The sequence below is a fragment of the Sorex araneus genome, chromosome 7, assembly GCF_027595985.1.
Source record: "Sorex araneus isolate mSorAra2 chromosome 7, mSorAra2.pri, whole genome shotgun sequence".
In the NCBI taxonomy this organism is placed as follows: Eukaryota; Metazoa; Chordata; class Mammalia; order Eulipotyphla; family Soricidae; genus Sorex; species Sorex araneus.
The window spans coordinates 4,185,747-4,317,341 of record NC_073308.1 but is presented as its reverse complement, the minus strand read 5'-3'; the positions used below and the strand labels follow the sequence as shown (position 1 = coordinate 4,317,341).

General features: G+C 46.6%; 1 protein-coding gene across 1 annotated transcript; it reads right to left on the bottom strand.

Annotated features, from left to right (window-relative positions):
* Positions 1–15,867: 15,867 nt before the first annotated feature.
* Positions 15,868–81,122, bottom strand: LOC129406599 (uncharacterized). The gene is made up of 6 exons (XM_055144925.1): positions 81,017–81,122; positions 79,708–79,798; positions 78,559–78,793; positions 73,984–74,231; positions 16,953–17,024; positions 15,868–16,149 (listed from the first exon to the last, which is right to left on the bottom strand). The coding sequence occupies exons 2-6, from the start codon at positions 79,743–79,745 to the stop codon at positions 16,125–16,127; spliced, it is 618 nt and encodes a 205-aa protein (XP_055000900.1). The 5' UTR covers positions 79,746–79,798; positions 81,017–81,122; the 3' UTR covers positions 15,868–16,124.
* Positions 81,123–131,595: the final 50,473 nt, after the last annotated feature.

The following is a 131,595-nucleotide window of genomic DNA, read 5'->3' as shown; positions in this document are numbered from 1 at the left end:
CCCGCCTCCCCATAGTTACCTGAGTCTCATGTTCCAATGAACTTCTCCTAGGAAGCAATAATCCAAAAAAGGTCCTTGGAGGAAAACATGGACACACATCATTCGTCATTCACCCATTTCCCATGCTTCCTAGGATGGAGGTCTCTGGTTCTCTGGTCTTGTTAGGACAACTACATGGGCACCTTGGTCGGGAGCCATGATGAGTCAAACCACTTTGACCTGACATCTTGAGAGAGATTCCATGCAGACCTGTGGCAGTTTTTAGACATTTGTTTGGTCCATCTAAAGGGACCCCATGGTCTCTTGAGAGACCTTTATATGTAGCCAGGCTTGGAAAACAGGCAGGATATTTATTTCTGCTCACCACCGTGGCCCTCCTCATTGAAGGAGTTTTCCACCCATTTCCTGGGCCTCCCCGCCAAGGGAAGCTCTTTCGGTTCTCTTGGGGTCGGCTGCCTGAGCCTTCTCTCTCGGGCCATGTTCCCTGCCGTGGGCAGAGCCTCCCCTTTCCTTAGGCTGTGCTGATTGCCCCCTTCTTTGAAGCGCCTCTTCTGGAGGCCTCTGGGGTCCTTGAACACGCTGCTTATCTGCAGTGGTTTCCTCTCCCCCTCCTCCACCTTTCCTAAGTGCTTTCTCTTTGGCCAGATAGTTTTCAATTTCTTCAGAAAGATTTGATGTTTCAATTTGGGCCCAAAAAGCATGGAATGGAACAGCATGGCAGTTTTCTCTCTCTTTCTAGCTTTGTGGACTTCTGCTTGAGTTCCTGCATTTATCAAGCTTTCCAGAAAAAGGAGACTTTCGACTTACTGTGTATTGTATTGTTGGATTCGAGCTGTAGAGACATTGGAATTGTGCTGTTCTTCAAATGTTCCAGAGGATTTGCTCCATCTTGCATATCTGGAAAAAGAAGCTTAACGAAGGGTAACAATGTTGATTCAAAATCTCCTATGTTCCCATCCAGGAGAAAAGGCACTACGTAATTTAGCCCAGTAATGGTATCACTGTCATCATTCACGTCTAGCTGCTCATTCACTAAAAGGGACATGCTGTTTCTCTCTGACGAGGTCTTCTCTGATTCAGTGGTTAGCTCAGTGCTGGTATTCCTTTTTTGGGCCTGTAAAACCTTCATGAAGTCCCCTTCGGTGTTGCTATTGGACACTTCCTCATCTGTCAAAAAGGAAGAGCTTGCTTTTCATCATGAAAGACGACTGGGGATAATTTTGGGAGCATCGACAGACAGAAATCCCAGACAAGCAAATAAGTAATCAGTAAATGAATGCCATATGGTGGGGGGCACAGAGAAACCCTAAATTTACGCCTATGATTGACAAAAGGAGAAATGAAATGGTCGTCACTATTTATTCAGAATAAATAAGGCATGAAGTTCAGTTACATGTCACTATCACTGTCATCCTGTTGTTCATCTATTTACTTGAGCAGGCACCAGTAAGGTCTCTATTCCTCGCAGCCCTGAGATTTTGCAGCCTCTCCTTACTCGTCTTTCCCAATGACTGGAGGCTCTTTCAGGGTCAGGGGAATGAGACCTATAGTTACTGTTTTTGGCATATTGAATGCACCACGGGTAGCTTGCCAGGCTCTGCCCATGTGGGCGGGATTCTCTCGGTAGCTTGCCGGGCTCTCAGAGAGGTATATGTATATGTGTGTGTGTGTATATATATGTAGGCTGGAGTGATACCACAGCCATAGGGCGTTCGCCTTACATGCAGCTGACCCATGTTCGATTCCTCTGCCCCTCTCGGAGACCCCGGCAAGCTACCGAGAGTATCGCACCCGCACGGCAGAGCCTGGCAAGCTACCCGTGGCGTATTGGATATGCCAAAAACAGTAACAAGAAGTCTCACATTGAGAGACATTACTGTGCCCACTCGAACAAATCGATGAACAACGGGATGACAGTGACAGTGATATATATATGTATATATATATATATATTACTCTATATGTATATATACATACATCTATACATCTATATATATACTTATTTAATAGATATAGATAAATTAACTCAGTACATGTATTTAGGATTATTCCACTGGCAGGCAGAGTGACAGTAGAGTAGATAAAGTACTTTTCTTATACGCAGCCAATCTGTGTCTGATCCCCAGCACCCCAGAGGGTCCCTCAAGCCTTACCAGGCCTGACCCCTGAACACAGTCAGGAGTAAACTTTGAGCACTTCTGAGTATGCCCCCAAACAAGCAAACACACAAACAATAATTATACGATTATTCCACTGGTCCCCAAGGACCAAGTGCCTAGTATTCAAGACAAATATTTGCTGCCCAGTTAGACTCTTTACAGATCAACTATGACTTCTGTTTTATTTTTTGGCCATTCCCAGCCATGCTCAGGGGTTACTCCTGGTTCTGCTCTCAGAATTCTAGCAATTCTGATTTCTAGGAATTCAGAATTGAAGTATGTTGAATTATGATTTCAACATAATCTGTTTCCAACTGTATTCTGTAAATTTGAAAATATTTCAGATCATTAAAAACTAACTAACCTTGGGTCTGTGATTCAGCCACAGGACAGGATTGATGCACTCAATATTGATGACTTAAATAACATGCATATCAGAGATAAGTGGCCTTCCTCTATGATTAGGGAGGAGTGTTTTAGATAGAGAAAATTGAAGATTAAAATTGAGCAAGTTCCAAATTCTGATTTAAACTTTACATTTTTTGAGTAAAATATACCTTTTTTAATGTCTACCTGCTCTATTTTTTTAAATAATTTATTTATTTTTAATTAGAGAATCACCGTGAGGGTACAGTTACAGATTTATACACTTTTGTGCTTATACTTCCCTCATACAAAGTTCGGGAACCCATTCCTTCACCAGTGCCCATTCTCCACCACCCGTAAACCTAGCGTCCCTCCCACCCTCCCCAATCCCATCTCCCCCCCAACCCACCCTGCCACTGTGGCAGGGCATTCCCTTCTGTTCTCTCTCTCTAATTAGCTGTTGTGGTTTGCAATAAAGGTGTTGAGTGGCCGCTGTGCTCAGTCTCTAGCCAACATTCAGCCCGCAACTCCCTTCCCCCACATGGCCTTCGACTACAATGTAGTTGGTGATCGCTTCTCTGAATTGCCCTTTCCCCGGAACGTGAGGCCAGCCTCGAAGCCATGGGGTCAACCTCCTGGTACTTATTTCTACAGTTCTTGGGTATTAGTCTCCCACTCTGATATTCTATATACCATAGATGAGTGCAGTCTTTCTATGTCTGTCTCTCTCTTTCTGACTCATTTCACTCAGCATGAAACTTTTCATGCCCATCCACTTAACTACAAAATTCTTGACTTCCTTTTTTCTAACAGCTGCATAGTATTCCATTGTATAGATGGACCAAAGTTTCTTTAACCAGTCATCCGTTTTAGGGCATTCGGATTTTTTCCAGATTCTGGCTATTGTAAACAGTGCTGCGATGAAAATGCGTGTGCAGATGTTGTTTCGATTGTACTTTTTTGCCTCTCTGGGATATATTCCCAGCAGTGGTATTGCTGGGTCAAATGGGAATTCAATATCTAATTTTTTGAGAGTCGTCCAAATTGTTTTCCAGAAGGGCTGAACCAGTCGGCATTCCCACCAGCAGTGAAGAAGGGTCCCTTTCTCCCCACATCCTCTCCAACAGCGGTTGCTTTTGTTCTTTTGGATGTGTGCTAGTCTCTGTGGTGTGAGGTGGTATCTCATGGTTGTTTTGATCTGCATCTCTCTGATGATTAGTGATGCAGAGCACTTTTTCATGTGCCTTTTGGCCATTCGTATTTCTTCCTTGGTAAAGTTTCTGTTCATTTCTTCGCCCCATTTTTTGATGGGTTGGATGTTTTCTTCTTGTAGAGTTCAACCAGTGCTTTATATACCATTGATATCAACCCCTTATCTGATGGGTATTGTGTAAATATCCTTTCCCATTCTGTGGATAGTCTTTGTATTCTGGTCACTGTATCTCTTGCGGTGCAGAAGCTTTTTAGTTTAATGTAGTCCCATTTGTTGATCTCTGTTTTTACTAGATTGCTTAGTTCCGTGTCACCTTTGAAGATACCTTTATCTTCAATATCGTGGAGGGTTTCGCCGACCTTGTCTTCAATGTACCTTATTGTTTGTGGTCTAATGTTGAGGTCTTTAATCCATTTTGATCTGACTTTTGTGCATGGTGTCAGGTCAAGGTCTAAACCCATTTTTTTGCATGTGGTTGTCCATTTGTGCCAGCACCATTTGTTAAAGAGGCTTTCCTTGCTCCACTTCACATCTCTTGCCCCCTTATCAAAGATTAGATGGTCATACATTTGGGGTTGTGTGTAGGGATATTCCACCCTGTTCCATTGGTGTACGGCTCTGCCTTTGTTCCAGTACCATGCTGTTTTAATTGTTACTGCTTTGTAGTAAAGTTTGAGGTTGGGGATGGTGATGCCTCCCATCATCTTTTTCCCAAGAATTGTTTTAGCTATCCTTGGACGTTTGTTATTCCATATTGTTGGATATCATTGGTTTGTCCTTTCCCCCTTGCCACTAGGAGCTTAGGTTTATCAGTCACACCCATCAAAGTGCTCCCGAGTCACTCCCATTCCTTTGTTTATCTGTAACCATTTCTATCAGTTTATCTGCTCTTCCCTTAATCAAACTCTGTTAATTGGTAAGGTCAGAACTTCCTAGGACACTGAATATTATAACATTGCCTTTCTCTCCTCTTTATGCCTTTTGAATAATTTACTTTAAAGCTATGTCTTTTTTGTATAGACACAAGAAGACAATATTATGTTTTTATAACTTAAGACTTAATTGGCCTCGAATATTATTCCCTTCTGGGCATCTGCTTTCTCCACTTAAGCCTCAGTTGCCCTCAGTTCCTAGCACCCCAAAGTAGGGTCCCCGACGTGGGACGGGAAGGATCCAGGGCAAGCGGTGAGTTATGTGCTACCCTGGCATCGAGATGGGCCTGGCCAAAGTGCCTAATTCTTAACTATAAGTTAAGAGCTTGATCATAGACAAATGCTGTCATGATCCAATAGTAATTATGAGACTGGGACCCTGCCAGGGATAGGAAAGACTGACTGGCCTGAGCACTGTAGTCTGAGATTGAGATGGCCCCAGGAGAGCAATTCTATAAACTTTAATGCATCTCTTATTGTGTCCATACAAAATGATTAATATTATGAATTCTTATATGTTTGCTGGCTGAGGAGAAGAGAAACACATTCATGGGACTCTGCCCTTGGGTGGGTCCTCCTGCTGAAAGAGAGATTCTGTCCTAGTGAAGGCATTCCCCTAAGAGATAGAACTATACCTCCTATGGATTGTAACCACACCTTTAGATAAGCCCCAGGCTGCTGGGGGACGGGGAGATTTAAGGTAGCTGTTTGAGGGGGCAGGGGGAGAGTTCCAGAGGAGAGTTCCAGAGGAGAGTGTATAGAGGGAAGATTGGAATAAACTACAAGTGAGACCAACCATCTTGGCTCCGTTCCTTCCTTCGCCTGCCACATCTTCGCCATCAACCTCCCCGGGGTGGGGGAAGCGGCTGGAGGCTACCGAACTCGGGTGGCGGGAGAGACAGCTGCTACCCTAGGCCCTGTGCCTGGCTCGGTGCGGTGAGGTATCTCCGCCCGCGCCGTTTCTTTTTATTTTTATACACATATGAATTTTAGGATTGCTTGATCCATTTCTTTGAAGAGTGTCATGGGTATATTTATAGGGATCGCATTGAATCTGTATAATGCTTTAGGGAGTATTGCCATTTTGACAACATTGATTCTCCCTATCCACGAGCAGGGTATATGTTTCCATTTCCTCATGTTCTCTTTGATTTCATGGAGGTAGTTTTGTAGTTTTCTTTGTAAAGGTCTTTTACTTCCTTGGTTAAGCTGATTCCGAGGTACTTGATTTTCTGGGGCACGATTGTGAATGGGATTGCTTTTTTCATGTCCCTTTCCTCTGCCTCATTGTTTGCATATATGAAGGCCATGGATTTTTGGGTATTGATTTTGTAGCCTGCAACTTTACTGTATAAGTCTATTGTTTCTAAGAGTTTCTTAGTAGAGGTTTTAGGCTTCTCTAGATATAGTATCATGTCGTCTGCAAATAGTGAGAGTTTGATTTCTTCCCTTCCTATCTGGATGCCCTTAATCTCTTTTTCTTGTCTAATAGCTATCGCAAGTACTTCCAGTACTATATTGAAGAGGAGTGGTGAGAGTGGGCATCCTTGTCTTGTGCCTGATCTCAGAGGAAAGGCCCTTAGTTTTTCCCCGTTGAGGATAATGCTTGCCGTACGCTTGTGATAGATGGCTTCGACTATCTTGAGGAAAGTTCCTCCAAACCCCATTTTGGCGAGGGTTTTCATCATGAAAGGATGTTGGATCTTGTCAAATGCTTTCTCTGCATCTATTGATATGATCATATGGTTTTTATCTTTGCTTTTGTTGATATGCTGGATTATGTTGATTGATTTCCGAATGTTAAACCATCCTTGCATCCCTGGGATGAATCCCACTTGGTCGTGATGTATGATCTTTTTGATGAGTTGTTGGATCCTATTTGCTAGTATTTTGTTGAGGATCTTCGCATCAGTGTTCATCAGGGAAATTGGTCTGTAATTTTCTTTCTTAGTGGTGTCTTTGTTTGCTTTTGGTATTAGGGAGATATGTGCTTCATAGAAACTGTTTGGGAGAGTTCCTGTTTTTTCAATTTCCTGGAAAAGTTTGAGGAAAACAGGCAATAGGTCTTCTTTAAATGTTTGGAAGAATTCGCCAGTGAAACCATCTGGGCCTGGGCTTTTGTTTTTGGGGAGGTTTTTGATTACCGTTTCAATTTCCTTAACATTGATGGGTCTATTCAGGTATTCCAGGTCTTCTTTCTTCAGTGTTGGGAGATTATAGGAATCAAGGAATCCATCCATTTCTTTTAGGTTCTCCTTTTTTGTGGCATAAAGACCTTCAAAGTAGTCTCTAATGATGTTTTGAATCTCACTGGTTTCTGTTATGATGTCCCCCTTTTCATTTCTGATTCGATTTATTAGAGTTTTCTCTCTTTCTTTCTTTGTGAGTCTTGCTAGCGGTTTATCAATCTTATTTATTTTCTCAAAGAACCAACTCTTTGTTTCATTGATCTTTCTGATTGTTTTTTTGGTTTCGATGTCATTAATTTCTGCTCTAATTTTTATTATTTCTTTCCTTCGGTCTGGTTTGGGGTCCTTTTTCTGGTCCTTTTCTAGGGTCTTGAGTCGTGAAGTCAAGCTATCTATGTGGGTCCTTTCTTCCTGAGGAATGCTTGGAGAGCTATAAATTTTCCCCTTAACACGGCTTTAGCTGCGTCCCATAGGTTTTGTTAGCTCGTGTCTTCATTCTCATTTGTTTCTAAGTATCTTTTGATTTCTTCCTTGATTTCCTTCTTGACCCACTCATTGTTCAACATGGAATTGTTTAATCTCCAGGTGTTTGATTTGATTTTCCGTATTTGTGGGTGGTTAGCTTCTATCTTCAGCGCATCGTGGTCTGAAAAGATGGTTGATACAATTTCTATTTTTCCGATTCTATTGAGGTATGTTCTGAGACCCAGTACATGGTCTATTTTTGAAAATGTTCCATGTGCACTGGAAAAGAATGTGTATTCTTTCTTTTGGGGGTGTAAGGCCCTGTATAGGTCTATTAGGCCTCTCTCTTCAATTTCTTCATTCAGAGTCAGTGTTTCCTTGTTGAGTTTTGTTCTTGTGGATCTATCTAGAGGCGATAAGGCCGTATTGAAGTCTCCGACTACAATTGTGCTGTTAGTGATGTCCTCTTTGAAGTCTGTTAGGAGTCGTTTTAAATATTTAGCCGGTCGTTTGTTAGGAGCATATATGTTTAAGAGTGTGATTTCTTCCTGTTGTACATATCCCTTGATAAACAGAAAATGACCTTCGCTGTCCCTTTTGATCTTTTTCATCCTGAAATCTATGTTGTCGGATACCAGGATGGCCACTCCAGCTTTTTTAAGGGGGTTGTTTGCTTGGAGGATTGTTTTCCATCCTTTGACTTTGAGTCTATGTTTACTCTGTTTGTTCAGGTGTGTTTCTTGCAGGCAACAGAATGTTGGGTTTAATTTCCGGATCCATTTAGCCACTCTGTGTCTCTTGATAGGTGCATTTAGGCCATTGACATTGAGAGAGATTATTGTGATGTGGTTTTGTGTCATCTTTCTGTGGGATTTGTTGTTCTTATGGGGCTCCTCCTTGTCTTACAGTAGCCCCTTTAGACCTTCTTTCAAGATTGGTTTTGAGTCTATGAAGTTCCTGAGCTGTTGTTTATCCGAGAAATAGTGTATGGTTCCTTCGAGTTTGAGTGAGAGTTTAGCTGGATAAAGTATTCTTGGTGAGGCATTCATTTCGTTGAGTTTTTTCACTATATCCCACCATTGTCTTCGGGCTCGGAGGGTTTCTTCTGACAGATCGGCCGTAAATCTGAGGGGTGCTCCTTTGTATGTGATTTCCCTCTTTGACCTTGCTACTTGTAGAATTGTGTCTCTATCCACAGCATCCGCCATTCTGACTATGATATGCCTTGGAGTCTTTTTATTTGGGTCTCTTTTTGCTGGCACTCTTCGGACTTCTTGTATCTGGACGCCTGCCTTCTCCAGCTCTGGGAATTTCTTAGTAATGATGTCTTTGACTATGTTTTTTTCATTGGGGTTACTTCCCTGTGGTTCTGGTACTCCAATGATTCTTATGTTGTTCCTCTTGAAGTCATCCCCCAGGGCTCTGATTCGCTCTATAGCCATTTTGAGGTCTTTCGCCATTATTTGTTGCTGTCTGTAAGCTTTCTGCAGCTCATCCTCAAGCTCGCTGATTCTGTCTTCGGCTGTAGTCATTCTGCTGTTGAGGGCATCTAGTGAGATTTTTATTTCATCTACCGATTGCTTTATTTGTGAGACTTCCGTTCGAAGGTTTTAAATTTCTGCTCTCATTTCTGCTCTCATTTCTTCCTGTATTTTCTTGGTAGACCGTTCCAGCGCTTCATTCATCTCCTCCCTTAATTTATTGGATGTCTGTTCCATATTTGCTTGGAGTAGGTCGAGTCTCCTCCAGATTTCCTCGCTGAATTGTTTATCTGAGAGGTCGTAGATGTTGGGAGACTCTTTTGAGGTTTCTAGTATCTTTTCTTCTCCCTCTCTTCGTGGAGGGGATTTTCGCTGCTTCTTCATATTGTCACGGAAGTGTAGAGTTGGAACCTTGTAGTTATTTATTCCTCTTCGTTTTTGTGGGAAGAAGGGGCTCCGTTTGTGCTAAACTTCCCTTATTCACTGATAGCTTTTATACTGTCAGCCTAAGCTAATGGCTATTTTGCGTAAATGTTTGAGATCGCAAAGGTGAGTTTTCAAAGGAATACACAGTACCGATTGAGCTGAGGTAGCAAAGAATAACTGTGGCCGCGTTAGCGTTGGCCGCTCTGAGATGAGGCCACGCCCACTTTTAGACCACGCCCACTAAGACACAGGCCACGCCCCCAGTGTCTTCCTGTTGATGGGGGGGACGGGAGGGCGTGGCCGAGGGATGGTCCTCGTACCTGATGGACATGCGCAGTTACAAGCCGGTTCGGGAGACGGGGTGCGCAGGACGAGCAGGGAGTGACTTCAGAAACTCGGGAGTTGCAGACGGCAGCGGGAAGTGGGGGAAAGGGAGGGCGTGGCCGAGGGATGGTCCTCGTACCTGATGGACGTGCGCAGTTACAAGCCGGTTCAGGAGACGGGGTGCGCAGGACGAGCAGGGAGTGACTTCAGAAACTCGGGAGACGCAGACGGCAGCGGGAAGTCTACCTGCTCTTAATGCTTATTGGTTTATATAGAGTTAAACATTGAACTAATTTAATAATTTATTCTTTGTGCTGAGAGTTGTACTCTTTTAATAACACAATTTAACACTTATGTTCATATTAGTATCTATCTTATCACTGTTATAAGCGAACTGAAAAAATATTAATACCATCAATCTTTATTAACATTGGAAAGCTTTTCATAATGTATCATGGGGAGAGCAATGAGATTAGTTCCTGGTATTTCAAACAAGTCACATGTATTTGGATCTTCTTTAGGTTTATCAGTGAAACTATTTAATAAAGTTTGCAGACATAATAACAATAAAGCTATTAGATAATTCAACCCTGAGTTAGAGAAGCATAAGGATAAGCCCAAGAAATTTGAATGGTTTAATGGACTACAAAAATAATCATTTTTTAGTTAGTTTTTTTGTTAGTTATTTTTATGGCTCATAATTATCACATGTTTGACAAAAGTTTAATAAAACAAGCCTTCTCTTGAGCATAATAAGGTGTACTAATCAAATATGTAAAAAGATACATGATAAAGACTTGGTGCTCTGAATGCATCAAGAAGATAAACTACACTTGAAAAATAATTGGGTTTTTTTTGGGGGGGGATACCTGGCAATGCTTAGGGGTTACTTCTGGTTCTGCACTCAGAAATCATTCATGACAGTGTTTGGGGGACCATATGAGATGCCGGGGATTGAATCAGGGTTGTTTTCATGCAACACAATCAGCTTACCCACTTTACTATCTCCAGCCCAAGAAAATACATCTTTATAATGGCTAAATTTTTACTTTAATTAAATTTTACATGTGCCTATTACTTATACTTGTTTGCATAATTGTTGATAGTATAGTTTTTAAATAATCTAGAACTGCCTATACAAGTAGATAAATGCAGGGCTAGAGAGAGTACAGAGGTAGAGCATTTACCTTGCATGTGACCAACTCAGGTGTGATCCCTGGAATCTCACGTGTTAACACGTGTTAACTTCCACACCAGTAGAAGTAATTCCTGAGTGGAGAGCCAAGAGTAAGCCCTGAGCATTAATGGGTGTGGCCCCCAAAAGCAAATTAACAATTAATAAATAAATCTTTTCTTAAGGTAATTATGTCCACTGGGCTGGAGCGATAGATCAGCAGGTAGGGTGTTTGCCTTGCATGCGGCTGACCCAGGTTTGATTCCTCTATCCCTCTCAGAAAGCCCGACAAGCTATCAAAAGTATCCCGCCCACAGGGCAGAGCCTGGCAAGCTCCCCATAGCTTATTGGATATGCCAAAAACAGTAACAACAAATCTCACCATGGAGACATTACTGGAGCCCGCTCAAGCAAATTGATGAACAACGGAACGATAGTGCTACAGTGCTACAGTGATGCTCTCAGAAATTATTCTGGGTGGTGCCTGGGGGACCACATGGGATGCTGGGAATCGAACCTGGGTTGACTGCATGAAAGGCAAACACCCTGGGACTGGAGTGATAGCATAGCAGTTAGGTCATTTGCCTTGCATGTGGCCAATCTGGATTCGAATCCCAGCATCCCATATGGTCCCCTGTGCACTGCCAGAGCCAGGAGTAACCCCTGTGCATAGCCAGGTATAACCCAAAAAAGAAAAAAAAAGCGAGCACCCTCTCTACTATACCATCTCTCCAGTCCCTCAACTATTGCTTCTTATACTCTCATATCTTTATCCTGTCCTGCCCATTATAAAGAGAGAGGACTTTTCTCTCTACCTCTTTTGGGTGCTAATATTCTTCTTACCATCACAGGCAATGAAGAAATTCTTCCAGAAATCAGGTCTTCATCTGTATGCACCCTTCCTTCACCTACTCATAATTTTTTTTTTTTTTTTTGCTTTTTAAGTCACACCCGGCAATGCACAGGGGTTACTGCTGACTCTGCACTCAGCATTTACCCCTGGCGATACTCAGGGGACCATATGGGATGCTGGGAATCGAACCCGGGTCTGCCTCGTGCAAGGCAAACGCCGTACCAGCTGTGCTATCGTTCCAGCCACAAAAGTGATTTCTTGGTCAGAGTTGGGTTTTTTGTTTGTTTGTTTGTTTGTTTGTTTTTGGGTCACACCTGACAATGCTCAGGGGTTACTCCTGGCTCTGCACTCAGAAATTACCCCTGGCCATGCTCAGGGGACCATATGGGATACTGGGAATCGAACCCAGGTCGGCCACACGCAAGGCAAATGCCCTACCCATTGTGCTATCATTCCAGCCACAAAAGTGATTTCTTGGTGAGAGTTGGGTTTTTTGTTTATTAGTTTTTTTTTTCTTTTTGGGTCACACCAAAATGCTCAGGGGTTGCTCGTGGCTTTGCACTCAGGAATTCCTCCTGGCGGTGCACGAGGGACCATATGGGATGCTGGAAATCAAATCCAGGTTAGCCGGGTGCAAGACAAACGCTCTACTCGCTGTGCTATGGCTCTAGCCACAGTAATTCTTTTGCTTATTAGCCCTTAGTTTCATATTGTTGAATCTGGCAGATGTCTAAGGATAGGTTAATGGATTTGCCAGAGTATATGTCAATGTGCAATGTTGAGAAAATATAAAAATAATTTTGTTTTGTTTTTTTGGGGGGGCCATACAGGTGATGCTCAGGGGTTACTCCTGGTTCCATGCTCAGGAAATCACTCCTGGTGGTGCTTGGGAAACTGTATAGGATGCCGGCAATGGAACCCAGGTCTTCTGTGTGCAAGGCAAGTCCCCTACCCACTGTACTATCTCTCTGGCCCCTGAAATAATATTGAAACTCCCAAAATTGGGGAAAACAACTCTTATTACATGTGTATTTTGCCTTCACCTACTTCCTACTATTTTCAGCTCTACTTAGGGAACCATACAAAGTTTCTGACTGCTTGAAGGTCAAGTATAACATTGTGCAGTTGGGTTTCTTTTGGGGGTCAGTGGGGCCAAACCCAGAAATGTTCAGGGGTTACTTCTCTCTCTGTGCTCAGGGATCACTGCTGCTAGTAATTAGGATAGTCTGGGATGCTAGGGATTTAATCCAGGTCTGCGGTATGGAAAGCAAGTGTCATAGCTACTAGACTATCTCTCCAACCAAACTTTTCTGAAGTTATTAGTATTTTATTCTGAATTTTGATTATTTGGTTTAGTTATTCTCTAAATAAAATTATTGCAGTTGGAGTAACATGGTTACAGTAGTACCAATGCTATTGGTTTCCATGTACGAAGTGCCGAGAAACCACAGTTTATACATCACCTCTAGTCTGATTCTTCTCCCCGCCACACCCCACAAAATCCCCAGTTTTGATGTTCATCTTATGAAAGGTGATTAGTAAATGATTGTCATGCCCACCTCTGAGAGGGGATTAATACACTTTCTAAAAGTTGATTTTAACAATAACACTATCTTTGTGTAAGAAGCAAAGTGATCTGATGTGTCCAATTGCTGATAGTGAATCAGATTAATAATATCCCGGTGTGAAAACACTTTTCTGGGTGGTGTGTGTGTGTGTGTGTGTGTACGCATGCTTCATACTCAGTAATACCCAAGGGATACTCCCAGTAGTGCTTGGGAAACTGTTTTGCAGGGGGTTGAACCCACACCTCCCACATGAAAACTATGTGTTTTAATCTATTGTTCTATTTTCCTGGGCCCTTAAAAGCACATTTTGAAAGTTTTCAAGCTAAGGTCCATAAGCTTACTATGTGGAAAAATATTTAAGGGCACCTGAGTGCTTTATAGATGGAAGGGTTAAGATTCAAAAAAGGCTCAGAGGTGGGGATGGTCTAAAAATCCACGAGCCCATCCATCCTTAGAAAGACTGAGTGGCAACCTCTGCTTAGAAAACCAGAAATTCTCAGGCTCTAAGCAAAACTTTCATAAGACAGTATGACTTGTACTTGCCTATAAAATTACAAAAACACATGCAATAAAAAAACTACACCTGTCCTGTGAATAAAAGGGCACTTGAGATCTGTTGTGTATAAAATCTGTTTACAAACTGCCTTCTGTGGCTGAGCTCTCATCTGGAGGACCAGTACCTTGCCCAGAGTGTGGCCCTCATTTGTGACCATTAGTGTTAGCTCCCTTCCCCACTTCCATCCCTTTCTTCCATTCCTCTTAAGTCTTCAGGTCATGCATAGACTGCTAAGGTAATGATGTGACTGAGATTCTGACTCTTACCAAGGGAAATCGTTCTTAGAAATATAGGGAGTTGAACTCTGAATGAAAGTAATACAACTACATGATCAGTTTAAACGGACCATAAATGATTAAAATAAAAATAAAATACAAATTAAAAACCTATCAACAGGCAATTCAGATTCACTGCAGTGTGTGCTTCTGGTAAGATAGTCACTGTCACAATGTAGTTTGACTAAAGTCTTGCAGACAACCTCGATATTATGTTTAAATTGACAGAGGCAGCAAGCTAGATGGCTGGGTAAGATCCTATGAATTAAACACAGAGAATTAAGTGCAGAGTAAAGGGGCTACTTTAAATTAGTAGAAGAGGCAGCCAAAGCCACTGTGCAGCTATTCAAAATGTTCCTGAGAACCAAGGATGAGGTGCTGCTCGAACTCGGTGGTGGTGGGAACCCAACTGGGAGGTGATGCGTGCAAAGCATGTACCCGAACCCCTCTACTGTCACATTAGCCCTCAGGAAATGAGTTTTGTTTTTTGGTCATATCTGGTGGTGCTCAGGGGTTGCTCTTGGCTCTCAGGGATGATTCCTTGCAGGCCTTGGAGAACCATAGACAGTGCCAAAGACTGAAAAGGGTTAGCCACATGCAAGGCAAATACATAACTCACTATCTTATCTCTCCAGCTCCCAGATAAAGATAAAAATGCCGTGGGGAAATCTGAAAGCACTTTTCCAGACTATAAAAAAACAGCGACTAGAGTAATAGTATAGTATAGCAGGTCTGGCATTTGCTTTGAGCACGGTCGACCTGGGTTTGATATCCTGCATCCATGAGACACCAAAAGTGATTCTTGAGTATCTCAATTTAAAAATAATTTTAAAAAATAAAATTACACCTCAATTAAACATAGCTTAAGAAAAATAAACAAGCAGTTCAGAGTATGGTGCCACCAGCAGGTCAATCTATACCTTCGGGGTGAATGCAGCAGCAGCCAGATGGACCCTTCTGGCTTCCTGATAACCCAAAATTGTCGATGTACCTGTGGCCGAACCCCAACAAATTAGGGCAAGTTTACCAAGAAACTAAACAGCCAAAAGTTTGGTATGTTGGAGCCACACCCACAAACCACCTCCGGCTCAGTTATACAAGCTCATTTACCGGCCATATTTCAGAGACCCATAAATCTCAAAAGAGATCAAAAGCTGCAGATAGGGTTGGTGGTGAGGAGCCCTACGGCCAAACGGGCATACTCTGCAGGGCATATGCCTATAGTTTCTTTCTCTGGAAAAGATAGAAACAAGGGCCACAATCCAGAGACACACAAAAGAATCTCTAAACCGAGCAGCTCTCTGCGAGATGCCTCCGGACTTTAAGCCAGGCCAACTTCACTGGGGAGCCTCAGGGGCAGGCATCATCCCTCCACCTGCCCCTTAAGAAACCCAGCAGCCACCAACTTCCAGAACCCAATGAGAAGTGCAGGTGCGCGGGTTCAGTGACAGCAAACTCCAGGCCTCAAGGGATAGGGGATGGGCTGTTCCCTCTCATGCCCCTGTCTACCCGTGGGAACCTGGAGGTCATGCCCACAAACTGCCTTCAACTGCCACTTAAGGTGCTTAATGATCATGATCCAGAGATACACAAAGAATCTCTGAACTGAGCAGCTCTCTGCAGAGATTTCTCCACACCCTAATTGTCTAAACTTTTAGAATTCCAGGAGCACACAGCCACTCTTGTGGCCGTATGACATCTTATACTATTCATAACAAGCAATGCAAAAGAGAGTATGGGGGAGATTGTCTGCCAGAGGCAGGGGGAGGGGTGGGACAAGGGAGGGATACTGGGGACATTGGTGGTGGAAGATGCGCACTGGTGGAGGGTTGGGTGTCCTATTATTGTATGACTGAAACTCAAACAGGGAAACTTTGTGACTGTATGTTACGGTAATTTAAAAAAATTTTAAAAATTAAATTAAATTAACATCCTGAATAAAAAATAATAATGTGGAGTTCATGCCAAATTGAATTAGCTTAATTAGTGGCTGAATAAATAGCAGTACTCCTACATTTAAAAATAGAGAGGAAACAAAAATGAAAAGCCTTAAAAAAGCGAAGTGAAAATAAATGTCAGAAAAATCAGCTTACAGTTTTTCCAATTCAAGAGTCATCATGAGGCTGTTTTGGACTGGTCCAAGTTACACTTGTGTTGCTCCCATGTCTCTGAGGGAGAAAGCACAAGCATGATGTGAATCCAAATACAGAAACTCTAGAGTTACATTGATGAGATTAAAGAGGAATAACTTTGATTCTGACTTTGCTGTAAAGCCAGGTCAACTGTTTACTCTAGACCATAATTCCAGAGAGCTCTTACTGATAAGAGATTTCTCTATCATCAAATTAATGACACTTTGTAGACTAAATAAATTTCCTCCCTCCCTCCCTCCCTGCTTTCCTACCTTCCTTCACTTGTCTGATTCTCATTCTAAATTGCATTTACTTATTTTAATGTTTCTTTTTCATATGACCTAGAGGTGGCCTTGGATTTTGGCCACATCTGGCAGTACTTGGGAGATATGCTGGGTGCTGTACTTGTGGGTTGCTCTGAGTAGAGTTCCGGGAAACACATAAGGTGCCAGAGATCGAATCCAGGCCTCTAGCATGCAGTGCATGGGCTCCAAACACTGACCTATCTGGTCCTCTTTTCTTTACTTTCTTTTTGAAATAGTGTTTACATTATTACTCGTTACTTTCTGGAATAAATAATACTTCTACACACATCTGTATGTTTCTTATCTATATGTACTCAACATTGCTCTTGTACTCTTTTGGCTATTACCCATGTACATTCTTTCTTAATCTTTTCCTTTGACAATAAATCTCATTTCAACAATCCAGTGTTAATATTAAAAATATAACTTTTAAATTCAATGCAAGACACTTAATCTTTGACAAAAATGGAGAAAAATAAAGACAGCAAATCATAGCAGAAACCATATGACCTACAAAACTATTAAAATACTTACAGATATTTTAATGCTGGCAATTGAAAAAGATATGAATCTTCAATAGTTGTTAGAGGATTATGACCGAGAATTCTAAAAAAATACAATAAAATGAAAATTATCTGCATAATCAGTAACTAGCATTAAAGTTTATATTTATTTATTGGCATTGAACTTGAAGATGAAAAACATTATTTTCTGTGATTATCTATAATCACACTTAGAATTCATAAAGCATCCTACCCCATTTTTTTTGTTTGTTTTTTGGGTCACACCGGTGATTTACAGAGGTTACTCCTGGCTCATGCACTCAGGAATTACTCCTGGTGGTGCTTGGGGGACCATATGGGATACTGGGAATTGAATCCGGGTCGGCTATGTGCCAGGCAACCGCCCTACCTGCTGTGCTATTGCTCCAGCGCTAAGCATTCTCCCTTTGGGAAACACCCAAGTCTCAAGATGATAAAGAGAAGGGGAACGTGGTGGGGGGGGTGAGGGGAAACAAAACAAATGTACAGCAAAATAATATATATATGCTAACAAATTTTCCCAAGTTGAAAACCCTAGGAGTAGGGGCCAAATAGTACAGCAAGTGGGGAACTTGCTTTGCATGCAGCCGACTTCTACCTTTCATTCCTGGAATCTTATATAGGCCCCAGAACACACCAGGAGTGATCCCTGAGCACAGACTCAGGAGTAAGCCCTGGGAACCACAGGGTGTGTCTTTCCATCACCCCCAAGAAGAAAGAAAACCCAAGGAGTGATGATGTCTGCAGGAAGTCCTTGCTCTGCAGCAAATATTATTTCTTTTTCTTTTTTAAAAAAAAAATTATAATGAGGACTGGAGCGATTGCATAGCGGGTAGGGTGTTTGCCTTGCACGCGGCCAACCTGGGTTTGAATCCCAGCATCCCCTATGGTCCCCTGAACACCGCCAGGAGTAATTCTGAGTGCAAAGCCAGGAGTAACCCTGTACATCACCGGGTGTGACCCACAAAGGGAAAAAAAATTTATAATGTAGGAGCACCGCTATTTATTCAGCCATTGATTAAGCTGATTAAATTGGGCATAATTCCACATTACATTTTTTTCTTAATTTTTTAATTTTATAAGTTAGTTCACAATGTTTGATTACACTCAACATTCAAACACCAATCCCACCACCATTACAACTTCCCTCCACCAGATTCAGGATGTTTCCATCCCAAGCCCCAAGCCCTGTCACAAAACACAACCGAAGTAATATATTTCGTATTGTCTGTTATGAAGAACTGCTGAACATGCTTACAAAAAAGTGTTCATATAGGAAACAGTGTGAAGATTTTTCTATTTTGGCAGGAACCATTAGACATCTGTAGGATATCACTAACTTGCTATTGAAGTTTGGGTGGTGTGAACTTTGGTATATATATCTGAAAATATGTATATATGCATATATAAATATATACATTTCCCCCTATGATTTATTGCCTACTATCTGAACTCCATCAAATGTGGTGTGGTAATTATGGAGAAAGGGTAGGAAGTGTTTTATGATGTGTTGCGAGGCCACTTTTGCTGCTGCACAATCCAGGAATATGTTTGCTCATAGGTGAGGCACAGCCCGAGTGCATGGGGCCCGGCCTTGAGTATGGCAGCAGTTAGGTTGTGGAGGTTTTTGGCTGCCAGAGCTGGGTCCCTTGGGGTTGGACGGGCTCTCACCCGCACCCCTCTGGGGTGCACTGTGTGAAACAGCCTGGTGCGGAGTCCGGTGGCATGGTTATGGGGGCCTCATGTTATGCTCCCTTTTAGGAGAAGCAGCCATGTCATCTGGACAGTGGCTGATGATGAGATTATCTGGCACCAGCAGGAGGTGGCTTATGGCATGACCCCTGGGTCACCGGAGACTTGGAAAAGTGGGCAGAAGATTTCCGCTCCTGGTCCCATTGAGCCCAGAGGCTCAGGTCACAAAGTTCTGCATTACCTCGGTCCTGTAGGACTTCACTCATGTGAGGCTCGGCCAGAGTGTGTAGGGAGCAGCCTTGAGCGTGGCATGGGTTCCCGCCTACCTCTGCACTATGGGCCCTAACTGTGTCTTTTGATCTCTTTTGAGATTTATGGGCCTCTGAAATAAGGCCAATAAATGAGCTTATAAAGCTGAGCCATATGTGGTTTGTGAGTGTGACTCCCACATACCTAACTTTTGGCTATTTAAGTTCTTGGTACTTGGCCCCAAGTTGTTGGGGTCTGGCCAAAGGCACAGCAGCAATTTTGGGGTAAATGGAAATCTGAAGGCACCATCAGGCTGTTGATACATTTGCCCCAGGTACAGGTTGACCTGCTGGCGGCATCATACCCCCACAGATATTTCTAACGGATGCCACTACAATTCAAAATGTTTCTTACACCCTGAGAAATTCAAACCATTTCATGGCTTAACACAACCAGCTAAAGATAAAAGTAGGGTCAATCCTTGGTTTTGGATAAAGAAGACAGGGTCACTCTAAGAGGAGCTGGTGGAGCTGTCTTCTCACCAGTCATTCCCCAGAGATCTCTGTGCCCTGACCTTTATCACACTGTATGTGATCACTGACTCACCTGTCAGTCTCCTGGATTTTCAGCTTCTTGAATGCCAGGGCCACCCGAGTGTCACTGGTCTGACAATATCGGGTAGCTACTAGATACTTCAGAGATAACATTATGGATATATTGGTCAAATGAACCAGTTCCTTCCCTCCCTCCCTCAGTTCCTCACTACTTTCTTTCTTTCTTTGGTTTGTGGGCCACACCCAGGAATGCTCAGGTATTACTCCTGATGGTGTTTAGGAGACCATACAGAATGCCAGGCATGAACCTGGGTCAGCCACCTGCAAAGCAAGCACCTTTCCTGCTATATTATCACTCCAGTCCCAGAAGCAGTTCATTTTTGTCAAAAAATTTTGTTCCAAGGGACTGGAGCAATAGCACAGCGGGTAGGGTATTTGCCTTGCATGCGGCCAACCTGAGTTTGATTCCTAGCATCCCATATGGTTCCCTGAGCACCGCCAGGGATTATTAGTGAGTACAGAGCCAGGAGTAACCCCTGTGCATTGCTGAGTGTGACCCAAAAAGCAAAAGCAAAATAAAAAGCTCTTTATCACTAATCATCAGAGAGATGCAGATCAAAACAGCTATAAGATACCACCTCACACCACAGAGACTGACACACATCCAAAAGAACAAAAGCAACCACTGTTGGCATGGATGTGTGGCGAAAGGGACTCTCCTACACTGCTGGTGGGAATGCTGACTAGTTCAGCCCTTTTGGAAAACAGTATGGACACTTCTCAAAAAATTAGACATTGAGCTCCCATTTGACCCAGCAATACCACTCCTGGGAATATATCCCGGAGAGGCAAAAAAGTGTCATCGAAATGACATCTGCACTCGAATGTTCATTGCAGCACTGCTCACAATAGCCAGAATCTGGAAAAAACCCGAGTGCCCGAGAACAGATCACTGGTTAAAGAAACTTTGGTACATCTACACAATGAAATACTATGCAGCTGTTAGGAAAAATGAAGTCATGAACTTTGCATAGAAGTGGATCACCATGCAAAGTATCATGCTAAGGGAAATGAGTCAAAAAGAGAGAGACAGACATAGAAAGATGGCACTCATCTGTTGAATATAAAGTAAGAGAATGGGAGATTAGCACCCAAGAACAATAGAGATAAGTACCAGGAGGCTGGCTCCACGGCTTGAAAGCTGGCCTCACATGCTAGAGGAAAAGGCAGCTCAGACAGAGAAGGGAACACTAGGTAAAGTGTGGTTCGAGGATCCACTGGGGATGGGAGATACACGTTGAAAGTAGATTGTAGATCAAACACTATGGCCACTCAATACCTCTATTGCAAACCACAACACCCAAAAGGAGAGATAGAAGAAAAGGGAATGCCCTGCCACAGAGGTGGGGTGGGGTGGAGGGATGGGATAAGATGTGGAAGGGATACTGGAATTATCGGTGGTGGAGAATGGGCACTAGTGGAGGGATGGGTACTTGAGCATTGTATGACTGAAACACAGGCACGAAAAGTTGTATGTCTGTAACTGTACCTCATGGTGATTCACTAATAAAAAATTTTAGAGGGATGTAAACGAAATGCAAATATGAAAGTTCATAAGTTTGTAACTGAACCTCACGGTGATTCACCAATAAAAATTAGAAAAAAAAATTTTTTAAATGCGCTGGCAAATTCCTGGGAAACTGGACCATGAGACACAAAGTCTATGTGACTATAGAAAAAAAGACTACTATCATTAATAAATGAATTCCACAAGATTGTAAGATACAGGAGCAATATGACAAATTTAGCCATATTTCAAGACACTAGCTAGAAGTAATTAAAGATGAACATTTTTTCAAGTTTCAGATATAGGGGCTAGAGCTATAGTACAGCAGGTATGGTGTTTGCCTTGCATGCAGCTGATCTGGGTGTGGTCCCTGGTATCCCATATGGTCCCCCCCCCCCAAGACTTCAGCAGTGATCCTTGAGTGCAGAGCCAGGAAGAAGTCCTGAGTGTCACCCAGTGTGGCCCAAAAAACAAAATAATTTTAAAAAATTTTTAACGTTTTCAAATATAATGACATAAAAATGATAAACAGGAGAAGAGATGAACAGGAACTTCCTCAAAAAAGAATAGAAATGGTCAGGGACTGAGAGATAGCATAGTGGGTAAGGTGCTTGCTTGGATGCAGCAAACCTGGGTTCAATCCCCAGCATCCCATATGGTCCCCTAAGCAGCATAAAGAGTGATTACTAAGTGCAAAGCTGGGAGTAAGCCCTGAACATTGCCAAATATTGCCCAAATCCCAGCCCAAAAGAAATACAAATGACCAAAATGCATATGGAAAAAACTGTTCTATATCACTAATCATCAGGAAATGAAGATCAAAGCAACAGTGAGATATCATCTCATACCACAGAGACTGGTACTCATCAAAGAGAACAACAATAACTAGTATTGACGAGCATTTGGGGGAACAGGGCCCCTCATTCACTGCTGTGAGAATGCTAACTGACCCAGCCTTTCTGGGAAGACAATATGGACATTCCTCAAAACTCTAGGAATTAAACTTCCATATGACTGGCAGAGGAAACCAGGTGTGCGGGACCCGGGGCCTAGATTTCCAAGGTTGCTCGGATTGGAACTGGGCCTCTTCCACCCAGATTCTCCATTTCGAGTAGCTAGGCAGTCACACCCAGAAATCTCCCCCAGCCCCACCCCGCCCCACACACAAATACCATGTAATCCCTTCAACGGTCAACATCCAAAGAATATAAAACCCAGCTCCTGGAAGCATGCAGACACTATCAAACAACATCTGATAGCCTACATATCCCTTTTGGAAAACCTGGCAAGTTACCGAGAATTTACTGCCCACAGGAGAAAGCCTGGCAAGCTCCCTGTGGCGTATTCATATGCCAAATACAGTAACAATGATGGGTCTCATTCTTCTGACCCTGAATAGCCTCTAATGAGGCACCATTAGGAAGGACAAGTAAAGAGAGGCTGCTAAAATCTCAGGACTAGGATGAATGGAGACATTGCTGGGCCCGCTAGAGCAAATCGTTGATCAACAGGATGACAGTATATACATACCTCGCAGAAAGCCCGGCAAGCTACCGAGAGTATCCTGCCCGCTAGGGCAGAGCCTGGTAAGCTACCCGTGGCGTGTTCAATATGCCCCAAACAGTAACAATAGGTCTCATTCCCCTGACCCTGAAAGAGCCTCCAATCCTTGGGAAAGACAAATAAGAAGAGACTACTAAAATGTTAGGGCTGAGAGGAATAGAGACCTTACTGGTGCCTGCTCGAGTAAATCGATGAACAATGGGATGACAGTGATACAGTGATTCCACTGATACAGTGATACAGAAATTCCACTCTTGTGAATATATCCTAAGGGCCCAAAAGCACAATGCATAATAGATGTCTGCACTTCTAGGTTCATTGCAGCACTATATATAACAGCCAAAATATGGCAACAGTCCAAATACCCACAAACAGATGACTGGATAAAGAAACTATGGTATAGATACACAATAGAATATTACCCAGCTATAAGAGGAGATAAAGTCATGCAATTTGCTGCAATATGGATAGATCTGAAGAGTATCGTGTTGAGTGAAATCAGTCAGAGGAAAAGGAACAGACTCAGAACCATCTATCTCAAACTTTGTAGGGGACCCTCAAATGTCCAATGGCAATGGAAACAAAGAACTGAACTGGTCTTCAGTAGGAACTTGCCACTGGGATAGAGGTGGGAGAGAAGTTAGTGAGGGGAACAGTAGGACAATGAGATGGGCGGACAAAGTGCCTGCTACAGGGGCAGAGGGGGCAGGGAGTGGGGGGTACCAGGGGACATGAGTTGAGAGTAGTGGACACTGGTGAAGGGACTGGTGTTAGAACAATGTATGTCTGCACCTCAATCATAAATATCTTTGAAACTTGTAATTCACAGGGATTCAAAATAATTTTTTTAAAGGTTATAGGGACTGGAGAGAGCATACAGGGGTTAAGGTGCTTGTCTTGCGTCCACTGACCCAGGGTTGAATCCCCTGCACCTAGATGGTTCCCACCTAGGGACACTACTGAGTACAGAGAGACAGGAATGGTCCTGGGTGCTGCTGGGTGTAGTCCTCAAACGAACAAAACCCAAAAACCACACAAATTTAAAAATACCTGGGAGACATTAAAAATGGAAATAAATGGAAAGACGCGTCCTGACCAGAACCCTATTGCTGATAGTATCCATCAAATTGAGCTGTGTTTTTAGTATTATCTTCGTACAAATCCCAGCTTTATTATTATTATTATTATTATTATTATTATTATTATTTATTTATTTATTTTTGGAGGTCAGGGATACATCTAGCAGGATTCAGGGCTTATTCCTGGCTCTGTGTTCAAGGGTCTCTCCTGGAGGTGCTAAAGGACCATCTGGTACCAGGGATAAAAACGGATTGTCCACATGCAAGGCAAGTGCCTACCCGCTGTACTATCGCTCAGCTCCCAAAGTGGGTTTTAAAATGACTATTATAAGCAGGAGAAGATAGTTAATGTCTTGCCATTATCAGAACAAAAATCCAAGTCACAATCAGATACTACTTTATACTCAGCAAGATGGCTAAAAGCAGACAATATGTGCAACCAGGGTGATGGAGAAATTGAAATCCTTATGCACTGCTGGTGAAAATATAAAAAGAGACACTGCAGAAAAGCTTGATGGTTCCTCAAAAAAGTTAGGCATAGTTACCAAAGACTCAGCAATTTAATACCTGGGTATGTGCCCAAGAAAAATGGAAACATGTCTATACAAAAGTGAGTATTCATAATCAAAAAATGGAAGGGGCACCTGAGCACGTGCTTTGCATGTCAGTACTTCCTCTGGCTGACTTCTTCTGCATTTTAAAATAAATGTATGCGCATGCCTAGCTCATTCATTGCCTCTTTTATATTCATGACCTTATCTTTATGCTTTATGGAGTAAACTGTGGCAAAAGGACTAAGTAATAAGGCTCAGAGGTAAAACACTTGTCTTGCAGGTATAAAATCTGAGGTTCTATCCCCAGCCCGGCAAATAAAGGAGCAACAGTTTTTATCAATCTCAGAGAGCATGACTGAGTTGGGGAGTTTGCTCAAAGTGGCAGAGCAGATGCCTGGCATTTGCGAGGGGCTGAACTTGACTCATGGTATAATGGGATCCGTGAGTACCACCATAATTGGTTCCTAGGTCCTTTGGACGTTATTGGAGAATCCTATTTAAAAATAAACGAAAAGAGGGTTCAAACAAACAAACCAAAAAGGGCTGGGGTAAATGCCTTGCCCAAGGGGGTGGGGTGGGCAGGTTCATGGCACTACCTGGCCCCCTCAAACACCCCCTCAAGGCCCAGCACCCCATGAGCACGGAAGGGTATAGTCCAAAAACAGTAAAAAAGACTGATCTCTTTCAGTGACCAAAAACCTTTCTTTTGGTTACTGGGCCACACCCAGCTGTGCTCAGCGCTAACTCCTGGCTGTGCACTAAGGGATCAGCCCTGGTGGTGCTCTGGGGAGCACATTCAGTGCTGGGGATTACATATGGGTCAGTGACGTGCAAGGCAAGTGCCCTCCCAACTGTACCATCTCTCTGGCCCCAGGCAGTATTACTTCAAATGCCCTTTTGAAATAAATCTTATCTGGGGACTCCGGCTTGACCCCCTCACTGCAAGCATTCAGCCTGGAATTCAATCCCCCGTGTCACCACATTGGCTGAATGAGATTCCTGGCAGCTCTGGGGTCTGTCTTGCAGCTCTGCCATTCCTTGTCCCTGGCAACTGATTTCCAGTTGCACTGCAGTCAGTCAGGAGGACGTTAACATCACAACAAAAGAGGCCAAATCCCTGGCAGGCAACACTACTAAAAGGTGTGGAAACACAGTTGAGTATGTTACCTCAGGATAGAAAAACATTCAAAAGGACACATGAACACACATTCTTCGCAGCACTCAGTGCAATAGCTAAGATACGGAATCAACGTAGGTGTCCAACGACAGGTGACTGGTTTGTAAAGATGTGGAATAGATATGCAATGAGATACAATGTAGCTGCAAGAAACGATGAAATCGTGTAATTTGCTACAACCAACTTGGAAGCAGAAGACATCATATTGAGTGAAGTCAGATGAGGATACATACAGGATGATCTCACTTCTCAGTGGTAGATAAAGTAACTAGAAGAGGGAATGCATTGAAGTAGAAAGGATGACTAGATCAGTCTTGACCCCCAAGTATAGGGAGAATGAGAGAAAAGCAAACAAATCAACATGTGGTAGAAGATAAAGGGCGGGGACAAGGGTCAGGGCTTTATTTCTCCAATGATGCGTCAAAGTGGTATAGCTCTCTAAACAAAGCACAGGCTCAACACTGAAAACATAACATTTAAAAAAACCACCACTGGGCCAGAGCAACAGCCCAACGGGTAAGGTGCTTGCCTTGCACACGACTGACCTGGGTTCAATCTCCAGCAACCCAAATGGTCTCCTGAGCCTGTAAGGAGTGTTCCCTGAGTACAGAGCCAGGAGTAATCCCTGAGCACCATTGGATGTGCTCCCCTGCCCCCCCAAAAAACAAACCCTACAACCACTGAACCTTGAAATGTGCCTGTCAATGTAGCAGATTGGGTGTAGGAACACTGGTGAAGGGAAGTGTAAGAACGCTGGTGGTGGGATTGGTGTCAAAATATTGTATGCCTAAAACCCAATAACCATGGTGGAAATGCTGACTGGTCAGCCTTTTTGAAAAACAATATGGGCATTCCTGAAAAAACTAGAAATTGAGTTTCCATCTGACACCACAATACCACTTCTGTGAATATATTCTGAGGGTACAAAAAGCACAGTAGAAATGACATCTGCACCTGTATGTTCATTGCAGCAGTGTTCACAATAGCCAGAATCTGGAAACAACCCAAGTGCCTGAGAACAGACAACTGGTTGTTAAGGTTGAAGAGACCTCGAGCAGATCTCTACCCGGGGAGGTGCGAAGAGAGGAAGGAGACCAAGGCAACTCTTTCTGCAAATGCATGGGGTTTATTCAAGCCAACATGCCAGTACCCTACAGCTACAGAGCCGAGGGTCCCGAACCCAAAAACCAAACAGTTTTTGTACCCTTTTGGAAGAAAAAAGGGGAAATCACACATATTGGATCACAGGGAATCACACATATTGGATCAAAGGAAATCACACCTATTGGATCAAAGGAAATCACACATATTCCCTCAAAGGGAATTGCACCTATTGGATCAAAAGGGAATTACACCTATGTCACTTAATTTGCTAATCTCAACATTTGTTGACTGTTAACTGTTTCCATGCAAATGTTTGCTTACAGTTCCTAGGGCAGTTTGTTGGCCCATTTGGTGACAGTTTCCTGCCCAGCGGTAGGTCTCGAAAACATCTTTCAAAGCAGCCAAGCAGTTACAAAGGGCAAATTCAGCGGTTAGCAGAAGTTTTTAACCCTTAACCTGCCCTCCAGTTTTTAACCCTTAATCTGCCCTCCTCTTCATGGTTAAAGAAACTTTGGTACATCTACGTAATGAAATACTATGCAGCTGTTAGGAAAAATGAAGTCATAAAGTTTGCTTATGAGTGGACGATCATGGAGAATATCATGCTAAGTGAAATAAGTCAGAAAGAGAGGGATAGACAGAATGACTGCGCTCATTTGTGGAGTATAAAATAACATAATATGAGACTGATACCCAAGTAGACTAGAGACAATGGCCAGGAATATTGCTCCATAGTTGAAAGCCTACCTCATGAGCTGGGGGAGAAGCAGCTGGAATAGAAAAGGGATCACTAAGTCAATGGTGGTTCAAGGGATTGTTCGGGATGGGAGATGTGTACTCAAAGTAGATAAAAAATCAAATTTGATGGTCTCTCAGTATCTATATTGCAAATCATAATGCCCCAAAGTATAGAGAGAATATGGGGGAACATTGTCTGCCATAGAGGCGGGAGGTGGGGTTGGGATTGTGAAGAGGGGAGATACTGGGGATATTGATGGTGGAGAAAGTGCACTGGTGGAGGGATGGGTGTTTGATCATTGTATGACTGAAAGTCAAACACGAAAGCTTTGGGACTGTAGCTCACAGTGATTCAATGAAAAAACAAACAAACAAAACCCCAACTCTCAATAACTTTGTAAATCGTGGTTCTTTAAACATTTTTTTTAAAAAAAAAGAGATGTGCACACAGTGGACTTCATGTCTGTCCCCCAACCCCCAAGTTTACCTGAACGAACATGCATACTTAGTTGGGGACAGAGCCACACTGTCCTCTTCCTAGGTACACAGGTCTTGTAGTGGCTTCCTGCCTAGGCCACTGTGGCTGAGCAGATGGCTCTATGCCAATGGGCACGGGTGGAGTTCAGTCTCAGGAAAAGCAAGACCCCAAGAAGCACATGAATCCACCTCAAAATTCAGGCAACGAAGGTCTTTGCTGATCTTTGATATAAAAGAGAAATGGTGCACAAGAACCACGCCGAGAAGTGGTGCCTCTGACAAGCACAGGTATAAGCACAGGTCTTAGAAAGTTCTTATACACGAGTAGAACAGTGATACCTGTTGGTTGTGTGTGTGAGCCTCCCATCCCCCCCAAGCATTTAGCAAACATCAGCCCAAGGGGGAAAATGCCTGGCCCTGATGTAGGATTTCCAGTGTGTAAAAAACTAAGGCTCGCCGACGGGGCGTGTGTACTCGCGGACACTCCGAGTGGCTCTGTCTCACCGCCCACGTTCAGTGCTCTGGAACCGCTGTGTGTGCTGTTGGTCAAGGGCAGGCGATGGAAGGAAGGAAGAAGGCCAGACTGGTTGCTCGATCAGTTTATTTCATTCTCTCTGCTTCTCTCCCGGTTCTGCATCTCTCCCTCTGGGTCTCTGGATCTGGCCCCCCTATCCACTCTTCCAGCCTAGTTAAATCTCCCCAGCATGAGGGGTTTGGGGCATACACATAGGTGTGGTCACCATCAATAGGATTGAGGTTCCTTTCCCTCAGGAGCTGCTTCTCCTAGGACTTACTCCCTTTCAGCAGGAGTATCCACCCAAGGGTGGAGTCCCATGAGTGTGTTTCTCCTCTCCTCAGCCAGCAAACATATAAGAATTCATAATATTAATCATTTTGTATGGACACAATAAGAAATGCATTAAAGCTTATAGAATTGCTCTCCTGGGGTCATCTCAATCTCAGACTACAGTGCTCAGGCCAGATCAGTCTTTCCTATCCCTAGCAGGGTCCTAGTCTCATCATTACTTTTGGATCATGACAGCATTTGTCTATGATCAAGCTCTTAACTTATAGTTAAGAAATAGGCACTTAGGCCAGGCCCATCTCAATGCCAGATAGCACACAACTCACCGCTTGCCCTGGATCCATCCCGTCCTTTGTTGGGACCCTGCTTTTGGGGTGCTAGAAACTGAGGGCAACTGAGGCTTAAGTGGAGAAAGCAGATGCCTGGGAGGGAATAATATTTGAAGCCAGTTAAGTCCAAGTTACAAAAACATAATATTGTCTTCTTGTGTCTATACAAAAAAAACATTGCTTTAAAGTAAATTATTCAAAAGGCATAAAGAGGGGAGAAAGGCAATGTTATAATATTCAGTGTCCTAGGAAGGTCTGACCTTACAAATTAGCAGAGTCAGATTAGAGGGAGGAGCTGATTAACTCTTTTTGGGGAAGAGAGCATAGAGAAGTGATTACAGTTAAACAAAGGGATGGGAGAGATTCTTGATGGGTGAGACTGGGGTAAGCCTAAACTTCAGGGAAAACCGGGACAAGCTACTTGTGGCAAGGGGGGAGAGGACAAAGTAATGTCATCCTACACCAGTGAGCGCCGCAACTGAATATGGGAACATCACAGCCAGGTGTGTATGACCCTCAGACATCTCGCAACAAAAAGATGAGGAGGAAAGGTAAAACCTGTTTGGGAGTGTGGGGGAAGCAGGGAGACTAAAGGGAGCAGCTAGACCACATCTGGGTGGTGCTCAGGCGCTACAGTGCTCCAGCAGCAGTACTAAGTGGAAACAGAAGATATCTCCTTATATAGATGGGAAGGAAAAGACGCACTTGGGAGAACAGACGCTTTCAGTTGCTGAATGTGATCAACTCCTCAACTTTCCAGCTATAACAAAGAAACCACCCCTAAGCCATTTCAAGATCCTGAGCGGTCTTCATCTTTATGGTAGAAGCTTTTGAACGATGAGAAGCTGCTGCCAGGATTTCAGTACACACCCCAAAGTGATAACAATGCCTTAGAGTAAGCTCTCATGTGGACACTCATCTAAAGACAGGCCATTATGCTATGTGGCTGGGAGAGCGTGAGGGCTTCGCTGTGACCACAGCTCCGTCTGCCTTCACAGTGCAGCTCCCCACCTCACTGACAATCTCCACAGTGGGGTCAAGCGGTCAGTAGGAACAAGGCTTGGGTTTCCTTTGTTCTCTCTTAGTCCTTATGTCTTGGCAAAATACTTAAGTTCCACAAACAAGCCAGGGTGTCCACTGCTCTGTCTGAGTAAGGCATCGCCTTTCTACTTTGTCAAGTCTTTGGTTGCTACAATCATGGAACTTGTACCGATGAAATGACTAAAAAAGTTTTTTAAACAAATCATCAGTTTAGACCTGTGTAGGTGAATGAAGAAACACTCGAAAGTCAGAGGGAAAAAAAAGATACTTGGAGCTGGAGCAATCGTACAGCAGGTACAGCAGGTAGGGCATTTGCCTTGCACACGGCTGACCTGGGTCTAACTCCTGATATCACATATGGTTCCCCAAGCACCGACAGGAGTAACTCCTGAGAGGAGAGCCAGGAACAACCTCTGAGCATGGTGGTGTGGCTCCAAAACAAAAGATAAAAAAAGATACTGAACATTTAGGATTAGCAAACACTGTTGGATTTCCATAACATACTTCATTCCTGATTTCATCTGTAAGAGATGTGATTATCACCCTTTCAAAAACAATGGCATCTTATTAATATTTTGAAAATTTATGGAAAATCTATTAATTTGCAGTTGCAAATTATTATGGCATATTGTAGGTGACCTATTTTTTATTTAACTGATATGTTCACCACTCAATGTCTATTAATATTATAGATGCTTCATTCAAGAAACTCACTGAGTGATAATTACCCAGAACCCAGGAAGAATTAAGGTTTTGTGGGCCCTGAATTTCATCTAGTTTATTAAAATCCTGTTTAACAAAATAAATGAAATGCAAAATTATGAATATAAAAATTTCTGGGATCTTCCCCGAGATCTTGCAAGTAAGGTTTGGAGTTCAGCTTCTTTTAATTCCTTATCAATTCACCTCAGATTTTGTTTTGTTTGTGCTTAGGTTTGGGTTACACCTGGCATGCCTCTGCCCACTGAGCTCTCTCTCTGGCTCTCACCTTGACCTTTCCTCAGCTATATTTAATGCAGGGAGTAAATTATGATCAACCCAGCCTCTAATCAGCCCAGTCATTTGTCAGATAGGTAATAAAATGACCTATCTTTGTTGCATACGTTTAAGTGGTTTGGAACTTTGCACATGAACAGAAACCAAAGTTAGGATTTAACTGGGAATTTAAAGCCTCATTCACAGTTCAGCGCATACCAGTGACAATGCTAACAGGTGCCTTTCTGTTAGTGCTCTCGCCAATAATCAATAATAGGGAAAGCAAAGCCTGCCACGCCCCATGCAGATCTCCTGGCCTCTTTGTTCCTTAGTTTCTTCATTTGAAAAAAAGGGATTGGATCTCAGGACATACTTGTTAGAGTTCACACTGGACTTATACCAGTGAGGTAATAATAACTGTGTGATGTTTTTATGCACAGTTTCAATATATATATATATATATATATATATATATACATATATATTTATCTGCTTTTTCACTTACATCTTTTGTAAAAAAACACATTCCAGGACAGGACTGAAATGTTCCAAAGCTCAGTTCGGTGATTAAATTGCAACCAAGATCCTACCAAAGAAAAAAAGAACAAAAAGATAAAAGCACCAGCAGAAGAAAAAAGAAGAAAGAAGAAAAAGGAAGGAGAAAAAGAAGAAAGATGAATAAGGAAAAAAGAAGGAAGAAGAAGGAAGACTGAAGAAAGAAGATGGAAGAAGGAAGAAGAAAAACGAGGAATAAGAAGAAGGAAGAGGAAGAAGAAAGAAGGAAGAAGGAAGAAGAAAGCGAGGAGGAAGAGGATGAAGACAAAAATTAAGAAGAAGAAGAGGAAGAAGGAAGATGAAGAAGGAAAAGGGAGAAGGAAGAGGAAGAAGGAAGAAGGAAGAGAGGAGGAGGAAGAGGAAGAAGGAAGAAGAAAGAGAGGAGGAGGAGGAGGAGGAAGAAGAAGAAGAAGAAGAAGAAGGAAGAGGAGGAGGAGCAGAAGGAGGAAGAAGAAGGAAGAGGAAGAAGGAAGAAGAGGAAGAGGAGGAGGAAGAGGAAGAAGACAAAGAAGTGAAAGGAGATGAGGAAGAGGGAGAGGAAGAAGAAGAGGAAGAGGAAGAGAAAGATGAAGAGCTAGAAGAAGAAGAGGAAGAGGAGGAAGAGGGTGAGGAGGAAGAGGAAGAGGATGAAGAGGAGAAAGAGGAGGAGGAGGAAGAAGAGGAGGAAGAGGAGTAAGAGGAAGAGGAGAAAGAGGAAGAGGAGGGAGAGGAGGAAAAGGAGGAAGAGGAAGAGGAGGAAGAAGAGGAGGAAGAGGAGGAAGAAGAAGAGGAAGAGAAGGAAGAGGAAGAAGAAATATTCTATTTTTTTTTGGATCACACTGGGCGTTACTTTTAATTCACATAATCACAACATTTCATGCACTAAACATCACTGTGAAAGACCTAAGCTTAAGGTTTATTCTTTGATGTTTATGATGCTGTGGGGGTATTAGACACAAAATAGCAAATGCTTAACAAATACTTCACTAATGAAGTTCTCTAGAACAGGGATTCATGACTTCAGCACTACTGCCACATGGGGGCTGGATAGTTATGGGGGGGGGGGGCTGTCCAGTGCATTGTAGCTATTCAGCAGTGTATCTGGAGGCCTCTGCTCACTAGGTACCAACAGCATCATTATAGATCTGACCATTAAAACAATAAAAAAAAACCCTCAAGGCACTATCAAGGGTCATGTGGGCACAAAATCATCCTGGTTGAGGGCCACGGTTCTATTGTTCACATTGCTCTGACTAGTAATTCCCATAGTAATCCTTACTTACAGGCAAAACGGATTTGCTGTACAGTTTTAGTAGCTATTTATAATGTTCTAATAATATTCAAATGAATAACAAGATGACAATTAGGTGTTCTAAAAATTCCAAAAATAATGAAGCATATTTTTAACTTACACATACTGCAGATATGGTAGTGCTTCAAATGTATGCCTTTAATAAACTGTATTTCATTGCAGGATAAATCTCTAGGAAAAGGAAAAGGAAAATATTGCTCCGATTAAATACCAAATATCTAATTTTAGGAATAACCAGTAAAGTCAAAATAATATTGAATGAGTATATTTGAATGTTCCGGAACTCCTAAACTTGCTTTCATTTCTCTCAACCACAAATCTTCATGAATAAAATGTACGACTACTTGGTTCTTGGACTTTAACTTTTCTCAGAGCAGAGAATTGATTAGGTGATTTTTATGTTCTCAGTGATAGATGGAGTTCAATTTTTTATCTTCATGTAAAATTACTATATTTAATATAATTATTTCAAAAATTCATATGAATAATCTCATGTTTATAGACCTTCCTATTTAGCTGTTTTCTAGGCTAATAAAATGACCCATTTTCATATAATATGAAATGAAGTTACTCCCTTCATTTACAGAATAGTGATTCTTACAGCATAGTGAAGGTGCTATTGATGTTGGGCCCTGGCACAGGCACTCTACGGAGCCTCTTCTCTGGACTGAGACCAGCACAGGAGAGGATATTCTCTGTGCAGGTACAGAGCTCACATATGTTGAAGATCATGGGTACATTCTGTTCCAGTTGCTCAGGGAAATATACATGTGCCTTTTCTGAAGTAGATTGTACAGAAGGCAGGGCTAAAGAGTGAGTCGGGGAAGAATGAGCTGTCCCTGATGTTTCTGGTTGTGGAGTTTTCTCCAAAGATACAGATGTGTGTTGACCCAGATCTGTGTGCTGATCCTGACACTGTTCTGACGGCAATCCCTGTGCGGGGGTTGTCGGAGTGGTACTTGTTCAAACTGTTACCTCAGCTTTCATTGGGGCCTTTGCAGGCTGAGCTGGAGTCTCTTGCAAGTTGTAGATGTAACTGAACTGCCTTCTTAGTGACAGTAACATCCTTGTTTATAGGTGCATATGTGACTTTAGTCAGGTTTGAATGAGGACTCAGTGTGATAGGTGAAACATTCGAGTGTTCTGTAGCACTGATACTTGTCAGGGTTGTCGAGGGTTTAGTATTCAGCGTGCATACTGGAGTTACAGTCAAATATTGATTTGACCCCCAGAATGGGTAGAGCCGAAACTTTAGTTGAGCCAGATTGAATGAGTCTGCACATGCCCTGATGGTTTTGTCACTGTGTGCTCTGTGGGAGTGGTAGTCTTCTTCAGGGTCGTAGAACCTTCGGTCTCCCTACTTGGTTCCGCCGTGATAGTCGTGACATGGGCTGATGATGGATGCTGAGTTGATGCTGAAACTGTTCGTTCCAGATGCTCTGGAGCCTGAGCCAAAACAATATCAGTTGGTAGCTCTGAAAGCTGAGTGAGGGTCTCCTGCATAGCTGAAGAAATGTCCATTTCCTCAGCAGGTTCCTTGTCTGGTGAAAGCTGAGTTTGAGTCTGTCCCAAATGTAGAACTACCCTCTCACTCTGGAACATCTGTGTTTCTGAAATTGTTGAAGATAAAATCTGCCTGCCAGAAAATTCCATGTTCGCAGAGAGGCCTGGAAATGAAGCCAAGACCTCCAGAGATGGAGATATTCATCCTCATGGGGAGATCCAGGAAACAGAGTTGGGTTCTCCTGGGAGCCTGGAGATTGCGCTTGGCTCTCTTGGGGGAACAGACTGTGATGCTATCATCTCATGGTGCTTTGTAGACTGAGCTGCATTTTCCTGTTGGGATAAAAATATTTGAGAATCATTCGAAGGCTCATCTGTAGTCAAGTCCTCCTGAGAGACTGAATGTTGAGGTGGGGTCTCTTTCTGGGTTACAGATCTGGTTGTTGCAGTAGTCGTTAGAGGATGAGATGAGACTGGATCCTGAGCAAATGGTTCAATCTCAGAGTGCTCTAGTGAGTTTTTTGGGATCTCCTGAGAGACTGTGTAAGTGTCCACCTCAGGAAGATCTGGAGTCAGAGCAATGGTCTCTTGTTGACCTGGCGTAGCTTCAATCTTTTCAAGGCTGACTGCAGGGTGATCAGAGTCTTCCTCATGGACTGGAAAAGGGCCAATTTCTGTGGTGGCCCCATACCTAGAGAAACTGTCATTTTAGATAACATTGGTTGCTGAGCTTCACCCAGACCTAGAGGTGAAGTGTGACATTCTGATGTACAGATTTAGCTACAGGATCCATAGTTAACTCTGTAGACAGATCTACATTTTGTGCACTTTGGAACCCTACTGTGGGCTTTGGAGTCTTAAATTGGCCCTCCTGCTGACTTTGAGAGATACCGAAGTCCTTCAGACTGCGTTGGGACTTCTCTGATTGACTGAAGAAAGTATGAAATGACTCCCTCATCATTTCAGAGGGAGTTGAATACAGATCTGGACCATCTGTTGCAGTGCCAAAATTTCCAGCTTTCCTGGGAAACCAGGGAGTTGGCTGGGGTCGCATGTTGGGGTGATGAAGTTGTGCTAACCCTCAGAGCCTCAGATTTAACTTTGGGCAATGTCAGAGGCAGAGGTTGATCCCAACTCACAATAGAATCTGTTGACACATCAGGTTCTAGAGGATGATTATTTCATTAGAGAGCCCTAGATTTTGATTTGTGGTTTCCTTCTTGGGTAGGTAGACGGGGGCCTCATTCGGGGTTAAAGGTTCCTATTTTATAATAGGAAATAAAGCCCCCCCTTTATAGGGGGGCTGAGTGAGTTGTAGTCTGCTGCCCACTCAGAGAATGCCCTGGTACTATACTGGGGTGTACTGTTCCGAACAACCACGTTGGCAGGTTCAATCACGACACTGGGGATGTGTGAAGGTGAAGCGTGAGGGGGACCTGGTGAAACTGTCATCTTCTGATTCTCCAGGTCTAGATTGGGAATGCTTCGTGAGTCTGGAGCCTTAGGAGAGGTGACTGGCTGAGCCGAAGAAATGACTACCTCAAGATACTCAGGAATCTTAAGCATGGCATCCTCCTGGGTTGTGGAAAATAAACCAGTTTTAGTGGTTTCAGACTTGTTACTTTTAGATTTCTTATGATGAGTCTGATACTGCTTTGCAGTCTGAGATAGCAACTGATAACTTTTTGAAATTTTAGGTGTTGATAAAGAAAACTTGGATGACAGGAACCCAGTTCCAGAGGGTGGAGCAGATCCCCTTGAGTGGTTATGACATAATCATGAAGGTTCTCTATAGGCTGGGACAATTCTTGCTCCACAGCAGAAAAGCTTTTCTCTGGGTGGTCTGGTCCTTGTGTCTGCACTTCCTGCAGGACTAAAGATTCCCCGCCTGCCATGAGGTTGGTGGTTTCATATGATGAAAATGTAGTCTTTGTCCTGGCTCAAAACCTGGCTCAAAACCTGATGCCCATCAGTTACAGAACTCAGCTCCGCGTGTCCCATATGCGGGATAGCTTCTTTGTTCCCTGAAGGCTCACTTGTCAGTGAGCCTCTAGATGCTCCATGAGGAATGGAGTCAGGGATCAGAGACGCCTTTACCTGCACTGTCAGGGAATCCTCCAGACAACCGTGAAAACCTGATGTGCTGCTTCTAAGGTTCACTTGAACAAGCTCCCTTTCTACCCCAAGGCTCAAATCTTGTCCCTGTACACCAGAATTTAATCTGTGGGGACTCAGGGTGGGAGAAATGGTAACTACATGAGGGCAGGGAATATCCAAGGCAGCGCTCCTTGCCGTGGCCGGTTGCAGTGAATCCAATGACTGGAGCTCTGAAGCTCCACGTAGGGGAGGAGGGTTGCAGCTGGGAATGTCCCCTGAATTTGCGGGGCCTGGGGCTGGCCCCACTGCTAGTTTCCCGAATTGGGGTCACCAGCCACGCCAAGATGGAAGGGACAATCTCTGGCCCAGTGGTTTCCCTTATGCCATTTCCCTTATGTGGATGAGGTCCAGGTGGTGTTCTCACAGTGGAAGTGTTTGGAGGTGCCCTGCAGTCCTTACGGAAGTGGCCTGATCTCCCACAATTAAAACATTTGCCCTGATCTTGCCTCTGTCTGGCATAGGCCTCAACAGCATTCATAGGTGCCTATTGTTTGATAGAACCAACATTCCCACATGCCCTCAAGTACCCCATCATGTCCCCCTCCTCCTTAATGGGGCACAGCATGGCCTGGCAATCCTCATTAGCATTTTCAAAGGCCAATTGTTTGGACAAAAGCTCCTGAGTTTACTTACCCTTCACCTGCTTTCCTATGGTTTCCATCAACCTCCCTGTGAAGTCTGCATAGGGTTCTGAGACTCTCTGAATAATCTTAGTATAGCTTCCCTTCAATTCAGCATCTGCATCGATCTTCTCCCAGGCCTACAAGGCGGCGTCACGGACATGAGTAAAAACAGCACGAGGCAAGGTGTCTTGCTGTTTAGGGTCATGCCATTTCCCTTCACCTATTAACATGTCATAAGTAAATTTACTCCCTGACAATTTTCATTCAGCATGGCCTAGGCTCTGTAGTTTTATCTTGGCCTCATCACTGAACTACGACTCCATAGCATATACTGAGAAGGGCTTAAACAAGTCTTAGCAACCACATGAAAAGCTTGAGGTACCCAATGAGTCTTTGCTTTCAGCCTGTAAGATAGTCCTTACAGTATGGAGATGTAGATCCTTATGAGTCACAGGCCTTTTTGAAATTACTGAATGAGTCCATTCTTAACCCTTCCTAAGATGGAGACTGATTTTCCCCCATCTGGATGAGAAAAAAAGAGATGGAGCTCATGGGGCCTGGGTGGGATTAACTATTTACGGTCGAGAGGTCTCAGCTGTCAGCTCCTATCGGGAGCATGTCCCGAGCTACCAGGAGGTCGCTTGGTTGAAGGGCAGCGGCTCCTGTGAGAAGCCTTCTCTACCATGCCACTCTCAGACTCAGAATCTGAGCAACTGGTAGCTGGCTCATCTTACCCATCACTTCCCTCTGATTCACTGGAAATGGAGTCACACAAGGGAGGTGGTGTTCTCTCTGGCCACCAGTAGGGAATTTTAACTCATGAGGGCAGAGAGATTTTTGCTCTGAGAATGTGTTTGCACTGGAAATGCCTTGAGCTGCTTTCGTGGCTTGGGTACGGGAGTAGCCAGGCACTGAGCATCAGGCTTCTTTCTAGGCTTGGGTATGGGAGAAGCTGAGGGTAAGGCTGTCTTCGTAGTAGTAACTTTCTTTACTTCATCCTTATACTTAAGGAACTAAGGGCAAGTGAAGCTTAAGTCGAGAAAAGAGATGCCCAGGAATGAATAATATTCAAAGCCAAGTAAATCCCAAGTTGTAAAATCATATTAAAAACTGTACATACATTTTGTACACACAAAAATGACATTGCTTTAAAGTAACCTATTCAAAAGATACAAGGGAGGAGAAAGTCAATTTTAACTTACTATGCAAGTTCAGTGTCCTAGAAATATATGACCTTACAAATTAACAGAGTCTGACTGGGGGAAAAAGCCGATCAACTGGTTGCGGAAAAGAGCATAGAGAAGTGGTTACAGACAGACAAAGGAATGGGAGTGACAGGGAGCACTTTGATGGGTGTGACCCGATAAACCTATGCTCCTTGTGGCAAGGGGAACAGGACATACCAATATTGTCTTAAAATGTTTAGAGATTATTACCAGATAAACCTAAACTCGTTGTGATAAAGGAGAAAGGACAAACCAATGGTATCCTATAATTACTGCCCTCATTAATTACAGTAATAGTTACAGCCATAGGTTTAGCAGAGACATCGGGCAAATTTAAGCTTAGAGCTTCATTCTGACTTGGAGATGGAACGTTTTCTTTTGAATGCAGAAATGGTTGAGCAATAGATTCCTCAGATGGCTCAGAAGACTGTTCCAGGGCCTCTTGTGCCACTGGAGAATTTTCAATCTCATTACTAATTTTTGAAAATATGAAAAATGTCACACTCAAAGGTTTAGCAGTGACATGGGGCAAGTTTAAGTGCGGAGTTTTATTCTGACTTGAAGATGGAGGGGAATGAGCTAGAGATTCCTGCTGGACTGAAGATTCAGTCACCTCAGGGATTTCTGGAGCTTGAGCCACTGCCTCCTGCGGTATGGCACAGTAACCCTTAGGGCTCTCTAGAGGCTGAAACTGGGCCTCCTCTTGGCCTAGAGATTGTTTATTCTCTTCAAGGCTCTCTGCAGTGTGAATTAGATTTAGGGTTTCTGGCTGGCTTGATGTTTCACCCTCATTGGTGACACTTGGAGTTCCAGTATTCTGCAGATAGGCAGGTTTGATGGTGACAGAAGATATATTTGAAAAATGGGTTTCTTTCTGGATTGGAGATAGTTCATTTTGCTGATGATGCAGTAAAGACTGCACTACAAGTTTCAGGCCTGACTCTGAAGGCTGAGCTTCCACCTCCTGAGGCTCTGAAGATCCCCCCTCCTCAGCAGCCAATGTAGGCTGAACTAGGGTTTCTGGCAGGACTGAAGCAGTATCACCCTCTTCAGGGGTACTGGGCAGCAAATCTGAGTCCTGAGCTAAAGAAGATTTAGATTCTGGGAGATCCTGGAAGTGCAGCTGGGGTCTGTTGTGTGCTTGCTGAAACTTCAGCTTCCAGGGCCTTAAAGCGAAGCTGTCTATCTTCTCAGAGGGTTCTGGATGCTGGGACTGGGGTGAAAAGGATTCAATCTTGTGAGGGATCTGTGGATGTTGCTCTGAATCTCCCAGTACATCCAAAGGTTCACTCTCCTCGGGATAAAATATATCCATACCGGAATCTAAGTCATCATCCTGCATCTGCTGTGGCAGACAATGATTTCTCTTAGCTTTTCTGGGAGTTCCAACAATTTTAGCAGCATGGTGATGGCCAACTAGAACCTCCCTCTTGTTTCCACGAGAAATAATGAAGTTTAGTACTTTTGGAATCTGTCCATTAGAGGTTGAGCAGGCATTTCAGATGTCTGATCTTCAGGTTGATCTAGACCTATAGTTGGAATTGTACTTGTCCCTCTAGGAGACAAAACTAGAAGTGGACTCTGACCCTGCGTCCATCCTATTGTTGGACCAACTGGGAGCCTCTGATGTGTTGCCGACTTGTCATTCAAACCCTGGTGTGGAAGGGCAAATCGATGGGATGCAGAGGGCAACCCTTTTCCTGAATCTTCATCCAGGATGGGAATGAAACCTTTAAACTTCTGCGGCGGTAACACCATCTGGCGAACAGTCGAGGTGAAATGTTGATGAAAAAAACCCAGACTTGGCCCGGGGTTGAAGGGCACAAGGCGATTCAGGTGTAAGAACACAGGAAGGTGAAATCCAGAGCTTGGGGATGGAGGGGCCAGGGATCAGCGGGACTGGGTGCAAAATCTGCTTCAGGATCGGAGCTCCCAGCAGCCATATTGGTCGCCACATGAGTACACATAAGACATATAGGAGACAAAGCTAGAGGTGGACTCTGATCTTGAGTCCATCGTATCATTGGATCAGCTGGGAGCCTCTGATGTGTTGCTGGCTTGTCACTCAAACCCTGGTGTGGAAGGGCAAATCGAGGGGACCCAGAGGGCAACTCTGTACGTGAATCCTCATCGAGGGTGGGAACCAAAGTGTTAGGGAGTTTCTGAGGTGGGATCAACAACCGGGCATCAGTCCAGGTATGCAGGTGATGGAAGTCCCCTGGCTCGGCCCAGGGTTGAAGGGCATGAGGCGAATCAGGTGGAAGATCAGGGGAATGTGAAACGCAGGGCTTGGGAGGCCCTGGGGTAAGAGAAGGCCCCTGGATTGGGTGCAGGACCCATTCGGATGGCTGAGCTCCCTGCACCAGCAGCCACATTGGTCGCCACGTGAGGAGACATAGGGCCCAGAGTAGCAGCCAAGAAGTGACATGCAGAGGCTCCGAGGTGCTGCAATTCAGGCCAGTAGGGTGTGGGCACCCCCAGCCCTTATGGTAGCACGTTTATTGCAGCCAGAGCGCCCCTCCCCTGCAGCACGTTTATGCCACCTTTAAGTCGCCTTTATTGTGTCTGAGTCAGCTAAACATAACCAGCAGGACCAGGCTTTCCTTCTTCCCTCAAAGGCACCTAAGATATACAATCAGGTCCTCTTCCCCCCTCCTGCGCCCCCAGACTCTCCTCCCAGCCCTGCCAGCCAAACAGCACTGGGACTGCCTACTACTGTGGGCCAAGTCTTGGGGAAGGGGGGAAGACCAGTGTGTCCCCGGGTTGGCACACCAAATACAACAGTACTAGTCCAATTGTGGTGGTCTTAGTGCTTCCTCCTCACTACTGAAATCCGAGACACATTCTTCCTCCCCTGGGCCATCCTGCTTCCAAGAAAGCAAGCTGACCTGCAAAAGGAGCACTACTTAGGGTGGATGGGGGTTCCCAAATGTTCTCATTTCCTTTAAACTCTCAGTATCTCTGATTATTTATCAGTCTCTGAGAGGGGATAGCATAGAATCAGTGACCCAAAATCTTCTGAAGGAGGGCTCTGGGGCCATGAACAGTTTATTCTGGGAGACTGATCTTAAACTGAATGAACAGTCATATACACTCCTTTACACCGGCCTGGGGCAAAACCCACTTTTTTGCATGGAGTTCAATATTAATTCATACAGAAAAAGTAGCAAGCCTTTTTCTAAAGGGCTGCCTGCCTTTCTAGCACTCCTGGAGAGACCACTGAAGACCTTAACATCAGAATGTAACAAGGCTCTCTTGCAGTACTTTGACTAGCACCCAATTTACTTTCTTCACAGTCCTTCTCATCAATTTCAATTCTCATTATCTCACACTTCTAGACTATAAATTCAGTGAGAAGGGGCTTCCTCCCAGTGTCTAGTTGAGTAGAGAGCTTTAAATGGAGTTGGTTCCAAGAGTGTCCTCATTTAGGGATGGATGTTGGTTTTCTGAATTCTTTGGCATTAGTACTTAATGTCTTCTCACGTTTCATAGTAAGGTGGACGTTTTCTGTTTGTTTGGGGGCCACACCTGGAGGTGTTTGAGGTTGCACCTGGTAGTGCTCAGGAGCCCATGCAATGGCAGATATCAAACCCAGGTTTCCCTCACGCACAGTCCATGCTCCAGCCTGATGAACTTTGTCTCAGGCCCCTAAGTTAGTCTTGTTAAGACCCCATTGTAGGTGTTTGAAGTTTTCTTGGTGTGTTTAACTATTTTAAAAATTATTTTTCAAAACTAGGTCAATAGTTCAAACAATTGAGCCCTTCAGTAAGCTCCTCAAAAGGCCTATCTTCCACAGCTTCTTGACTACTTTGTGAAATAGAGTTAACAAGGATCAATTCAAAATAATTGTCTAAAATGACCTTTCTTTGAAGGTAGTACTCAATGATATTAGGTGTGTTCTTCCTTTATACATCCAATAATTTTATTTATTTTATTAATTTTTTCTTTTTGGTCACACCCAGAGATGCACAGGGGTTGTCCTGTCTCATGCACTCAGGAATTACTCTTGATGGTGCTTGGGGGACCGGACGGGATGCTGTAAATCTAACCTGGGAGGACGTGTGCAAGGCAAACACCCTGTCAGTTGTGCTATCGCTACAGCGACCCCCCCTCCAATAATTTTGTTTTGAAAGCATAAAATAAGAGCATTTTCCTTTCCAATGCAGACATTAAGTTTGGTTCTTTTTGTTTCTCTGTTTTGGGCCAGACTCAATGGTGCTCAGTAATTATACCCACTTAGTACTTTGGAGTCAATCCTGGCAATGCCGTGCTGAGCTGGAACTGAAACTATGCATCCTCCATGCCAAGACTGTACTCAGTCTTCTGAGCTATCTCTCCCACCCACTGCTTCTTTTACTTCTTTTATATTTTGGGTGTAGGGATCATATCCTCTGGTACTCAGGGGCTATTGCTGGCTCTGTGCTCCCTGGTGGTGCTAAAGGGGACCATATGCCATGCCAGGGATATGCAAGGCAGGTACCTTGGCTCTGGTACCATCTTCTTAAGCCCCCACTGGTTCTTAAAGGTTCTTATAGTTGATAGAAATTTTACTAGATGACCAATAAAGTCACTTTTACTAGAAGAATTGCCCAGACTGGAAGGCTGAAGTCTACCCAACGTCAACTCGTGTAACAATATAAGATCTCTGACAACTTAAAATTTCTGTCTCTTAGACTGCAGGGATATAGAGCAAAGAGAGCAATTCTGTTTGTGGATTCTCTACTGATTCTTCAGTTTCCTTCGAGGAAAAAATATATATAACATATATATGTATATATATATGTATGTGTATATATTTATATAAGCAAAACAGGCTGAACCATTAACAATATGTCAGTAAGCTCTTATTGAAGGGCTTAATGGTCCCTGGGGGAAGTATAACAATCTTCACATACTTTCTCTAGGAAACTTTTTTGGAGCATATTCAACAGTTGATCCAGAACAAACAATACAAAATAAATTCTTTCGTTCTGCTTTGTGGCAGGAGTTCAGGTTCGGGATTGAAATACAGTGGTAAGAAGGTGTAATGGTGGTGGGATTGGTGTTCAAATATTAAATGTAATCAAATATTGTGAATTACTCTATAAATTAAAAAAAAACAGTATCTTGAGAAAGGTTTGGTAGTGGCATAGATGAGCTGGTCTCTCCCTGAGATTCATCTACTAGAGTCTGTTCCAGTTCTTTCTCTAACAGCCCGTTTTTTTGTCTGTATACCCTAGGTCTAAGTGCCACAGATTCTGGGGGGAAAATATTTAATTAGTTTATTTCATTATCTAGATGAAGGTTTTGCTGGGAAAACAGAAGATTACACATGATCTTTATTTGAAAGATTACTTTGAAACAAAAAAGATTGTTGCCCCAAATAGGAGAAACACTGTTCCCATCCCCATACCCCTAAGATTCTTGGTAGGAAGACAGCTCTAAAATTGTGAAGTTCAAGGTTCTGTCAGAGTGATAGCACAGCAGGTAGGGCACTTGCCTTGCAAGCTAACCCAGGTTTTATCTCCAGCATCCCACAGAGTTCTCTGAGCACCGCCAGGAGTAATTTCTGAGTGCTGAGCCAGGAGCATCATTAGGTGTCCCCAGCACCTCCACTTCCCTCACCCCATCCACCAAAATTCTGTTCGTTACTACCTAAGGTTTTAACAAGTATCGTTAAAAACATCTGCATAAGGCTTTAGCAGTTTAGCAAGGAGAGGGCTGTTTCTGATGTATCTGAAAATATAATGAGGGGGAGAGAGAGAGAGAGAGAGAGAGAGAGAGAGAGAGAGAGAGAGAGAGAGAGAGAATTCTTACCCACACCCCCATTCAATCCCCACAGAGACCTTCCAGTTTATCCAAAATCTCCTTGTCTATGCCAACTCCAGGGCTCTTGCGATCAAAGGGTGACAATACCACCTCTAAAGCACAGAAGATCTTTATGCTTTGCTTCTGAAGTGGTGCCACAATATCTTCATTTTCTCTTTCTTCAAGGTCAGAAAGATCCTGAAGCTGGATTTTAGATTGAAGGTGCTTCTGAACATCTCAATGTAGATTTTAAAATGTTTAATTAAAACAAAAACTCAATTCCAGCAATTTGTGCTAACACTTGAAGTAACCTGTGACTTCAACATTAAGCCAAACTTTCCATGAACTACACCAGCCATGCACATACAGAGCACAAAAGTGCTGTAAAATATGGACACCACCATCAATTCACTGTGATCTTGTTTGATTCTGGGGTGTGACCGTTGCTCAGACACTTTCACTTAGACAATTCTCATCTGTCAGGTCTGTCGGTCCACAGGGCCCACTGGGGTCACACCCCACAGTGCTGGGGAGTCGTGCAGTTCTCAGGACAAAACCCAGGGCCTCGAACACGGTCAGAACAGGCTCTTCACTTGAACTTTCTTTCCACTTCCTACCATGACAATCCTTTTAGACCATCCATTGAAACCAAAATAGTAATTTGCCAGTTCCTGGCATTGGGAGCTGTTTAGGGCAAGGGCACGATGTTGAACTGCTTTATGTCTGCTGAGGTGAACCTAACGACATAAGAGACATACTCCAGGATAGGAACAACTTGCCACAGAGATCTAATTCAGCCGACCCAAGACTTCTCAATACAAGTTTCATAAAGTGGCTGTGAAGAGCAAATCAAACAAACTTTGTTGGTTGCTGTTGTTTCAGAGCCATACTCAGCAGTAATCAGTTACTCCTAGCTCTGTGCTCTGGGATCACTCCAGGTGGTGCTTGGGGCAATCATATGCTACTGGGTATAGAACTGGGCTGGCAGCAGCAAGGTCAGCACATTAACTCCTGGCCTATTTCTTTGGTCCTTAAACATTTTAGGCATTAAGTTCATAGTAAGGACTAATACTCATTATTTTCAAGCCATGGTACTTTTCTGCATTATTTCCATAGTCTCCCATTAATCTGAGCATTTGTTTCCCTGATTCTGGTGGTCAGTGAAAGTATAAGTCAGGAAGATCTGCAAGGCTGTAGATAAGCAAAAGAAGTAAATTGCTTCAGTGATTCTGTCTAGCAGCTCTTGTCTGAAACTATAAGCTGAAGGAGAGATAAGACAGACATGCCCCCAAGGAAGGACATCCATGTGTAACACTCCCCTCTCCAAATTATTAGCCTTGCTAGAAGAGACTATGCAGCACTGTCGTAGCACTGTCATCCCCTTGCTAATAGATTTGCTCCAGTGTGCACCATAACGTCTCCATTGTGAGACTTCTTGTTACCTGTTTTGGCATATCGAATACACCACGGGTAGCTTGCCAGGCTCTGCCCTGCGGGTGTGATACTCTCGGCAGCTTGCTGGACTCTCCGAGAGGGACAGAGGAATCAAACCCGGGTCAGCTGCGTGCAAAGCAAACGCCCTATCTTCTGGGCTATAGCTCCAGTCCAGAAGCGACTACAGTATAGTTATTTTTTATAGCATTTTATGAGCAACTCTCACCTGCATAAGAGCTTTCTTATAAAATAAAAATTAGATCTGTTATTAATTCTCTAGATACACATTATTGTGGACTTCTTACATCATTAGTTCTTAAATGTCAAATTCAACTTTCAGCCAGCATGTAGTATATGAACATATTATAAAAATTCAAATGCAAGGGTGGAGAGATAGTCCAATGGGTAAGGAATTTTTGCATTGCATATGGACAATCTGGATTCGATCCCCAGCACCCCATATGGTGTCGCCAAACCTTCCAGGAGTGATCCCTGAGAGCAGAGTCAGAAGAAAGCCCTGAGCACTGCCAAACAAAAAAGAAAAACAATTTAAATACAAATGAAAGCAAAGCAATATTAATTATTGATTTATGTGCCTATCACTATTACCAGTTTATAAACACTTTGAGTGCTCAAAAGATCCATATTGTACCCTTTCTTATTCTTTGAAGCGAGAAAAGTTTGTTACCAAAAGTGTATCAATCGTTTGTTGGTTGAGAGAATAAATCAAGGAATGATAAAAGAGAACAAAATTAGTTTCCAAACTAATATTTGGAAATTTTACCAAGTTTTTGTAAACTTGACCCTAAGTTGTCGGGGGTCAGCCACAGGTACAGTGGCAATTTTGGTGTATCAGGAAGCCAGAAGGGTCCATCTGGCTGCTGATGCACTCGCCCCGCAGATACAGATTGACCTGCTGGTGGCACCATACCCGCTTGTTTATTTTTCTTAAGCTGTGGAAGTCGATGTGGAGGTCTCGTTCTGTTCAGCAGGGAGAACCCTTCGTAGGGCGCAGCTGAAAGAACAGACGCAGAGCCCGGAGGAGGGAGAAATGGCATTTATTCTATGTCAGTTACAGTATTTATACCTCCCTGTTGGGAGGAGGTGGTGCCAGGACCCCCAACAGAAATACAGGGTGTGGCACGGGATTTAGCTAGTAATAAACAAATGCTGATAGGATAAAATCAGTAAGATTAGGAGTGGCAACCTTTGCTAGGTGTGGCATGGGGTTAGCTAGTGATTAAACAAATAGTGACAGGATAAGATCAGTAAGGTAAAATGGCTCCCTACATTAAGCTATGTTTAACTGAGGTGTAATTTTGTTTTATTTATTTATTTTGGCTTTTTTTGGTCACACCCGGCGATGCACAGGGGTTACTCCTGCATTTGCATTTGGGAATTACTCCAGGCAGTGCTCAGGGAAGCATATAGGATGCTGTGGTCAAAACTGGGCCAACTGCGTGCAAGGCAAACGCCCTACCTGCTGTCCTATCACTCCAGCCTCCTGTATTTTTATTTTTTAAAAAAATATATTTTTAAATTGAGATACTCAAAAATCACTTTTGGTGTCTCATGGATGCTGGGAATCAAACCCAGGTCGACCATGTTCAAAGCAAATGCCAGACCTGCTATACTATACTATTACTCTAGTCGCTGTTTTTTCATAGTCTGGAAAAGTGCATTCAGATTTCCCCAGGTTATAACTGGTATTTTTATTGTTTTTCTGGGAGCTGAAGAGATAGGATAGTGAGTTAGGTATTTGCCTTGCATGTGGCTAACCCTTGTTCAGTCTTTGGCACTGTCTATGGTTCCCCAAGGCCTGCAAAGAATGATCCCTGAGCCGAGAGCCCAGAGCAACCACTAAACACCACCAGATATGACCTGTCAGGGTCCTGGCCAGTCGACATCAACAAACTGGAAGCCGCCAGACTTACTCCCTATTGGAGAGGGAGTGGGAAGGGGAGAAGCCTCTGCCCTGACCCTCTGCTCACCGTGGCCACCCAACCGCCACCATCCAGAAAGAATCACATGGCGGGGGCGGTGGGGGTGGGGCTCGGGAGAGTGGGAGGTCAACCAACTCTCATTTTATTAGCTCCCACAGGAGATATTTGTACACAATTTCAGGGCGACTTGGATATTGTGAACACATGGTTATCAACGCTTGTCATATACACTTTGCCGGGCCCATTACAGACGTTAACTAATGACTTATGTTTCCTGCTCTCAAGGCCGGGTATGTTAGCACTGGGTGGAGTGCTGGCACAGGGCCTTAGGCCCCTGTGAAGAGAGACTGCTCCTGCTTCTAAGGGCAGGGATTTGTCCAGGGTCTCAGGCTGGCTGCTGAGACCCCAACAATGACCAAAAACAAAACTCAATTTTCTGAGGGCTGAAGTGATAGGAGAGGGGTTAAGGTACACACTTGGCATGCATCACCTCCCAGTTGGATTCCCACCACCACAGATTTCGAGCAACACCTCACCCATGTTTCTCAGGAACATTTTGAATAGCTGCACAGTGGCTTTGGCTGCCTCTTCTACCTGTTTAAAGCCACCCCTTTACTCTACACTTAATTCTTTGTTTCCATTCATAGGATCTTACCCAGCCATTTAGCCTGCTTCCTCAGCAATTTAAAAACAATATTGAGGGGCTGGAGCGATAGCACAGTGAGTAGGGCATTTGCTTTGCATGTGACCGACCTGGGTTTGACTCCCAGCATCCCATATGGTCCTCTGAGCACCGCCAGGGGTAATCCCTGAGTGCAAAGCCAGGAGTGACCCCTATGCATAGCTGGGTGTGACCCAAAAACCAAAAAATTAAAAAACACACCCCAATATTGAGGTTGTCTGCAAGACTTTAATCAAACTAAATTGTGACAGTGAATATCCTAACAATAGCAAACACTGCAGTAAGTCTGGATTGCCTGCTGATAGCTTTTTAATTATGTTTCATTTTAATTTTAATCACTGATGGTCCATTTTAAACTGATTATGTAGTTGTATTATTTTTATTCAGAGTTCAACTCCCTATATTTCTAAGGACTATTTCCCTTGGTAAAAATCAGAATCTCAGTCACATCATTACCGTAGCAGTATATGCATGACCTGAATGAAGACTTAAGAGGAATGGCAGAAAGGGATAAAAGTGGGGAATGTAGGTGACATTAATGGTCACAAATGAGTGCCACAATCTAGGCAAGGTTCTGGCCCTCCAGATGAGAGCTCAGACACAGAATGTGGTTTGTAACCAATTTTATACACAATAATTCTCAAGTGCCCTTTTCTTCATAGGACAGGCATAGCTACTTTATTGCAGGTGTTTTTGTATTTTATAGGCAAATACAAGTCATACTGTCCTATAAAAATTTTGCTTAGAGCCTGAGAATTTCTGTTTTTTTAAGCAGAGGTTGCCACTCAATCCTTCTAAGGATGGATGGGCTCCTGGATTCTTAGACCATCCCCACCTCTGAGCCTATTTTGAACTTTAAACTTTCATCTACAAAGCACTCAGGTCCTCTTAAGTATCTTTCCACATAGTAAGTTTACTGACCTTAGCTTTATAACTTCCAAAATGTGCTTTTAGGGGGTCCAGGAAAATAGATCAATAGGTTGCACTACATGCTTTTCATGTGGGCGGTGTGGGTTTAACCCCTTGCAAAACAGGTTCCCAAGCACTGCTGGGAGTATCCTTTGGGCACTACTCAGTATGGTGCAAGCACGCATGCACACGCACTTATGCACACACACACACAGACACACACACCACTCCCAAAAATGTGTTTTCACGCCAGGATAGTATGAATCTGATTTGCTAAATTCTAGGTTTGTTTTAATATTTGACTTTTATAACATTGCCCATAAGGTAAACTAAATTACTAAGTATTTTTTCAGAAAAATACAGCTTAGAAATACCATCACATCCTGTATAAAAGACCTACAGTTGCCTTTTGAAAATTTGACAGAGGGGCCAGAGTGTTATTACAGTGGGTAGGACATTTGCCCTGCATGCAACAAAACACAGGTTCAGTCCCTGGCACACCATGGGTTCCCTGAGTCCTCCTAGCAGTGGTCCCTGACCACAGAGCCAGGAGTGAGCCCTAAACATCAGCAGGTGTGGCCCAAAAACCAAGAAAAGAAAAAAGGAAAACAATGGAGAGAGCTAGTTTATAATCACTATATTATTTTGGTTTACTGATAAGCAATTGAGAAAAGAAGAATTGGATCAAATACTCTCCACAATCTAAACCATTCGACATTTATACATTTGGGGTAATATTTGCTATAATTATTTTTCACAGATTCCACAAAGAACAAATTTGAGACTACTTCTGTAAAGCATCTAGTGAATAAAAGAATAGGAAGTACTTATATTTCCACTATTTTCAATATAATTTACTTCTCAAAAACAATTTATTTGCTCTTCAAATAAGAAAACTGCAGTATTTCAAGGACAACCACAAAAAGTCTTACCTAAAACCACAATGAGCAGTTTCTGACATGCATCTCACACAGGCTTTTGAATAGTAAAATTCTGAGTTATCTTCCTATTTAACAGGATGATAGTGGTCCTACATCCGACCAAAACAAATGAATTTACAATGCCAATCTGTATAACTGATTTTATGAAGTCTAAAGAGAGAACTGGGAATTCAGTACGTAGGGCGTTTGCCTTGTACAAGCCCGACCCAGGTTAGACCTGTGGCATCTGATTTGGTCCCCCCAGCACTACCAGGACTAATTTCTGAGTGCAAAGCCATGAGTAATCCCTGAGCATTGCTGGGGATTACTCAAAACAGCAAAAAATAAAAATAAATTAAAATAAAATTAAAAGAGAACTACATCATGATCTTAGTAAGGGAAGGCACCACACAAGTCTATGTCTTGAAGGCTCTGTAGTAGGTATATTCTGTCAGGGCTATTACCATACATTTTTGCCGTCTGATCTATTCTAGACATTCCTGAATAGGTCAACTAGAAGGGAGAAATTAGTCAAAGTCATGGCACAGAGCTCACACTGATTACATATTCCAAATGGGCAAATGGAAGCTAGACACCTATAGACTACTCTACTATAAACCAGGAACTTGACATATCTCACACCGCTAATATTCCAAGAATAGCACTTCACATTTGATGGGGTTTAAAATAGAAGGCAACCAAACTTAGGGAATATATATTCCTCGAGAACATCATGCAACTACTGGAATGGGAAGGAATGGGAGTGAATATAGATGGTTGGCAACTACACCACCTCCGCTTTACTATTGACATTGTTCTCATAACACCAAACATTAGCCAAGTGGCACAAATGCTGGCCGACCTCAACTGTGAGTACGAAAGGTCGGACTGCAGCTAAATCTCAGCAAAACAATGTTCATGAAAAACGAACTAGTCCCTGATGTTCCATTTGCTCTCAATGGAACATACATCTCCGAATGCAGCAGTTATGTGTACCTGGGTCGAGAACTTAACATGAGAAACTACTTGGTGCCCGAATTGCCCAGGAGGAAGAGAGCAGCGTGGAACGCTTTCAAGAGCTTCAAGGAAGTGGTTAAGAGGACAAAGAACCTCCAGCTGGCCACAACTTTTTGACTCCATCGTTCTTCCTGCACTAACATAGGCCTCAGAGACCTGAGCCCTACGAAAACAGGATGAGAACGCTATTCAGGTATCCCAAAGAGGAACTGAAAGAGCTATGCTTGGAGTGTTTCACTGAAGTGAAAGAAGGAATCTGGAATTCAGACCTCCATCGACGGTCAAGAATCAGGAACTCTATCTCATTTGCCAACGGGTCAAAAATCAGATGGGCCAGGGGCTGGAGTGATAGCATAGTGCGTAGGGCGTTTGCCTTGCACGCAGCCGACCCGGGTTCAAATCCCAGCATCCCATATGGTCCCCTGAGCACCGCCAGGAGTAATTCCTGAGTGCAGAGCCAGGAGTAACCCCTGTGCATCGCCAGGTGTGACCCAAAAACAAACAAACAAAAAAAAAAATCAGATGGGCTGGACATGTAATGCGATTCAGAGACAACCACCGGACTAGAGCTGTTACTGACTGGATTCCACGGGACGTCAAAAGACCGAGTGGCCGCCCAACAACGAGTTGGTCACACTTCTTTGTCAAAACCCTGAATGAACGGTTTGAGGCTCTTCGTGTTCCTGGAGCAAGCAGATATCATTGGGCTACACTAGCATGTGGTGACAGGGACCAAAGCAGACATTACTGGTGCTTACTCGAGCAAATCAAAGATCAACAAGATGACAAGTGATACATGTGATATACACACATACACACACATATATGTATATATAAAAGCATAGCAGGCACAGCCTTTAACAACATGTCAGTAAGCTCTTATTGAAAGGCTTAATGGTCCCTGGGGGAAATACAACAATCTTCACATACTCTCCTCTAAGGAAACTTTTGGAGCATTTTCAGCAGTTGATTCAGAACAAACAATACAAAATAAATTCTTTCATTCTGCTTTGGGACTGGGGTTCGGGATCGGGATGAAAACATCCAAAATACAGTGGTAGGAAGGTGTAATGGTGGTGGAATTGGTGTTCAAATATTAAATATAATAAAATATTGTGAATTTCTCTATAAAATTAAATTAAAAATAAAAACAGAAGCTTGAGAAAGGTTTGGTACTGGCATAGATGAGCTGGTCTCTCCCTGAGATTCACCTACCAGAGACTGTTCCAGTTCTTTCACTAACATCCCTGCCTTTGACTTAATACCCTAAGCCTAAGTGCCATAGACTCTGGGGGAAAAAAAACATTAATATTAGTTTCTTTATTATCTAGGTGAAGATTTTGCTGGGATAATGGAAGATTACACATGATCTATACTTGAAAGATTACTTTGGAACAAAGAAGATTCTTAACCCAAATAGAAGGAACACTGTTCCCATCCCCATAACCCTGAGCTTCTTGGTAGGAAGATAGCTCTAAAATTGTGAAGTTCAAGGTTCTGTCAGGGTGATAGAACAGCAGGTAGGACACTTCCCTCGCATGTAGCCAACCCAGGATTGACTACAGTGTCTATATAAGGTAAGGGGAAATAAAATTTAAAAAACAAAGTTAAATTAAATTCAAAAAAAGTACACCAAACTAGGGCGAGCTGTCCCTTTTCACCAGGAGGCTGGCAGCAATGAAGGAGAGAGACAATCAAAATTGGTGATGAAGATGTGTAAAACATACTGTACCTTTTAGGTTTTTTTTTCCCCTTTTTTGGGTGACACCCGGCAATGCACAGGGGTTACTCCTGGTTTTGCACTCATGAATTACTCCTGGCTGTGCTTAGAGGACAATATGGGATGCTGGGAATAGAACCCAGGTTGGCTGTGTGAAAGGCAAATGCCCTACCCGCTGTGCTATTGCTCCAGCCCCTGTACCTTTTAGTTTTTAACAATGTGGTAGCACTCAAGAGACTAACCAGAGGGACCAGAGGGAGAGTTTAATAGTCTGGGGCACACAGTCCATGCTTGGGAGATGCACATTCCATCTCTGGCAGCAGAGGGTCTCCCCCAGCCCCCAGTCCTAGCAGCTCCAGGAGCCACCCCTGAGCACTGAGCTGGGAGTAGGCCCTGAGCACCTCTGTGTGTGCCCCCTAACCAAAACAAACAAATGAAAAAGGTTAAACCTGGAATGAAACTGGATTCCCATTCTGTAGATAGTCTTGGTATTCTGGTCACTATTTCTTTTGATGTACAGAAATTTCTTGAAGTATCGTTTTGTAGTTTTCTTTGTATAGGTCCTCTACCTCCTTCATTAAGCTGATTCCAAGGTTTCTGAGACATGATTACAAATGGGATGACCTTTTCCATATCACATTCTTCTCTCTCATTATTTGTGTATAGGAAAGCCATGGACATATGGGTATTGATTTTATAGCCTGCGACTTTACATGTTTACTGCTTCTAGGAATTTCTTGGTAGAGGCTTTAGGGTTCTCTAAATATAGTATCATGTCATCTGAAAATAGTGAGAGTTTTCTTTCTTCCTTTCCTATTTGGATACCCTTAATGTGTAGGGAGCCATTTTACAAGCCCAGCTCTTATCCTCTAGTCAAGTGGAGGCTTACTTGGGATTCCTGTAACAAGGTCACCACTGCTGACCTTACTGATCTTATCAGTTCATCATTCCTCTCTCACTAGCTAACGCCCATGCCTGATCTGCCCAATGCCCATGCCTGATCTGCATTTTACTATTGTTCCTATGGGTGTCCAAGCATGCATACCGCCCCCTCCCACCAAGAGGTATAAGTATTGTAACTGCTGTGAATAAATTCTCCTCCTCCTCCTCCTTCTGGCTCTGCGTCTCTCCGTTCGGTTGCGTCCCCTCCTTAGCCCCACGAAGGGTCCTCCCTGTGGGACAGGATGATGCCCGCAGGGGGGACCCCACATCTGGCGCCCTAGTGGGGCACTAGGGGACCACCGAACGTCCGGTCAAGTTCATGTCAGCCGACGAATTCACGGAAAAGTGAGTGTCTCTGAGGGTCGCCTCTCTCTTGGCGCACACCCTGGTATGGGACCGAGCTCGAATACAGTCTCGTGTTAAGGACGAGACGGTCACTGGCGGAAAGGCTTGAATTCCCTTGTCTTGTGTGTATGTGTGAGTGATTGTGCAGTCTTGGACGTCCTCGTCCTTGTACTGAGTCTGTGGCTCCACGACTTGGCATCCTTAAGATCCCTTTAAGGTTACAGAGTCCGATTGGGCTGTCTGCGATTCCACGAGGAACATATGGTCTAGGGTGGTGCTCGTTTAGACACCGGCCGAAAGTCACCTCTCAGGCTGATCCACTATGGCTAAGTTCCTCACCGGCCAGACATGCATCTGAGTAGTTTGTTATGAGTGTCCCCGTCCCCCCCTGCCCCCTTCTTGTGTCTTTTGTGCTTTCATTTCCATCGAGTTAGAGAAAAAGCCTGCCAGTGACCTTTTCCTTTCTGTACTTTCATTTCTGTCGAGTTGGCAGAAACAGCCTACCAGTGAAGCAGCCACTGGTGGAAGGCTTGAACCCCTTTGTCCTGTGTTTTCATTTCTGTCGAGTTGGCAGAAACAGCCTACCAGTGAAGCAGCCACTGGTGGAAGGCTTGAACCCCTTTGTCCTGTGTTTTCATTTCTGTCGAGTTGGCAGAAACTACCTCCCAGTGAAGACAGTCACTGGTGAAAGGTTGGATCCCTTTGTCCCGTGTTTCCATTTCTGTCGAGCTGGCAGAAATTACTTCCCAGTGAAGACAGTCACTGGTGGAAGGTTGGATCCCTTTGTCCTGTGTTTTCATTTCTGTTGAGTTGGCAGAAACAGCCTACCAGTGACCCTTTCTTTTCTCTTCTTGCTTTATGGCCTGCTTATCCTCTGTTTCCAAGGCTCCCTCAGTCTGTGGGGATGAGGCCACCCCCATGCACGGAACTGACTCCTCAAATTCTACTACTATAGACTCTGACCATCCTGCTTTCCTACCTGAGCCCTCCCAAGCGGAGGCGCCTCCAAGACTTTAAAAAGAAAAACGGCAGTTGGCGACTGCTACAGGATCTACGAGCAGTAAATAAAACCATAGTCATTTTTGGGGCGCTTCAACCTGGACTGCCGTCCCCAGCAGCCATTCCTTCAGAAATGTATAAGACAGTACTTGATTTAAAAGACTGCTTTTTCTCAATTCCCTTGCATCCTGATGATCACCCCCGCTTCGCCTTTAGTTTGCTAGCTTCTAATTAGAAAGAGCCCACTGTACATTGGAGCAACCCCATTGTCAGGGGGATAAGACCAAAGATAATGTGGACGTCCGTAGGGCAGGTTCAGGAATTTCAGTGTGAATGTGGTGAGTGGGTGCGCACCCTCGTGAAAGAAGGACCGGTCCGAGCGAGTGCAGGAGTGTGCTTTGTGCGTGTGCCTTTAGTGTGTGTGTAATTGTCTCATTATCTTTCTCTTAGTTCTGCTTATTATTATCAGCAGAGAAGGCAGGAAAATGCAAGATCATGTGGTTAAGTGTTTAATAATATCAGGAAATAAAAGTATATCACTAAGGTAGCCTATCCCCAAATCTGATAAGAAGTCACTAGTTCCCTGCCTCAGAACTAGTCTTGACCAAGAAAGAAAAATGCTAGCATCTGACCACCTTAGGTTTCAACAATTTTGAAAAGGTTTTGCCGGCTTATATCAACAAAAGCGCTTTCTTGACCCATTTTTAACAAGCAGGAAACGGGCTGGTCAGGCAGAGAAACGGGGAGCAATGTTCCCAATCGGCCGACAGGGCTTAACTTTGCCCTGGGGACTTGTTCCTTCCTTTCTCAGTCTATCAGTTTTTTCCTTGCCATTTCTGAAGGGCCAGATCGATAGATCAACTGCAGATGTGTGCACATGTACGTGTGGTGTTTTTAGTGAACTTATTGTCTGTCTGTTTGTTTGTCTGTCTGTCTATGTGGAACACTTGAGTGCTGGAGCCAGAGTGAAAATCAGTGGTAAAAATTAGGCCTGGGGAAAACAGGATCATCTCAAGAGATCAGAGTGATATGCAGTTCAGCAATTTAAAGGATCTATGTGATTTTGGAACCTGTTAGACCAGGTTTAAACAAAGATTTCTAATTAGAATGTGGCGCCTACAACAAAATTGAAATTTTTAGTCTAAATTTCTTATTGGAAGAACATTAATAGTTATTAACAGTTGAAATTCTTTTGAATTCCAGTAGCTGTACTATCTAGAAAAAGCTACAGAGCTAGAGCCAGAGAACTAAAAGTGAAATAAGAATTCAGAGAGTGCAAGGCTTTATCTTATAAGCGTCAGCCAATTTTAATGAGGAAGTTAGCTGTTTTTCAAGCAACAGAGGTACAGAAACCCTCAAAATAAACAAAGTTTACTTGTGTTTCCATAAATATTTGACAGTCCAAATGCTTTTCTTTCTATGCTATTATCAAAGTTTGGTTAAAAAAAAATATATATATATATATATATAAATATCCAAAGGGCTTTTTCTGTGTTTGAAAGCATATTTGTATTGTGGAATTGATAAAGTTAGAAAGCTTGTGATTTGAACTAACTAAGGTACAAGAACTATTGAACTGAAGCCAAAGAAGATTTACTCATGTTTCATAAAAATTGATGGTTTAAAGGTCTTATGCTGTTGTGTAAATGTACATATGCATCTATATTGGATTATTAGAATGTGAGCTGAAATAGTTGTGGTTAAAAACAGGTTCAAAGAGTAATGGTTTAGTTAAAATATGTTTTTCTAGAGTTATAAAATTGGTTGCAAAATTTATTCTACAAGTGTTTTATTTGATCTGAGACTCGGTAACTAAAATTTCTATTGATACTTAGCAAAGAATTATAATAGATTAATCTCAGGTGTCAGCCTGATAGTCTAAAGCCACAGTATTGGGCCTTGGTTAAAGTTTGAGATGTGGGAACTTTTACTGACTATTGTTAAGTCAGTCTGTCCAGTACATGAAAATGCATGTTATTGTTCTGATAACTTTATTCATTGCAAAGCTTTGTCACCAGGTATCATACCTATCTTGGATCATCAGAGACCTTCGTACAGAAGTATGAGATCCTTAATGTTTTATGGTAGTCTATGGGTGTTTTAATCTTTATATTTGTATTTTCCTAGAACTCTAAAGTTTTTTGAATATCTATAGAACTGACAATGCTTTTAAAATGGTATGGCAGAGTAGTTTTGTCATGTTAAATGAGATGATTGATAACTAGTGTCCAAATTTGGGAAATCATGTTGTACTGAGTTCAGTAAAATAAGAGTTTAAATTTGTGGGACGACTATAAGGAATATAGATGTATGTGTTAAGTCAGAAAGATAATGGATGCAGATATCATCAGTTGGAAAAAGGAAAGGATCCTGTTAAAGTGAAGTTGATTTTGAAATGGGTTGAAGGAAAGATACAGGACAGAATGAATATAAAAGAATGTGTAGAAGGTTTGAGGTTGTGTTTGAAGGAAGGAAAGTGATCACTGTTCTAAGAAACTCTTTAAATCACATGCAAAAATTGTTCTAGTATGTTTTTTGGTAGGATCTATGGAAAAGATATTGGATGGATTGTCTGGACTCCTGTTAGAGTGCTCTTAGATAATTGAAGTCTTCAAAAGTTGCGGGAAATCAAGGGTTTTTTCAAATGGGATTAAATGAATTAGACATGTTTAATTGTACACTGGACTCCTAGTACAGTGCTCTTATTAATGGGAAGTCAACGTTTTCAACATGGGATTGAATGGGTTAAATATGATGTTAAATTGTACACTTTCTCTACGGATTTTAGATTCTTTGGCTAGGAACTACAACAAATGGGCGTGTTGCATCTCACTGTGAGTAAAGTGAAATGTTTTTCTCTTCTTTGTACCTTCGGTATGTTTTTGATGCTTCGTGGCACTATGTTGGTTTGCACAAATCCAGACAAAAGTTTTTCCTCTCTGTAATAGGGTCTACCCCTCATGCAGACAGGAAAATCAATTATGGGACCCCAAAGCCCTCTTTCAGGGAAAGAGTCAAGGGATTGGTCTAAATGACAGGAGCAGGTATTTAACAGGTACTGTTTCAAGTACCCTACAAACCTCAGGGAGACCCTAGAGGCCAGTTGGCTTAAGGAAAGAATGGAAATCATCACTGCTATGGAAAATGAGAAATCCGGGAATCTGTGTGACTGACACAATCTGGGCCTACTCAGCATCAAGAAAAACCCTGGAAACCAGGATCCCTCCCAGCCCTGAAAAAGGGAGGGGATGGACTCCTTTCTGCCAGAATGCATCTACGGAAAAGGCCACCTCCAGTTCAACCTGAAAGCTCGAGACCATCCAGTTCATCGTGGGACATTTATGGCCAGGCCTGGGTAACTCTGACGTGCCACATAAGATTAATGCCATTATTGGTGTGCCTCCTGTCTTTAGCCCAACCCCCAGGACTTCTCAGTAAATAATGGGGTACCCCAAAATGGAGAGTTCTCCAATCTTGCTGTGTTTATGCAAAAGAACAAGTCAGATTTGTTAAGCCATCAGGCAAATTTTAAAATGAAGGTGGAGAGAAAACCATGTTTCTGTAACTTGCCTTTTTAAAGAATCAGATTCAAATTCTACAGAATGATCTAGTAAATGTATTCTAATCTTGATCTAAAAGGTATTCCTTCTGGGTAATTCAGGTAAAATGTGTTTTGCTGACTGTAAAGTAAGCAGCCTAGTCTTTGGGACTCAATGTTGAACATGCTGTCACTAGTCTGACCAGGATATTGGAAGCCAGAGCTTTAGTAGGGGGAACCTCAGCTCAAAGTGCAGAATTAATTGCTTTCCCCCAACCTGTCAGTAGGCTACAGTGCCAAAAGTGGACATCTCAACTGGTTCTAAGTATTCACCTTTAGTTCTGTGAACACAGTCATTTGGAGAGAACTAGAATTTTTTAACAGCTCTTAATTCTCGTTTCATCATGGGATTAATACCCCATCCAGAGAATACTCATCTAAGATACTCCGCAAAAGAGGAGCATAGGCATTGGAACAAGGTTTTCAAAAGAAAATTGATAGATAAAGGGTTACACTAAGCTTCCAACACTAGTGAAAGCCATCTTTCATGGGAAGGAACTCAGTACTGTGCTTTCTATTTCATTAATGAACCTAGTGGAAATTCTGGGCTTCCTTTCCTAACACTTGTTCAGCATCAAGGAATTTACCAAGGAGAGGACTGGCAGTTTGACATCATGTAAATGATCAAATGCTCATATTCAAGGTATAAATATCTACTGCTTCCAAATGACAGCTTCAGTGGATAGGCAGCTTTTCCAACCTGAGAAGTGGTGTGGTGCTTCTAGGCCACTAGAAAAATCTGGACATAGGAAGTCATTTTCTATCAACCATGGGTGGAGCAGTTATTCTTTTCCATTGTTTTTATGACAGAAATGGGTATGGCATTATGTTGCTTTGGGTTCTGTTGCTTTAACTCTTACAGCAAACTATTTTGTCCTTACTAGGTCAGAAAGGACCTTCCACATCTTCAGAGTCTAATCATTTCAAAGTGCCATCCCTCAGTCTAATTGATCTGATCTTTTCTTTCAGATAACTTCAGGAACCCAACCAGTTCATTGCCTGGAGCCCACTAAAACTAAGGTAGCTTGAGGTTTCACCCCTTGTGCAGGCAGGGTCTGCGCCCCTCTGTCAGCATGAAGCAGCTTCAGAAGATGGATCACCGACCATTTTCCTCTTAAAGATTTAAGGTGGTGAAATCTCTAGGGAGGAATATGATGTAGGCAGGTAGATAGGGAAAGGCCCTTGGCAATGAAACAGATTAATAAAGTCTCTGGGAAGGAGAATCCTGAGACTGACCCACCCTGTGGATACAGAAAACAGACCTGATAAGACCTTCTAAAGAAGACCATCACCACTCCCAACCTCCCTGGTAACCTCCTTAGCAACGGACTTTTACCCGAGAAGGAGCCCCCACGTGGGGACAGGTTGAAGAGACCCTATAAAAGACACCTTGAACAAAGAAGTGTGCGCATATGCTGCCTGAACCCATGTGCTGCTTGTGCCATGTGGCCGAGCACATGTGTCGCCCGCATTCCCCCCTTGAGATTTGTACTTTCATGCTTTCGTGTTTGTGTCATAAGGGATACTGGACAATGCCTCCCCTGACCACATTTAATTTAAAACAAAACAGGGGGAGATGTAGGGAGCCATTTTACAAGCCCGGCTCTTATCCTCTAGTCAAGTGGAGGCTTACTTGGGATTCCTGTAAAAAGGTCACCACTGCTGACCTTACTGATCTTATCAGTTCATCATTCCTCTCTCACTAGCTAATGCCCATGCCTGATCTGCCCAACGCCCAAGCCTGATCTGCATTTTACTATTGTTCCTATGGGGGTCCAAGCATGCATACCGCCCCCTCCCACCAAGAGGTATAAGTATTGTAACTGCTGTGAATAAACTCTCCTCCTCCTCCTCCTCCTCCTCCTCCTTCTGGCTCTGCGTCTCTCCATTCGGTTGCGTCCCCTCCTTAGCCCCACGAAGGGTCCTCCCTGTGGGACAGGATGATGCCCGCAGGGGGGACCCCACATTAATGTTTTTTTCTTGACTAACTGCTATGGCAAGTACTTCGAGAACTATATTAAATAGTAGTGGTAAGAGTGGGCATCCTTGTCCTGTCCCTGATCTTACAGGGAAGGATCTTAGATTTTCCCCATTGAGAATAAAGCTTGTCATGGGTTTATGGTACATGGCTTTGAGGATATTGAGAAAAGTTTCTTCAATTTCCATTTTGCTGAGACAAAGACAGTCTACACAATGGGAAAGGTTATTCACACAATGCCCCTCTAGAAGGGGTTCATATCAAGAATATACAAGGCACTGGTTGAACTCCACAAGAAGAGAATATCCAACCCCATCAGAAAATGGGGCAATGAAATGAACAGAAGAAGAAATCCTTTTTCTTCTTCCTCAGAGAAGAAATCTTAATGGCCAAAAGACACATGAAAAAATGCTCTTTGTCACTAATCATCAGGGAGATGCAGATGCCTACTGGTTCAGCCTTTTTGGAAAACAATAAGGACACTTCTCAAAAAACTAGAAATCAGTTCCCACTTGACAGAGCAATAACATTTCTGGGAATATAGCCCAGAGATGCAAAAATGTACAGTAGAAATGACATAGGCACTTGTATGTCTATTGCAGCACTATTTACAAGAGCTAGAATCTAGAAACAACCCTAGTGCCCGAGAACAGACCACTGGTTAAAGAAACCTTGGTATATCTACACAAAGGAATACTATGCAGCTGTAGGAAAAAAATGAAGTCATGAAATTTGCATAGAAATAGATCAACATGGAGAGTATCATGCTAAGTGAAATGAGTCAGATAGACAGGGACAGACATAAAAGGACTGCACTCATTTGTGGGCTATAAAGTAACATAATAGGAGACTAACACCAAAGGATAGTTAAGTAAGGGTCAGGAGACAAACACTAAAAGATAGCAAAGTAAAGGTCAGGAGCACTGCCCCATGGCTTGATAGCCAATCTCATGCTCTAGGGGAAAAGGTAGCTGGGATGGAGAGAGGAGCACTAAATAAATAATGGTTGGAGGGATCGCTGGGGATAGTAGATGCATGTTGAAAGTAGATTATGGACCAAACACGATGGCTGCTTGTTACATGTATTGCAAACCATAACAACACCCAAAAGGACAGAGAGAGTAAGAGGGATTGTTCCTGCCACAGAGGCAAGAGGTGGGAAGGGGTTGGGTTGGGGGTGGGGGGAGGGATACTGGGAACATTGGGGTTGGGGAATGGGCACCAGTGGAGGGATGGGTGCTTGAACATTGTTTGACTGAAATGCAATCATGAAAGTCTGTAAGTCTGTAAATGTACCTCTCGATGATTCATTAAAATTAAAAAAATTAAAATAAATAAATAAATAAAAATTTAGAAGAGCATGTGATTGCAAGGCCCAAAATAAATCTAAACAAGGGAATGAGTAGACTGTGACTACAGGGGCATATGGGAGCAGATTATTTAGGAGCTTGATAAGGGGTTTGAACATTATATAGGTAGTGAGAAGTCATTTGAAAGTATTAAGTATAAAACAACCCACATTTTCTGTTTCAATATAAAAATGAAAATAGAAATAAAAACAGAATGTTAAGTAAATAAATAAATACAAAAGAAGTAAACTGGATTCCCCCCCCACCCATATTCCACTTTACATGCACTGAGGAGAAATAAAAACATAAAGACACAAATATAATTGCAGGGGTTGGAGTGATAGCACAGCGGGTAGGGCATTTGCCTTGCACACGGCCAACTCGGGCTCGAATCCCAGCATCCCATATGGTCCCCTGAGCACCACCAGGGGTAATTCCTGAGTGCATGAGCCAGGAATGACCCCTGTGCATTGCCGGGTGTGACCCAAAAAGCAAAAAACAAAAAAACAAATATAATTGCAAAGGTGGCAGAGGAAAGTCCATCAGCCAGTGATAAATAAAATGCAACCTGGCCAGTGATGCTCAGGGGTTCACAACATGGCCGTACAATGCCACCTACACAGGAATGTCAGTCAACAACAAAAGGGAATGATGCTGCTCCAAGGCTGAGCCTGTCATGGGGTGACAGCAGGGTAAGTTGTGTGGTTCATGCCACTATTAACAGACCCTCCAAAACAGGCCTGACTATTAGCAAAGTGGCTGAGGGAAGGCCACAGGCCAAGGGCAGAGAAAAGACTGGAGAGAGACTGGTAATTGAAGGTGTTTCTTTCAGTGGGGGATGACAAGGTTTTAAAGTGAAATTGTGGGGTTCAAGAGACAGCTCAGCAGGCTACAGAGCTGGCTTTTCACACAGGAGGCCCAGGCGGTATTCCTGGCAGCTCTGAGTCCCCAAAGTGCTGCCAAATACAGATCCTGGAGCAGCCTGAGTGTTAGTAGGTGTGGCCACAGAACCAAAATAAATTAAACTCTGGTAATGGCTACACAATCTTGTGAGTCTATTTAAAAATTAAATTCTACACTTTAATTGGTGAATTAGAGCCCAATAAAGCTATTCTTAAAATGAAGGGCATGTATGTATGTACATGAAAGTGCTAGCAGTGAGGGACAGAGGGAAGGGATATGGCTCAGTGGCAGAGCACAGGCTTCTAAGTGTGAGGTCCTAGGTTCAACCCCTCGGATCACATATGCACACACACAAAATAAACATGTCAAAGAATTACAAATCTAAGAAGTGGAGTTGGAGTGATAGCACAGCGGTAGGGCGTTTGCCTTGTACCCTTCTGAGCACAGAGCTGGAGTAACCCCTGAGCATCACTGGGCAGCTGCCTTCCCTTTCCCTGGCCCAGCCACCTGGAGCTGACCTCACACCGGACCTTTTCCACCAATGCTCAAGTCAAATCAACAACCACGGAACATCTGTCCCTTCGACTAACACACTGCTACATTCTTCCTTGGGGGTTAGTGACCTGGGCACTTGTTCATGCCCATTTTGAGAGTTGGCATTATTTCCCTTGAAATATAGAGGGGCCACATAATTTTCTTTCATATATTAAGCCTTGTACCCATTTTGGTTTGTGAGCACATGTGATACACAGCCTGAGGTAACACATTTACTGAGTCACAAAGTGTTTGCAGATTACACAAAGCTTTCAAAATTTGTGTTTTCTCACATTCTAGATTTCAAAGTTGCCAACCTGGTTATGTGGTGCTAATGAGAGGCTCTAATTGGAAGTTTCAGATTTCTTGATTAGACAAAAATATAGCCGGGGGGCAGCGACAGTACAATGGGTAGGGGGCTTGCCTTGCATGCGGCTGACCCCAGTTTGATCCCCAGCATCCCATATGGTCCCCTGAGCATCACCAAGAGTGATCCCTGAGTACAGAGTCAGGAGTAACTCCTGAGCACTGTTGGGTATGGCCTGAAGAAAACAAATAATCAAACAAAAACTTCAGTAAGGGCTGGAGAGATAGTTCAAAGGCCTGTAGAATTTGCTTTGCTTGTAGTAGCTCCAGGTTTAGTCCCCGGCACCCCATGGTACCCAGAGCACCACACCAGGAGTAGAAACTGAGCACCAGAGGAATGTGCCAAAAACACCCTAAGAGAGTACACATTAATCTATTTGGTGTTAACTAAAATCACGAAGTTTATTTTCTATGCATCCTTTACTGCTAATAAAGTCACAAGTTCTCTTTCAAACAGATGGGTCACTATAAAAGAATCCATAGTTCTCTCTAGGAATCTTCACCTGTTTCCTGAGAATGGGAAACGGCAAGGGTGTGGCCTCCCAACTGAACTATTGGGCCCTGATCTAAGCTCACAAGAGCCCACACAGGGTTCTCACAGGAGCTGCCTAGGGCTGGTTCCCTTGGATGATCAACACACTGAACTGTTCCAGCGATACTCGGCCAACTGGGCTGGACGGGCCAGTGCTAGGGCTGTTAGGATGTGGTGAATGAAGCATGAGGAACCAGGACTTAAAAATGAGTCCCTGTGCATGCAAGGCATGCAACCCATGACCACAGAGCTATCTCCCCAGCTCAGGAGTAGCCGTCTATCAAGTTTCTAACCACATTATTAGGCAATGTGGTTCCTTTGTCCTTTGTACCCTACATGGCAATGCTCAGCGCTTACTTCTGACTCTGCACTCAGGAATCACTCCTGGTGGTGCTTGGGGACTATATGGGCTGTCGGGGATCAAACGTGGGTGGGCCATGTCACAAGACAAGTCCCCTCCCCACTGTACTATCACTCCAGTCCCTGAAGAGTGTGTAGTTCTAAACTTGATTCATGTCGCAGAATGAGAATTTTATGAACTGTTAATTTATTTTTTTAAATTCTTTTATTGATTCACCATGTGGAAAGTTACAAAGCTTTCAGGTTTAAGTCTCAGTTATACAATGCTCAAACACCCATCCCTTCACCAGTGCACATATTCCACCACCAAGAATCACGATATACCTCCCCCCTTCCCCCCACCTCCCCAGCCCCCCACCCCGCATGTGTAACTGATAAATTTCACTTTGCTTTCACGTTACTTTGATTACATTCAATATTTAAACAAAAAAATTCACTATTATTGATTTGGAGTTTCTCCCCCCTAAAGTCGATCTGCTGAAAAGAAAGCATTTAGTAATTTGTTTTCCATTGCTGAGAATGAAGAGATATGAGGTCAGGAGGCCGCACTAGCAGCAGCATAGTTTTGGATTTCTGAATTTTAGTATTTTAGTAACTAAATCCAGATAAATGTCTGCCAGGAATCACAACATTGTAAGCTTGTACCTCTCAGCTACTTTATATTCCACATATGAGTGCGATCTTTCTATGTCTGTCTCTTTCTTTCTGATTCATTTCACTCAGCATGATACTTTCCATGTTGATCCACTTATATGCAAATTTCATGACTTCATGTTTTCTGACAGCTACGTAGTATTCCATTGTGTAAATATACCAGAGTTTCTTTAGCCAATCATCTGTTTTCGGGCACTCTGGTTTTTTCCATATTGTGGCTATTGTAGACAGAGCGGCAATGAACATGGAAATGCAGATGTCATCTCTACTATACCTTTTTGCCTCTCTGGGATATATTCCCAGGAGTGGTATTGCTGGGTCAAATGGGAGCTCAATTTCTAACTTTTTGAGAATCGTCCATATTGTTTTCCAAAAGGGCTGAACCAGTCGGCATTCCCACCAGCAGTGAAGGAGAGTCCCTTACTCCCCACATCCACGCCAACACCGGTTGCTTTTGTTTTTTGGGATGTGGGCCAGTCTCTGTGGTGTGAGATGATATCTCATTGTTGTTTTGATCTGCATCTCCCTGATGATTAGTGATGTGGAACATTTTCTCATGTGCCTCTCAGCCATTCGGATTTCTTCTTTGGAAAAGTTTCTGTTCATTTCATCACCCCATTTTTTGATCGGGTTGGCAGTTTTCTTCTTGTGGAGTTCAACCAGTGCATTGTATATCCTTGTTATCAGCCCTTTATCGGATGGGTACTGCATAAATATCCTTTCCCATTTTGTAGATTGTCTTTGTATTTTGGTCACTGTTTCTTTTGAGTTGCAGAAGCTTCTTAGTTTGAGATAGTCCCATTTATTTATCTTTGTTTTCACTTGCTTGGCCAGTGGCGTGTCAGCTTTGAAGATACCTTTGGCTTCAATGTCGTGGAGGGTTTTGCCGACCTTATCTTCAATGTACCTTAGGGATTCTGGTCTGATGTTGAGGTCTTTAATCCATTTTGATCTGATTTTTGTACATTGTGATAGATGGAGGTCTAAGCCCATTTTTTTTCATGTAGCCATCCAGTTTTGCCAGCACAATTTGTTAAACATGCTTTCCTTGCTCCACTTCACATTTCTTGCTCCCTTATCAAAGATTAGATGATCATATATTTGGGGGTGTATGTCAGAGTATTCAACCCTATTCCATTGGTCTGCAGCTCTGCCTTTGTTCCAGTACCATGCTGTTTTAATGACTACCACTTTGTAATAGAGTTGGAAGTTGGGGAGGTTGATTCCTCCCATTTTCTTTTCCCCAAGGATTGCTTTAGCTATTCTTGGGGGCTTATTGTTCCATATGAATTTCAGGAGCGCTTGCTCCATTTCTTTGAAGAATGTCAAGGGTATCCCTATAGGGATCACATTGAATTTATACAATGCTTTGGGGAGAATTGCCATTTTGACAATATTAGTTCTTCCAATCCATGAGCAGGGGATGTCTTTGCATTTCTTCGTGTCCTCTTTTATTTCCTGAAGTAGTGTTTTATAGTTTTCATTATACAAGTCCTTTACCTCCTTAGTTAACCTGATTCCGAGGTACTTGATTTTTGAGGCGCAATTGTGAATGGGATTGCTTTTCTCAGGTCACTTTCTTCTCTCTCATTATTTGCATATAGGAAAGCCATGGACTTTTGGGTATTGATTCTATAGCCTGCAACTTTACTGTACGAGTCTATTATTTCTAGGAGTTTCTTGGTAGAGGTTTTAGGGTTCTCTAGGTATAGTATCATATCATCTGCGAATAGTGAGAGCTTGATTTCTTCCTTTCGTACTGAATGCCCTTAATATCTTTTTCTTGCCTAATCGCTATTGCAAGTACTTCCAGTACTATATTGAACAGAAGTGGAGAGAGTGGGCATCCTTGTCTCGTCCCTGTTCTTAGAGGGAAGGCTCTTAGTTTTTCCCCATTGAGGATAATGCTTGCCATAGACTTGTGATAAATGGCTTTGACTATTTTGAGGAAGGTCCCTTCTATACCCATTTTGGCGAGTGTTTTCATCATAAATGGATGCTGGATCTTGTCAAATGCTTTCTCTGCATCCTATTGATATGATTATATGATTTTTATCTTTTCTTTTGTTGATATGATGGATTATGTTGATTGATTTCCGGATGTTAAACCATCCTTGCATCCCCGGGATGAATCCCACTTGGTCGTGGTGTATGATCTTTTTGATGAGTTGTTGAATTCTATTTGCTAATATTTTGTTGAGGATCTTCGCATCTGTGTTCATCAGGGATATTGGCCTTTAGTTTTCTTTTTTTGTGGTGTCTTTGTTTGCTTTTGGTATTAGGGAGATATGAGCCTCATAGAAACTGTTTGGGAGCGTTTCTGTTTCTTCAATTTCCTGGAAAAGCTTGAGGACTGGCAAAAGGTCCTCGTTAAATGTTTGGAAGAACTCGCTAGTGAATCTGTCTGGACCTGGGTTTTTGTTTTTGGGAAGACTTTTGATTACCATTTCAATTTCCTTGATGTTAAATGGACTATTCAGGTACTCCCAGTCTTCTTGGTTCAGCCTTGGGAGATTATAGAAGTCGAGGAATTTATCCATTTCTTCTAGGTTCTCTTGTTTCGTGGCATAGAGATTTTCAAAGTAGTCTCTGATGATCTTTTGAATTTCATTGGTTTCTGTTGTGATGTCCCCCTTTTCATTTCTGATTCGGCTTATAAGGGTTCTCTCTCTCTCTTTCTTTGTGAGTCTTGCTAGTGGTTTATCAATCTTGTTTATTTTCTCGAAGAACCAGCTCTTGGTTTCAATTGATCTTTCGGATTGTCTTTTGGGTTTCCATGTCATTAATTTCTGCTCTAAGTTTTATTATCTCTTTCCTTCTGCCTGGTTTGGGCTCCTTTTGTTGGTCCTTTTCTAAGGTCTTGAGCTGTGAAGTCAAGTTATTTATGTGGGCCCTTTCTTCCTTCCTGAGATATGCTTGCAGAGCTATAAATTTTCCCCTTAAAATGGCTTTAGCTGCGTCCCACAGGTTCTGGTAGCTCGTGTCTTCATTCTCATTTGTTTCTAGGTACCTTTTGATTTCTTCCTTGATTTCCTTCCTGACCCACTCATTGTTCAATATCGAGCTATTTAATTTCCAGGTGTTTGATTTGGTTTTCTGCATCTGTCCACGATTAAGTTTTATCTTCAGTGCATCATGGTCTGAAAAGATAGCTGGTACAATGTCAATCTTGTTGATTCTGTTGAGGTATGCTGTGTGGCCCAGCGCATGGTGTATTCTGGAAAATGTTCCATGTGCACTGGAAAAGAATGTGTATTCCTTTTTGGGGGAATATAAAGCCCTGTATAGATCTATTAGCCCTCTCTCTCTATTTCTTCCTTCAAAGCCAGTATTTCCTTGGTGAGTTTTAATCTTCTTGATCTGTCCAGAGGAGACAGTGCGGTGCTGAAGTCTCCAACTACTATTGTGTTGCTCGAGATGTCCTTCTTAAGGTCACTTAGCAGCTATTGTAGGTATTTAGCTGGTCCCTCATTGGGTGCGTAGACATTTAGGAGTGTGATTTCTTCCTGATGTACACATCCCGTGATTAATAAAAAGTGCCCTTCACTATCCCTTCTAATCTTTTTCAACCTGAAGTCTATGTTGTCCGATACTAGTAAAGCCACCCCAGCTTTCTTGAGGGAGTTGTTTGCTTGCAGGATTGTTTTCCATCCTTTGACTTTGAGTCTGTGTTTGTTCTGGCTATTCAGATGTGTTTCTTGCAGGCAGAAGAATGTTGGGTTCAATCTTTGAATCCATTTTGCCAGTCTGTGTCTCTTAATTGGTGAATTCAGACCATTGACATTAAGGGAGATTATTGTTATGGGATTTTGTGCCATCTTTGTGCAAGGGTTTGTTGTGCTTGTAGGGGTTGTTCTTGTCTTACAATAGTCCCTTTAGTGCTTCTTTTAGGTTTGGTTTTGAGTCTATGAAGTTCCTGAGCTGTTGTTTATCCCCAAAGTAGTGTATGATTCCTTCTAGTTTGAATGAGAGTTTAGCCGGATAAAGTATTCTTGGTGAAGCGTTGATTTCATTGAGTTTTTTCACTATATCCCACCATTGCCTTCGAGCTTGGAGGGTTTCCTCTGATAGATCTGCTGTGAGTCTAAGAGGTGCTCCTTTGTATGCGATTTCCTTCTTGGACCTTGCTGCTTGCAGTATTGTGTCTCTCTGGATGATGTCCATCATTGTAACTATGATATGTCTTGGGGGTTTTTCTGTTAGGATCTCTTTTAGCTGGCACTCTTCGGGCGCCTTGAATCTGGATGCCCGCATTGTCCAGCTGTGGGAAGTTTTCCACAATGATTTGTTTGACTGTGTCTTTTTCGTTGGGGTTGGTTCCCTGTAGTTCTGGTAGTCCAATGATTCTAATGTTGTTCCTCTTGAAATCATCCCCTAGGATTCTGATTCTGGCTAGAGCTATTTTGAAGTCTCTTGCCATGGTTTGTTATTGCCTATAGGCCTCTTGCAGCTCATCTTCAAGCATACTGATTCTGTCTTCGGCTGCAGTCATCCTATTGTTGAGGGCAGCCAGAGAGTTTTTGATTTCATGTACCGAATCCTTCATTTCTTTTTGAAGGTCTTTTATTTCTGCTCTCATTTCTTCCCGTATTTTGTCGGCTGTCTGTTGTATTGCTTCTGCCAGATCTTCCTTGAAGTTGTCCATCTTTGCATTGAGTTCATTGAACATGTTGAGGATTTCAACTCTGAATTCTTTATCAGAGAGGTCAAGTTTGTAGGAAACGCCCATTGAGGTTTCCGGACTCCTTTGATCGTCCTCTGCTTGCAATTGGGATTTTTGCTGTTTGTTCATGTTGTTGTGGTGGTATGAAAGAGGTCCCTTGAAGATGAGTATCCCTGTTTCCTTTTGTTGCGAAAAAGGATTGTGGATAGGCTCAATTAATAGTGGTTGCCTTTTTACTTGCCGGTTGTAGAACCTGGTCTCCTACTGAGATGTTTCCTTCAATCCTTATGTGAAGTCTTGTGTTTTATTGTCCTACTGCTTGCGAATAGCTAGGATGTTAGTCTTGGATAGGATGTTGGGGAAAGTATCTGCCACCGTGTCAGTGGTGGCTGGCCGGTATTGAGGCCACGCCCACTTTTCTTAGGCCACGCCCCTGACGATTAGGCCACGCCCCTTACCCACAACCCTACAGTGGTCAACGGGCTGGGGGTGGCTGTCTGGAGGGGAGGGAAGCCTGGGGTGCTCAGGGCCGCAGAGCAGGCTGGGTCCAGAAGGGCGGGTCAAGGGAGCGTCACAGACCTTTGCCGGAAGACAGAACGGCGGCGGCTCTTGGGGTCGGCGTGCCGGCCACTTGGCCAGCAGTCCGGAGGGGAGGGAAGCCCGGGGTGCTCAGGGCCGCGGAGCAGGCTCATGAACTGTTAATTTAATATGGACTCAGGGGGAAAAAAGGCACAGTGAGCAAAGTGTCTTGCCTTAGGAAAGTGTCTTGGCACAGATGAGCCTCAGCACGGAGTCTGTGGTCAGATGAGCATTAGCTTCCCCCCAGGGCTGATATGAATTGACAGGACACACCCACAGGAAGTGTCCAGCACTGTGTCTGCCTCATCTCCTCGACTCACACACAGAAACACGGGCTCCATCATTGCCAGGCAATGAATCCCAGCACTGGGCGGGGACCCAGGGCAAATGGGGGAAAGACAGGGACCACTCAGAGTCACTAGCTGAGACATTTCATGGGGCCCTTCCGCCTCGCCCAGAGCTTGCACGACTCACTGGGCTTGTGGGTGAGGGAACCTCTGGTTCCATCCTCCTGAGGCTCTGGCTGGCGGCTCCCCTGGCGGGCTGCGCTGGTCAGCTCGCCCACCGGACTCAAAGGCTGCTGGCATGGAGTGCTCCCTGCAGAGACAACAGGAGCAGTTCCCAGTGGTGGAAAGTCCGGGAGCCACCGTCTGGAGAAGCACGGAATTATCAAATGCTTCCTTTCCAGCAGGTCTGACATCAGGGGGCGGGGGGTCTCCAAAAAATAATAGTGAGTTTTTTGTTGAAATATTGAATGTAATCAAAGTAAAGAGAAAGTAAAGTGAAATTTATCAGCTACACAGGTGGGGTGTGGGGCTGGGGAGGTGGGAGGTGGGGTGGAGGGAAGGTTTACTGTGGTTCTTGGTGGTGGAATATGTGCACGGGTGAAGGGATGGGTGTTTGAGCATTGTTTAACTGAGATTAAGGCCTCAGTTAACTTTCTACATGGTGATTCAATAAAAAAATAAATAAATGAATTTTTTAAAAAAGAAAAGGCTGGGGCAGGCAGGACTGAACTGATGTAATGGGGTGTGGACGGGGCGGCACAGGGCTTGCTGCTTCCTGGTTTACTTGGCAGGTTGGCACAGAGTCCATCTGGGCTTTGTTGAATTCTGACAACACCTTTGGAAGTTTTAAACAAAAAAATACCCTGCGTGACAAGTTGGACTGCCCACTAGGATGCCCACCGCGGAAATCTAAGTAGGGAGATATGCTGCTTTGTGATCTGAGCACAGAGCAAACACCTCTCTTACCCTCCCCATGGGGACAGGCCTCCTCCCCTGCAGTCCCTCTGCTCCCCCAGCACAGAGGGCAGCAGGTATGAGAGCTGAGAACCTCAGGCAAAGGAAGCTGACAGAGCAGAGACAAAGGATGAGATGGGAAGGGGAAGTAAGTACCTTTGAACTCCTAAGCAGCCTAACTGTGGGCCTGCAGTTAGATCAGCCATTGATCAGAAGCCCAGGCCCCAAGACTCCTTCCTGGGACTTGGAATTTGGTCACGTGGGGACCCATTTTATTCTCAGAGCAGTGAGGTGCTGCTGGTTTACCTCTATGCTGTGGGGACAGAGTGCGTTCAATCCCTGAAGTCTCTGAGCCCATGGGCTCAAGGCTTGTCATGTGGCCACAAGTACACACATGGGGGGGGGGCACCACTCAGTCCCCCTCAGGGGGTTTGAGCAAGGCCTGCTCTCCTCTCCGCATGCTTCTGGGGCCACAGGGAGCCAGTGTCCCTGTCTCTGTGGACACACACACTTACACATTCAGGCACACGAGTCTCCTTCTTGGCCTTCTGGAATGGGCACTAGGCTTGTGTTTTCTCCTCCCTTGTGGAGGTTTCTCTTGTTGCAGGGCCAAGAGACAGTAGCCTAACAGTGGCCCACATCTGCCCCCGTGGCTGAGAGTGCAAACGCCCAAAGGTGGGCTCATGGGAAAGAAGACTTTTATCTGATAGTCTCCTAGCTGAGCTTTACTCTGACCTACCTTCATGAATCAGATCTTTCAAAACATCCTAGTCAAGATGAGGTGACTAGAGGCTAGAGTGACAGCACAGTGAGTGGGGCATCTGCCTTGCACATGGCTGACTTGGGTTCAATTCCTGGCACCCTAAATGGTCCCTCATGTGGAGTGATTCCTGAGCACAGAGCCAGGAGTAAGCCTTGTGCATTTCTGAGTGCAGCCAAACAAAAGCAAAACAAGACAAAACAAAGGTAAGAGGGGATCACCTATACATTTATGGTCAGCTTTTTAATCAGGGGCACCAAAATATCTGGATGCCAATATTTTTATTGTTGTTAAAAATATTTTGGTTCTGTGCTGCTGAAGTTAAACCAACAGAAGGGTTTGGAATGATAGTACAGTGGGGAGGGTGTTTGCCTTTAGTGTGGCCAACCTGAGTTTGATCCCTGGCATCCCATATGGTCCTCTGAACACTGCCTGAGTGCAGAGTCAGGATTAACCCCTGAGCACCGCTAAGTCTACCCCCACCTCCAAAATAAATAAATAAACAAATAAAACCTAAAAAAAGGGAAAGACAAAAAGGAAAATTTCAAAACAAAGTTTAAGAAAGTTCAGTTAGGGAGGGTAAGGGTGAAATGTTCCTGGGTCTATTTTTATGTTGTAGAGGAGGATTTTCAAAACATTTTCTACTTGGCCATTTTTGGCGGTTTTTTGTTAGTTTGTGGGCCACACCTGGCAGCGCTCAGGGATCACTCCTGGTATGTTGAAGTTCAAGCCTGGATTGGCTGCAAGGTAAGAGCCCTACCAGCTATACTATCTTGTCAGCCCAACTTATATGTTATTAACAGAAATTATATAGTAAATGTTGATGAAAATCTTAAAACATTAAAACATATACTCCACGGGCTGGAGAGACAGTACAGGAAGGGGTTAATACACTTACCATGTATGTGGCCAATCCAGGTTTGATCCCTGGTACAACAAGGCCCCCCAATATCACTGAGGACAGAGCCAGAAATAGCCCCTGAGCAGGGGAGGGTGTGGCACAACACCCTCCCCTTCCCCTGCTGTGCATTTGTGTGAGTGCTCCCAACTTCTTAGACTGCAGCTCATGAGCCCTTAGGGTAACTCACGGAAACTGAATGTGAGAGGGTTGTGAGCATGTGGGCCACAGGAGAGTTATTATTTTGGGGGGCTCACCTGGCGATGCTCAGGGCTGACTCCGGGATCTGAGCTCAAGGATCACACCTGGCAGGGTTCGGAGGAACTGTAGAAGGTGCCAGGGATCAAACCTGGGTTGGCCATGTGCAAGGCAAGTGCTCTCCCTTGCCTTGAGAGATATTCTATCTCTCCGGCCCAGGAAAAGGTTCCTGAACTGAACACTAATTCAAAAATCAAGCTCCTCACGAACCCGAGGTGCTTCTGGCAGCACTTGCCCAGGGTGGCATCTCAGGAGCCAAGAGGGGCGGCGAGTGGAAAGAGTGTAAGAGGCCCCCTGTGTGCTCTGGAACATGGCACTGCTGGGATTTCCCCCCACAGCGATGGCCCCACCCCCACCCCATTTCTGCAGCACCTCCCCAAAGCCAAAGCTCACTTGTCGGTGACAGCTTTCAGGAGGGTCCAAAAGGCAGGCTGCGGCGAGTGCTTCCGTTGGGCACGCTTCTTCCTTTTGTCTCCCTCCTTGGCGAGGATGTGCTTGGTGTGCAGACAATGGATGAATATGGCCTCCAGGGCACTGTACACGGTGTTGGCATCAGTTTCCTCACTTGTCACCACCGCGTCCCAGGACACGTACTGCTTCTGCAAGGCCTTCATGGAGCCCACAAGCCCCTTCTTGATGACCTGGAGGGCGGCGCGGACAAACACCAAGTTGGTGGCACCCCTCGGAATGCCACTCTGTCCTCCACCAAACATGGGATGGGGCACACCAACACCAATGCTTTGTCCTGCTGAACTACCAAACTAGCACCACCTGTTCGAACTAGCTAGAGGCACAGAAGGAAAAATCACACATACACACCACTCAGAGGAAGCCGCTGTTTGTAAGGTTGTTTTTATGCAATAACATTTGCATACCTACGTATTTGGATATGGGGTGGGGGAGGCGGATTTCAGGAGGCCCAGGCGCCCCTTCAGTGATTCTCAGTAGCTGGCATGGCAGTTCAGTGTGAGGGCCAAAGGGTCTCTGCTACCTGTACTGTGCAGTGCTGGGCATTAGCTGGGTCACCCCCGGATTCTGGGGGCCATCAGAGCCATGCCCACTGATGCTGGGAGACCAAGTGGTGCTAGGGATGAAACCTAGGTCAGGTGAACACTTAGAGTGTGCCCTAACTGCTATACTCTCTCCTGGTCCCAAGTAGCAATTAAAAAGTTTTTCAGGGACTGGAGCGATAGCACTGTGGGTAGGGCGTTTGCCTTGCATGCAGCCGACCCAGGTTAAATTCCCAGCATCCCATATGGCCCCCCTAGCACCACCATGAGTGATTCCTGAGTGCATGAGCCAGGAGTAACCCCTGTGCATCGCCGGGTGTGACCCAGAAACAAACAAAAAAAAGTTTTACAAGGGACAGGGAGCTATGCAACAGGAGGGGCATAAGCTTCACAGTAAAAGGCTTGGGTCCAGCCGAGCACCACCAGGAGTAGACCCCAACTCTCACCCCCTACACCCAGACAGGAATAGCCCTTGAGCACCACCTGTGTAGCCCCACCAAATATTACCCAACAAAATGTTTTTTATGCTTCCTCTTACCTAAGCTTCCAGAAAATGGGCTGCCAGGATTACGTCAGCACATGTAGTGGCATCAGGGTTTGGACTTGTGGCCTCAGGGGCTTGTGGCCTCATTCAGGCTTTAAGCCACTGCACCACCTATAGCCCCTGGTGTTTTTTTTTTTCTTAAACAAAGGCTATTCCTGCTATGCATCATTGGGTGGGCCTGAGAATGTTTTGGGGAAGCAGTGACTGGGCTCAAAATCAGGGCCTTAAAGACAAGAGCTTGGCCACTGGCCACCTTCTCTATTTCTGAAACATGGGCTTAGAGCCACATGGAACTGGGATTCAGAGGTGGACTCCCTCAGAGGGACTGCTCCGGAGCCTGGGGAATGCCTCTAGACAGGGCTGAGCTTCCCACCTGATGCAAGACCAAGAATGCAGAGCATCAGTAAGAGGGAAAAGTGCTGTGTTAGAGCCAGAAAACAAAGGAAAGACAGGCATTTCTTTCTATGGTAAGAAAGAGTCTAGGGACCTGATCAGTAGTAGAGCAGGGCTGGCCCTTGCCCTGCATATGGTTCCCTGAGCCCTGCAGAGTGATCCCTGAGTACCAGCCAGGGATCCTGCACACACCCCTGAGCACACACCAGATGTGGCCCCCAAACAAAATACAGGAAAGGATTCTAGGGCGTTGGAGATGCTCAAAGGGCTGAGCACATGATACCTGGCATATACAGGGCCTGGCAATCAATCCTCTACACCGCATGTAGGAACTCCGGCGCACCGCTGGTGGAGAGCAGCACAGCTGGAAGCCTCACTCCCACCCAAGAGAGAGAAAGACATGAGACTGCAGAGGCCTGAATTTAGTCCGGCTCTGTGCCTGTCACCAGTTGGAACATCTAGACACTTCAGGTTCCTGAGTCCCAATTTCTATCAGATGGAAATAAATTTCCTCATCTATAGCACTGAGATTACTACACTGAGGACAAGGCTGGATTTTTTGTTTGTTTGTTTGTTTGCATTTTGGGGTCACACCTGGTGATACACCGGGGTTACTCCTAGTCCTGCACTCAGGAATTACTCCTGGCGGTGCTCAGGGGACCAGGTGGAATGCTGGGAATTGAACCCAGGTTGGCCATGTGCAAAGCAATTGCCCTACCCGCTGAGCTATTGATCCAGCCCCATGGCTGGATTTTTAAATGTACTTTTCTGTCCCCCTCATCTGGTACAGTTCCTGGTACATGGAAGTGCTCAGTAAGTATTTGCTGAAAGAAGAAATTAAGTGGGGCAGAGGTGATGGCTCAAGGCCTTTGCATGTGGGGGACTTAGGTTTGATCCCCAGTACTGCATGAACTCTGAGCACCGCAAGTCTTATGAGTAGCTTCTGAAATTTGAGCACTGCTGAATGTGGCCTGAAAATCAAGAATAAGCAAACTTGAAGTAGGGCAGGGGAGACAGTTTAAGTAGTGACGGCACCATATGGCCCCCTCGGCATGCTGTTCTGATGGTCTGAAATCACCAAAATGTTGCCATGATGCCCTGCTAGCACCTCTGGGCTAAGCATGAAGAGCATCACAAATGGTTCCATGATGTATCAATTAATTTACAAGAGATGTCCAGAACTGGAATATCTATAGAAATAGAAAACATCTGCATGGCTGCCAGAGACTCAGAGAAAGGGGAACAGGAAGAACTGCTACTGGGTGCTACAGTACTTCTTTCACGGGGGTGTGAATATTCTAAAGTTTTTAATGTTGGGCCAGAGACACAGTATGTGGGTTATGCCACTTGTCTCCCACGTGGCTGACTCCAATTCTATTTGCTAGTACCACATATGGGCTCCCAAACACTGCAAGGAATATTTATTGGGCACAGAGCCAGGAGTGAACCCTGAGCAGTGCTGGTGCCCAATGCCCCACCTCCTTCCCCCCCATAAATAAAGGATTTTAAATCTTTATGGAAATTCAACTTAAAATTTTCTTTCTACATTAGATAGTATTACTATATTATATAGAAGGTCCAATCAGGGGTCAGAGTGATAATGTAGAGTGTAGTGCTTGTCTTATAAGCAACTGGCCTGGGTTTGACAACTGGTACCTTCGATGAGCTTCAGGCTGCCAGGTGATCCCTGAATGAAAAGCCAGGAGTAAGCTCAGTAAGCCCTGAGCACCACTAAGTATGGCCCCAAAACAAAAACAAAACAAAGATGCAATGCTTTCTTCAGCTGAACTTCTACGAGGTAGGGTAGGAAGAGACAACGAAGGCACATATGCACCAGAAGCCTACTGCCTAAAGACTCAGTCCTTGTCAGGATACAAAGCCAGCCAGTGGCTCTGCCCAACCTCTGAGGAGCACTGGGAAGGTGGCATAGGGAACAGCCTTCCGAGGAGAACCAGCCTATGGGACAGACGTCCCAGTGGCCAGGAGGAGAGAAGACACAACTAAAGCTCGAAGTTCTTTGCTGGCAGAAAGTTCTCAGAATAATGGAACATCAGCAAGGAGAGAAAGCAAGCTCAGCTTCTCCCAGAAAGACACCTCAGAATTTGGTTTCCAGACAATCCAAACATTGTTCTCACACCCTGCCTCTCCCAGGGAATGCAGGGCCCATGGAGAGGCCAGGAGAGCCCAGGCCCACAGCCACCAACAGGTCCCCTTGCAAGGGCCAGAAGGAGGTAGTCTTTCGACTACATGGGAAGGAATGGACATCATGTGAGAGGGGAGGCCAGGCCGAGGGATAGTTGAGCAGCAGCGGTTCCTGAGGTCTCCTTACTCCTTTAGAGCATATGACTGGGGATCAAAGGGAAATATCAGTGCTGTGGGGGCTCAGGGAGGTCCCCTGAAAGATTTCCAGTGAGCCTGCTGCCCTAGGGCTTCTTGATGGCTCTGGGCACCACAGGGTCAAAACCTATATCCTAGTCACCCATGTGGGTGGCCACTGAGGCAGTTACTGTCTTTGGACATTTACTGTTTCCTGATTTTCCCAAGTATGAGTGTTTTGGGCTCTGAGGCAGAACAATTGTTGTCCACTTTCACAGAGAAAACTGAGGTTCAGTAGGAATGGGCCCAGAGAAGGCACAGAATTCTCTGGTCTCCTCACCCCAACCCTACGCTTCTCACCAAACCACTGTCACGGGTATTAAAATAAAAGCATTAAAGGCAACTTATTAATGAGACTTTTAGGAGATAGGCAGATGCTCCAGTTGGTTGGAGAAGACCTAAACTCATGGAGAAACCACAGTGCTGAAGTGGCAGCGGCTCCAGTCAGCTCCCATGTCCCAGCACACAGCTAGGAAGGAACTGCCCTGGTTGTTTGGGTTTTCAGTTTTCATTTTCCTCTTTATATTCTTTTACCTTCTCTATACACTTCCAATTTTACTTCTCCAATTTCCATTTTCACTCTCCCCCACCCACCCTGCTGAGATCAAAGAACAAAAAGAGAAGAATGCTTTAGAAGAGGCTTACATTGAAAGAAGAAATGCAGGGGCTGACTTTCCTGCCTTCAAAACACTTCATCCAGGAGTAAAAAGCAATCTGTGCTCCTGAGAGACTTCTCAGCCATCCCTGCTGGCCAGCTTTCTGGGGCCTGACCCCAGTCCTGTACTGGGCCGCGTGGAGCAATAGACTGACTCTCAGCCATGCAGTGGCGGTGCCACCTGATGAATCGTGTTCTGCAGCTGGGGAAGCATGGCAAATTTTGCTGTTGGAAGAAGCGTGACAAGGTTATCTTCTGACTCAGAAGGGCAGCTGACTTTTCAGCCACAAGTGCTCAATGAGTAAATGGCACTGTCTTGCACTGAGCCAAGCTGGATTTCTGGACTAGTGTCTTGTGAGGGGCAGAATGGGGGTGGGTGGGAGAGGTGGGGAGAGAGAGAGGGGAAGGTCTGTGTGTGTGTGTGCAAGGGAGAGGGAGAGAAAGAGAGAGAGAGAGAGAGAGAGAGAGAGAGAGAATGGGAACTGAGCCTTTGAAGGAACCAAGTGTAGAGAGAGAAACTTCCACTGTATGATTCCCAGACTAAGCTTGGGATACAGGAGGCAAGGATAGGTTGCTGGGGGACACCGGGTGAAAACGTTCTTTCCTTCCATCCAGCCAAGAACACCCTTTTCCCCTCACACTCTTCTCTCATGTTCCCTAGGACTCTGAATAAAAACAGGAACTTCCCCGCCCCACAAGTTTATCCACCAGTGCACCTCCAGGGCCCCAAATAGTGCTTTTGGGAAAACACTTGCTGAATGAACTGATGAATAACATAAAAACAAGGGCAAGTCAAAGATAGCTCATGGTGGAGAACAGGCCTTGCCCACAGAACACGGGTTTGATCCCCAGCACCACACAAACCAACAGAGGCCTGGGGCAGGTGTCTCCAGTCACTGAGAAAGGGAAGTGAAGAGGAGAGCTCCTCCCATTAAACCCAGCTGCAGAAGGTGAAAACCAGTCCGATTTCTGGCACCTTAAGCAGGGGGATCCTGGAGGCACTTGAAGGCGTCTCAAAGGAATGAGACTCGGAGAAGCTGCACAGAGACTATGGGTTCTCCTTAGGGTCCTTATCAACAACCGTGAAATAACCAAGTCTGCTGCCCGGTCAAGAGAATGTGGAGGGAATGTGCACCCACCATGCATGGGGCAAGTGTGTGTGCTGCTCTGAGGTCATAGTTCCTTGGGTTCAGGAGTGTCCCAAATGGTCAAAGCTCAATGACCTGGCACCTGCAGAAAGAAGAAACAAACTTGACAGGCCCGGGTGGTTGTTGGGGCTGACCAGCAAACAGCTCTGGCTGGGGGAGCACAAGGTGAGGAGCCTTAACATGTGCAGGACAACTCACACACCATTCTGCCACCACACAGTGGCATCTCCACTTCCCCAGGCCAGCACTGTGAATGGAAGGGCTGGGTCCTGCAGCTGCAGTGGAGTGAGCGACTGAGGCACCAGCACTCACCTTCAGGGATTTGGCTGCTGCCTACCAGGCGGGTGGCCAGCACAGGGAGTCCAGCATCAGTGCCAGACACACAAACCCCAGGAAGCCCAGGGGAACAGAAGGTGAGGAGAAACTGGCTACGCAACAGGGGCGGCCCCCCATGCTAGCTGACCAGTGGAGCCTCTCGGGGGTCAGTCCAGCCAGTCCCCTTAACTGCCAGGCTGTCCCCCAAGTTAGCTGACCCCAGGAGACCCCTCGGGGGCAAGTCTAGCCTCCCCCTAACTGCCAGGTTGTGCGCAAGCGTCTGTATTTAGCTGCTGTGCGGCAGTGAGGGGGGTTAGCAGAGGGCTTGAACTTTCTCAGACCGCATGGGGACTGGGCCAAGGGGCCATGGGTGCAAGCTGAGGCCGCGGGCAGAGGTGCAAGGACCTTGCTGGGTTTGTCATGAGACGGATGAGGAAGCGGAGACGGGGGCCAGGGAGGACCGGGAGGACAAGGGAGTGAGGCGCTGAGCTCGGGCACATTTAAGGGCTGGTCCAGGTTGTCACGAAAGCGCTGGGCTCCACCGGCCACTCGCCTTGGCTGTGCTGGTGAACGTGGGGCCAGCGGAGGTGGAGGGGGGGCTTGGAGGAGGGGCCCCTGGTTTTTGGCTTTTTTGGGGTAGACACCCGACAGTGCTCAGGGCTCAGTCCTGCGCTCCACACTCAGGAATCCCATACGCGATGCCGCGGGGGATCGAACCCGGGTCCCCGGGCGGGCCTCGGGGTGCACTGCAGGGAGCTGAGGGAAACTGGGCTAAGGGAGCCGAGCCCGCGAGGGGCAGAGCGGCGAGGGCGGCCCCCGGGGTCGCGGGGCGGCGGCGGGCCGGGGTCGGGCTCGCGGGCTCGCGGGCTCGGGTGGGGAAGGGGCTGGCAGACGCCGGGCTCGGGGCGGGCGCCCGGGGGGCTCCGCGGGGGTTCCCCGCCGCCGCGACGCTTCCCCTCTGCTAGCCCCCTCAGCCGTCACTCACCACAGGGAGCCGGGAGGCGGTGACGGGCGCTCAGGGCCGGGGCAGCCCCTCAGCTTCGCTCCAGACGCGGTGGCCGCCTCGCAGCCTCAGACAACTGGAAGCAGCGCCCGCGGCGATGACGCAAGCACGTCGTCTGGACGTCGGGCCACGCCCCCACGCGACGGCCCAATCGCGGGGCCCCGAGGAGGTTGAGGGCGGGGCCAGTCATTAGGGGCTTCGCCCCAGATCCCGGAGGAGCCTGAAGACCTTCCCCCTAGTGGGGCTTGCCACTGTCGCAGGTGTCTTAGGCACTAGATCCTACTGGCTACCTTCCCTTGCCGGCCACCTTCTGTGTAAGGATCGTCCGTCTGGGCTTCTGTGAGTGAAGCTTGCCCACTTGTGAAGCCGCCCGTCTTTGCTTTTCCAGGCCGTTGGCGCTGGGGACCAACAGAGCTCAAGCACCTTCCTGCCCAGGGGGCTCTCAGGAAAACGTGTTTTCCCTACTCCTTATAACAGGAGCCGCCCTGAAAGCCCACCGCGATGTTTTATAGTCAACTGTTTGGCATCTGTCCCAAAGACCCAAGACATTTGCACCCTTCTGGTCTTTGCAGCACTATTCACAATGGCCAAAATCTAGAGCCGACCCAAATGTCCAAGAATAGAGGACTGGTTAAAGAAGCTGTCTCTATCTTTAAAGGTACATCTAGAATGGAATACTACTCAGCTCTAAGAAAAGATGATAGCATGTAATCTGCTGCTATGTGGATAGATCTGGAGATTATCAGAACAGATGAAATTAGTCAGGAGAAGAGACCCACAATAACCTCCCTGACATATAAACGAATTACGAATAAAACATCAGTACTTTGGCTCCTTCTTTTTCCGGGTGGGATGTAGAGATCACTCTCAGGTCTGTGGTTGGGAAATGGTCACTCCTGGCAGTGCTTCTGGGACCATGAAGTGTTGTGGCTCGAACCCTGGCCTCCAGCATGCAAACTCTGTGCTCAGCCAGTGAAGGCAATCTCTGCAGCCTGTGTGACCTTTGATGGCAGCCCCAACTTATCCTTCCCTGCAGGGCATGGTGAGAGTTGGGAGGCTTTGAAGTTCAACCCCAGCTCATGGACTTGGATGTGTGAGCTTGAGCACTTGAGCACTGGCTGTCTAGAGAACAGCTATCTCTTATTCCGCATCCACAAACTGAGAGCCCTGACAAGGAAGTGACGGGCAGTTCACTCAGCACACTGACCCGCAGAATGTGCTGGCCCCAGGCTCCTTGCAACACACTCATTTCATATGTCCAAAGTGTCAGCATTGATGTTGTGCTCCTTTAGGTACGTGATCAAATCTGGCTCACTGCTCATTTTCCTCACTCATGTATTTAACTTTTCCTGGCTTACAAGTGCACGGGTGATATATCAAGATGATTACTTTTCTTTTTGGGTCACACCCGGTGATGCACAGGGGATACTTCTGGCTCACACCCAGGAATTACTTCTGGTAGTGCTTGGGGGACCATATGGGATGTAGGAATCGAACCTGGGTCAGTTGTTTTCAAGGCAAATTCCCTACCCACTGTACTATTGTTTCAGACCCCAAAGATGATTATTTTGGAGTATCTAAAGGTTATGAGTATCTTCATTGTAGAGGGAGATCTGTGCTTCTTCCACTGCTACTGGGGTTCTTGCTGCCACAGATCTATCTCAGGTGGGATGGAAGGTGGGGTGCATGAGACTGGGATAAGCCCACTGGACCCAGGAGAGCCTCGGGCAGTACCTGGCTGCACCAATGTTTGGTTTGGGGGCCACACCTGGAAATGCTCAGGGGGTTCTCCTGACTGCACTCAGGAGTCACACCTGACCATGCTCGGGGACCATATGAGATGCCGGAGATCAAGCCCTGTCAGCAGCATGGAAGACAACCACCTTTTCCACTGTCTCTCTGGCCCCTCTTAATTTTTTAAAAAATAGTTTGGGGCCATATCTATCCAGGTCTTACTCTTGGCTCTGTGCTCGTGGATCACTACTGGCAAGGTTCAGGGGATTATATTGTAGGGTCACGGATCAAACTCAGGTCACTTGTGTGCAAAACAAGTGCCCTACCCACTGGTCTATTACTCCCGTCCCTCCACCAATGTTTTCTGAAATCGAGGTGGAGAAATATCATCTTAGTCAACTACTGCTCACACATTCTTCTTTACTCTGTGCCTCCCAGCATCCTGCTCACTGCAGACTGAGGGGGTTGGTTTGTTTAGCTTTTTGAGAAATGGGGCTTCGTCCCAACCTAGTGGTGGTCAGGGGATACTTAATGCTCTGTATTCAGGGGTGACTCCTAATTGGGCTTGGGGAACCAGAGGTGGTGCTGGGAGTGAATTACACATTGGTCAGTAACCTGTAAGGAAAGGGCTCTCTTTCCAGCCTGGAAAACTGTGTTTTTCATTGTGTTTGTGTTTTAAAAGAATACCAAGCCCCCCCAAAAAATAAAATTTTCTGCAAGGTTTTAAGGGAGGAGAACCTTCAATACTAAGATAGGGCATGCACTTGTGAATAAGTCTGAGAGCTTGGGAAAATAGACAGGCCTTTAGCATCAACAGCAGTATAGACACTGCTGCAAAAGTTCTAACCATTTCAAGAGCCCGAGAGTGTGACCATAAGTAGGGGTAGGAATTGAATCTGCTGTCATTAACTACTTTGGCACTTGGGGAGCCCTTGGACAGAACGACAGGACTGCTTGTGATTTGCTTTAATACTCATCCCTGCTGGAGGATGATGGCTTTAATAGCTTTTCAGGAACGATTATTCTGGGGCCACAGGAGAGCCTCCCATCCTTCCATCCTCCCATTCCTCGTGGACCTCATCCCCGCCTCGGGGAGGGATTCCAGCTCACGTCCAGCATTTCCTGCCAACAGCCTTTATTGGTTACATGAACGTTGACCTTTTCGGCTTTACTTCCCAAGCCCATCGCTGGACTTATTCATGTATGCATTTTAAAGTGAGAAAATAGGTATTTTATAGGAAATGCTGAGAGGCTCTTCAGAAAATAAAATTTCCAGGTGGCGTGTTGCAGGGAGCTGCCTGCTCACATATCCCTAGGAGCTGCCTCACACAGAGGGCCAAGAACACTTGGCGTAGCTCCCTGTACTGCCACCCCCAGTACGCAGAGAAGCTATTATATTGCCAACCCAAGCCTATAGAGATTAATACATTCCCACCCTTAGCCTGCTGAGAAGTTAACAGGATATAGATGTGTTAATAGATTAGTAATCCCATCAAGGGCCAAGATCCAGAGACAATATAAAACAAATCTCCCAGAAGCACGAGGCCGCTTTGTGGCTGCACAACCACTTATAGTCTAGCCCACTGATGTGCTTAAAGCAACACACGTGTTAGGTTTTAACAAACTTGCTTGTATTCACTGATATACAGTCTCCGTTCCTCTCGGAGAGCCTGGCAAACACCAAGAGTATGCCGCCCACATGGAAGAGCCTGGCAAGCTCCCCGTGGCATAATCGATATGCCAAATACAGTAATAGTTAAAGGTCTCATTCCCTTGACCCCGAAAAAGCCTCCAATCATTGGGAAAGACAAGCAAGGAGAGGCTACTAAAATCTCAGGGCTTGGATGAATGGAGACTTTACTGGTGCCCGCTCAAGCAAATCGATGAACAACGGGATGACAGTGATATAGTGACAGTGAATAGATTAGTAGGATACACACGTAGCTGTACGGTCTGCTAATCATTAAAAGGTTTAGGAGTGATCAGGTTGTTCCCCATTGCATTTTGTTAAGATCAAAGAAATGTATGATCTTAGGAATATGCTTTTTGCCATTACAATCGATGACAATGCTTGCCAAGTTCCTGACAGAGATGTAGAAAAGGCTTCCTGAAATAAAGATCGAGGCTGCTGGTCCACGAGCACTCAGACCTCTCAACCACTAATTTGTCTCTTTAAGATCCTCACCTTCCCTTTTAGCCCATTCCTTTGACAGCCTGCACGCACTCTAAGTGGTGCCAGAACTAAGGGCAAGAGGAACAGAGGCGTGTGGCCTGGAAAAGACAAGGCAGCTGCGGAATAGGTAAGGAAGTCTGGGGCGGGACAGTTATTGCTGAGTAAGGGGGGACAATGGAGCAACAATTAAGTAATCAAAAACTGTTTGCACAGATGCTTGCTTTAATGATTCAAAGTGGAGGTTTAAAGTAAAATAAAGTCAGATTGTAAAATTTTTGCAGCATGTACATACTGTTTCTCCTTGGTTTCCTAGCCAAGGAATTGTAAATGAGCCAACTCGGAAACAAGAGCTTGGATCAACAGCTTGGATCAAGATCTCCAGAAGCATTTTAATAATTGTGGTCCTGATAAAACTCCAGTAGATAATTTTGCTCTCTGGAAATTTATTATGGAAGGGATCTGCTCCCAGGAAGAAAAATGTGTTCCAGAACAAAAAAGGGAGAAAATAGAAACTAAGGAGGAGCCAGAACAAGGGACAGTCCCTCGGGTCCTCCCACTTCCACAGCTCCTATAGTAGCTGTTTTAGAAGAAGAAAGTACTAACAATCTTATAGCAGATCCGTTACAAAAATTAACTGTTGTTCCTATTAAACAGGATGAAAATGCTATTCGGGTATCCCAAAGAGGAATCAAAAGAGCTATGCTAGGAGTATCACGTCTCACTCAAGTGAGAAAAGGAATCCGGAGTTCAGACCTCCTCAACGGTCAAGAATCAGGGATGATGTCTCGTTTGCCAAGGCATCAAAAATCAGATGGGCCGGACATGTAATGCGATTCAGAGACTGGTCCAGAATTGTTACCGACTGGATTCCACGGGACATCAAAAGACCCCATGGCCGTCCACCAATGAGATGTTCGGACTTCATCAAAACCCTGAATGAACGGTTTGAGGCTCTCCCTGTTCCTGGAGCTAGCAGATATCATTGGGCTACACTAGAACGCAACAGGGACAAATGGAAATGTTACTGGTGCCCACTAGAGCAAATAGAAGATCAATGGGATGACAAGTGATACAAGTGATATTTCTATTAAGACTCAAGAAGGAAATACTCAGCCTCTTGAATCTTGAATCTTGGTGACCAGTTGCTGTTTATTCCAGTCTCCCCATGCACCCCGTTCCAGTCTCAAACTGACCCTCATTCCCTCATTCCTATCTCCTCCTGTCCCCTGTACCAGTCTCTCCACACACACTCCTGCAGCCTCTTCTAGAGCCCAACTTTCCAGCATTCAGGGTAGCAAGGACACCTAAGTGAGGTAGCACAATCAACATCTGAAAGCCCTTCCTTCTGGGGAAGCTCTTCTAAGACAAAGATGTCCTCCTGCTAGGAGATCAGCCCAAGGGCTTTTTTTTTAATCTAAGGACATATTTGTCCTTTTCTTAGTCCACAAACAATCATCTTAGATCTACTTACTTCTTAATAATCTTTCTAGTCATTTTGTATGGACACAGTAAGAGATATATTAATCTTATAGGGTGACTCTGCTGGGGACATCTTGCTATAGATCCCAGACTGCATTTCTCAAGCTAGATGAGCCCTTCCTAACCCTAGCAGGGTCCTTGTCCAGTCATTTCTCTTTGGGCCATGACAGAATTCACCCACAACCGTGCTCTTGAGTTATAGTTAAGTATTATGGAGCTTGGCCTGTCCTGTTTCGTGCCAGGGTAGCTCACAGCTTGCCGTAGGTCCAGCCAGTCCTTTCGTAAGGACCCTGTTTCTGGGATGCTAGGAACTAAAGGGAAACTGAGTCTTAAGTCGAGTTATATATATGACAGACATCCAGGAGTAAATATTATTTGGAATCAATTAACTCCCAAGTTACAAAAGCATAGCATTAACTGTCTTCCTATGTTTATACAAAAAGGACATTGCTAGGAAGTAAACTGTGCAAAAGACATAAGGGAAGAAGAAAAGCAATATTTCACATAAAATACAAAATCCAGAGTCGTTAGAAGGATCTGACCTTACAAGTCACAGGGTCTGATTTAGGGATATAGGTGATTGGGGAGGAGAGCACAGAGAAGTTAAAGATAAACATAGAGGAATGGGAGTGCCTCAGGAGCACTGTGATGGGTGTAACCCAATAAACTTAAGCTCCCTGCAGCCAGGGAAAAAGGACTAACCAATGTTATCCTACATTCAGACACCTCCACCAACCTCCCCAAAACTGAGGATATAATTTTCTCTAGTGCATGTGGAATTTCTCCAGGATAGATAACATATTAGGGCATAACTCAATATATATAAATTTACAAATATAGAAATCATGCAAAGTATTCTCTCAGACCACAATAACATGAAAGTGGAAAATGATTATAAAAAAGGGGAAAACTTCAAACTTTTGGAAGCTGGACAAGTCACTGTTAAATAGCACTTGGATCAAGGAGCAAATCAAGGAAGAAATAAAAATATTTCTTGAAACTAATGAGAATGAAGGTACAAGATACCAAAATATATGAAATACAATAAAAACTGTACTAAGGGGGAAATTCAGCGTAATGCAGGCCTACATTGAGAAAGAAGAAAGCACCCAAATAGATGATTTAAGCACATATCTCAAAAATCTGTAGAGGAAACAACAAATAAACATAAGATATAATCGACTGAAGGAAGTAATAAAAATTAGAACAGAAATTAATATTATAGAAAAAAAAGAGAATAAATCAAACCAGAAGTTGGTTCTTTCTTCAAAAGAATAAACAAGGGGGCTGGAGTGATAACACAGCAGGTAGGGCATTTGCCTTGCGTGCGGCCGACCCGGGTTCGATTTCCAGTATCCCATATGGTCACCTGAGCACCGCCAGGAGTAATTCCTGAGTGCAGAGCCAGGAATAACCCCTGTGCATTGCCAGGTGTGACCCAAAAAGCAAAAAAACAAAAACAAACAAACAAAAAACAAATAGTAAACAGGATAGACAAACCCTTAGACTCATAAGGATAAGAAAGAAAATGTCCAGATGAATTGAATCAGAGATGAAAGATGAAACATTACAACATACTCCTCAAATATTCAAGATATTATGAAAGGTTACTACAAACAACTTTGTGATGTTAAGCTTGAGAACGTAGAAGAAATGAACAGATCCTTAGAAACATCTAATCTCCCATGAGGAGAAAGTAGAAAACTGAACAAGCTAATCACAAATAAGGAAACTGAAATAGTGATTAAGACCATCCAAGAATGAAATTCCCCATCAGAATTGGCTGGCTGGTGAGTTTTATCAAACCTTCAGAGAAAACTTACTGCATTTACTTTTTCAACTCTTCCAATATGTTGAAGAAGCTTCTAACTCAGCTAACATTGCATTAATACCCAAAGTAGAAAGAGACACATCCAGAAATGAAAATTTAGACCAATCTCCCTGATGAACATCAATGCAAAAATCCTCAACAAAACCTTAGCAAACTGAATCCAACTGCACATCAAAAAATCATATATAATTATCAAGTGGAATTCATCCAAGATGGTTCAATATATGCAAATCAATTAACATACTATTCCACATCAGTAAAAGGCAAGGCAAACATCATATAAATATAGCAAAAGATGCTAAAATAGACTTGACAAGTTTCAATTTGAATTAATGATAACAATTCTCAATGAAATAGAAGTGGAAAGAACCTCTGTGGCGTGAAGCTATATATCAGTCGGTCAGAAGCGCAGAGGCAAGACACGCGAGAGAAATGTAGAGAGCAAGGAGGGACAAGGCATCAATCTGGCTCGAGGCGAAGAGCGACTTCTAGAGGCCTCCCTTTCTTCTATTTTTTATCAGTTACGTCTGAATGACCTCATCACAGTGAGAGAACCACTAACGAGAGTACAGTTATAGGATAAGCATTCGTCAAAAGAACATCAGGGTATACATCGTCCTGTCAAAGCTAAAGCTATGCTGTCAAAGCTATGTTGCAATGATTTAAAATGTCAGAGGAAGATATGGAACTGGACACATAGGCTCTACAGATTACGTCCCCCACATTCTTGTGGTCGGTTACACATAGGGCAAAGAGAAGGCCCAGACTGATACTTGAAGGTCACAACAGATTAAGGATGTGTAAGCAGGGGGAAACTGCTGCTTTGTACTGCCAAGATGAGGTATGTCCAGGCGGGCCTATGAGAGCATGCTGTACTCCTCCAGGTCATCGGACTCACAAGCTTAGCTTGCCCACTTAATTTAAAGTGGGGCCTCGGTTCTGCTTCCTGCTTGCAGGGCAGCGTCCTAATGTCCTGGCTTAGCACCAACAAACCTCCCTCAAGAGAGTAATGGCTATCTATAACTAACCTACAAACAGTATTGCTGCAGAAATTCCCACCAGAAACCTGTGGAGAAACAAACAATCTGTACTGAGAAGTAGGAAAACGTGCCAGCAGATCCGGTGAGCTTGTGCTCCAGAACTGGCTCCAGTCCAAAGGCAAAAGCTTCGTTTGATAGCCTATCTGATGGAGGTTGGGGCATTTGCAGGCACCTGGCAGGAGAGGACAGAAGTTGAAATTCCAAAGTGTGTTATTTTGCAAAGCTGGGTCTGGATAACGTCAAGGACCTGAGCACATTTGACAGGTGGCCAAGGTGACAAAGCGAGACTCAAACCATCTTATGACCATCCCAAATACACCCCATGGCTCTATGGCACAGCCCAGACTCAGTGGTTCCTTGGCAGGTCCTGCTCTTTGGGGTTAACCTCCTTGAAGTGAGACTGTTTGTAATACAGGCAGGGGGTTCTTCTCATCAGTATCACTCTTTTGTTTTGTTTTGGTATGTGTGTTGGGGGGGGGGGGTCATACCCACGAGGCTCAGAATTTTCTATTGACTCTGCAAACAGAAATTACTCCTGGTGAGACTTGTAAGACTAGGATACTGGGGATCAAGCCTGGATTGGCATCATGCAAGGCAAGTCCTATCTCTTTTCTCCACATCTCATTCTTAATGGTGAAGAACTGAAAGAATTCCCACTGAGATCAGGTACAAGGCAAGGATGTTCACTGTCTCAGTTTTCATTCAGTATAGTATTAGACGTTCTAGCAACAGCAATCAGGCAAGGTAAATAAATCAAAAATATTCAAATTTAAAAAAAAATGATATTCAAATTGAAAAAGAAGTAGAATGATCATCAATTTCAGATGGCATAATAATATACATAGAAGACCCTAAATAATTCACCAAAAACCTCCTAGAAACAATAAAGCAACACAGCAATGTGGCTAGCTTTAAAGTTAGCCACATAAACACAAAGCACAGAAACACATAAACATAGACAAAAAATTGGTTGTGTTTCTATATGCAAAAATTGAATCAGAGAAGAAACAGATTTAATATAGTGTCCCAAAACATTAAGTACCAGGAATGGACTTAGCAAAAGAGGTGGGAGATCTATATAACAAAATATATAGGGACTCGGGGGCTCAGTGGCTGAGAGCCGCCTCTCCAGACCAGACGGTGGCAAGAGACGGACATAGGACCTGGGGAACGGAGAAACAGGGCCCCAGCCTGTTGGGAGTCAGTTTATTTCTCTCCCTCCCCAGCATAGTTCGATCTCTCCCCTCACTGCACAATCGTAGTCGTGGTCGTAGTCCCAGGCATCATAGTTCCCTCATCCTAGTCCTCATCTTGTCTTTTCGTCCCCTCTCTCCCCTTACAGCACAGTTACAGAGACACCATGAGGGGTGGGGTACTCATAGGTGTGGTTGAGTGTTGTCAGAACAACAAACAGAGGTAAAGCCACCCCTTCAGGGGAAGGTCTAGGAGATGAACTCAAGGTACAAGTCTCATCTGAGGGTTCTCCTGATGACTAGGAGATCTGCTCAGGGTTGTTTGTGGATTTCGGTTCTATTGAATAGTGCTGCAATGAACATAGGAATGCTGATGCCCTTTCTGTTTGTGCTTTGGGGCCCTTGGGTATGTTTCCAAGAGTGGACTTGTTGATCGTATGGGAGTTCAATTCCTAGTTTTCTGAGGAATGTTCGATTGTCTTCCCAAAAGGCTGGAGCAGTGGACATTCCCCAGCAGTGAAAGAGAGTCCTTCTTTCCCTCTGCCCATGCCAGCACAGGAGGTTGTGTTCTCCGTGATGAGTGTGACTTTGTGGTGTGAGGCGATATCTCATTGCTTTGATTTGCAGTTTTCTAATGCCTTGTGAAGTTTATTTTTCATATGAGTTTTTTGCCATTTATTTTTACTTTGAGGAATTTTCTGTTCATCTTTTCTTGCCATTTTTTGATGGGGTTGTATTTTTTTTTCCTTGTACAGTTCTACCTGGGGACTGGAGTGATAGCACAGCAGGTAGGGCATTTGCCTTGCATGTGGCCAACCCGGGTTCAATTCCTCCGTCCCTCTTGGAGAGTCCGGCAAGCTACCGAGAGTATCCCATTGTGAGATGAGTATCTCCATCTCACAATGGAGATGTTACTGGTGCATGATCGAGCAAATTGATGAACAACTGGATGACAGTGCTACAGTGGTACAGTTTTGCCAGTGCTTTGGCTCTCTTGGATATAAGCTCTTTATTAGTTTCAGGTAAGCAAATAATTTCTCTCAGTTTTTGGACTGTCTTTATATTCTGATCATTATTTTCTTTGAGGTGCAGAAGCTTCTTAATTTAATGTAGTCCCATTTGTTTGCCTTTGCTTCCACTTACTTGGTTAGTGGTATTTCACCCTTAGAGATGCCTTTAGCTTCAATGTCTTGGAGACAATGAATTATGTCTACATTTTTCTCTTTATTTTTTTTAATTAAAATGTTGAGGGCCTGTGTTCTCTGGTCTGTGTTCTCCCCTGAGCTACACTGCACTGCATTGTCGTCCCGTTGTTCATCGATTTGCTTGAGTAGGCACCAGTAATGTCTCCATTGTGAGACTTCTTGTTACTGTTTTTGGCATATCGAATATGCCACGGGTAGATTGCCAGGCTCTGCCATTAAGGCGGGAAACTCTCCATAGCTTGCTGAATTCTCTGAGAGGGATGGATGAATTGAAAGCAGGTCGGCTGCGTGCAAGGCAAACGTCCTACCCGCTGTGCTTTTGCTCCAGTCCTCTCCCCTGGACACATATCTTTATTGCTTGCCTCTATGTCTCTTTCTTTGCTTGCTTAATTGCTCTCCAAGCCTGTGTTCTCCCTTAACCATGGATCCCACTTGCTTATCTCTGAGTCTCTTTGCTTGGGCTTCTTTCCTCTCTGGAGAAGACTGTGTTCTCTCTTTAACACATGTTTCTTCTTTCTCCCTCCTTACATCTTTCTAAGTAAGTTTTGTTCAATAAAAACTATCTTTCTTTGGGGGTCAGGTGATAGTACAGCAAGTGGGGTGCACATGGCCAACACAGGTTTGATTCCCCAGCTTCCCGTATGGGCCCCCAAGCCAGACAGGAGGGAACCCTGAGTGCTGTTGTCACTCAAAACCAAAACAAAACAAGACAAACAAAAAACTTTCTGCTTCACTGAAAAAGTATTTTGTGCATATCCGTGTTCGATTCTTCCGCTCCTCTGGCAAGCTACCGAGAATATTGAGCCTGCACGGCAGAGCCTGGCAAGCTACCTATGGTGTATTCAATATGCCAAAAACAGTAACAATGAGTCTCACGATGAGAGATGTTACTTTTGCCCACTCGAACATATCGGTGAGCTACGGGATGACTGTGACAGTGACAGTAATTTTATTTTATTCTACTTATTTTAGGTTTTATTTAGTTTAAATAGTATGGTTGTAATGGTGTTTAAGCTCATAGTATTTATAAACAAAGTTACTATGTGCTACCACCTCCAAAACGCCCTTGACCTTCCACCTCTGTCCTTTTGTTATGTCTAGAAAGAATAATATAACCGTAATATCAATGTTTCTAAAACAGCCAACTTCTCTCTACTAGCCTCCTCCTCCTCATCATCATCTTATATAAGTATATAAGCATATAACTACCTGTAAGTATTCTGCTACCTTCTTCATCAAACTGTAAGCTGTTCATTAGAGAAAAATCACTATTAAAAAAAATTCAACATTGGGGCTGGATCGATAGCACAGTGGGTAGGGCATTTGCCTTGCACGGGGTTGACCCGGATTCAATTCCCAGCATCCCATATGGTCCCCTGAGCACCACAAGGAGTGATTCCTGAATGCATGAGCCAGGAGTAACCCTTGTGCATCGCCAGGTGTGACCCAAAAAGCAATGAATAAATAAATAAATAAATAAATAAATAAATAAATAAATAAAATAAAAATTTCAACATTTGGGCTGGAGTGATAGCACAGCAGGGAGGGCGTTTGCCTTGTTCTTTCCTGATTTGGGCTTATGAATAGTGCTGCAATGATCATAGGAGTGCCATATGTCTTTTCTGAGTAGATTTTGGGCATCTGGGGTACATACCAAGAAGCGGGATTACTGGGTCATATCCCCAGCAACAGAAGCTCAATTTCTGTTTTCTTTTGGAAAGTGTCTATATTGTTTTCCCAAAAGGTTGCACATTTTGACATCCCCTCCAGCAATGAATGATGGTCTTTTTCCCAATATCCATATCAACACCAGTCATTTTTGTTCTTTGTGATTATGATGTGTGAATTATAATAAATGTAGTTTTCTATCATTTGTTTTTAAAATTTTATGACAGGTATTCCTTGGACTTATGATTTTGCTGGTATGGGTGACCAATTTTACCTTTGAGAAAGGTCCTGACTTGCAGTTTGAATACAAACCACAAAACCCCTGGCTTCAGGAAACTCCCTTCCTTTGCTGTGAGCTGTGCTGCCTGTCTCCTGATAAGAGCCATGTTGTAAACTGCCCTGCCTTGCTGATGCGTGATAGACTGTGAAAGAATGGTGAGCTCGTACGATTACCCTATAAATGCTCTTGAGAGCCTTGATTGGCACCGAGAGCTTCAGGTGCTTTGCCTGGGTCTGGTCAGCCACAAGACTCTGTCTTAGTGAGTGTGATTAAACAAACTTTCATTTGACTATTGCAACATGATATGTGCTGGTCTTCTATGAGATGTTGTATTGCTGGTTTAATTTGCATTTACCTAATGATAAGGGGTACAGTATATTTTTTATATACCTGTTGGACATCTGCATGCCTTCTTTGAAGAAGTATTTGTAAATGACTCCACCCCATATTTTTTTTCTTTTTGGGTCACACCCAGCGATGCTCAGGGGTTACTCCTGGCTTTGCACTCAGGAATTGCTCCTGGCAGTGCTTGGGGGACCATATGGGATGCCGGGGATAGAACCCAGGTCGGCCGCGTGCAAGGCAAACGCCCTACCTGCTGTGCTATCGCTCCAGCCCCCACCCCATTTTTTGAAGTGGTTGATTATTTTCCTTCTTGTAAAGTTCTACCAGTGAGGAGGATACATATGTATGTGTGTGAATACATATATATGTGTGTATATATATGTAATGAGATGTATATATTTATATATACATATGTATGTGTACATCTTAACCATTTGTACCATGAGTGGTGGGCAACTATTTTCTCCCAGTCTGTGTAGTATCTTTATATTCTCGTCACTTCTTTCACTGTGTAGAAACTTCTTGCTCTGATGCAGTGCCATTTACTTATTTTTTGGTTCCATTTACTTGGCCAAAGGCATTGAATCATTGAAGATATCTCTAAATCAAATGTTCAAAAGTGTTCAGACTATGTTTTCATCAATATAATTTATGGAATCCTGTATGATACCAAGATCTTCAATTTTAATTTAATTTTTATGTGTAGTGTTAGAAAGGGGTCTGAGTTTGTTCTTTAGCATGTGACCAACCAGCTTACCCAACAACAGTTGTTGAAGAGGCTTTCTGTGACCGCTTCATACTTTTTGGTCTTTTATCAAAAATAAATTGTTCATATACCTAGGATCTGTCTCTGGCCTTGGGTTCTATTCCAAGGTCTGAGTCTGTCCTTAATCCAATGTTACATGGTTTTGATTCCTGTAACTTATACTAAGGTTGGACGTTTAGGGAGAGTGAACTCTCTCATTTTATTTTATCCCTAAGATTGTTCTGGCTATTGTGAAGAGAGGGTGTTATTGCACAATATAAATTTCTAAACTGTTTGATTATATCTTTAATGAACGTCAAGGGTTTTTTTTAAAAAAAAAATAAGGACTACATTGAATATGCATAATGCTTTGGACTAGGTTGTCATTTGACATTATTAATCTTTCCCATCCATGTACAGGGGATATATTTTCACTTTCTCCTGTGTTTCAAAATTTATTTTAGTCGTGATTTGTATTGTCAGTAGCTTGAGGGCTCTCCAAGAGGGGCGGAGAAATCGAACCTGGGTCAGCCGCAAGCCTGGCAAGCTACCCGTGGTGTATTCTATATGCTAAAAACAGTAACAACAAGTCTCACGATGGAGACGTTACTGGTGCCCGCTCAAGCAAATCGATGAGCAACGGAGTGACAGTGACAGTGATTTGTACATTTCTTTTTTTTTTAATTACTTATTTTATTTAAAATGCAATACTCACCGCCGAGATGTGATCCTAGGGGCTGCACGCATGTGCAGCCTCTCCGCAGCTGCACAAGAGTGAATCCAGACCCAGCAAAACCTCTTTCGGCATGGGCAACTCCTCGCAGAATGTCTCCAGCCTGAGAACTAAGCCTCGGCCCCGTGCCCGCCCAGGAGGGGAAAGGTATTTCTCTCTCTCACCTCTTTCTCTCCGGGGATGAAGGGCGCGGTGTCCGCCATTTTAAGACAACCACAGATTGGGTTTTCAAGCCTGCAATGATCCAATATCTGGAAGAAATCTCCCTGGACTTAGTGTTAAAGTACAGAAATTCAAACCTTATTTGTCTTCACAGTAGGTCTGAATCTAGTGGGGTACTCCTAACAACAATAGTGAGGTTTGTATTGAAATATTGAATGTAACCAAAGTAAACAGAATGTAAAATGAAACTTATCAGTTACAAGGTGGGGGGGCGGGATGGGAGGTGTACTGTGTGGGGTTTTTTTTTTTTTGGTGGTGGTGGAATATGGGCACTGGTGAAGGGATGGTTGTTTCAGCATTGTATAACTAAGACCTAAGCCTGAAAGCATTGTAATCTTCCACACGGTGATTTAATAAAAAAATTTTTTATTTAAAAAAAAATGCAATACTAAGCCTTCAGGAATGCCTGATGAACTCTAGTTGACTAATCTGCCAACCCCTAAAAGACACTGACTTTTCTTTCTTTTTTCTGTGTGTTTTATTTTATTGAATCACCATGTGGAAAGTTACAAAGTTCTCAGGCTTATGTCTCAGTTATACAATACTCAAACACCCATCCCTTCACCAGTGCACATATTCCACCACCAAAATCCCCAGTATATCTCCCATCCCTGCCCCCCCACCCCCACCTGCGTAACTGATGAATTTCACTTCATTTTCTCTTTACCTTGATTACATTCCATATTTCAACACAAAACTCACTATTGTTGTTGGAGTTTCCCCCCAAAAAAGACAGCCCTACTACCAAGGAAGCATTTGATAATTAGTTTTCCATTGCTGAGAATGAAGAGATATGAAGTCCCACTGCTCCAAGTACATGACTCTTTTTTTTTCCTTTTTTTTTCTCGTCCCCCTTCCCTCGCCACCCAGTTCATACCTGTTTGATAGACCTCATAATATGGTGGACGCCACGCCGCGTTTCTCCCCGAAAATGGGAAACAACTGGGAAAGAGGGAGATTTCCTATCCTCGGCCCGCGTGGGGCTATGGCTTAGTTCACAGTCTAGAGAAATGGCTGCTACTTTGATTATCTTCAATATTTCAACAAAAAACTCACTATTACTATTTTGAGTTTCCCCCCAAAGTCAGGCCTGCTAAAAAGGAACCGTTTCACATTGCTGACAATTAAGAGATGTTAAGTTGCGTGGCTGCTACCGCGGCATCGTGGATTTGGATTTCTGTATAAAGTCCAGGGAAAATTCTGTCAGAAATTGCATCCCTGCAAGCTTTTACTTCCCTTTTGTGGTGCTCATAAGATGGAAAAGCCTGGAGAGAGAACCCTTCCCCGCGGGTGCCGCATGGGGCAGCGGCTCAGCTCACAGTCCAGAGGCCTCTCTGGGAGCTGCTAGCGTCCAAAGTAGTTCAGTTGGCCTCTGGGATCATGCTCGTGCAGCAGCTGAAAGGGATTTGTACATTTCTTTCTGTGAGAATTTTATTCTTTTCTTAGGTTAATTCAGAAATACTTGTTTTATTTGAGGCAAAGTTGTGAATGGGGATGTTTAAAATTTTTTCTCTCTCTGGGTTGGAGAGAGAGTACAGCAGGTAGGGCATTTGCCTTGCATGCGGCTGACCTGGGTTCGAGCCCCAGCATCCCATATGGTTCCCAGCACCGTGAGGAGAAATTCCTGAGTGCAGAGGCAGGAGTAACCCCTGAGCATTGCTGGGGTATGACCCAAAAAGAAAAAAAAATTCTCTCTCTTCTATTTTATTACTTAGAAATAGGACCATGGTTTTGGCAAATTGATTTTTTTAGCTTGCCACTTTACTGAACAAGTTCATAGTTTCTAGCAGCTTTTTGGTATAGATTTTAGGGATTCCTAGGTATAATATCATGTCCTCTGAAACTACTGAGAGTTTTGTTACTTTTCTAGTCTGAAAGGCTTTACTATCTTTCTTGCCTAACTTTATTGAAAAGATTCATTTCAACTTCTCAGGCTATTGAGAACCTTCACTTGGATCCAAATGTCACAAGTGGAACGGCAACCACAGCAGCCAGATACCTGGCGGAGAGGACTGACATTACTAGGGAACTCTCTCTAAAAGGAATGCATGGACTACAACACCCAAAAGGAAAGAGAGAACAAAAGGGAATGCCCTGCCACAGAGGCCATGTGGGCATGGGGGAGGGGTGGTGGTGGTGGGAGGGACACTGGGATCATTGGTGGTGGAGAACGGGCACTGGTAGAGGGATGGGTACTCGATTATTGTATGACAGAAACGCAAACACGAAAGTTTGTAAGTATGTGACTGTACCCCATGGTGATTCATGAATTAAAAATTTTAAAAAACAAATAAAAAAACCAAAAGGAATGCATGGTCACAGAAATGGGACTTCTAGCAGAGCACCTGCCTGCAGTGCATGAGACTAAGAGTTCAATTCGGCACCAGCTCACATTAACTAGTGCAACACCTCACTGTGCACACTGATCTCCAGACCCCAAACTGGGTGAACCCCAGGCCAACTGGAAAACACGGCAACAGTTATGGAAATCCTGCTCATGGCCAACACAAAGGTGACAACACAGCAAAGGGAAGAGGGCAGGGGAGGTCACTGCACAAAGACAAGAGGGATGTGTGGGACATCCTAGTTTGTGGGGATCTCTGAGGTTATGATGCATTTCCTTAGTACTGATTTCAATGTCATATCTCTCATAATTCCCTTGGGTAGGAAAATGGAAAAAGCTTAATTTAGAGCTCAAGGACATGGATTAAAGGAGGATTCCAATCTAGATGTGGAAGAAAAGATCTAGTTTCAGGAGGGGAAACGGGCCTTGATAGTTCTCCTATGCTGAGTCCGTTTCCAATGGCTTCTGTCTGCTTCCTCAATCCTGATTTATATCCTGAAATGTTTATCCTCATTTAGTGGTGATGTGAAAGCTAAGATTGTATGCTAGGGGAAGAAAGACTTCCGAAGTTTAGTTCAAAGAAATAGCTTCTAGAAAAAAATTCCACACCTAAAAAATAGCCAAGGAATGACAATGTCCTGGGGCAGAAAGTGGTTTCAGAGCAGATCTTATTCCAGCCAATGAACACTCACGTCTGACAAGTTATAATTCAGAGGACCAGCACTGTCCGCTCTTGCTCACAGTTACTGGATGAGCAGGATAGCTGGGGCAGGGCACCCCTCAGAGGAGTGAGGCCAAGGGGAGCCCTTCTCCTCTGTCACAGACAATGAGCTGAGGCTGAAGAGTTAAGAGCCAGGAGCCAGGGAAGCAGTTGCATTTCAGTGAGCGCAGGAAGCAAGAGACCCACATATCACCACAGTCCAGGGAGTTGCAGCTTTACTCTGACCACATCCAGTCAGCGGGTGTTTCACTGAGATGAGAGCTGTCTGCCCACCAGTGGGGAGAATGTGGGGAGAACGTGGCGAGGTTGGACCTTCCCCATCATTAATGTGCCCTAGAGGCTCATTCTTAACATCTGAGCAAGAGGGGTCCCCAGAATACCCTTTGGCCCACTGTGTCATGCTGTTGTGCAATCAGCTGCACGTCCAGCCTGGACAACTCCGTCCCCTGAGGATTCTCCCTGCTGGTGACAGTTGAACTGGCAGCCTCAGCTAGCAGGGCAGGATGCAGCTGGGGGCTGAGAGGCAGCGACTGGTCTCACAGGAATCACACAGGTGGTGAAACTCCAGGTCAAGTGGAGCCACTGCTGCTGCTTCTCTTGCTCACTACGACAGCACTGACCTGACCATGACATCCAGGAAGGGGACCTGCTCCTCTCAGAAGGTGGACCCGGGGGAGCACTTCATTTCATCCCCACGTGAAGTCAGCCCGTGGCTGCAGAGAGGAGCAGGAGAGGAGAGTCCTCACCTCCCTCTAGGGAGCAGGTGACAGGAACAGAACTGACTAGAACAGCATCAAATCCAGGCCGTGTCCACAGGGAACATGTGGGCACCCCGACTATGGACCGTGGCAGGAGCAGTGGGAGGGAGGGAGCTGCCCCATGAGCCCTGAGTGACCTACTACCCTGCTGTTGAGGAAGAGAGCCTGGGTGTGGGCACAGCCATCCATGAGGGGTCTTGATGGTGTGGACAGTTGAGCTGCCAGCCTGGGGCCTGAGGACAGACGCAGCTGAGGGACAGGGCAGTGCTTGGGCTCCCGCCAGCCACACAAGCAGTGTCCCTCCCACGGTCTGCCTGGCAGCTGCCCGGGGGTCCAGCAGTAGCCAGGCTAGAAGTCAGGGCTGTGGGAGCTGTGAATACTGGACTCTGTCAGGGACAGGCCCCCAGTCCTTGCCTGACCCAGAGTGTCCTCCCCTACCTGTCCTCCTCCTGAATCTGCTTCAGATCCTGGAAACAGATAATCAACCGCATCAAAAACACTGGAAAAAAAAGAAAGAAAACTTAACTTACAGACTGAGAGAACATTATTTGAACAGGGTAATTACGTGTATATTTCTGAGCATCTATATGTACATAAACAAAGGACATGAATCACTCTAACAGTTCAGCAGTCACTAGATTATTTCAGACAACAGTAATGTGCAATGCTGTGTCCAGAAACCTTATTAAAGAGTATAAGGAAGCTCCAGAGAGAACAGGCTCGGAGGGCCTGGCCCGGGCACCCCTCCGGGAGAAGCCCAGGAGCAGAGTGAGGGGGCGCGGGATTCTGGAAGGAAGACAAGGCAATCCTTGATCCCTGTTCCCTAAGGTCTCTGTCCAGCAGGTGCTGGGACTGTGGGGCCACACTTAGCATCATGACTTGAAGGTCACATGAAAGGCTCAGCCTCTGTCATGGGGTCAGGCTCAGCTTCAGTCTTGAGTGCGTCCCGCCTCCTTGACTCTGGCAGCAACTTCCTACAGGTTTCTCTCAAACAGAGCTGCCCTGCGCTGTCCCAGGGACACCCCAGCCGCGCCCTCAGAACAAGCCTAAGGAAGCAAGGGGTGGAGGAAAGGGAGGCCACTGCAGGGGTGGTGACAGAGGAAGCAGACGTGGTCCCCAGGGAGCAGCTGGGTTGCACGAGGTCACCTGCCATGGCACTCAGCATCTTTCAGGTGCAGTACAGACATGACAGTGCCTGTCAGTGAAACCCCCACGAGGAACAGCCCAGGCCATTTTCTGTCACTTACTCCTCTGGGGACCTGAATCAAATATCAAAGGATGAAATGTCACTGTGTTCACCGTAACTGTGAACAATAGCACTACTGGAAACAGAAAAGGATGGAATGCCGTGTAAATTTTTAAAAAAGGAAACAAAACTGAAAAATGAAAAGTAAAAACTAGAAAATGAAGCTTTAAGGTTTTCAATTTTAAGTCAGTGAGGACCATGGCAAACAATTGTGTGTTCCAATGTAAATATTACATTTTAAAGGTGCTTCATGGCTTACATTTTACATGTGTATCTGTCTGTATAACTAGGGTAAAACCCCGACATCACAGAAGAACCACAGCATGGGGCAGAGGACATACAGCAGAGGATGTGACACTGCCAGTGTGGACACTGGCTTCTCATAAGGGTCTTTCTGTTGGTGACAGTTGAACTGACCACCTGGGCCCTGGGTTCTATGGCCAAACAGGACATGGCTGTGGGGCAGAGGGTCAGTGGTGGGGGACCAGCAGCCACATCAATGATGTCCCTCTCAGGGTCAGTCTGGCAGCCGACCCATGTGTCCAGCAGTCGGCAGGCTGGGAAGTCTGAGCTGTCCAGGATCATGATATGTCATTGGACTCTTTGAGGGACAGGACCCATGGCCTGGCCAAGTTCAATCCTATCTTTCCTCACCTTGGCCCACGGAGAGCCCCTCCAAGTCCGAAAAGCGGGCTACAAACTGCTCTTCCTCTAGGGTGTGACTCGCTGTGGCCTCTGAGGGCAACGTGATCCCAGTCAGGAGTACATTTCCCTGGTCACATCGGGAAGGGCTGCAGAAAGGGCCTCCAGGGACGGGTGTCAGCACTCTGGGGGTGCAAGGTGAGGGAGGGGGCGTGGACTTTGCTAACAGAGGACCCTTCTTCCATCAGGCTCACGCAGCCTCCCCCGTTCTGACACGTCCAACAGCCGCTCCACCAGAACGTTCTTCAGGCACCTCCCCTTTGCCTTCCTCTCATGTTTATCTCCTTTCCCTGCAAGCAAACAACCAAGTGCATGAGAAAGGGCCCCTGGGCCTCAGAGCTCCTCTGCCCAGCCCTGCCTGCACTACGGCCCGAAGCCACAGGGGCGCCACACAGAGAGCAGCGGGACCCTGGGCCAGGCTCTGAGCATCAGGTATTAGGGTCCTGGGGTGTCAGGCACTCAAGGCCACCCGCCCTGTGCTTGGGGTGTCACTGCATACGTCTCCGAGGTGGATCCTGGGGTCCCTCTGCCTCAGGGGCTCTGAGGGAGAGAGGGCCTGAGGGGTCCTGCAGAGCGTTTCCGCACGGGGGCTCTGCTGTTTCCTGGGCCTGGGGACTCTCGGCTGCTCCTCCCTCGGGACTCAGGGGCATCCCCACGAGTCCTTTCAGACTGGCGATGGCCCCGTGCTGAGACGCAGGGTGAGTGTGGGCTCCCGCTGAGCGGCTCCCCCTCCACCTCCCCCAGCGGCCCAGTGCCCGGGTCAGAGGCCACGAAATCCTCCGTTTGCGAGTGTGGGCTCTCGCTCTGCGAGGACCAGGGTTAGGATGGGACCAGCCCTTTCCCCTTTGGGCAGGACCCCCGGACAGAGTGCGCTCCGTCCTCAGAGCGCCTGCGCACACCCCGCTGGTGGTCTCTGGAGCGCATCAGCCCTGCACACCTGTCCTGAGCCCGCACTGTCCCCTCCAGCAGACCGCCCCCCGCCCCATCTCCCCGACAGCACCCTCCCGATGCCTCCCCAGGGCCTGTCTTGCACATGCAGAGAAGATGGGAGAGTCTCCTAGAAACTCCGTGAGACCCCACTGCCCGGGCCCCTCCCTCTCAGCCTCTCCGCTCAGGCCTCCACCTCCCTGCCTCCACGGGGAAGCAGCTGCTCCACCCCGTGCTCCGGCATAGCATGTTTTGGTGCTGGCTGGCATGAAGCTGGGATCCAGAGGCCAGCGTGTGGTTGGAGGAGGGACAGAGCTGCCGGGCTAGGATCCCGCCCGCAGCACCCAGCCGGCCCCACGGTGCGGGCAGGACACCGCGGAGTCACGTGGAAACAGGCAGCGCTGGACTGTCCCTCCTCACACCTGCCTCCCTGCTCTGCCTGCGGGGGCCCCACCCCGCGGCTCCGCGACCCTCCTACTCTGGGCTCCGGGGCATGAGAGGGTCAGATGGACGCCTAGGAAGTCGGGGCTCTGCTGCTCATGCCGAGCTCCCAACCCTGCTCCCTGGGGCTGGGGGCAGTTGGGGGCAGCTGTCAGCAGCTGTGCTCTGGAGCCAGAGGGTTCACTCCGGAGGGTTGGACCGGGGCAGGTGGAGTGAGAGGCAGGCAAGGGAGTTTGGGGCAGTCAGGGGCTGCTCCCTCCCAGCCTGCTCTGGTTCCTGGGCTCTCTGTGACTCAGTGACCCTGGAAGGGGGTAGGGGGGCCCTGCATTCAGAGAAATGATGTGTGAGCTCCAATTTCAACCAGTCCCCCAACAGAGCACCATGTGTCCACTCTGCCAGTGGGGACAGGAGGGCCCCTTCGAACTTCAGAGACCACTTATTGCTCCAGCAGGACCTGTGGTTTGATGTCAAGTTCAAAGCCTGAGAGGAAAATGTCCATCCTGGAGGAAGCCAAGATAGTGCCGAAGGGAATGTTCTAGACAGGATTGTTCAGGATTCCTACCCTTAGATTAGGAATGAAACTCAGGGCAACTCTCTGGTTTGTTCAGTGACGACCTTCATGTCCCATGACATGTGCATTGTAGGTGTTCACTTCATAGAGTGCCTGAATAAGCACCCTGAGACCTGGAGTTGTCTCTGTCCCACAAACACCCCTAAACTAGCCCCAGCAAAGGCAAACATGGTAGCAGACGAATGAATAAAAAGGTGCTTCTTGAAATTTTTTAGAATCTGCCTTTGGTGTGACTTAGGGATGTAGGAGTCCAATCAGCTGGGGTCCAGGGTTACGCCCTGGTCTGTGCTGGGGTTGGTCCTGGTGATCCTGGGAAATGTAGAGCTCCAGGCATCGAATCAAAAGGACCTTCGTGGAGAGCCTGTGCCCAGTCAGTGAGCGACTCTCCACACCCAGATGCCTTTGTGAATTATCAAAGGTCACAGAGCTTTGTGGCAGGAGGCGGGAGAGCCTTTTGGGGGAGAAATCAAGATTACCGTTAATACAGTGCTGGGGAAGTCAGGCGTCAGCAAAGCCCCTACATGACAGATCCCATGTTCTCTTCAAGAACCTTGTATGGTTCATCCTTTCCCGCCTTCCCTTCAGAGAAATCAGCTGACCCAGGAGAGGCACTGGGACCTTCCCAGGACACACAGCTAGAGGCTGGAGGAGCCCGGGAACTGGCGGGAGCACTCTCATCTGAGCACCACCTGCTCCAAGGACTGAGGGGATGGGGAAGGCCAGGTGTGGAGAAGGCTTATGGTAGAAAGCTAAGGCCAGGAATATTGGTCCATGGTTGGAAGCCTGCCTCAAGGCCGGGGGAGAGGCAGTCGGGCTAGAGAAGGGACCATGATGACAACGATGGTTGGAAGGGATGGCTCTGGATGGGGGATGTGACTGCGAGTGGGTAAAGGACCAAACATGACGATGGCCTCTCAGTATCTGTATTGCAGCCCATAATGCCCCAAAGTAGAGAGAGAGCGAGAGGAAAGGTGCCTGCGACAGAGGCAGGCTGGGGTGGGGGGAAGGTAGTGGCAGGAGGGATATGGGGGGATATCAGTGGTGGGAAATGTACACTGGTTGAGAGATGGGTGTTGGAACATTTTATGACTGAAACTAAGTCCTGATAGCTTTATAACTGTACCTCACAATGATTCAATAAAAAAAGTGACAAAAACTTTTAACAAGTTTATGGTAAAAATTATATGGGTAGAAACAACACAGAAATTGTTTCTCCATGAGAAGTCAGGTGCCAGAAAGTCCCCCCGGGTTCCTGCCCCAGGGTCAGCATCATACAGTCCTCAACCTGAGACAGGAGGGACTCGGTTTGCATGCTAGGTAGGCGGGGAGGGACAGGGCAGTGACCTCACATGGCCTCATGAGGATTTGACCAGAATTCTCAGCCCAGCAATTTCACCTCAGGAACTTGCACAGAGGAGGAACATGAGCCCCAGCACTCAGCAGTGCTCTCGTCTGACCTTCAGGATGGCAACCTTGAGCTCCTTAGAGCCCTGGGTGTAGCTGAGGAGCTCAATCTCTGCCATCATTACAGGTGATGTGAAAAGGTGATGTGACCGAGTCTCAAACATCACCACTGCAGAGACACAACAGAGGAAGACTGCCCACACGATACCAGGGCACCAGAGACCTGAGCACCTGTGAGCCCAAGGTCCTTTCATGCATCTCCCTAAGGCCTCTTCTGTCCCCCCAGAGAGAAGGGGCACCTCTGGGAACAAGAGTATGTGGAGGGGGCAGAATCTCCTGCCCCTGCGCCAGGCTGTCTTCACCGGGGCCCCTTGGAGGGGAGTGGGTTCAGTTTCCCTCCCTGAACCGAACAGAGCCCCAGCAGCCAAAACCCTCCAGAACCCAGCCATAGCCATGCTCAAAGCCCCTCTCCACACGCTCAGTGAGCATCACGCATGAAGGAACCGGCAGAGGAACCCAGCTGTGCGGGACCTGGGGCTGAGATCTCCAAGCCTGCTTGAATCAGGACTGGCCACCTCTCCCAGATCCCCCATGTTCCAGTAGCTTGGCACTCACACCCACAAACTGCCCCCGGCACCATGTAATCTCATCAATGGCCAAGATCCAGAGACTATAAAACAAAGCTCCCGGAAGCTGGCATCTGCATTTGCGGCCACACAACCTCTTAGAGTCTAGCCCACTGATGTGCCTGAAGCAGCACACATGTGTTTGGTTTTAACATACTTGCTTGCATTTTCTTCTATACATTCTCCATCCCTCCCGGAGAGCCGGAAAGCTATGGAGAGTATCCCACGCACACAGCAGAGCCTGGCAAGCTCCCTGTGGTGTATTTGATATGCCAAAAGCAGTAACAATGACAGGTCTTACTCCCCTGCCCCTGAAAGAGCCTCCAATATGGCACTGTTGGGAGGATGAGTAAGGAGAGGCTGCTAAAATCTCAGGGCTGGGACTAATGGAGCCATTACTGGTGCCTGCTTGAGCAAATGGATGAACAACGGGATGACAGTGATACAGTTACCCCAGGCCTACAAATCCCAAGGAGAAGGTAAAGGCCAGTAAGACTTCAGCTTCTCCCGCACCACCAGACTCAGTGTGCAGTGCCTGGAATGTTCTTTGGCTGGGAGCTGTTCTCTGCTCTGATGGACTCGCATGAGTGGACAGAGTGTCCCTTCCTTTCTGAGCTCAGGCATCACCTTTGTGCTGCAGGTTCCAAGCATAGGTGGACATTTGGTTTGAGCCCGCCAGCATCCACACCTCCAGTGCACAGCCTGGAGGACAGAGGGGCTGTGGTGTCCCGAGCACGGGGACATGTGTGTAGACACCTGCCTTTCAAGAACTGGTCACTCTCCTCATCCGTCAGCTCTGAGGGACAGACCACCCCCTGAGCCCTCCCACCCTACTAAAGGAAAGGACAGGGACACAGCTCGGACAAAGAGCAGCAGCTGAGTCGTCCCCCCACCCCGCCCCACCCTGACACTGCCAGGCTGCAGGAGCAAAGGGCTCTGTGGGCAGTGCCCTGCCTGCCTCAGTCACACACACAATGGGCCGGCAAAACTCACAGTTGGCGCCTACTGGCTGAGCGTGCGGTGTCTGCACCCTTCACCAGGCTCCCACGGGAGGGGGTGTTGTCTCCCAGGAAGCTCCCTGAAGGCGAGCAGCTCTGGGAATCCGGTGTCCCGGCATGGCAGTGCACAGACCACCTGCTTTTCTGCTCAGCATCTTAGTGTCTGTCGCATCCTCAGGGCTGTCCGGGGACCGGGTGGCCACTGGAGTTCCAGCCAGCACCAGCCTCCACCTCTGCATGTCAGCTCAGCAGCTCACAAACCTGGGAAGAAGCCGCCTCCCCCCCTTCAGGGCGACTGTGCAGTTGCCAGAGGCTGCAGGGGGCGCCTGGTTCCCTGGAGCTCAAGGGAGATTGAGGGATTTACCTTTCAGCGTTTGATATTGGCTGACATCAAACTCTTTGCTTCTTAGAGTAAAGGGAGGAGGAAAACCATAGAGACAGCCTTTGTCACTCCCCGCAGGCCCCTGGGGAAGAGCAGACAGACAGAACAGACACTTGGACCCTGCGTACCTCCACCGTCTCTGTTCTCTAGCCTGGTTCATTCCAGGGCCATCAGGGTCTTCTCTCATAGCAGCATTTCAGGGTGTCCCTGTCTGAGCCCACGGACCCACAGCAGCCCCGGGTGGGTGGCTCCAGCTCCCGGAGTTCGGAAGGAGATGTGAGTGGAACACTGTCTCAAGGAGTGTGTCAGGGCTGAGGCTCACACAGCCTGCAAGCCTGTGTTCAGTAGGATTCAGAGATACAATTTAGAAATTTATTGAACACAAAGTTGAATTCACTGTTCTCCTTTTGGAATTTAAATACGTGTAGTCAGTAAATATTAATGTTTTTTTTACAAATGGCAGTTAGGAGCCAAATAGATAGTACAAGGGGCATGAAACTTGACTTGCATGCGGCTGACCAGGTTTGATTCACCACATTCCATAGGGTCCCCCAGGACCACCAGGAGTTATTCCTTTGCACATAGCCAGGAGTAACCCCTGAGTATCCCTGGGTATGACCAAAAACTAATAAAAAAGAAAAAATGGCAAATAGATCACAGTAAAATCAGGTGTCTTGAGCCTGAAGAGATGGTCCAGAGTATATGTTGCATCTCTTTGGTGCAGGAGAGATGGTCCAGAGCATGTGGTCCATCTCCTGTATGCAGGAGAGATGGTCCAGAGCACGTGGTACATCTCCTGTATGCAGGAGAGATGGTCCATATAAAAGATGCTCCATCTCTTATATGCTGGAATCTCCACTTCAATTTCCAGCACCAAATAGTCTCCTGAATGTTCCAGTGAGCAGCCCAGGAGGCCCTGAGCACTGCCAGATGTGGACCTGGAGGCCCCGAGCCCTATTCAGAGTCTGAGTAAATCCTGACCCCACGGGATCAACTTTACCACACCCCCCGGACCTTGCCTTGGACCATCCACCCAGTGAGCCAAAAGTCACCAGGGGGAGCCCAGAACTCCACACCACCATATGGGATATCAAGAAAACTTAGAGTTTTACATTGTGCTAACAGTTATGTCTTACTTTGCATTTTGCCATCACACATGGTCAAATGTGTCCTTTCTAAGTCTTGATGACAGGAATAATCTAGAACCTATAGCCATCCACATAAGGAAGAAATGATTCCTCTGTGACATGCAACGTCAGGTGACACCATGCACCCTTGTGAGGGGCCTGGGCACAGACATACAGGAACTGCTCCACCATTGTCCAGTGTGTGGGGAGCAGCCTGCTGTCACATGCCCGCTGGGGAGGGACAGAGAATGATCTCACACTGACACAATCACATCTGCAAAGTGCAATGCAGGGATTCTTGGAGGCCACAGGCTCATGCCGTCAGCACTGCTGTTGATTCTGGGTCATTGGTGTCACCCCCGAGATAGCTGATGTCCCCAAGCAGTGCCTCCTGGGTCTCTCCCTTGGGCCGAGAGAACCATGACCTCTCGGGATGAGCTTTATGAGGGCCGGGCATCTCCTGACTGAAACAGAAGAATGCGACTGAACACAACACCTCTCAGTCAAGGAAAGTGACTCATTTGGACTTTATTATTTTGTGAGCCTACTGTTTTACCTGTCTTGGTTGTAGGCTTGTATGTGTATTGTTGGCACTGAAGGGTAAGCATCTAATGGATGACCCCCTGGATGTCCTCTAATTTAATGACAGTGGATTCAACCGTAATGATTATGAGAAGAATTGAAGGACCCGTGATGTTGTCACAACAAATCCCTGTAGCACACACCTTGAAAGTGTGACAGCACAAACTCTCCCATGGAGAGTATATTTCTGTCCCTGGGTGTGGTTTAGGCTGGAGTTCTCACAGCCACGGGGCATTGAAACACGGTAGAATCAGGGAGGGGCCCGGGACAAGAGGGGCAGGTGCTGAGTGGACTCTTCTCACACAGGGACCAATTTTGATGTCTGAACACACACTAACCCCTAAGCTCCTCCAAGAGTGATGCCGGAGATCAGAGCTGGAGAAGCACCTGAGGGGTGCTGAGCCCCACACAACGGAGGCCTCGCCTCGGTACTGGCAACACCTGCCTGCCTCTGTCTCAGGGACACCCCAGCCGCGCCCTCAGAATAGGCCTGAGGAAGCGAGGGGTGGAGGGAAGGGAAGCCTCGGCATGATTGGGGACAGACGAGGCAGATACTGTGCCTAGGGGGCTGTTGGGCTACACACGGTCACCGGAAACAGCCTCAGCATCTTCCAGGTGCAGTTAAGACACTTTCAGGGAAACCTTCCCACAGGGAACAGTCCAGGCCCATTTTCCTTCCTTGACTTCTCTGGGGAACTGATTCAATATGAAAGGAGGAAATAATGCCAAGTGTACACACTGGCACTACGAACAATACCACTATTGAAAACAGGAGTCCTAATGGAAAGTGATTTAATGTCAGAAAGGAAATGAAACTCACAAATCAGATTGATTGATTGATTGATTTTGCTTTTTGGGTCATGCCCAGAGATGCACAAGGGATACCCTGGCTCTGCACTCAGGAATTACTCCTGGTTGTGCTCGGGGGACCATATGGGATGCTGGGGTTCAAACCACGTGCCACGTGCAGGGAAAATGCCCTACCCATTCTGCTATCGCTCCAGCCCCCCAAAATCAGATTAAGGTATGTGTAAACCTACTTTTAATTTTTATGTCATCGAGGACCATGAAAACCAAAGTCTACATGTGCTACCATGAAGCATTCACTTAGAAGGTGCCTTATTGGATTCTATGGTACATTTCTATGCACAATTAGAGTAAAGCCCAGGACATCGCAGGAACACCCCGGGCAAGGGGGAGAGGACAAAGAGAAGAGGAGCCTGTTGGCCCTGGGAGAGGACGTCAGGCTATTGGGAAACGGGTCGACTTTCTCTAAAGAGAACCAGCAGTGGGCCACTTTGGTGGAGGTTGGTCTCTCCCCAGAGGAGATGAGCAGCACGAGGAAAGCTGTGGCAAGGGGAAATCCCCAGGGTAGCAGAAACTGGGGCATCACTAATGAGGGCCTGCAGGTCCTGCTGTCAATAGAACACAACCTGTCGTGTCTCTGGAACAACAGCTAAGCTCTTCACATCGTGGCTACCAGTAGGACAGAAACAGGGAACAGCAGCTCAGCTTCACCCAAAGGGGCTGGGAGCCACGGGAACCAGTTCTTTCCTGCTAACAACCTTCACCAGAGGATGATGCTGCAGAGACTGCATCTGCCCCGCTTGAGGGTATACCAGAAGATATCCCGCAGATACCTTGAAAAAGTGCAAGAGCTTCCCCAGCAATGAGAACAGCCCCAGTGCTCAGGGAATGCACACAGGACAAAGCAGAGCCTTCCTGACAGTGGTGTCCACCTAAGGTTCCTGTGCAGAAAGGAAGTTTCAGAAACCAAGGAGATGAAGGAAGTTTCTGGATAGTATCTGCACATCCCCCACCCCTGTGATGATGAGACGGCTGCTGCTCGTGTGGGTGCCGAGTGTGTGGGAAAGGCCAGGGAGAGACATTGTGTCACTAGGAAATTGCAATACGACACATTCTTTCAGTCAATTGTTTTAATACTATACTACATAAATGTTCATAACAAATATAAAATACTTGAGTTTCTTTAAAAACCAAAAGAAAAGGAGGATATCTCAGTTCCCGTGTGGACAGTGGATTCTGATATGTGTTCCTGGCTGTGGCGTTGGTTGGACGGCTGAGTCGGGGGCTCCCGCTGGATGGACAGGACGCAGCTGGGGACAGAGAGGCAGCACTTGGCAACCAAAGCCACACTAGCATGGTCCCTCCCAGGCTCAGGAGACCAGCAGGGCCCAGGCTGCAAATCAGTCTGGGCTGTGGGTCCATGGACACAACGCAGACTGTCTCAGGGACCGGAACCCGGGCCCTTCCCGGTCCAGGCCTGGCCCTCCCACCTTTCCTCCTCCGTGATCAGCTCCAGGTCCTGGAACCAGGTGAGAAACTGGTCGTGGGGCTGCAGGCAGTAGTTCTCCGAGGCCTCCTGGAGCAGAACAATCTCCAGGAGGATCTTATTTTCCTGGGACATTGCGAAGGAAGGAAGGGAAAGACCTGAGTGGGCTGCGGCACCAACCAGGCTAGGGCTGCCCTAGGGCGGACTAGGAGGAGAATTTCCACAGGGATCCCCCCTTCACTCTGCCCATCAGCATCTCCACTTGTCTGAGATCAGAAAACACCCCCCCACCAGGAAGTTCCCCTTGATGGATCTCTGCCCTCCCACACGCATATATAAGTTTCCATTGTTTCATTCTCCTACTGTGAGTGCCAGGCCAGAGGGACAGAGACAAGGAGGATCTGAGAGGGGGCCAGGGGACAGGGAAGTCGGGTCCCCTCCTCTATTCCCCTGCAGAGTCCCAGCTGCTCACCTTTGTGAATTTCTCCTTGTTGATCACCTCCCCCTGGAAGCAAACAGCCAAGTACATGAGAAAGGGCCTCTGGGGGACCCTGTGCCAGGCTCTGAGCTCAAAGGACGGGGCTGGGTGTCAGGGACTCAGGCCCTCCTGCCCTGTGACATACTGGAGTGTCCAGTGAGGACAAGCATCTTGTCCCTGAGGTGGATGCTGAGGTCCCTCTGCCCCACGCCTCTTGCTGAGGGAGAGGTTGGGGATGCCCTTGACCTCAGGTGGTCTTCACCAGGGGCTCTGCTGATCCCCGGGAACTGGGTGAGGAGGCCTCAGTGCCCCAAGCTGCTCCTGCCTCAGGTGTCGGGCCCAGCGCTCGGGGAGTTTCCCTCAGGAGCTCTGCCCAGGGCTGAGGTGCAGGGGTGTGTCGGCTCCAGCCCACCCAACCCCCAGCTCACTCACCACAAAATCCTCCTTTTCTCTCTCCAGTCTCTCCAGCTCCTGGAGGAAGGGCGCCAGGAAGGGGACCACACCCTGTGCCGAAGGGGCCGTTAGAAAGGAGCCCTGCTCTGGGGGTCCCCAGGACACCCCCAAGCCTCAGCCTCCCACTGCCAGGCTCTAGGTGAGCAGGAGCCCCTCCAGGACCTTCTAATGTCCTCCTGCCCCCACAGCTGAGAGCCCTCCCGTGGGTCCCAGGGTCCCATCCCTCTCCCGGGCTCCCCCACCCACCCTCCTAGCATGAGCTCTGCAGCCACCACTCTGCCCTGGGTCGGGACGGGGTCAGCAGGAGGCACGGTTGTGGCTGGGCCTCCTTTCTGAGGGAAGACCCCTGCGGGGGCCACCCTCAGTCCTTGGGTCCTCCACACGACCCTCACCTGCTCCAGGGGTCTCTGCTGGCACCTCCCCAGGTTCCTCAGCCAGGACACAATGCAGCAGCGCTGCTCCTCCTGGGGACAAGCACCCAACCCTGAGCCTCTGTTGCCCGCATGCTCAGCCCCCACTCTCCTCCCTCAAGCCCATTCTGAGGAGAAGAGAGGCAGCTGAGCCTGAAGCCCCCACCCAGAGCAGCAGCCCCATGCAGATGCCCCCAGGGCCTCCTGCCCTCACAGCCCCAAACAGTCCCTGACCCAACCCACACACCTGCTGTGTCCATACAGAGAAGACAGGAATGTCACAGAAACCTGTCCAGCACCCGCCCCGACCTCCCCGCTGCTCCATGCAGTCCTCCAGCCTGCACACTACCTGCGGGGGCTTGCAGCGTCTATGTTTCCGGGCCTGTCTGCACAGGGCCCTCAGCTTCCTCCGGCTCCACCTAGGGAGGGAGCACATTTGAACCGAGGGAGCCGTCCCTGCATCCCTGGGGCCTTGCTCAGCTGTGGGAAGCCGGACTCCAGCTCCCTGCCCAGCGCCTGGCCCCGGGGCTGCTGTCTCCAGGGGTCTCAGCTCACTGAGGGGCTCTGCAGACAGAGCACAGAGGCCGCAGCCCTGGGGGCACCCACCGTGACACGTGGCCCCAGGTCTGGCGGAGTCGGCGGATGGCGGGGCTCTGCAGGGCACAGATGATGGCATTGGTGGACGCCCAGTTGCGGAGGCGCTGGCACTCCTGGAGGCAAGAGCAGGGGACAGGGCAGCTGGAGTCTGAGCTCCCTGCTGGCCTCGGTGCAAAGCCCATATTGGGGACTCTGAGAGTCTGGGGTGCACGGGGGACACAGAGATCCCCAAGGAAACCCCGGGAGAGTGTGTGCATGGCTCACGGAAGGAGCAGGCAGGACGATGGGCCCCCACTGGGACGGCCCCAGGACACCGTCCCTGCAGGAAACTCCCGCGGTCCTCAGAACAGGAGACCATCTTCCCTCCTGAGCTTCACAGTAGAACAGGCAGCCCCAACTCCACAGGGACCCCCATCCCCCACATACCCGGCCACCAGGACCCAGTGCCCCCAACTGCAGAGGGACCCCCACCCTCAACACACCCAGGCACCAGTACCCAGTACCCTCAACTCCACAGAGACCCCTGCCCCCACATACTCGGGCCACCAGGATCCAGTACTCTAGCATCCGTGCCCTCTCGGGCAGGCTCAGGTCCCCGAGGCAGGTGGTGAGGACACAGGCGGCCACAGTGATGTACTGGCTCTCGATGGCCCGCACACTGGGGCACACGCGTCCGCAGCCCGGCTTGTTCCTCTTAGACCAGAGGGCCCCCCGGCAGTGGTAGGTCACAAGCTCTAGGAACAGCTCCTGGGGAGAGGGACGGGCTCAGCCACGGCCACCCCAGGGAGACAGGACACAGACACGGTCAGTCCCAGTGTGGCCTGCGGGCTGTGCTGGGCAATGAGGGGCTCAGGACCCCGGAACCCAGACTGATGCGGGGTGCAGGCACGTGGCCCCTCTGCCTACACCTGGGGCCCTAGCAGGCTCAGGGCCCTCCCTGTCTCCCCTCTCTGCGCCCCTCAGAGAAACGTTCCTCTGTGGCAGCTGTGCAGTCATCCCCCTTGAAGGGAACTGCCCTGAGGGGCCTAATGGAGTCCTGGCTGCTCAGACCACAGCAGACACTCGGACTCTGACACTAGTCTCAGCACCACAAAGACTCCCCACTGCTCTATTGAGCTCACAGACAGGTACCCCCTCCACGTGCCTCCCTTGACATGGGCCATCTCAGCCATCCCGGGACAGTGCGGGATCAGGGAGCCGGCACAGAGGGTGAGTGTGGGCCAGGAGGGCCGCTGCCTGCAGAGGTGCCCGGGGAGGCAGGTGTGGGCGACGCTGCCTCTCACCTTGTCCATGAGTGTCAGCTGCTCGGCCACCAGCCGGGCAGGGAACGTGCTGATGGAGACCTGCTCATTCCCCGGCTCCTCCAAGGGCCCGCTGCTGGGGCACGAAGGCTCAGGGCCATCAGCTGCCTCGCTGGCCCGGCTGGCAGCTGCCCACAAGCTGGCATCATGCGTGTCTCCAGGCCCGGCGTCCTCCAGCTCTGCCAATTGTGCTGCAGCCGCAGCTGAGGCTTCGAGAGGCTCCGGCTCTGGGGCATCCCGTGGAGGCAGGCCCAGCTGCTCAGGTGGTTCTGGGACAACTGCTGGGGCTGGAGCAACGTCTGAAGAGAATGGCCCTGCCTCAGAGTCCCGCCAAGCCACAACAAGAAACAGCAGAGCCCTGTCCCCAGACCACGACATGCAGGAGCCCGGCCACCCCAGAGGGCAGGGCCTTTACCCTGAGCCCCGATCAGTGCGGTCAGGAGAAGTTCCTTCCTCAGATGAACTTGGAGGCCACAGTCAGAGAAATGCACCAGAATGCAGCCCAGCATCGATTGCATGGGGACACACCACAGCCACTCAGCACAGCCCTCAGGCCAGGACCCCGACATGGGACTCAGGGCGCTGGGGGGAGTCCATGGAGCAGAGTCAGGACCCTGGAAAGTGCCTCCCCTTCTCCCACAGAAGGTCCCCTCACGTGGAGCCCAGCTGAGCCATCATGCCACTGAGAAGATCCAACAGAGAACCTGTGAGTGGGTCCCCATGCCCTCGACTCCAATGTCGTGAGAATGACCATCCCCACCTGGGCCTGTCCTGGGCTGCTGGGAATTCTAGAGCATCTGCTGGGCACATCTGCTGCTGAGGCCCAGGGATGCTGAGCAGGACGGGGTGAGAGGAGGCCAGACGAGGGCAGTGGGGCAGGGAGTGTGGGCCACTCAGGGAGACCCCAGCCCAATCTGCTCTCTTTCCTGAGCCCTGGACCCCTCTTCAGCCCTCTGTGATGCAGGGACCCTGTCAGGGAGGTTCCCGTGTTGGGGAAATGATGCCTGAGCTCTGGCTTCTGCCCCACACACAGCACCCAACACAGCCCCAGCTGATCCCTCTGGATGGAGGACCCTGGACCACTCACTGCTTCAGTGCGTCTCCATAGCTGAGAACCTGCTCCAAGTACAGGAGGAGGCATCCAGACCTAGGGGAAGCAGGACAGTGCACATGGAGTGTTCGGGACACACGGCAGAATCCTAAGGCTCAGACCAGTGCTGAGCCCCAGGGAGTCACTCTGTTCTCGTGTGACAATATTGTGTGGAGAAATGCTGCACAACCAGGTGCTGCTTTGACATATGGAAAGACCAAACCACCAGACCCTTCTCCTGTCCCTGGGTGCTGGGACACCTGTGCCCCCCAGAGACATCTAAATGCCCACAGCAACACCAATAGGAAGACCAGGGCATGGGTGGACAGAAATGCTTTGCAGCTGGGAGGGGGATTCCTGTGCATGTACTTTGGGAGTCCCAAACCACAGGCTCTGAGTGTTGCGGCTGCTATTCCGTGGGCAGGAACAAGAATGAACAGGAAGCTCATGGCCAGGAGACCAGGCAGCAGCCCAGCACTGTCACGGCCCATCCCATGTCCTCCTCCAGGACATTGTGTGACTCTCTCCACACTGTGTTCAGGAAAACCAGCAGAAGCCCAGAGAGGCCCTGGCCCCTTCTGAGCACCCCAGGCGGGGAGGCAGGCAAGGCCCAGGGGCTGGCGGGGCGGCTCTCACCAGCGCAGCATCTGCTGCAGGATCCGCGTGGGAATGGGGAAGGCCAGGCCGGTAGGAAGGATGGTGGTAACAGAGGAGAACTTCCGCCCTGGGGAAGCTGACATCAGGGAGACCAACATCTCCACAGTTCTTTCACCGAGGGTCAGCATCGTGCAGGCCTCATCTAGAGAGCTCGGGCACACAGGCTCCTCCTGCTGGTGGGTAAGGGGTGCAATGCGGTAAGTGAGTTCCCCAGGGGGCAGGTGCTGAGAGTCTGGAGCTCGGAACTGGGGGAAAACTAGCTCCTGGGGACAGGAACAGGAGAGCCCACATGTGCGAGGAATCAGGCTGAGGACTGCCCTTCTGACCAATGAATTATGCTGTTGCCAGTTGGGAGCATCAAAAGCCAGAGGACAGACATGGCCCTGAGGGTCTTCAGGAACCCGCCCCCTGCAGGGGGACAGCGGGGGCAGCTGGGCAGGTCCCTCCTCATCAGCAGAGAAGCTCCTGCAGCTGCTCTCAGGACCTGCCTCCTCTTCAGTTTGTTCTGCCCCTGGTGAGGGGCTGGGGAGCCCCGCTGAGGGGCTTCAGAGGTGTGGCAGATCCCTCCCCAGGTCTCCCCCCCTGCCCTCTTGGCCCCTCCTGTGAGGCCCCCCTGTGCCCAGTGGCCAGTGTCTTCCAATACTGCCCCTAGTGGAGAGAGCTGGCATGTGCCACTGAATCTCCCCTCCAGGTGGCCCTGGGAGCAGCCCACAGACTCTGTCCCTGGCCAGAAGGAGGCGGGGCCTCACCTGCCTTGGTCTTTGCTAGGGAAGCCTAGACCCAGACTATAGCTAGTGGCCACAGGAGGGCCCTGCCCTGCTGCTGAGATGCTCAGGAGCTGATGCCAGCTGAGGTCTCCCTGCTCTGTTGGCTGAGTCCTGTCCCAATGTGTCCTGAGGGAGTGTAGGGACACAGCCAACACAGCTCCGTACTTTGGGCGTCCTTCCCCAGGGGTGCATCCCAGGGATGGCAGTTTCAGGAAATGAGCACCGAAGCCTCTGCTCCTTGTCTCTCTAACCCCCAACCTGAGCTGCTTCCGGCCTGGAGAGTCAGCCAGACAGGGGAGCTGTCTGAGCCCCGTGTCCCTCAGCCATGAGGACAAGGTCAGACAGCAGCAGTGCAGACATACACTGAGACCAAGGGGAACATGAGCGTGGCCCTCTGGGTCAGCTCCATGTTCTGAAGTGGGTGGGGATGGACTTTCAGCTGATCCTGTGCCAGAGGAGCACTGGGGATTGGATCACTCTGAGATGGACCTTAGACACCCCGAGGAGTCACCATGGAAGAGTCTCAGGTGTCTTGGGCTGGGACTGGGCTCTGCACCCACCTCCCCATCTCAGACCCTGAGTGTGGGAAGCCCCTGTCACCTGCTCACCTGTGCCAGGCACTGGCTATTACTGCAGATAGGTGTTCCTGGGCTCGTGTCCTGGCAGGTAGAACAGCTGCTTCCCACCTGGGGCTCCACTGGGATGTCTCGAGCTGAGCTCTGCAACACAGAGTCTGTTACCCCCGGGAGGGACCTGAAACGGGGGCCCCCTTGAAGAATCTCTTTGGTCAACCGTGAAATATCATCTCTCACCACAGAGACTGCACACAGCGAAAGGAAGAAGAACAACCAGTGCTGGCACAGATGCAGGGAGAAAGGGGCTCTTATTCACTGTTGGTGTGAAGACCGACTGGTCAAGCCTTTTTGGAAAACAATATGGCCATCCCCCCCCCCCAGCCCATTTTAGAAATTGAGTTTCCATAGGACCCAGCAATGTCACTTCTGGGAATATACTCCAGAATAAATAGGCACAGAGCTGAAACGTCATCTGCACTCCTATGTCCATTGCAGCACTATTCACAGTAGCCTGGATCTGAAAACAGCCCGAGTATCAAGAACAGAGGACTGAATAAGGAAATTATGGTACATCTGTGTAGTAAGGAATACTACACAGTCACCAGGAAAAGACATCATGAAATTCACTTAGTATGACACTCGTTCCCAAGGACATTGGAAACAGGGCCAGGAGGACTGGTCCACAAGTTTTGGGAGAGACAGGGAAGGCAGTTAGGATAGAGAAGAACCACTATGACAAAGGTAGTTAACCATGGATAAGAACTGCGTGCTGAAAGTAGGTAATGGAACAAACATGATAACCTCTCAGTACCTGCATTACAGTCTATAATGGTCAAAAAGAGAGAGAAGAGAGAGAAGAGAGAGAATCAGAGACAGAGAGAACACTAGAGAGAGAAAGAGACAAGAAAATTTCATGCCAAAGAGCTCGGTGTGGGATGAGGGCGGTGGGAAGAAAACTGGGAATGTTGTTGGTGGGAAATATTCACTGGTGAAGTTTCCATTTTTCAGAAACCCTGCTTTGTCAAGAAGAGTCCATGACACACACCAGCCTTCCCTCATGAGACAGCTGTTCCTTCCCGTAAGAACAGGATTCACTCTCCTCAGACACCCTTGGACCATGACCCACAACTCACACAATCAAATTTCATTCACACACGCAGACACACACACACAGACACACGCAGTAACAGGGGTGTGAATCCAGTGAGGTGTATCACAGCTGTGAACTATTGACCTTGTGGGCCCGGATTACCCTTGAGTTCCTCCTCACCTGGGACAGGTGTTGCGGGTGGGGAGGAGTCCTCCTCCACAGTCTGCAGGGACAGCGATCACCCTCACTCTGGGCTCGCCTCAGCCCAGAGCCTCTGATCTTGGGCATACAACATGAAAACATGTCTATTGCTTCTCAGTGCAAGTGAACTAGACGGTCACTTTCTCGAGAATGAGCTCACAGGGGATCCAGGGTTCTATGGCAGTTGGGGATGGTCACCAGGGAAGTGAGGTCATTTTCCAGTGTTCTATGAGCTTTTGAATTCCTTCCATCTGACCAAATGCCCTCCCCTGCTATGGCACCCACTGACTGAAACAGGGAGTTGAGAGGTTTCCCCAACTATCTGGAAATAGAACGTGGGTCCAAACTCTGAGGATTCAGTGGAACTGGATTTTTTATGTCTCCTGTGTCCAGACCCCTGGGCCCTGGACTCCAGAGTTGTGTTCTCCATCCCACGGTCCCCTCCCCGGCTCTCTCCCCTCTGCAGAAGCAAATGTCACTAAAGTTTGGTACAGGCTGTCAGGCTCAAGTTGTAGGGCCGGTGCATGAGACAAGGGCCACTGGTGTCCCCCATAACCCCCAGTCAGGTCATGACTTTCTCCCTCTCTTCAGCTACAGTGGAGACAACTGTGTGTCAGAGTGTCCAAGACACCGATGTCCTTCTCGTTTCTCCTCATTCTGCTCTAGACACATCGCACTAGCACTAAATTCCACAGCAAACTGCCACCCCTGTAAGTGCCCTTCCCTCCAAAAGAAGGCCAGGATGCCCAAGGAACTTGGCCCACTGAGTGGCCATGCACAGGGCCCTGTGCCTGGGAACCACATGCAGGGGCTGCATTGCCGGATGGGCTACAGGCAGAAGAGTCTCCAGATACCCACTCAGAGAGTGGGAGCCGAGGTCTGGCTGTCCTCTATTGGGATATGACTCAGCCATCCCTCCTTCAGGGACACCAACCTCTCCTGCCCTCAAACACCCTCCGTCCCTGCATCTTGCTTGATCAGGAGCTTCTTCTTAGGCTGAGACCCTGAGCCAACAGAGATGGCCCTGCAAGGGCGCCTGCTGGGAAGCTGTTGTGCAGTCATGGGTGAGGGGCAGGTTTCCAGTGGGAGGCAGAGACTCTCACTTGCTAACTGCATCCAAAATGGGAGCCGTGTTCATTGCCATTGTAATGGTGTCTGTGACAAGACCCATGATCTGGAGGCAAACATTGGCTTGTGCCCAAGTCAGTGGGAAGCTGTGGTACATACACAGTCATACCTGTCAGCTCCTAAAGAAAGGTGACTATCTACCTATCTCTAACTCTAACCCTACCCACACTCCTACCCCACCCTTAACCCTATTTACAACCCTCTCCAAACCCTACCCAAAACCTAAACCTAGACTAACCCTACCCAAACCCTATTCTTCAACTTAACCTTAATGCCTTAACCCTAACCTAATTCCAACCCCAACCTCAACTCATCCTTAACTCTAAGCACAACTGCAACCCCTACCTTCATCCTAACCTCTAACCCCAAAAATATTTCCAACCCTAACCTAACCAAACAAAAAACCTCAATTAACTAGGAGTACCCAGAACTGAGGCAGTGGATCCCTGCTGAAGCAAAGTAAACAAAGCTCCAAGGGTGAGTTTGAGATCCAGAGAGATTGGTTAATTGGGTTAAGAATGTGGCAAAGGGGCTGTAGAGATAGCACAGTAAGCAGGGCATTTGCCTACCACATGGTCAACCTTGTTTCGATTCCTAGCATCCAATATGGCCCCCCAAACACCTCCGGGAGTAATTCCTTAGTGTGTTAAGTTGAAAGAAATTATATTGGGTTAAATGATTGGCAGCCCACTCCTGAGTATGTAACCTCACCTTGTTCTGCTTCTGTAACCATGCTTATGCCCCTGAACTGTATATAACAATGCACTGTGCTTGAGTCCTGTCACATACATCCTGACATCTGCCTGTCGGTTGGGCTGAAATTCACGTACGTGCCTAAAAGATAGAGACCCGCTCACAGAAGGAGTTGCTGACAACAAGGAGCCCAGATAGTGACTCCATTCCCACGGCCCAGCAGATAGTGACCCCGGCCCAGTAGATAATGACTCTGGCCCAGCAGATGGTGACTCCAGCCCAGCAGATAGCAACTCCGGTCCCAGGGCTCTACAGATAGTAACTCCTGATGCAGGACAAGGAGAATGAAAGAATGTCTTCAGGCACCCGAATTCCAAGATAGTGGCTCTGGACGAGGCTACGTGACAAATGTGACTGGCCCAGTGGACTCAAGCCCTATAAAAAGGCTGCCCTAGCTAGCACAAATCGCTGCATCTACTAGAGGTGCAGCCCCAGCATGTTGGTTTGAATAAACTTTTGTCTTGCAAGACTGGCCCGTCTCCGCTTCTTGCGGACCGGACCGAACAGTGCATGAGCTAGGAGTAACCCCTGTGCATCACCATTGTCACCAAAAAAGAGACAAAAAAAGAATGAGGCAAAGTACTTCTAAACATGAGGAGTATATTCAACTCCCACAAGCACTGATGCATATAATGTATATATCAGGATTAAAAATGAGAAGGAAGACTTTCCGAAATGATTCCAGGCTTTGGGCTGCATGATCCCTGGCTACCCTCCAAGGAACTTTACATTCCAAACAATGAAGAAAATGATCTGAGAACTTGTTCGATCTTAGAACTGATCTTAGAACTGAGAGAGGCTCAAAGAAAAGGGGCATCCTACCTGATTCTGGGTGGTCTTTTTGTTACTTGGTCCTAGCCACTTTCGAATCATTCGAATTAGAAGGGTACAGAAAAAAGATGAAAGGAAAGCAAGGAAAAGAAATTAGAACAGTTCTGAGGAGAAACCATCTGAGGAGGAAGAGGAGGCTAATTGCCCTTTTCTCCTTGTTCCTGTTCAAAAGGTAAAACCTCCACTCCCCCTAACCCTTCCCAAGGATTGATTCCTTAGAAAACGGGGAAAAACCTAGTGTGAGAGAAACGAAAGAGAGTAAGGAATGGCCTTGACCTCCCAGATCACCTGCTCTCTCTCAGCTCCGTCAGAAGAACAGAGTAGTGGCAGAAGCCAGCTTGCCAATCTTATCTAGAATTCAGCAAGAAATTTGGCATTCTCACTTAGGAGGGACTATGCATGCATATTTGTACCCTGGATCTTGTCATATTCCTATAACCTCAAATGAAGAATTCCCAGAAGGGGAGGATGAATACATACATACTTCTTTCCATTTGAAATTTTTAAAGAATAAAACCAGGCTTGTATGCAGTAAGAAGCTAACTCTCTTTATATTACGGGACTTCGTGGCTTAGCTGCAACAGAATGCGATGATTCCTCAGATTTGGAACAATTGCCTTGTACCTGTCTCTCCCATGCCAAAGTTTGGCAATGGGGATATGAGCCTTGTATAGCCCCGTGGCAATTATAAATGCAAAAGCTAATCCCAAGATCAATATCTCTATGGATCAATTGACAAGAACTGACATTTGGGTAGATAGAGAACTACAATCTGCTTACGGCAGTAAGGTTAGTTCCCAAGTTAGTAGCTGTCCTCGAAAAGCTTGGGGGAAAAATCCACTCCAAGATTCACAGTTCAGGGGCTGGAATGATAGCACAGGAGGTAGGGCGTTTGACTTGGGCGTTCGATTCCGAGCATCCCATATGGTCCACAGAGCACCGCCAGGTGTGATTTCTGAGTGCAGAGCCAGAAGTCAGCCCTGAGTATTGCCAGGTGTGACCCAAAAAGGCAAAAAAAAAAAGATTCACAGTTCATTCCTTTGTTAATGTTAAACAAGGGCCTAAGTAACCTATGTGGATGTCAACGATCATTTGACTAAGATTGTTCCCATTTCATGGAGCTCAATATATACTGCTGCATATGTTGTCCTTTGACAATGCTAAAATAGATTGCTATTGGGCTTTAGGACTGGTAAAACAAGAAGGAAAATTCAATGATTATATTAAAGCTTGCAGTAACGTAGAGCTGAAATGGCGTTGTGCCTAGCAGAAATGCATGCAGCTAAAGCACAGGGCTATTATTTATTGAGCATGGTAATATAATCTTAAATGTGAGTAATAAAGTGAACTTTACCATCAAAGTATCTGCGGTAGGTTTTTTATTTTGTTTAGTTCTGTTGTTTGTTTATTTATTTATTTATTTATTTATTTATTTATTTATTTATTGAATCACCGTGAGATACCGTCACAAAGCTTTTGTGTTTGAATTTTGGTCATACAATGATGAAATACCCATTCCTCCACCATTACACATTTTCCAACACCAAAATCCCCAGTTTTCTCCCCTTGCCCCAGCCCAATGCTTTCCCTACCTGTGTGGTGACAATTTCTCACTCTACTTTGATTACATTGAATATTTAGACACCAGTCTCCCATTATTATTTGTAATTTTCCCAACACCACTCAAACCTGCCAAAAAGGCAATGCTAGACAATTTGTTTTGTATTGCTTATTATGAATAGCATATAGTGTCATGCAGCTTCTCTCCTGGAATTCTATATTTTTAATATGTAGGTTTTAGAGAGATCTCTGCAGTGAGCTGCTCAGTTCCGAGGTTTGTTTGTGTCTCTGGATCATGGTCCTTTAGGATCTTAATAAGTAGCCGGGGGCATTTCATGGGTGTCACCTAAGAGTCCCATCGGCGGTGGGAAGGAGAGGGACCAGCTCCTCCCCTGTCCTGTGAGGCCTGGTGTTTGCTGCTACTGCTCGCTCATACCTGGGCTTTTCGTTGAGTTATGGAAGATGGCAGCCACTGGATTTCCTAGGGGGCAGGCGGAGGGACAGCACTTGCTCCCATCTGGAGTAGCCCGGTGAAAGTGGCCTACTGCAAATTCTGGAAGCATCTCTGCAGCTAGCTGATCAGTTCCAAGATTCCTTTGTGCATCTCTAGTATCTGCATAGTTAGAAAATTATAGGACTAGTATGTAACAGCAGACTGCACCATTCAGATAGATAGTTTTCTAAGTAAACATAGAATTCAGAGAGGCAATGAATGCTACAAAAGGATTGCAAGTATCAACCATAGTCTCAGAAGAGCAACTTGACCGTCATACAACTTCAAAGTAAGTCAATGAATGACAAATATTGGTAACAGTGACTGTTTCGTTTCATTTCTTTGTGACACACCAGGCAGCACTCAGGGACTACTCCTGGCTCAGGGCTCAGGAACCACTATAGCATGGCTTAGGGGACCCTATGGAGAGCCAGGGATCAAGCTTATTATGGGCTTCTGAAAGGAAAGTGTCTTAGCTGCTATAACCTTGATCCTGGATGGAAGCATACTTCAAGAATATGAAATGATGCACAGTTCTTCAAAAACTAGAAATTGAGTTTCCATATGCCCCTGCAATACCACTTCTGGGAATATATCCTGAGGATGCAAAAAAGCACAATAGAAATGACCTCTGTACCTATATATTCATTGCAGCACTGATTACCATAGCCAAAATCTGGAAACAACCCGAGCGCTCTAAAACAGATGATTGGTTAATGAAACTTTGGTACATCTACACAATGGAATACCATGCAGCTGTTAGGAGAGATGAAGTCATGAAATTTGCTTGTAAATGGATAGACATGGACAGTATCATGCTAAGTGAAATGAGTGAGAAAGAGAGGGATAGACATAGAAGGACTAACTCATGTGCAGTGTAGAATAACATCACATAAGACTGACACCCAAGGACAGTAGAACCAAGGGCCAGGAGGATTGCCCCCTAGCTGGAAGCCTGCTACATGAGCAGAGAGGAAAATAGAGATGAAATAGAGAGGGTATCACTAAGAAAATGATGGCTGGAGGACTCAATCGGGATGGGAGATGTGTGCCGAAAGTAGATAATGGACCAAACATGATGACCTCTCAGTGTCTGTGTTGCAAGCCATAATGCCCAAAAGTAGAGAGAGAGTATGGGGAATATTGTCCGCCATGGACACAGGGTGAAGGTGGGAAAGGGGGGGTATACATGGGATATCGGTGGTGGGGAATGTGCACTGGTGGAGGGATGGGAGTTCGATCATTGTGAGATTGTAACCCAACCATGAAAGCTTTGAACTATCTCACAGTGATTTAATAACATTTTAAAAACAAAGAATATGAAATGAAATTAATATTTCCCTGTGCTCTGTAGAAACACTTGGCAGGCAAAGAGAACAGAAGGATGTGGCCGAGATGTGATCCTGGGGGCTGCACGTGTGTGGCCTCTCTGCAGCTGCACGAGCATGACTCCAGAAACCAACTAAACTACTTTTGGTATGGGCAGCTCCTTGCAGATTGTCTCCAGACTGAGAACTGAGCCACGGCTTCATGCTGCCCAGGAGGGGAAAGGTATTTCTCTCTCTCGCCTTTTTCCTTCCCAGGAGTGACTGGCGTGGCGACCACCATATTATGAGGACCGAAGATGAGAGTTACAAGCTTGCAATGATCCCATATCTGGAAGAAATTTCCCTGGACTTAGTTGCTAAAATACAGAAGTCCAAAACCGCATGGCCGTTATTGTGGCTGCATGACCTCATATCTCTTCACAACAGGTGTGACTCTAGTGGGGAACTCCTAACAGTAATAGTGAGGTTTTTGTTGAAATATTGAATGTAACCAAAGTAAAGAGAAATTAAAGTGAAATTTATTAGTTCGAGGGGGGTCGGTATGGGAGGTATACTGAGTTTTTGGTGGTTTTTGAATTTTTTGGTGGTGGAATATGCACACTGGTGAAGGGATGGTTGTTTCAGCATTGTATAACTGAGACTTAAACCTGATAGCATTGTAATTTTCCACATGGTGATTCAATAAAATAAAAAAAATAAAAAAAGAACAGAAGGATGCATAAAGCAACAGGTGTGCAAAGGAATGAAAATGGCCAAGAGTAACGTCAGGTCATGCTCATTCAAGTGAGGCATGTGACACTAAGTGAGAATAAAAACACATTCTAAAAACACTAGAATGGTTCCATGGCTTATCATTTCAAGCAAGTGAAGTGAGTGTAGCACCTGACCAGTTAGTAGATCCAAAGAAATCTGCAGGGAATGATTAAAGATGCGCATACCTTTCTAGAGCAGGAACCCCAAAGACCCAGTGCTGAATACCAATGTATATGCACACTTCCTACTAACCACAAACAGCACTTACTCTCCTCCCTACTCCACCCCCCAAAAGACCATCCTGAAACACACTAAGGGGTCCTTGAACAACACATATGTTCTGAATCTAGTAGATTACATATGTTCCTCCATATAAAAACTGAGAGTTCATTCATGACTCATAGAGTTACCCATTGTAAAAACTGAAAAGTCAGAACACAGTTGAAAGCAACAAACCCTTTTCCACAAATTGTGAATAAATGTGCATAGGACATGACACACTTCTGAATACCAATGTACATACACACTTCCTCCTAAGTACAAACAGCACATACTCCCCTCCCCAGACCCCTGTGTGTGAGTAACTCACCTCTGCACAGCACCTCCCTCTCAGGCACCACCATCTCAGTGGGAAGCAAACAGTGTTGTGGCAGGAGTAGGAGCAGTCTCGGGGTTCTCCGTTGGATCACGGTGAGCACCAAGCCAGGCATGCTTGTCAGGGTTCTGGAGGTTGACAGGAAAACCTAGAAAACAGGCATGTAATGGTTGTCAAAACCACACAGACCTGGTCAGAGACATGACACAAGTTAAAGAGCTCAAGGGTTGGCTGTAAGTGGTCACTGGCATGATGTCCAGCACAGTCCATTTCAATGGATTTCCCCTTTAGATCTTTCTGTGGGTGGTGTTCACCCAGTGCTCTCAGATCTGTATGCTCCCACTACTTCATCAATTGCTGTGCAGAGGCAAAGAGCTGTGTGAGGACACCATACCCTCCATCTGAAGATGAGCACTAGTCATTACTTAATATAGTGGGAAGCAATATGTAAATCTACAATTCCCTAGGCTGTCACACAGGGCCTCAGACATGTTAAGTTTATAGCCTTTCCACTGCACGTGAACAACTGTTAATTCTTAGCTCACTCACACTACAAAATGAATGCAGTATTAGAAGTAGTGTTCCACTGAGCACTTCATGATCTTTTAGAACTGCTCCCTTCAGACAGTCCCTAAGAAAGGGAAGTCATGATCTTCTTATAGTAACACTCTATTATAGTAACTACCCTAAGTGTGTAGTGCACCCTGGGTGTATAGCTACCCTAAGTGTATAGGGTATAGTAACTACCCTAAGTGTAGCAGTAGCAAGGCAGGGGTCCTACCTCTAATTAGAGCTCAGATGTTCTGATCTGGTGCTCATCAGGTGCCCATCCATCACTCCAAAGAGAACCTAATGACAGAAAGAGTCAGGATGGCACATTTCTGGTGAACACAAGGGTGCCCGGCACTGAAAGCATCTGAACACTGCTAGGCATCACTGGCCTGCACACAAACGGGAACAGATGTTTCACACATATCGAAATCTATATTCAGTCCTTGCAGCTCAGTGCCCTACCCACACAAACGGATGAATCCTGCTGTCTCCAAGCATCACAGGACCTAAGGAGCATTCGGGCCACTGTCCCAACTGAGCACCACACCGTTCAACCTTTCAGATAAACATCACGTGCAGCAGCCACCATGTCCCCAAAGATCACTGAAAAAAAAAAAGAAAGAAAAACCAAAGACATTTAAAAAAAACTCTGACAGTGATAACAATTGGGACTATTAGACAAATCTCACCTGCATGCTTTGCGTATCACCACCAAATAGGAAGAAGGAAAAAAGGAAGTTGTGAATATTAAGACCTGGACAAGAAGCAAACCAACCACAGCATGACATCTGCCTGGTGCAGGCATCAGAATCTGATTCACTCACAGGACGAATCAAACCTCACCTCATTGAACAGGTGGGTATGCCCCATACCAGCTGGCCTAAAGAGCATGACATGAAGCACCAAGCCCAGTCACTGAGCTCCTCAGGCACATGAATAATTAGGAATGACCAGCAAGTCCTGTGATCACCAGGTGGGAGACCACCCATCAAAAAGAACGTTCAAAGCGTCATTTGAGTGCCACCCCCAGCAATGCTCAGGAACCCAACAAACACCGTGTGGTTCCGGGATGAGAAGCACGAGGATCATTCTGGGAAACGATTTCTCAGAGCCCCAAACCAAAGGCAGAAACCGAGCACACAATGGGGTGCCCAAGAGCATTTTCAAGAGAAGCAGGTGGTCTCTCGCTCCCTCCCTCCCGCCCACATCTTCAAATGTTTCTCAGAAAATGCACTTTGCCTCAGAGAAGGGAAAAGCACAGCGTCTGTCGGGCCCAATGGGTCCATCTGTGGGCCCAGCTGAGCACTGTGCGGGAAGGGCACTATTGCCACTGCTGGAAGCCCAGCCAGGCGTGCAGCAGGACTAGTGCTTCCTGGGCAGCACGAGTCATATGGGCTGAGTGACAAACATTAATCTTTTCTGTTTGCAGCTCCCACAGCCCCTCTCTGAGTCTCTAAGTCCCTTCTTCAGCACCTCAGCTCCATTCAGCCAAGTGTCTCAGCACCACACCCATGTGCATGGCAGCTCTGCCGGCCCCTGTGAGGCCAAGAAACACCCTGGATATAGGGCACAGGGGAGGAAGGGATCTGGAAGGCTGCTTGGAGGAGGGTAATGCTCTGAGTCCTGAAGACAAGTTGGTGGTCACAAGGTCTGTGTCCTCCAGGAAAACTGAGCATCTGAACCACAGTTTCCTTTAAAATTAGAAGGAGGAGTGGTCAGAGTGGTCATTCGAAGGCCAAGGTGATCGTCTTGCTCACAGCCGACCCATTCAATCCTTGTTACCCCAGACGATCCCCGGAACCAGGAGTGATCCTGTAGTTCAAAGCCTGGGGGAAGCCCTGATCACAGCCAGGTGTGTCCTAAAAAACAGAATGAATGAGATCAGAAGGAAAAAGGATGGTAACTATTATTGAATCATAAATTAGATTGGCCTACATTCGTCATTATACCAGTATGGTGAAAACCTAATGTGAGGGCTGGAGAGATAGGACAGCAAGTCGGATGCTTGCCTTGCACGCGATTGAGCCCTGGCTCCTCCTAGGATCCCTTATGTCCTGCCATGAATGGTCCCTGAGCACAGAGCACCGAATAGCCAGAGGCTCGGTGTGTGCCATCAGGAGCAGGGCCTCTCTGTGGGGCAGCCCCGCATCCACAGCACAGACAAGATGACTCAGGGATGCCAGCAGCGCAAGGCAGAGGGGCACGAGTCCGCACAGTCGCCAGGCACCTTGGCCCAAACCGCACACCGCGCAGTATAACCTCTCACCCTCATGCACACAGGCCTGCAAAGGGACAGCGATGCGTGGCCCCTGCCTCCCCGCGGAGGCGACCCAGCGCCAGACTTGAGCCAGCCCCACGTGGGGTCCGGGACTGGACCCAAATAGAGACTCCCCTAATAGCAGTCCCGCACGCACATCCCACCGGGCTCTCTCACAGCAGCCCCTTCCAGCCACTCCTGCGCTTGCCCCTTCGGACTGGGGCAGTGGTTGCTGCCCCCTCCCCCGCCCCTTTGGAGCCAGAGCCTGGGCCCTTTAAAGGGGCCAAATGACAGCAGTGGTGGGGGCTGGTGCGTGGGGCCTGGGCCAGGGCCAGGGCCAGTGGTGGGCACAGAGCTTGAGACATCCTGGCTGCCCGATAGGGGACCGCACCCAGCTGGTGGGGCTCAGAACCCCAGGGCTGCAGCTCTAGGCTTGCAGGTCGGGGGTCAATAACCTTGAGGCCACCGCGCCCCACCCTCCAAACCCAAGGGCAGCCCTGGCGGGACAGGATGCACGAGACAACAGCTGGGCTGTAGGGCCGCTGGCCACCCTGCCTGCGCTCTCCAGGAGCCGTCCTGCGGCCACGTGCTGGCCCCAGCTCTGGCCACCTTGCACTGAACCTGGCCACGCTGCCCTGCCCTGCCGCTCAGGAGCGCGCCTGAGGCTGCGCACACTGCCCCCTGCCCGGGACCCGCCCGCCCTCCGGCGCTTCTGGACACTGGCGAGTCTTGGGCTTCGGGGGTGGGAGCAGCCTGGACAACCGCCCGGCCCATGCCAGAGGCCCATACGCGGCGCCTTCCAGCCCGTGGGTGGCCGCTGCCCCTGGGGGAGCCCCAAGGACGCCCTCTCGGCGCGAGTCTGGAGAGCACCCAGGCCTGCGTCTGGGGGAAGTTTCTGGGACTGTAAAGGGCAGGCGGGAGACAGGTGCCCGACCAGGGCGCCAGGGAGAGGAGGGGTTCAGGAGGGGACTTTGAGCCGATTTGAACACAGCTTGGGGGTCGCTGCTCCGCTGGGGCTACCCCAGAGAGAGGAGGCGCGGTGGGAGGGCGCTCCCGGTATCCGTGAAAGCGGGTGCTTGGCTGCGTGGAGCCGCGGATGGGGAAGTTGGAGGCTGTGGGTGCTCATGCAGCTGCCAGGACAGGTACCACCAGCCTTGCAGCGGCGGCTCCCCGAAGCGCGCCCGTCTGCACTGGTCTTGCGCGTGGGCCTGGGCCCGTCACTGGTCCTGCTCGGTCTCGCAGGGAAAAGTCTGAAGACGTTTATGCCCAAGGAGATTCTGCAGTGCACCCTCCCATCTGCGACTGAGCGGGCTGTCCAATATCTGTCCCGGGTGGTGAGATGGGGGAGAAAAGTGGGAACTTTGGGCTTCTTTCTCCTCTGCAGATCCTGTGCCTGTGTTTGCTCAACCCTATTTGTGTGAAACAGGTTCCCCAAAGGGGAATCAAGGGAGATGCTTTGGGTGGGAACGTCCGGTGCCTGGAGGGCCCTCTGCTATGGAAGCAGGGTCACTCTTGCCCATGTGGTCTTGGCAGCTGCAATGACATAAACCGGGCACAGCCAGGTGTGTGTGTGGGGGGGGGGCGGGTGGAGGGTGTAGAAGGTGGGGGATGCTGTCCATGGACAATTCCTCTCCCAGGGCACGGACCCGGCCTGGGGGTGCCAGAACTGGGTGATACTTGCCCTGGGCTGTGACTGTGCAGGCTGACCTGGCTGAGAATGTGGGGTGCTGAAGCCTGGAAGGCTGCCTGTGGGCGAACACAGACCAGGTGGGGCAGGACCTGTGTCCTGTGACCTTTTGGTAGCAAAAGAACTAAGTTGGAAGCTGTATAGGGTGGCCACCCATCCGTCCATCACTAGCCAAGTGGGACAGAAACAATTGTTGTGGGGGGGAGTGGGCTGTGCCTTCCTCAGAAGCACTATCTCGCCTCCTGATATCCTCAGGCAGCGAGGCTGAAGGATTGAGTTTTTTTAAAATGGATTTGTTTGAGAAGGACAGAGCCCAGGAAGACCCGGCTTCTAGAGTCAAAAGTGTATCGTGAGAGGAAATAGGGCAGCCACCGTCCAAGGTGGGCACAGTACCCTGTGCTCCTGGCGAGGTAGCCAGCTGGGACTCCATGGACACAACTGTGGGGACAAATGTGAGGTCAGGGGAGGGTTCTGCAGCTTCATCTTACCTTTCTGCATGCCACATACAGCTGACAGTTACACACACACACACTCACACACACAACACGCACACACACTCGCACACACACCACCTGCCACTCAGCCAACCTTCACCAAAACGCCCAGCACCTGCTCCAGCAGCTGGAGCCTCAAAGGGAGCTTCTGGGACCCAGCTAGGCCTGGGGCTTCTGTCAGGAGGCAGGAGCCTTGCCTCTCCCACGCTGCTGTTGAGGGGACACTTCCATCGAGAGGCTGCCCCAGGCCAGCACCGAGCCCTAGGTAAGACCAGGCTCAGAGGGAGAGGAGCGGGCCAAGCCCAGAGCTGTCTCGTGTGTGGATCCCAGGTACATGCTGTGCATGAGGGGAAGCTCAGACCTGGGCTTAGTTCCACAGGCCAGCTCCTGAACTGTCCTGAACAGTCCCCTCTCTGGGGCCCCTGCAATGAACCCCCATAGCCTGCAGACTCACTTCCTCACAAAGACTGTCTCTACCCCTCTCAACCTGGTGCACAGATATGTGCACACCTCACAGCCACACACACAAACACAGACCAGCTGTGTGCTCATCTCAACCGCCAGACACACAGACTTGCCAGGTATGTGTACACCGCACAGTCACACACACACACACACAGATATAAGTACACCTCACAACAAGCACACACATACCAGGTATGTGCATGCCTAACAGCAATACACACCACATATGTGCACACCTGAAAACTGAAAACCACACACACACACACACACACACAC

Excerpts from the sequence above, each read along its gene's own strand:
- LOC129406599 (XM_055144925.1), bottom strand. The coding sequence starts at position 79,745 with ATGACCTCAGAGCAGCACACACACTTGCCCCATGCATG. Across the intron at positions 74,232-78,558 it reads CCTGCATTTCTTCTTTCAAT|GTCATCAAGAAGGGGCTTGT; the intron begins GTAAGCCTCTTC and ends GCCGCCCTCCAG. Across the intron at positions 17,025-73,983 it reads CTGAAAGCTGTCACCGACAA|AATTCTCGGTCATAATCCTC; the intron begins GTGAGCTTTGGC and ends GTATTTTTTTAG.